The sequence below is a fragment of the Pistacia vera genome, unplaced genomic scaffold (assembly GCF_008641045.1).
Source record: "Pistacia vera cultivar Batoury unplaced genomic scaffold, PisVer_v2 Contig1105, whole genome shotgun sequence".
NCBI classification, from domain to species: Eukaryota; Viridiplantae; Streptophyta; class Magnoliopsida; order Sapindales; family Anacardiaceae; genus Pistacia; species Pistacia vera.
In genome coordinates, this window is record NW_022195144.1 from 12273 (window position 1) to 156451 (window position 144179).

The 144179-nt window shown below is 36.5% G+C and overlaps 10 protein-coding genes and 3 pseudogenes across 13 annotated transcripts in view; 4 read left to right on the plus strand and 9 right to left on the minus strand.

Annotated features, from left to right (window-relative positions):
* The window catches only part of LOC116139775 (NADPH-dependent aldehyde reductase 1, chloroplastic-like), a 1409-nt gene extending 663 nt beyond the window's left edge, over positions 1 to 746 (plus strand). The window contains exons 3-5 of the mRNA XM_031425435.1: positions 1 to 66; positions 279 to 637; positions 724 to 746. The exon at positions 1 to 66 is cut by the window's left edge and continues 311 nt beyond it. Of these exons, the coding sequence (XP_031281295.1) occupies positions 1 to 66; positions 279 to 637; positions 724 to 746 (448 nt within the window). The remainder of the gene's footprint in view (positions 67 to 278; positions 638 to 723) is intronic.
* Positions 747 to 2495: 1749 nt separating this feature from the next.
* Positions 2496 to 3616, plus strand: LOC116139786 (NADPH-dependent aldehyde reductase 1, chloroplastic-like). Its single transcript, XM_031425445.1, has 4 exons — positions 2496 to 2618; positions 2692 to 3068; positions 3149 to 3507; positions 3594 to 3616. The coding sequence occupies exons 1-4, from the start codon at positions 2496 to 2498 to the stop codon at positions 3614 to 3616; spliced, it is 882 nt and encodes a 293-aa protein (XP_031281305.1).
* Positions 3617 to 22546: 18930 nt separating this feature from the next.
* LOC116139943 (mevalonate kinase) lies at positions 22547 to 26336 on the minus strand. Its single transcript, XM_031425590.1, has 5 exons — positions 26003 to 26336; positions 25089 to 25332; positions 24753 to 25006; positions 23637 to 24050; positions 22547 to 22947 (listed from the first exon to the last, which is right to left on the minus strand). Exons 1-5 carry the CDS (start codon positions 26133 to 26135, stop codon positions 22829 to 22831), a joined length of 1164 nt encoding a protein of 387 aa, XP_031281450.1. The 5' UTR covers positions 26136 to 26336; the 3' UTR covers positions 22547 to 22828.
* A 3567-nt stretch (positions 26337 to 29903) lies between these two features.
* Positions 29904 to 38483, minus strand: LOC116139836 (amidase 1-like). The gene is made up of 14 exons (XM_031425487.1): positions 38411 to 38483; positions 37705 to 37723; positions 37296 to 37385; positions 37072 to 37185; positions 36823 to 36886; positions 35467 to 35570; positions 32920 to 33072; positions 32648 to 32772; positions 32442 to 32567; positions 31886 to 32125; positions 31467 to 31614; positions 31203 to 31371; positions 30396 to 30530; positions 29904 to 30295 (listed from the first exon to the last, which is right to left on the minus strand). The coding sequence occupies exons 1-14, from the start codon at positions 38481 to 38483 to the stop codon at positions 30158 to 30160; spliced, it is 1698 nt and encodes a 565-aa protein (XP_031281347.1). The 3' UTR covers positions 29904 to 30157.
* A 9083-nt stretch (positions 38484 to 47566) lies between these two features.
* On the minus strand, positions 47567 to 49657 carry LOC116139845 (amidase 1-like). Its single transcript, XM_031425491.1, has 6 exons — positions 49565 to 49657; positions 49133 to 49296; positions 48609 to 48761; positions 48287 to 48411; positions 48078 to 48203; positions 47567 to 47778 (listed from the first exon to the last, which is right to left on the minus strand). Exons 1-6 carry the CDS (start codon positions 49655 to 49657, stop codon positions 47669 to 47671), a joined length of 771 nt encoding a protein of 256 aa, XP_031281351.1. The 3' UTR covers positions 47567 to 47668.
* Positions 49658 to 49821: 164 nt separating this feature from the next.
* Positions 49822 to 66082, minus strand: LOC116139895. 4 transcript variants are annotated; one of them, XM_031425549.1, is made up of 7 exons: positions 65857 to 66082; positions 65281 to 65375; positions 65074 to 65159; positions 64944 to 64999; positions 64707 to 64819; positions 50381 to 50442; positions 49822 to 50236 (listed from the first exon to the last, which is right to left on the minus strand). In XM_031425549.1, exons 1-7 carry the CDS (start codon positions 65963 to 65965, stop codon positions 49936 to 49938), a joined length of 822 nt encoding a protein of 273 aa, XP_031281409.1. In that variant the 5' UTR covers positions 65966 to 66082; the 3' UTR covers positions 49822 to 49935. The 4 variants fall into 4 exon arrangements, with proteins under 4 accessions (XP_031281409.1, XP_031281391.1, XP_031281399.1 ...); XM_031425531.1 differs by having other exon boundaries at positions 65281 to 65403; XM_031425539.1 differs by having other exon boundaries at positions 65074 to 65153; positions 65281 to 65403; positions 65857 to 66081.
* Positions 51221 to 62207, minus strand: LOC116139797 (annotated as a pseudogene).
* Positions 66083 to 66633: 551 nt separating the features above from the next.
* LOC116139922 lies at positions 66634 to 68375 on the minus strand. The gene is made up of 3 exons (XM_031425568.1): positions 68209 to 68375; positions 67197 to 67258; positions 66634 to 67049 (listed from the first exon to the last, which is right to left on the minus strand). Exons 1-3 carry the CDS (start codon positions 68350 to 68352, stop codon positions 66749 to 66751), a joined length of 507 nt encoding a protein of 168 aa, XP_031281428.1. The 5' UTR covers positions 68353 to 68375; the 3' UTR covers positions 66634 to 66748.
* Positions 68376 to 70343: 1968 nt separating this feature from the next.
* On the minus strand, positions 70344 to 76788 carry LOC116139855 (annotated as a pseudogene).
* Positions 76789 to 79207: 2419 nt separating this feature from the next.
* On the minus strand, positions 79208 to 82879 carry LOC116139860 (annotated as a pseudogene).
* Positions 82880 to 84770: 1891 nt separating this feature from the next.
* On the minus strand, positions 84771 to 87617 carry LOC116139933. The gene is made up of 7 exons (XM_031425579.1): positions 87494 to 87617; positions 86839 to 86933; positions 86631 to 86710; positions 86498 to 86553; positions 86261 to 86373; positions 85258 to 85319; positions 84771 to 85111 (listed from the first exon to the last, which is right to left on the minus strand). Exons 1-7 carry the CDS (start codon positions 87600 to 87602, stop codon positions 84811 to 84813), a joined length of 816 nt encoding a protein of 271 aa, XP_031281439.1. The 5' UTR covers positions 87603 to 87617; the 3' UTR covers positions 84771 to 84810.
* Positions 87618 to 89736: 2119 nt separating this feature from the next.
* Positions 89737 to 98366, plus strand: LOC116139868 (UPF0481 protein At3g47200-like). The gene is given in 3 exon segments (XM_031425505.1): positions 89737 to 89812; positions 89921 to 90203; positions 97112 to 98366. Coding segments are annotated over 3 exon segments (1614 nt in total).
* Positions 98367 to 121917: 23551 nt separating this feature from the next.
* On the plus strand, positions 121918 to 122637 carry LOC116139877 (UPF0481 protein At3g47200-like). The gene has a single exon (XM_031425512.1). The coding sequence runs from the start codon at positions 121918 to 121920 to the stop codon at positions 122635 to 122637; it is 720 nt and encodes a 239-aa protein (XP_031281372.1).
* Positions 122638 to 144179: the final 21542 nt, after the last annotated feature.

The window sequence follows — 144179 nt, forward strand, 5'->3', positions numbered from 1 at the left end:
GATTGATGAGCAAAGGCTCGAGAGGGTCTTTAGGACTAATATTTTCTCCCACTTCTTCATGACTAGGTAACAATTAATGAATCAAAATCTTTTAACCAGAGTAATCCATTGTTTAGATACCGCGGATTTATCTCTTTTCCACGTCAAATAGTAACAAATCCGAACCCCACCATGAAAGTGTGGAAGATAAAATTTTGACAATAGACCGGGTGTTACACAAAATTATTGATAATTTAAAATCTTCGATCATGTTTAATTGTGTTGTGGATGATATATAGGCACGCTTTGAAGCATATGAAGGAAGGAAGTGCCATAATCAACACCACATCGGTGGTTTCATACAAGGGAAATCCCCAGCTGCTGGACTACACAGCAACAAAGGGAGCGATCACGGCATTCACAAGAGGGCTTGCTCTGCAACTTGTCAACAGAGGAATACGTGTGAATGGTGTGGCGCCTGGACCCATCTGGACTCCATTAATTCCTGCATCATTCAGCGAAGATGAGAGTGCAAAGTTCGGATCCGAAGTACCGATGAAGAGAGCTGGTCAGCCTGTTGAAGTTGCGCCTTGCTATGTGTTTCTCGCTTGTAACCATTGCTCCTCTTATGTAACTGGCCAGGTCCTCCACCCTAATGGTAAGTGTATTCAACAATAACTAATTATATATCATCTACAGTACGACAATTTGATATTTTTATAATCTTTAATTTTGATTTTGCAGGTGGGGTGATTGTGAATTCTTGAAGAGCCAGCTTGTTTGTCAAATCTCTGTATCTTTCTGTTGTATGGTGTGTACAAGGGTTTGTGTTTGTAAATGTAATGTAAATAAACAAGCTATAGGCTTGGTGTTATGAAAGTTTATGGTTCGAAACTTGGAAAATCATATAAAAGAACTTATACGCTGGGCATATTTATAATGTTATCATATCATTTCCATTCACGGTCTAGAAATTTATTATTGAGTTTATTATGGTGCCTAAAATGGCATCCCAGTTTTGTCAACCAATTTAGAAGTTTTATGTAACAGACGGCAGAAAATATGAACATTTGAATCCCAAATGTGAACCATGTGAGACGATTGACTATGAAATAATCGAAAATGTTTGTGATAAAACATCAATGAAATAAAAAAGGCTAAGCTTACTGGGATGTTTTCAATTAATCACAGGAAATTAAAAACAGATCATTTTCAGCCATTTAGCATATGTATCAACAACTTGGTCGACTGTACTAAGATAAATAATGCCGGCTTAACCCTCCATGGTAGCTTAGCGGTAACGGCGAATCAATGAGGTTGCAAATTGTATAATCCACAATTTTAGGTTTGATTCCCCCGTTGAATACAAAGGTGGTACTTTCGCCCATATTTTGTCTAAGGGCTCAAGGCTAGGATGTGGAGGTGCACATAAGCTAACCTAACTAGGGGTGTAGATGAGTCGAGTCGAGTTTTGGGTTAATCGGGTTTTGCTACAGTGTTAAGCTTGAGTTCGAGCTCAAGCTTGGCGAGCTTGAAAATTCGAATTCGAGCTCGGGACTGAAAATTCGAGTTTGAGATCACCAAATAAAAGCTCTCTAGTTATTCATTTTTTTTGTTTTCCAATCGAGTTTTTCGAGCCCGAGTTGAGCCAAAATATGGCTGACTCAAACTCGGTTCAACACTGAAACTGAGTCGAGCCGCTTGCAAGCGACTCAGCTCAACTGACATCCCTAAACTGGACAGCTCAGTTATAAAAAAATAATATCGGCTTAATGTGTAAAATGTGTTTAAAAAGTTGATGTTCAACTCATGCGAAACCAAACATAAGGCCGAGAGCTCCTTCTAATCTGATTAATCAGGCATTTGTACTTAATCGATGCCTAACTTATACCATCAAATCCTAATAAAACCCCCAAGATTTCAGGGACTCAAATTGGAAATCAGGGACCACTCAAAAGACCAATATATGATCTGACATTAATTATACAAACAGTCTCATCAAATCATCCACCAATCTTTTCATTAGTTTATTTGTTATTGTAAATTTAGAAATCCTAGGATGAAGAGATTCATGTTTTGGTTAGAATTTCCGAAAATCCTGAGGGGAGTCTTGTCGTCTGGTCAGAAATAGAAAAATTCGGAAGATCGAATTTGCTAGAACTCCCCCTCTTTACGAGCGTTTCCACAGACGTGTCCGCCTCTTCCCGTCCACGATGACACCTGGACTCCTCCTTCCGCCACGTAGTCCTACGTGTCCTCCTGCAAACTCTCTGTAAAATTATCACCAATTTTGATTCATCTTTCAATATAAATATAATTTAACTCATCATAATCCTCCAGCTTTAGCCACTCTATATATGTTCACACTTCGGCTACTTTCTCCATCAAGACTGTCATCAACTATAACTTCTTTGCCTATAAACCAAACCCGTCTAACAAGTCACCGGAAAAGTTCTGTTCCGGCAATATTTAGCCTGGAGAATCAGAGACTCATCAGTAGAGTGAGAGTGAGAACAATGGCTTCTGGTAATCAGCAATTTCCTCCTCAAAAGCAGAAAACGCAGCCCGGAAAAGAGCACGTCATGGACCCAATTCCTCAGTTTGTTAGCAATGACTACACGCCATCAAATAAGCTGAAAGTATGGCTCGTAAGGTAAGAAATTGTGGATTATTTTATTCAGTTAGCTAACGTGATTGGGAAAATTTTTGCAGGGAAAGGTGGCGCTGGTGACCGGAGGCGACTCCGGGATCGGACGAGCTGTGTGTCACTGCTTTGCGCAGGAGGGTGCAACTGTGGCTTTCACGTATTTAAAGGCTCAAGAGGACAAAGATGCACAGGATACTCTTGAGATGCTGAGAAAGGCCAAGACCTCGGACGCCAAGGACCCAATGGCAGTGTCCGCGGATTTAGGATTCGATGAGAATTGCAAAAGGGTTGTTGATGAAGTGGTCAACGCCTATGGAAAGATAGACATTCTCGTCAACAATGCGGCTGAGCAGTACAAAGCAAGCTCGGTTGAAGACATCGAAGAAGAAAGGCTCGAGAGGGTGTTTAGGACTAACATTTTCTCCTACTTCTTCGTGACTAGGTAATCAAAACCCTGTTAGAAACTTTTCACTTCTAATTTTGGTAACCCATGAAGATGATGGCTGTAATGCTTTTTGGTAGGCATGCTCTGAAGCATATGAAGGAGGGAAGCTCGATAATCAACACAACATCAGTGAATGCATACAAAGGAAACGCCAAGCTGCTTGACTACACATCTACCAAAGGAGCAATTGTGGCATTCACCAGAGGACTTGCTCTCCAAATTGTCGAAAGAGGAATACGTGTGAACGGAGTGGCGCCAGGACCGATCTGGACTCCCTTAATTCCTGCATCTTTCGACGAAGAGGAGACCGCGAATTTCGGATCCCAAGTGCCGATGAAGAGAGCTGGTCAGCCCATCGAAGTTGCACCCTGCTTTGTGTTCCTTGCTTGTAACCATTGCTCATCTTATATAACTGGCCAGGTCCTCCACCCCAATGGTAAGTTCTTTATCATGTTATATATCATGTGCATTTATTAGAGATTGATATTGATGTTTTCTATTTGTAATTTTGTGACTTTGCAGGTGGCACTATAGTGAATGGCTAATGGTGTTCTCATCAAGCTTCAGCAGTGTTTTTTTGTGGGCTTCTGGGTTTTGTGGCACTAGTTTCTTTTTGCACATGTTCACTGTGTTTGTGTTATATATAATATATGGAATGGCCCTGTATATGGCAACCTTCTGTTGAACGTTTTAAACAGTTTTTGTTAATGTGCCAAGCAAGCTTAACTTGGAAGAATAATATGGCAAATATTTCATGTAGTTTTGTAACTTTCACTTGTTGCTTATCTGAAAATATGCAGATGCAATTACATTTATGTTTTGTTCATGGAAACTGCCAACATTACCGGCTGTAAAATTAACAGTGGAGCAATGATGGCGTTTGGTTAAGAGCCATCCTTTTTACATCCGGAAATGAGTTTGAATGTGTTTACTGTATGCTTACCCTGAAATTGAACATTCATTACAGTATTGCATAACATTTCAAAAACCAGAAGAAAAATTCATTAAACTAGACTTTTAGGATTTGGATTCCAGGAAGTGTGTTGTGGTTTTAATAGGAATAAATATTGAATGTCTGATATTCTTACCTGATGGAGGCGAAATTCTGTAGTTGATGGATTAGAGAGAGATTAAATTCAATAGTTGTTGTGTGTGATTTTTCCTTCAAGCTCCGAGAATTGCGAGCTTATAGCTCGACCCAGAACCAGCCCGATTCTACCGATTGTCTGAGCAGTATAAGCTCGTCAAGTTATAGCTTGACCTAGCACAAACTAGTCACGACCAATCTTTACAGTTGTTCAACCAATTCGCAGATAACTTTAGATCCCGGATATCTCGGGAAGGATCAGATCGACGGTAATCTTTGCGTAATCACAGTGTCCAGTCGCGAGAATATCGGAGTTGCGTTTCAAACTTAATTGTAATCCCTTCATTTTCGCTCTTTCCTTTACACACAATCTGTATATAAACCCCCTCCATTGATAAGAAAGAGGTTAACAAATTATTTTAGAACTATTATTGTAAGTTCTCACAGCAAATACAAAAACAGTGATCGTAGGCTCAAGAGTTCAACTCTCCGAACCACTTAAAAAAACCTCTTTATCATGTACTTTACGACATTTATTATTTATTCACTGTTGGTTACCCATAATCACGCACACATCAGTTCCGGTCCCGACAAGGTTGATCAGATCACTCTAGTTGGTGTATTTTTGTATCAACATTTTGGAGCTTGAGGGTCTCCACCAAAATCTCAGAAATTCCGACAAACAGCCACAATGATCTAATCAATCAAGGCCCAAAATAGTACGTACAAGATCGAAAACTACCATCAGAAACCACAACAATCTGGAGACCACCCACTAGGAGGTGCAACAACACGCCGCTAGGTGTCAACCACTAGTGCCACCAAATCAATAGGCCGCAAATAACTAGAGAACAGGGACGTCAAACCCCGAAGAATGGCCAACTGGTAAAAATGATCAAGACAATGGTTGCACAAGCAGTGCAATAGAACGTGGTTGAGCTGAAAAATCAGCAACCAACCACACAGAACCTTGACCAGCCACGCTTCATCAATATCACCCCAATAAGTCAGAATTCAGTCAACGACCAGTCTGGTTCATCAGCACCAAGGGGCGACTGGCACCCCCAACATCACAAAGTACACTCTACTCACGAGTGTGAGTCTCGCAAGCAAATTAACCCTAGGAGACGACCAAGGAAACAACCAAATGGGGGAAAACAAAGTAATGGTCACCCACGAGACGCTCGACCTGCTCGACAATATCCCCAACGTTAGCTTGTAGGTTTTAACCCACGCTTAAGACAAGCTTGATCCTCGCAAGCTCGCAAGATGAGTCATGTGTGCCAATTTGGCAATGACCAATGTTCCGATTATAACCAACGTCGCGAGCAACACACTGATGAGCATGATAACACCTACCAACCTAGCCATCATGACTCAACCTCGCGCATCAATGCGCATAATGGAGAGGGTTCACAAGCAACAGATTTGCGAACTCACTTGCTCGAGGTAAGGCTGAACAAAGCCAACCAGGGCAATCACAACAAAGACTTGGATCGAGTGCAAAAAACGTTCAACGATCTAAGAGCCCGCCAAAACAATACGACAGAAGAAATAGTGAGCTCTCCCTTTAGAGAGGAAGTTCACGAAGCCCCGCTTCCCCAGGGATCCAGGGCACCCGAAAGTAAGTTCGATAGGAAATGAGATCCCAAAGACCACCTTGACACTTTCAATGACCAGATGGAGCTGCACTAGGTCTGTGACTTAGTAAAGTGCTACTGCTTCATGGTCACATTGGTAGGATGCCAAGAGGTGGTACAAGAGGCTCAAGGTGAACTCCATCAGTTCTTGGCAACAATTTTTCTCACTGTACTTGCAGCAATTCCAAGTGAGGAGACAGTTCACAATGCCGTTCAGCTACTTGAGCAACATTCGTCAGGCGAGAGATGAAACACTGACCTCATATTTAACAAGGTTCCAGAACGAGTAAGCAAAGGTTGCGGATGCACCTAAAGAGTTAATCCGGACTTTACTAATTACAAGCATCAAGCCACAAAAGGAGCTGTAGAAAGAGCTCCAAAGTGAAGATCATGTGAGCTTGGCAAAGTGTTACTAGATGGCTGCAAAGCACCAACAAGTAGAAAGCTCGCCGCGAAGAGCCCTGGACAGGCGACAAGATCGTCCATCAAATAAGCGGAGGGGTCAAGACTACACTGACAAGGACCGAAACAGGTCCCAAAAGAGACAGAGAACATATTACTATGTGGACAAGCAGCCCTTCCCGCAATATGCAGAGAACACCCCCCTCATGCAAGATATAACTCATATATATGAAGTCTCCTATGAGGCTAAGAGACTGCCTGCTCCAAAAAAGAATGAGGGGGGCTTCAGGCAGAAGAGACGACAAAAATATTATCGATACCACCAAGACATCAGGCACAATATCAATAAGTGTTGGGCTTTAAAGGACGTCATCGAAGACTTGATACGAAGGGTCCACTTAAAGAAATTTGTTAAAAAGGCACCAGCTCGCGAAAACACTGGCGAGCAAAATAACCAAGTCCAGCAAGCCCCGACCAACTCCAACAATAAGGTCCTGGTAGGCATGATTTGCCGGAGATCTGACATTGCAAGGAGCTTAAGGCACTCCCACGAACAATATGCTCGAGAGGCCAGAATAGACTCGGTCTCCCGAGTAATGAGCTACAAACAGAAGTCGCCAAAGCAGCCCAAGCAAGAGAGCGAGGTGGTAGGATTCATAATGGAAGAATGTGAAGAAACTCCTCGCCATAATCATGATGTGATTGTAATCACAGCCAGGATTGACAATGCTATAGTACTAAAGGTGATGGTCGATAATGGAAGTGTAACGAACATCATTTTCTTGGGAGCTTTCTGAGAGATAAGGTTCACAAAAAAATACTTGAGGGTGTACCCATCGCCGCTCTATGGATTTATCGAGGACAGACTGGTCCTTAAAGGAACGATCGACCTACCAGTAACTCTGGGGGCAAAACCCAAAATCAGGACGGTGATGGCAGAATTCTTAGTGGTGGACTACCTAACCACATACAATGTCATCCTCGGAAGGTCGATCTTGGATGATCTAAGTGTGGTCACTTCAATGCTTTGCCAAACAATAAGGTTCTCAACTCCATGTGGGGTCGCAACGATCAAAAGCTATAGAAAGAAATCTCGGGAATGTTACAATCGGGCCATCAATGCTATACTAAAATGGCCTCTCCTGAGAACCATAGTCATTGCAGAGTCGGAGCCGCACTCCAAACCTCTCGAGGATACAATAAATCCTCACGTCCATAGGGAAGAGCCCGCAACAAGACCAATAGAAGAGCTGCTAGAAATACTTGTCAACGAGGAAGATCCAACTTGTTTATTAAAGGTCGGCAGCAGTCTGAGTAAAGAAATGGCCGACAGTCTGGTGGGGTTGCTGAAGAAAAACCTCGACGTCTTCGCATGGGTGCATGTTGATATGGTGGGAATCAGCCCTAAGGTAATGTGTCACAGGCTGAACATCGGCCCAATAGCTCGATCAATCAGACAAAAGAGAAGATTTATGGATGCAGAGCGTTCTAAAGTGCTCAAAGATGAAGTTGACAAACTCTTGAACATCAACTTCATCAGGGAAGTGAAATACCCAGACTAGATCACCAACCCAGTCCTAGTAAAGAAGTCAAATGGCAAGTGGCAGACTTGCGTCAGCTTCACAGACTTGAATAAAGCCTGTCTGAAAGACAATTTTCTGCGACCCCGAATTGACCAATTAGTAGATGCAATAGACGGGAACGCACTACTCAACTTCATGGATGCATACTCGGGATATAATCAAATCCTGATGTATCAGCCTAATGAAGAACACATATCCTTTATCACTAACCGAAATATTTACTGTTATAGGGTTATGCCGTTTGGCTTGAAGAATGCTAGAGTGACCTACTAGCATTTGGTAAACAAAATGTTCGCCGAACAAATCGATAAGACAATGGAGGTATAATCGACAATATGCTCATCAAATCAAGGTCACCGAAAGCCACATTGAGCACTTGGGGGAAATGTTTGACATCCTTAGAAAGTATAAAATGAACATCAATCCTTTGAAGTGTGCTTTCAGAGTAAGCTCAAGAAAATTTCTGTTTTTCCTGGTCAATCAACGAGGTGTCGAAGCTAACCCAGAGAAGATTCAAGCTCTCCTAGACATGAGAAGCTCGACCAGCATAAGGTAGGTATAGAGCTTAACAAGGCGTGTGGCTGCACTTAATAGGTTTGTTTCCTAAGCCGCGGACAAGTGCTTACCATTCTTTGAGACCCTGAATGGGAAGAAAGGTTTCAAGTGGACAAAGGAGTGTGAGAAAACCTTCCAAGAATTAAAGAAACATTTGGGACAGTCTCATTTATTATCAAAACCCGTCCAGGGCGAGCCACTGCTATTATATTTTTTGATATCTAAGTTCGTGATCAGCGCGACTTTGGTATGCAAAGAAGGGGTGGTGTAGTGGCTGATATATTATGTAAGCAAGAGATTGCTTGATACAGAGACAAGATACCCTGAGATGGAAAAGCTTGCCTATGCACTGGTTATCACCACTCGGAAACTGCAACCTTATTTCCAAACGCACTCCATACATGTGTTGACAAACAATCCATTAAGGAATATAATACAAAAGCTCGAGACATCAGGCAGATTGATCCAGTGGACAATGGAAATGAACCAACACGATATTAAGTACATCCCGAGAATGACAATCAAAGGCCAAGCTTTGGCAAACTTTATTTCGAAATTCTACTATCAGCTAAAAGGAGAAGTAAGCCCACCAGGGGCAAGCACCTCAGAGAAGAGCGAGCAGTAGAAGCCAAAGTATGACGATCTATGGAAGTAGACTTTGTATGTAGATGGGTCCTCAAATGAGAAGGGGGCAAAAGTTGGGCTCTTGCTCGAACGTCCAAAAGGGAACCTCATCAGGGCCATAGTCAGATTCGGGTTTGTCTCCTCCAACAACGAGGCTGAGTACGAGGCATTGCTTGCGGGGATTTGCCTTGCCAAGGAAATGAAGGCAAAGGAAGGGAGAAGAATTAAGGCAAAGGAAGATAGAATGACATCCTATCTTTGACAAGTGAAATTCGAGCTTGAGTAGTTCAAATCCTTCATCGTTCTTCATATCCCAAGGGAGAAGAATTCAGTAGCCTACGCTCTAGCTCACCTAGCCTCTGCAATGAGCCAAGAGAAGACTGATTCAATACCTATTAAGTTCCTTTCAAGTCCAAGCATCTCCACTCCACAGAAACCAATCTTAGTGACAAGTCAGAGATACAGCTAGATAGATACAATAATTGCCTACCTAAGAGATGGAATAATACTTGAAAGGAGAAATGAAGCCAGAACACTTCGCACAAAATCAGCTTGATACATACTCATCAATGACAAATTATATAAGCATGGGTTCAATTTACCATTATTGCGGTGTGTTGACCATGAAGATGCGGACAATGTTCTGAGAGAGATCCATGAAGACATCTGTAAAAACCATGCAGCGGGCAGATCTCTAGCATACAAAGTGCTTTGTCAGGGCTGTTATTGACCAACGGTCTTTAACAATGCAGCAAACTATGTGTGCAAATGCTACAAATGTCAGAGGTTCGCAGATGTTCCACGAGCTCCACCCCAAGAGTTAACTACTTTGACAAGCCTCTAGCCGTTTGCAATTTGGGGCATCGACATGATAGGCTCTTTACCTTAAGGAAAATGGGGCGTTAAGTTCACAATAGTCGCAGTGGACTATTTCACTAAGTGGGCAGAAGCCGAGCCTCTAGCTACCATCACGTCGAACAAGTTAAAAGACTTCGTCTACAAAAACATCATTTGTAGATTCAGAATCTCCCACACTATAATAACCGACAATGGAAAACAGTCCAATAGTGAGGACTTCAGATCTTTCTGTGAACGACTTGGTATTAAGAAGAGTTTTACTGCTGTTTATCGACCTTAAGCCAATGGTCAAGTAGAGGTTATAAACAAAGTTATCAAGCACACTATTAAGAAGAAGCTTGACACCCTAAAAGGAGGATATGTTGAAGAATTGCCTGAGACCTTATGGTCTTATAGAACGACAACCAAAAGCTCCCCCGTTCTTTCTATCATACGTGTGTGAAGCGATGGCCCCAGTTGAAGCGATGATTAGTTCGTTCCGGAGGGAAGTTTTCAACGAAGAAACAAATAAAGATCTTCCCCGCTTAAGGCTAGACCTAATCGAGGAACATCGGGCCAAGTCTCAACTAAGGCTCGCCTCGTACTAGCAGTGAGCCAGACGATACTTTAACACCAAAGTCAAGAACAGAGACTTTGAAATGGGTGACCTGGTCCTAAAAAAGGTTGTCTATGATACACAAAACCCAAACTTGGGGGCACTTAGGCCCAAATGGGAAGGTCCATTCAAGATCTCCGAATAGCTCGCACTAGGAACCTTCCACCTGGAATGCGTTAATGGCGTAGCCATACTACGAGCTTGGAATGCCGAGTATCTACGAAGGTATTACCAATGAGCAGCTCGGGTTCCACTCATGTTTTATTTTCTTTCAAACATTTATTGTAAAGTCATTTATAGCCAAAAGATTCTATCAATAAAAAGAGGTATTACTAATAAACTTTTCTTTGTTCGCCATTTTTTATTTACTTATTGTTAATAATTTATTGCTTCAAAAATTGTGACCTACGCGATCGCATCCAAAAGACTCAGAGTCATAAGTTCGAAAAAAGCAGCTTGGTTTGATAAGCCATGCCAAAATCCAACTCATTAAGGGTGAAATTCTCAAGATTGATGAAATTAAACTTGGAAAAATCCAAGTAAAACACGTAGAAGGAAATTGGTTATAAGCTAACGATCAAAGCTTGAGACGGACAATAAATCCGAAGTCAGAGTTGTCGCATAAGATTTCCCCACGTTATTCGAAAATTTCCTCAAGAAGCGAGCTACGCATAACTTGGAATAAATTCAATTTTTTTTATGACAAGTCCAATTAAGACGATTGTAACAACTCTGTAGAAATAAAAAATTACTCAACAGATATATGCAAAAAATCTTTTTCATTGATTAAAAGAAAAATTCTTTCCTATCTTTCTTATATAAAAACCTACGGAAAAACAAATTGATTGACTATTGAGTGCAACCCCGTAACTAAATAGACTATGGGTAGTTCAGGTGCGTTGAAAGTCTTATATAATGCATGACGATGTTGCCACCGACAAACGTTTGACTGTAACTGTGAAAAGCTCCAAATAGGCACACGGTAGTTTAGAGTAGAAGGAGCTCGAAGTTGGAATTCAAAATCTAAGCAGAAGTTTCCTCGATAGTAGGAGCCTGGGCAGCCTCTTCGAGGGTAGGAGCTGGGACATCTTGCGGAGGCTCGGTTGAGGGAAGGTCGGCAGCAATAGGGGGAGCGTAGCCAGGGGAGCCAAATTCTCGACCTCTTAATTAAGGCCAGTTTCCTCCTCGCCTTCCTTGACTTCCTCCTAGCCCTTACTATCAGGCTCGGAATCATCAAAGTAAACATAGGCCATCCCTTGAGCCTCAGTCCTCATTCTGTCGACCTCCTTTTGATACAATCGCGGCAGAAAAGAGAAGTCAATTAAGGAATGAGCTTCCTATAACTTCTACACAAGACCGACGTCTCCCAAGCTCAGTTCCTGACAACCTCGTTTAACTCCCCAATTTCAAGCCTAAACTGTCAGTTTCAGCCTCGACATTTTGTCGACCTTCCGTTTCTTGAACAAGGTTAAGCGAGATCTGTTTGAACTTTGCCTCCCAATCTGAGGCAGTTTTTTTAGCAGAGTAGAGCTCGGAGTTCAACTTATTATTTACACCTCGTTGTTGTGCCAAACTCTTCTCAGCCTCAATCGCCTTAGCTTCAGCCTTGGCCTGGGCGGCCTCACTTGCCTTAATTTTGTTAAGAAAGTCATTTTCCTTAACCCCAAAGGTCGCCATTTTCTTCTTAAAATGCTCGAGCTCGGCCTGCTTCACCTCCTTCTCCTTTTCTGCTACCTTGGCCTTAATTAAGGTATCCTCTTTAAGCGTTTTTGCTCCTACCATCCTTGATGAGTGCCCTCCAATATGGGGTAACACTTATCATAGAGGAGTCTGCTCGCCATGCAAGCCTAAAAAAAGAAAAAGTGATAGTCAATGAGTAATAAAAAGAATATATATATAAAAAAAAAAGGAGAAGGGGGCGAACTATTGGTACCTTCGCCGTATAGCTACACACCCAAGCCAGTAGTTGTGGGAGAGATGAATCCCTAACACTCGCGAAAGTTCACAGGGTGATGGCATCTCTAGCCGTCGTGGCCCCAATACTGATGTAGTTGGGGAGTTGGTCGATTAATGCATTGATCGCAGCTCGAGCTGCCTCATCCATCTTTACACCTACCTACTGAGGCGAGCTTGGTTTACTACCCACTTCACCTGTGGGAATGGATTTTTTATTGGCCAAGTCCTTGACTACAGATTTCTTTGGGCCACTTGCTTGCCCTGTGACCTCCTTGCCTGAGCCACCCTGCTGCTCGGCCACCTTCTATTTCTCCGAGCCCCCTTGCGACTTAGTCATTTTCTTCTTGTTGAAGCCCTCATACTGCTCCGACATCTTTTTATTACCTGAGCCATCATGTTGCTCAGACATTTTCTGTTTTCCCGAGCCTCTAGTTGGCTCAGATGCTTTCTTCACCAATCCCTTTTGGGACTCGGTGGCACTTTTCCCGCCAACTGCCTTAGAGGTAGTCATAGGCTTCTTCGCACTTAGGCCCTCCCCAAGCTTGCCCCCACTTCGCTCCATGCTAGTAGCATCAATGGGCTACTTCTTCGTCGAATCAACCAGCGACTTCTTGGCAGCCTTGAAAGCCTTTTCTTTAGGCCCTTCAATTTCTCGGCCCACATTTCTGCGAAAGAAGCAAACAATTAGTGACCTATCTACACATAAAAAAAAAAAAAAAAAAAAAAGGTTCAAGCAAGTGAACACTTTACCTTTCTTAAGGATGGTAATAAAATTGGTGTTCCTCGCAAAAGCTGTATGCCCTCAAACAAGGAAGCAAGATAATCTCGTTGATGTTGTGCTCCCTATCGGAAAGATCGTTGAGGTGTTGAAGCCTTTATAAGCTTGTAACGAGGAGAAAATTATGCTCGACATTAATTGCAAAGCAAAGAAGTTTGGTTAGTTCGACCATCGAGCTTGAAAACACTCTTCACACACACTGGGGATCGAAATCTTACTAACTTCTGAAGCAAAAATGTTGGTCTCCCCAATCTTATAAAAGAAAAACTGAGAGTCCTAGTACGAGACCTTCTTTGGAACGTCAACCAGCTCATTGAAATGTACCTTCCTCGCCTTGAAGAGGTAGTACGTCTGGTCTTGACGCTTCTTTAATCTATACAAATGGACGAGCTCCTCAACAGATGGCTCACCCAACTCCGCTATTTGGTATGCCATGTACAGACCTATGATTATGACGTATGAGTTTGCAGACAATTGGAGAGGAACAATGTCGAACCGTTCAAAACGTTGTCGATGAAATGGTAAGGGAGAATAGGCATCCTACACCTTAAAAGGGTCTCAGAGATCGCCACTCAGCCTGTAGGGGGATTATTCTTGGAGAAGCCTCTTAGAACCCTTAAGTTGAGTTAAGGCGCATAAGTCTTGTTTATGCGCCTAAGATCCTCGGCATCAATCGAGGATTTCGATTCCTTTCGCGGCCTATGAACTAGAGATCTCCTTGACTGAGCGACCTCCACAGAAGCATGATCGAACGAGTTCGCTACGTCAGGGTTCGAGCTCTATGTGACGACCTCCTCGAAAACCTAGGGGATGTGTCCCCAAGGATTGTCAAGCCCATTTGGGAATAGAACATGTGATCAATTATGTGGCTGTCTGACGAAGACATGACTATAGCTTGCTCCTGGGTACCTGAAACAGAAGTGAACATGTCTCAAAGCTCGAAAAACTCGGCGACCTATCCACAATTTGCTTTCAGTTCAAGCACCCGAGATAGCTCGCGTTGGACAACAGACACATGCGACCTATTAGGGATTTCGGAGGCCGCCATGATAAACCCTCCTTAAACCTAGGACCGTCGGAGACACACTTAAAAACCCTAAAAGACTCAATGTGGCCACGTGTAACGCCCCACATGAGGTACGTTGTCATTGTTTCCTCTTCCGCTCTTATTTGAAATTGGTTTTGGTCATATTGTTTGATTGAATGTGGTGTTGAATGTTTGCCCTGAAATTGATTGAGAATAGAGGAAGTTTAGTGTACCAAGCTTTGCCGGGGCGAAGAAGAATCTTCGCCGCGGCGAAGATGTGTTGAGACCACCGGAAACTCTCTGGACGGTTTCGTCGCGGCGACAGAAGTTTCTTTGCCGCGGCGACGGGCCGATTAGAATGTTTGTTGAGTTTTAGATATTTTCTTCCCTAAGGGCAATTTGACTATTCTACCCCTAATTAGCAGGAAAAGTGGGGAGTTAAAGGTAAGGATTTTTCATGGAGAATATGTTGATATGGGGGTGAGTTTGTAATGAATCAAAGGATATGGATGGAATTTCCAAAGAAGAGTAAGGGCAAAATGGGAATGCTTTGGTATAAATTTCATTAAAAGGAATTAAGAGTTAGCAAACCCTCATTCTTCTTCTCCAAAAACGCAACTCTCTATCTTTACTCCTCTCAACTTCTATTTTCTTTTGATCAAGGATTTCCAAGGGGTTTTTGAAGTGATTTGGGGTAGAAAAAGCAACTTAAGGCTTCCTAAGGTAAGGATTTCTACTTAAGTTGTGTGATTTGTGAGTTTTAGGTTTTATTGAAGTTTGAGAGTTTTATTCTTTTGGTTAAGAGTAGAGAAAAAGGTCAAGCAAACCAAGTGAAAGGAAGAGTTGGTGAAGTCTCTCCATAACAAGGTAAGTAAAACCCAACCCAAGTTGAGATTTATGAATTCTCTTGATTAGGGTTTTGATAGAAATGATGTATGTATGTGATGTACATGTAATATGCTATGTGTGAAGGCTTAAATAGATATTTCTATGCTTTGTGAATGTTACACCTTGCAAATATGAGAAATGAGTTGTTGGGTTGGCAAGGTAGTTTGAGATGGAATTGAAGGGGTGTTATGGAACCCTTTTTGGAAGTGTTTTGTTTGACAGGTTTTTATGGCTTTGTGAAGGGGTTTTTCCCCATTTTGGATGGTTAGGAAAAGTTTTAGAATCATGGCTATAATAGAGTTTTATAGTGCACATGAGTTGTTTGATGAAATGCCTAATAGAGGTTTGAGTGTGAGTAGTGAACCTTAATTCTTGCAACATTGCATGTTGGCATTTCATAAGTGCATTAGTGGAGATGAACCATCCATAGGCACTAATGGTGCATTGAAAAGTGACCTAAGAAAGTGTAGGAAACTTGTGTATGCAATTACCCTATGAGTAGAGAGCTTGGTGGATGCAACTACTCTAAGGGTAGAGAGAATGAAAAATGCTAGAATAGAGTGAATTAGAAGAGTAGAATAGATGGGTTGATGCTTTGTGATCATCACCCGACAGTTATGGGAATCGGGTTGATGCTTTGTGATCACCACCCGAATAGCCCTTAGAGATGGGTCGATGCTTTGTGATCGTCACCCGATGAGTAGTAGAAATGGGTAGATGCTTTGTGACCACTACCCGGTTAGTTGTTAGATAAGTGGGTTGATGCTTTGTGACCATCATCCAACATTTAGTAGAAGCGGGTTGATGCTTTGTGATCATCACCCGACAGTGACTAGAGACGGGTTAATGCTTGGTGATCGTTACCCAAAAGTCATGAGAAACGGGTAGGTGCTAGGTGGTCTCCACCCGATAGTTAGGAAAACCGAGTAGGTGCTTTGTGATCCCCACTCGGTAGTCACTAAGAACGGGTTGGTACTATGTGAATTCCACCCGATAGTTATGGAGAGTGAGATGGTGCTGTGTGAACGCCATCCGGCCGTACCTCCGGTAAGATGAGGCCATGGTATTTAGTAGAAACAGAATTAGAAAAAGGAAAGAATTAAGAGTTTCACACGGGGACAGACAGATAGAGGGTTTTACTTACTGAGCATTATTTGTGCTCACCCCGTTATTTTCCTTTGTGGATGCAGGTTCTAGGTGTTGATGCGGTCGGAGGGGCGTCGGCAAGTGAGGAGCAATAGCTACACTGTTCCCCCTGTTTTGTCTTTTAAAATGCATTTTTGTAAACAGTACTCTTTGTGTATAAAAGACATATGAATTGAAATGAAAAGAAAACTTTGGGCCCAATTTTCTATTGTTACTATGCATGCATTGTACTAGTTTTCAGTGAGATGTTACACCACGACAATGGTCACCCACAATTGCGAAAATCAAGAAAACAACTAAAAGAAGGAAAAAGAAACCTTACCAAAATAAGACAATAGGAAAAACTCACCAGAAATGCACCGTGAAGATGAAGAAGCAGTGATGGAATAAGCAATAATGTTTGAGAATTTTTGCAAGGTATGTAAGCTTTATGACGAGTTCGCCCACTTTTATAGTGGTTTGCATGGAAGACGAAAGGGTGGGGTTCGATAGTAGCCATCGATCTATAGTGAATCTCGGCCCTCCATTCGTCGAACAATCTCAACACTTGGACATGACCACACGCCAATCATCCACGAGAGGCGATCAACTATTAGACTTCCACAATCATAACCGTCGTCGCACATCGCCTCAAATTCTCACGTGGATACCTACAGTCACCCACGCACGATGAAAAGCAACGGCCAAAGGCTACTGCATTTAATGCGACATGACTGCGTGGAATTTACACTAATACCCTTTCTTTTCAAATTCCGAGTTCGTCAAGAATGTCACAAAAGAGAAAAGGTCAAGTGTTGAGTACGTCGATTTGGGATGAGTCTAACTCACAAAACTCGATCGAATCTACATTCAGTGCCCTACCGATGAATACCAAGCTTGACATCAAATCGAGCAGTAGTTTTTGAAGCTCGAAACGAGCACTGAACACTAGGGGCAGATGTTGTGTGTGACTTTTCCTTCAAGCTCGGAGAATTGCAAGGTTATAGCTTGACCTAGAACCAGCCCGACTCTATCGATTGTGTAACCCAGCATAAGCTCATTGAGTCATAGCTCGACCTAGCATAAGCTAGTCACAACCAATCCTTACAGTTGTTCAACCAATTCACATATAACTTTAGATCTTGGTTATCTCGGGAAGGATTAGATCGACAACAATTTTTGCGCAATCATAGAGGCCAATCTCAAGAATATCGAAGTTGTGTTTCAAACTTAATTATAATTTCTTTATTTTCGCTCTTTTCTTTGTACACAATCGGTATATAAACCCCATCCAACAATGAGAAAGGGGCTAGCAAATTATTCTAGGATTATCATTGTAAGCTCTCACAACGAATACAAAAACAGTGGATGTAGGCTCAAGAGTTCAACTCGCCAAACCACTTTAAAAACCTCTTTGTCATTTACTTTATTGCATTTATTATTTATTCACTGCTGGTTACCCATAATCGCGCACACATCAGTTCTGGTCCCAACAACGTCGATCAAATCACTCTAGTTAGTGTATTTTTGCATCAACAATAGTAAGTGAACTGTGTAAGTCAAAACAAACTGATACATGGTCAATTAGCGATGTCAAGAAGAATGTGAAGCAAAAGGTTTACATTCTAGCTTTTTTTTTTTTTTTAACTAAGGTGTTAGGGCAAACTCCCAGACTAGTTTGCGTGCACCTCAACTAATCTTTCGTAGCCTTGAAGTGAACGGCCAAGTAAATCCCCTTAGGGGTGACCACTGAGGAAATTTATTCTACTGTTCACTTCAGGGTCCTAAGAGATTAGTTGAGGTGCGCGTAAGCTGACCTGAACACTAAAAAAAAAAAGGCCAAAATATAGGAAAATGATATCTAGATTTATAAAGAGAACATTTATTAGTAAGAATCTATCAAGTCAATTCCCATGTCCCCCAATAATATCTCTCAAGTCTCAACTATCAACCTGGTGCAAAATGTAAGAGCTATCAACAGTACTACTATATTCTCTCTGGATTTTTATTAGGAAACAATGTCTGTAAAGCATGCACCAATCTGAATATTGATAGTTGAAACAACAGTGTTTGTGAAATATGTTGCTTGATTATTTCCCCAAGCAAGATGGAAATTTATATAATGTACAAGTTACATGAATTAGGAAAGAATTGATCCTAAATAATCAAGGATATATACGTAATATTAGTCTACCATATTTACACAAATTAATCTAGGAAATTCTATATATATTTTCCTAATATATCTTAACAGTCAATCTAGGAAATAATATTTCTATTTTCCTAATATATCTTAACACTTCCCCTCAAGCTGGAGCATATATGTCATATGTTCCAAGCTTGTTACAAATGTATCCGATTTGGGAACCTCTGAGAGACTTAGTAAGAACATTTGCTAGCTGGTCATTTGAGTTGACAAAACTGGTGACAGTGCATCCGGATTCAATCTTCTATCGGATAAAATGACAATCAACCTCTATATGCTTTGTTCTTTCGTGAAAGACTAGATTTGAGGCAATATGCAGAGCAGCTTGATTGTCGCATATTAGTTTCATCTGCTGCACTTTACTACACCCCAATTCTTGAAGAAGTTGTTTCAACCAGATGAGCTCACAAGTCGCAAGAGCCATAGCCCGATATTCTGCCTCTGCACTTGATCTAGCTGCTACATCTTGCTTCTTACTCTTCCAAGATATTAGATTACCTACAATCATGATACAATATCCAGAAGTAGATCGTATATCCGATGGAGACCCTGCCCAATCAGCATCAGAATACCCAATAATTTGAGAATGACCCATATTTTCATATAGCAAGCCTTATCCTGGAGCTCCTTTAATATACTTGAGAATGTGAACTACTACGTCCCAATGACCACTACATGGGGCCTGGAGAAATTGGCTAACTACACTAACTGCAAAGGAGATATCTGGTCTGGTGATCGTGAGATAATTCAGCTTACCAACTAATCTTCGATACCTTCCAGGGTCTTTTAATGGCTCCCCCTGTCCAGGAACAAGTTTGACATTAGGATCCATAGGAGAATCTACAGGCTTACAGTCTAACATACCTGTCTCCTCAAGAATGTCTAAGGCATACTTCTTTTGTGATATAGCAATACCAGCCTTAGACTATGTTACCTCAATCCCCAGAAAATACTTTGGCTTCCCCAAGTCCTTGGTTTGAAAGTGGCTAAACAGATGCTGCTTTAGTTGAGAAATCCTATCCTGGTCATTACCTGTTATGACAATGTCATCAACATAGACAACAAAGTATATAAATTTACCATGATCATTACGGTAGAAAAATAATGAATGATCAGCTGTACTTCGCAACATCCCAAACTGTTGAATCACATAATTAAACCATCCAAACCATGCTTTAGGTGACGGCTTGAGACCATATAAAGACTGGCGTAGACGCCACACCAATCTTGACTCCCCCTGAGCGACAAACCCTGGCGGTTGCTCCATATACACTTCCTCGACAAGTTTACCATGCAAGAAGGCATTTTTAATATCCAATTGATGAAGAGGCCATTGATACATGGCCGCTAAAGAGAGAAGGAGGCATACCGAAGTAATCTTAGCAACATGAGAGAAGGTATCACTGTAGTCGAGCCCATAGATCTGAGTGTACCCTTTTGCAGCAAGACGAGCCTTCAGCCGATCAACTTTGCCATCAGGACCAATCTTAACAGTGTAAACCCAACAACACCCAACAACAGTCTTGCCTGGCGGTAAGGAAACCAACTCCCAAGTACCATTATGATCAAGAGCAATCATCTACTCAATTATGATAGCTCTTCACCTTGGATGTGCCATTGCCTCGCTAACAGTGTTAGGTATAGGGATAGAAGACGAGTTTGAAATAAAGGCAGAATAAAATGGAGATAAACGATCATAACTAAAAAAATTATAAATAGGATGTGGGTTTCGAGAAGATCGAATACCTTTGCGAAGGGCAAGTGAAGGAATTGCCTCATCTACAAGAGACATGACCGGAGCAGGCGACAGAGGAACAAGAGATGGGTCATCATGATTGACCGAGGTACATGTATCAAGAAGGAAAGTACCATTGGGATTAGTAGGAGGACGAGGATGACGAGAATAAACATGGAGATGAGGATGACGAGGAAAGAGGGATGGGGATAGATAAGGTGGCAGGAATAAGATTACTATTGACGGTGTTTTCAGAAAAGTATGGAGATGTCTCAAAGAAAGTTACATCTGCAGAAACAAAATATTTGTTGGTGGTTGGGTCATAGCAACGGTAACCTTTCTGGAGATGAGAATATCCTAAGAAGATACACTTAACGGATTTAGGCTGTAATTTGTCTTTGCCTGGAATGTGATCATGAACAAAGCAAATGCAACCAAACACCCGTAAATGTATTGGGTATGGGTATTTACCAGGAAACATAATAGAGTGAGGACTCTTATGTTACAAGACAGAAGAAGGCATACGGTTAATCAAGTAACAGGCAGTGAGAACTGCATCCCCCCAAAATCGAAGAGGAACATGATGACGTATAAGTAAGGTACGGGCAGTTTCAATAAGATGACGATTTTTGCGTTCGGCGACCCTATTCTGCTGAGGAGTATAGGCACATGAGGTCTGGTGAATAATACCCTAAGAAGACATATACTTAGTAAAGGGAGAAGATAGATATTCCGTAGCATTATCACTACGCAAAATCTTAATAGAAACACCAAATTGATTACGAATCTCAGCACAAAAATTCTGAAAGATAGAAAATAACTCAAAATGAGTTTTCATTAAAAATGCCCAAGTATTACGAGAATAGTCATCTATAAAAGTAACAAAAGAATAGAAACCCAAAGTTGAACTGACACCACTAGGACCTTCTATGTCTGTGTGAACAATATCAAACATTGAGATGGCCCTATTATTGACTCGCTTGGGAAAGGAAGCTCTAGTTTGTTTTCCAAGTTGACATGACTCACATTTAAAAGAAGATAATGTAGACAGACTAGGTACTAATTTATGAAATTTGGCAAGACTTGGATGACCATGGCAACTATGAAGAATGTTGGTAGATGCAATGAAGGTAAAGGCAACTGGCAGATTTGGATCGGAGAGGTGGTACAGTCCATGTGATTCATGTCCTGTTCCAATCGTCTGACCAGTGTTCCGATCCTACGCCACAATAGAGTCAGCAAAAGAGGTGACAGAACAGTTAAGATAATTTGTTAACTTACTAATAGAAATCAGATTATATGGACATTCAGGGGCGAATAAGATTGAGTTTAAAGAAATGGAAGGGAGTGGTCGAGCTTCTCCTATCCCTTTGACCATAATCTGCGAACCATTAGCAAGAGTAATTTTTGATAAAGTGGGAGAAGAGGTAATTTGAGATAAAAGATTTTTATTAGCAGAAATGTGGTCAAGTGCTCCGGAATCCAAAATCCATGGGCCAATGGAAGAGGTCCTGCTCAGATAGGCAAAGGAATTACCAGTTTGGGAGGCGCCAGATGAGGATGACTGCTGCTTGACAACTTGATATTGAAGATACTTATTGTAATTAGCCCCAGACAATGTAATGGAGTTGGGTTGTTGGTCTTTAGCATCGGGTAAGGGAAGGAGTCCATCTCAGGTTGCTTGAGCCATATGAGCGGTGGATCGATTAGAAGATTGACGTAGTGGCCTCCTATGTAAAGCCCAACAAGTGTCTCGGTTGTGGCCATTCTTGTCACAATAGGTGCAATGTGGTCTAGATCCCTTTCCTTTTCCCTTTCGAGAACCACTCTATCCTTGCTGATTTTGATGCTTCTGCCATTGTAATCAAGAGAAGTGAGAGATAAATCCAAAACGGTAGAACAACTCTCTGTTAGAGTTGAATCACCAACAAGAAGGAAGAACTAGAGGAAACCAATCACTTGAGAAGAACCAAAAGATGCCGACGAACCAGGAGAATCGAGAAATAAACTCACCAAAAGCAAAGAGGAGTGCCTCCTTTAAAGATATGTTTTAGGGTTTCTAAAATAGATGGATTTAGAAGAAGAAGAAAGGCTAAGAACCAACCTGGCTCTAATACCATGAAACAACAGTGTTTGTGAAATATGTTGCTTGATTATTTCCCTAAGCAAGATGGGAATTTATACAATGCACAAGTTACATGAATTAGGAAAGAATTGATCCTAAATAATCAATGATATACACACAATATTAGTCTACCATATTTACACAAATCAATCTACGAAATACTATCTCTATTTTCCTAATATATATTAACAGTCAATCTTGGAAATGATATCTCTATTTTCCTAATATATCTTAACAATAGTGTTATCACTTGCATATCTCAGCCAAGGAAGAAAATTTTTTATACAAGAATTCAAATGCATCTTCTGATATATTATTCATGCAAAATTTTACAGCTGTTTTTGAATTATTCATGTAGAGAGACGATAAATATTCCTTGGAAAGTGATACAAGGGAAGCAGAATCGATCTCAAAAATTAAAAGGAAAAAAAGATCAGAAAATAAAACAGCCAGCCTAATCTACAAATCAAGCCTGGAAGAACAAAAAAGGTTACAAACTTAGATCTTACGTTATCATGTGATTATTTGATGACAACAATTAGATATTTCTGTGATCCATGCTGCTTCCAGAAATCAGGAAGACTCACCAAAGCAAATCTCAACACCTTTTCCACCGATTCCTGCAACCAAACACTGGAATCCGCATGACTCCAACTCTGTTGTTACTTTATCAACAATTGTGCCTGATAACACTGATTAATGTGGTCAAGGTAACGTAAGTATAATATTACAATGAAGAACATATATATTGTTACATATGACAAAATCTTGGTTCAAACTTGCAACATGAAATAGAATGAGGTTCGACGTTATCCACACATTGCCAACATAAAGCAAATTCACATCCCTAAACTCATCTTCATCACATATATATCGACAATCATATCTCATCCCAGATTTATCTCTATGTGCTCACAGAAAATCAAAGAAATTCAAAGTCATTTTCTTTTTGCCCCAATAAAAATCCATTTGAAATCTCAAATGAAGTTAAAAGTTTCCAGTTGGCACAGAACTGGCCAATGGAAGCTGCATTAGTGGATATTGAAAGCAACAAAAAATAGTTGAGGCCAAGGATAATAAAATACATGAAAACAAGAAGATCATATGAAGAAACTATGTCAAACAAGTATTTCTAGGCATTAAAAATTGATCTAAATGCATACACAGAATGTATGTGACTCAGGGACAGAAAAAGGAAAAGAAAGGTTTGCACATGTAGTAAGAAATTAATGTTGTCAAACATGCTATCATGCCTATCATCATAAAAGAAAGAGACGAGAAACTGTTGGCCAAAAAGAAAAGGAAAAAAAAAAAAAAGAATCAGGAGAATATCACACAAGTATGATGTAAATAAGTTCAAACCAAATATAAAAGAGGATACATGCTGGCAGCAGTGTAAGCACACAGCCCCCACCCCCAGCTCCAGTCAACTTGGAAGGTAATTTGTACTTCAATGTTGTATGAAGAACAGTTTCTATAGAAGCATGGCTGACCCCCATACATTGGAGCAAACCTTGATTCATTTCCATCAACTCTTGTAACCTCTCTTCCTTCTCAGTCATGGAGAGGTCATCAGGAGTAGGTGACTCGATAAGGGAAGACAACTCCTTGCTAATAGAGTCAACAGCAGTAAACACAGAACTCATGGCATCAGGGTGCCTCAAGGTCCTCTCTGAAACACTGGCAACAAATGCCTTTGTGTTTCTCCCAACATTAGTGTTAGTAACGAGCATTTTAAGTGGCATATTGGATTTGATGTGTGTCAGATTACCTGACCTGAACTTGATAATGTTGCCTGTTGATAAACAAAGTAATTGCAAACATGTCTAATCCAGCACAATCTTGCATAAAGAAGGAGAAGTGAACACTTCAATAAATTTAGAGTACATAGCAGTCCGATTTGATTGAACATTAAAGATGATGTTCTCTGGTCTTATTTCTTCCAAATTAAGCAACAGGTAGTGGGTATTTGTGGGGGAAAGAAGAAAAATCTTTGAATTTTTAAAGTCATATCAATGTTATTTTGAGTTACATAAATATAACCAACAAGTTCCACATACTTTGAGTTGTAGACTTGATTAATCACCAGAAATAGGCAAACCACACATGCATCCTCTTCAATGGATTTTTTTTTTTTTTTTTTTTCCCTTTTACACTAGCATTTTACTCTTTCCAAGTGCTCGCCCCATTTCACAAAGCATCATTGCTTGAACTGATATCAATGATCAATAACAGAATAACTAATCAACAGTAAAACGATATTGTAAGTCATCTGGGACTTATATACTGGAGTCTTTACATGCTCCCTTAGATGGTAAATTTCTGACATTATCACTATCTTTAAAATTGTTTTGTATTGTTCTGATAACCTACGAAATACTAGTTAATTTGAAGCTATAAACTCCAAAACCTACTCATTTCAAATTAACAAGTGTGCAACCATTGAAGATGGACAAAAGTACAAATTTATCTAGAGTAGATCACAAAGATTACATACCATATGTGCTGACTGTGTTGTCAAGTCCAGATGGCTTTCCATGAATTATCTTCTCACCTTCGAAAGCCCATTTATTTAAAAGATCAAGATCACTGTCCCCATATGCAAGCCATCCTTGCTGGTTCTTATCCAAACTCACAGAATCTGAGTAAGCCAATAGAGTAGCTGTCAGTGAGACACAAAATGCAGCTGATGAGCCAAGGCCTGCACCAACTGGAAGGTCGGATGTAACAACCACTGTGGCAGGCTTAAACCTGACACACAAAAGAAACGCTATTAGAGACCAAAATAGCAAAAGAAATCAGTCAACACCACAGAGTGATTCTGGATGCGTACCCTTGAATAGAGGTGTACAACCAGAGAAAAGCAGACACGCCAGTAGCAAGTCCAATTTTAGCCTCCGGAAAGTTTTGTTCTTCAACTAGAGCTGCAATACATCTAACAGCTTCTGTTGAGCATGAAGTGGGTGTTGACAGGAAAGGACCACCCAAGTGAGAAAGTGCTTCTCTAATTCTTCCAACTGACCATGAAAATTCTAATCCCACGCTTTTCAGAGACAGGTTGAGTGTATCATCATTCTCTATATAAGAAAGAACAAATGTATATTTTACCATTACATCGACATTAGAGAAGACAATAATATTAATATAAATTACAAAAAGCACAATATTGATTCATAAATCTCCTATTGAGACCCAACTAAGCATATAATTTTATTTCAGGCAACCATGAATCTAACCAGGTTATTAATCCTCACGTTATACCTCTTAACAAACTGTAATTTCTTACTCGCTTCTCAGAACTGATCTGTAATCTTCAATCATCAACAGAAAATCCATTTTTTTTTTCATTTAATTTGTAAAAATCAGATTATCCATTCAAACAAAAGCAAGAGCAAAATCACAACATGAACCAGAAAAGTGAAACGGTAAAAAGAAAAAAGCGTTACTTCAGATCACCATTTAAAGCAAACCCAAATCAATTTCCAAAAATATCTCTTTTTTCCCTACCTCCATTATAAGCCAATTCAACAAACACACCCATCCAAAGCAAAAATCTCTCATAACAAACCCATCTCCCCATAATATAAAAAGGGTATCTCCCAATCACCATTTCAAGCAATCCCAAATCAACCCAATTCATATAAGCCTCACCTCTACACATTCAACTCACAAAATCAGCAAAAAAAGATTATACCAAAAAATAAAAATATAAAACACCCAGAATCTCAAACACAAAAAAACATGTACCAGAATCAGAATGAAAACGGAGAGAGCAAAGAGTAAAGAGATCAAAGCTGGCAGCTACGGCAGTTGATCCATGAACCACGGCGTGTTCTCCGGCGAGTATAATTTTCCCAGGAGCTCTAGCTTTGATCTCCATTATTGATTGATTGATATTTATTTAAGAACTTATTTATTAATCAAATGAATAAGATTTCCTGCAGAGGATGTTAGTTAATGAAGAATGAATGAGAGATTTGGTCTGAGTGTGAAAGTGGAAGTACTTAAAGGTAAATGAATCAGCAACTTAAAGTGTTGCTGGAAGTTGGCGGAGAAACCCAACATAGATTCTTGTTTTCGTTTCTCTTTTTCTTTATTCACTGTTGGTTGGGCGTGTGATTGGTACAACCAAGTTTCACTTTAATGGTTAATATCAGAGACCTCCCCAAGGGTTTGAGTTATTACCAAGACCCCATAAGCATGGGAAAGACTAACTCACCTCGCTAGAGCTCTAGCAAAATATATAAAAAAAAAATGGTTGATCGAAAAGTTGAAATGACAAATTTGCCCTTGACGTATAATTGTTAAAGTGATGCTACGTATGCCCCAGTCTTGCATTGTATACGAAGTGATCACATATTACTCTTCTATTGTTATGCTCGAATTCTTTATTAAGTTGACTTTTTATATTAATTCGTTTATTCATTTTAGTTAGGAAATTGCATTTGAGGGATTCAAAAATAATGTTCAACCAATGAGAGGAATAAAAGAGAAAAGAACTCGAGCCTCTATATAGGTCCACCATTGATTCATTTTCTACCACGTAATTTTATTTGCAAAATTTTGTATACAAACATTGTATATATAGTATCATTGTTAACCCATGTTACAAATTTAGTCTCGTAATATATATAGTATTTACTTTGAATCAAATTTTCCATACTTGGAGGGTTTTGGTGATATAAACTTAAATCTTAGGGGAAGGTTTCTTTAAAAATTGGTCAAATATTATAGAAACCTTAATTTTAATGAAAAGAATATCCATAAAAATGTCAAAAGTGTATTCTAACTCAATAAATAACCTGAAAGGAAGTGGCAATGAAGAACACAAATTTTATTATAAAAACATTATAAACATTTCTTAAATTCTTGATCAGAAAAAATATACCATATAGTACTAGATTATTGACTAAAATTCTTATTGAAATGATGATTTTCTAGATATTAATAGTTATATATTTCATCATATTTAGTTTAATATATAAATTACATTACATTTTATTAAAACGATGGAAATTATAAGTTTTTTCCTTCTAAGATTCAAGAAGGCGATCATGACGTGAGATATAATGTTAGTCACCAACAACGATTAGTTGAATTATACGTATATTGATCCAAACATTTGTTTTAAAAAAAAAAATTATAATTTGTTTGTTACAAATTTTAAATCCCAACTAAAATTTTAATTTTTGCAACCATCAAGGAGAGTTATAGTATAAAATAGAAGTGGATATTGTATATAGAAAGCAATTTTAATGCCAATTATTGCAATTCAAGAAAAAATATTAATGTTGCATTTTATTGGGTGGTGAACTACAAGCGCGCAAAAGGCGGTTGAGATTCGAAATTTTGTCTCATTATATGGTCTTATCTCAATGGAAAATAATTAAGTTTTCCGGCAGTTAATTTTCAACATTGGGAATTTATAAATAAAAGAGTTTATTATTATTAGTAAAATCTGAATTCTAACTTCTAACCGAATAGCAAGATCTTAGATTAGCTAAAAATTTTGAATTTTGTATGCGAGTTTTACCAAGTGGTTACTTATCATATTTGTGACTTAACTAGTTCATTGAATTTATAGGATATTTAATAAATCTTAAAAATTAGTCGAGATACACACAAACTAGTCTAAACACTTCAGTCATACAAAAAAGAAATAATAATAATAATAAAATTTATAATATGTTGAAATGTGAGAAGGGTTTACCTAATTTCTATATAAAAAAAAAACCCTTTTATATTTTATAGTATTTTATAGTAAAATAAATCCCCCTGATTTTTCAGAAATAATAAAAATTTCTCTGCCGTTAGTATGTTGTTTAGAATTTATAACATGATGAGTTAATAAATATTTACAGAATTCTTCTTTTACTGTTTACTTTAACACTATGACATGGGGATTTATGTTATTATTATAATTATATGGGATTTTTGTTATTTGATTATAAGTGAGGGGGAGTTATTTTTTTATTTTTTTTTGGTGATTGAGGGTGTTCAGGTCAACTTGCGTGTACGTCGACTAATCTTTTGAGGCCCTGAAGTTAACGATCGAGTATATCCTCCCCTGATACTTTGAAGTTAATGATCGGGTATATCCTTCCTCGGGACTCTGAAGTTAACGATCAAATATATCCTCTAATGACTGTCCATATTAGCAATTTAGGTGACTTAAACTTAGAATCTTTTGAATAATACACATAAGAGTCATCGATACAACCATTTTGATTTTTTTTTTTTTTTTGATAAACCCAAAGAAGGGTGAAAACCGGATGAGAGGGCCCAAATAAGGAACTGTTTGCAGATTCCTTCCACTGGAGATTTCAACAAGCATGCATAGTGCTGACACACTGATGAAATTCTATGATGAATAATAAGAGGAGGAATCTCACAAATAGCTGTTTTGGAATCAAAAGCTGAAGGCTGGAAAAATGCTCTTGGTTTTTATTTTCACTTGTTGCTGGAAAGTTATATTTTGATAAAGACCTCAAAATCTCCATCCATCAAGCTATCTACCAATTGGGCAATTGCCAAAGGTATCAACACATTTAAGCAAAATCCTTTTCCCCTTTTCCCCTTTTCATCTTAACAATACTGTTCCAGGGCTCAAGATTTTTCAGTTGCATTTGCATGTGTTTGGAAAATCACGCAGCATTTTGATTCGATTCCCTCAAGGTTAATCAAATCTCTTTAGTTAGTGCGATTTTCTGTATCAACAGTTTAAAAACTTGATGTTTTTGGAGCACAGCGAGTCATAATATGAATAACAATGCTATATATATACGAAGTTGAAGCTTATTTTTATTTCAAAAGGCCGTCTATTAAAAGTTGTAACGCTTAAATATTTATTTTCTCAAATAATAATAATAATAATAAAATAAAATCTGAATTCTAACTTCTAAATACTTGGCTTGCGGCCTAATAGCAAGATCTTAGATTAGTTAGAGATTTTGAATTTTGTATTCTGAGTTTTACCAAGTGATTACCTATCATATTTGTGACTTAACTGATTTATTAGGTTTATAGGATATTTAACGAACCTCAAAGATTAATCGAGATACATGCAAATTAATTTAGACACTCCAGTCACACAAAAAGAAATAATGATAATAATAAAAAAAAAATTTATAATATGTTGAAATGTGAGAAGGGTTTACCTAATTTCTATCCACCTACTAAATTTTTCATGGGTTAAATGCATAGAACTTGATCCATTTTCTCATCAATGTTCATATGCTTTTATTATTAACTATTTAGGATGATAATAAATATGAATATCATTATAAATATTAAATTAATAATAATTATGAATATTGTAATAAATATTAATAAATAAATAAATAATATAATATTTATCTTTTTTGCTTTATTAATTTTTCTTGTTCAAAGAATCTCTCAAATTGGAAACTCCATACTATATATATAAAAGGAGTCTTTCCAAAAAGATACTTATATTTACCTCCATCTGATATGGAGAATATGATAAGAGTGAAGATCAAAATTATGGGTCAGAAAAATGATAAGAGGGTGCCATCTAAAACCTTGTAATTCACTCAATTCTAATTCAATTGTTGGTGACGATGATGGTTGATCTAAAAATTATACATAAGCAATATAGCAAATATTTTCCTCCATATTTTACAAACTAATTACATTATGTATCTCCCAAGTATTTTTCTCATGGAAGAAGCATATATATCTCCCTGAATTGATTTAGGAATTGGAGAGAATGCTGGCCCCTGAACAAGTCCAATTAGTAATAATTCCAACATTCTGCATTTTCATTTTTATATACAAGCTGCCATGGTAAGAAAGAGATGTTTGGGAAGAAGGTGTTACCAAGCGAAAAAGTGAAACTTACAGAAAATTGGAAACAGCCTGTTTAGGTTAGTTATGCGTTCTCTAGACAGCTTGAATCTCTTCTTTGAGGGCGTCGTGAAGAGTCTTGACAAGGTTGAGCAAGAATCCATCTGAACCATGTTTCGCCAACAAGGAAACTGCCACGGGAAGATTATCATACATTCCTAGTGGTATGCTCACCTGTAAATAGAACCAATTCAAATAAAAAAAAAATGGATTAGAAAAGTAGAAATTAAATGGTCTTATAGAAACCAAAATAAAATATGTGAAGAGAGAGAACCTGACAGAATCCAGATACTCCAGCAATGGACAGCAAGCTAAAAGCCCTGGCCCGAAAAGATTCCAATGCAGTTGCATCCATTTGTAGTTTTGGTGGAGGGCCTGGAACCGTAGGAATAACAAGGATACCACCATCCTGACAGAATAAAAATTAGATAAAGTGAGTTCATAAGAGAGAATTCGTGGCTCCAAGTTTACAATTTCATATTCCTCCACATGACAGACACCCCAATTCTGTTATTGCAGCAAGATGCAAACATGCATACTTTGTTTACAACAAATCACGAAGTTATTCAAAATGAAATGGCTTTTACTAAGACAAAGAAAGGTTAAATGATTATTATACCAGTAAAATCAGTTTCATCTGCATCTGAATTTAAGAGAATTCAAGCAGAAAGCATCTATCAGAACTGATAAAAGTATTTCATAGTAGAACTTATAGTCTTCAGGGGAAAAAACCTTTCTTCAGTTTTTAATGATATATTATATGAGTGTCTTGCCGCTTTTAATAGATGGATGGTCATCCTTATGTAAATATGGAAAGTCCCGATTAGAGGCTTATATAAAGTACCCAAGCATGCATATACCTGTAACCTTACAAATGAATACATTATATCATTTCGAGGGAAATATTTTTTTGTCTTAGTTAAATAGGTTCATAACATGTGTTCTTGTAAGTATAGTTTATCTACCAGACTATCCATTAAATATTATGAGATTCAATGACAGGTTAATATAAGTATGGGGTATATAAAGCTTCGAAGAGTAGAACTTTGATTTGTGCAGCATTGAGAGAGAGAAAGAGTACCCCAAGAAGAGCAGTAAGAGCAGCACGTAGTTCTGTCTTTACAAATTGACAGACATCAACTTTATCTGCTGATATTCTTACGGCTTCCCATATCCGTTCTGATAGTCCTGGACCTAAATCAGGTTTGACAGTTGTCACCCAGTCACCATGGTTATTCTTGAATTCATACCTGTGCTTCAAATAGTAATGAAATCAGTCAATGCTTAATTAAACAGTCCTACAGGTCAAGTAAATCAATTAGAAATTTGGGTTGATGCTCTGCACCTTTGAAGCAACCTCATGGCACTTGAAAGGGCTGCCAAGGATGGTATAGTATACTCTCGATCTTTGCTTCCTTCATCTATGAAATGCTTCAAACTTGGAACTTTGTCCTTGACATAGTCCCCAAGAATTACATTCTTTACAATATGACCTGCATAACCAAATACATAAAGTGATATCTAACCAAGAGGAAAACAAAACAATTATTATTAAAACAAAATTGTGCTAAAAAGTAGCTAATTACTACCATTTTGTATCAGATATAGCATTTCTAAAGTGCCTAAACAAACCATCTCAAGAAAGAAAAATGACATGAAAAGACACCAAGTTAGTGGAAAATTTATCATTTCCACACAGTCAATAAAATTCAAAAGGTCCTGTAGGACATGACTAGTAACAGAACTATATGGTAAATTACCTACCCTCAAATAGTTTCTCCACTGCTTTAACAAGCACATGAGTTGTCCGATCAGTTGGAAGGCTTGAAAGCCGTAAGCAATCTTCAGCAACGATCACCTGACTAGGTCTGACAAGACACATATCAGATGATTCCAGTAGAACGTTACCAACTTGCTTTAAAATTGTAGGAAGACACATATCAGATGATTCCAGTAGAACGTTACCAACTTGCTTTAAAATTGTAGGATCCCTAGCAAACCATCCTAGAGAATTTGGTGTCAAAAGAATGAGTCAAAAACTTGAGGATACATATAAACATGTGAAGTTCTCCAAAAGAACTAAAATCATCCATGCCATGCATATAACAAAAAATGTGGATGGAAAAAACATCACAGAATTGTAGAAGATGATTAATGGCTCTATCTGATAAAGCATCATTGCTATTGTTATTATTTAAGTTAAAAATACAGCTTCAAGACTACAGAAGCAATTTCAAAATGAATTACAGTATGATTGAAAAAACACAAGATGTTATATGCCATATATCCGAAATAGGTTAATCAGGTAGCAGTTCCTCACCCACAGTATCAAAACTCTGTGCCATAGGTATTACTCCAGAAGTCGAAACAGAACCATGTGAAGGCCGAAATCCAAAAATTCCACAATATGATGCAGGGACTCTTACACTTCCTCCAGTGTCAGTTCCTGTAACAAAGAGAATTTTTACTTCTGAAACCAAGGACAAGCCAAAAAACAAATCAACCATTCATGTAGGAAATACTGACCCAAGGAAAAATCTGCAAGCTTTGCGCTGACTGCAACAGCTGATCCACTAGAAGATCCTCCAGGTACCCGGTCAGGTGCACATGGATTTCTGGGTGTTCCATAATGTATATTTTCTCCATTTATACTGCCACATGATTATCCATAGTTTAATGAGTGATCAGCAAATAACATAGAAAGATGAAATAAAAAATGGTGACTTATTTCCAATTATTTCAACAGAGTAACAAAAAAATAACTCTAAGATCAATACATTGGTTAAAAGAACTCTAACCTGTATGCCATTTCATCCATGATGGTTTTACCAATACATGTGGCTCCTCCTCTCAAGACCGCCAAAACAGCCGGAGCCGTTGACGTGGCAGCCAAATGAGTCCTTGCCCAATCAGGATTTCCAAATCCAGTTACATATCCATCCACATCAAATCTGCATACAAATTTCAATTTAAAATAATAATAATAATCCAACACGTGAACCAAACACAATTTTTTTTTTTTTTTTTTAAAAAAGAGAGCCCAGATTAATATATCAGTTTGAAATTAGTCTACAAATTACAAAGCACAAACTTTTACAAGAGCAAAAATGAAATTTAAGAGCTGAAGTTCTTAATCAATCCAACACGATCACTGTCTCGTATCAACTTAAGCAAAATGGAATGTAACGCATAAGCCGAAATGATCAAATCAACTTAAAGCCACATGTGAAACACGAAATATACTTCAAATAATCATGTTCTTATCATTAAAAAAAAAAAAAAAAAGTGATATGATGAGAAATCCAACTAATTATGAATTTACAATAATAGAGAGACTACATGTCTACCGCAAAAGTGAGGCCACTTAAAGGTAGTTGATGAGGAGACGGGGTTGGCTGGAGAATAATTTGTCCATGAAGGTCCATAATCTGTCTCTCTCGCCATTCTTCCCACTGTATTGTTCTAACTTCTAACTGTGTATGGCTGGCTCTGCTTTATCGTAATGTACCAAAAACGCTGAAGCAAAAAAATTCTTTTGTAAAATGAAACTGATATCAGAAAGGTTCCGGTCCACCCCTGTTCCAGTCGATAAGGATAAATTATTATTAGAAAGCTCACAGTCGAACAGATAATATCAGAAAGACGAGAATGGTCGAACGGATAATACCGAAAGGTCAGAGTCAGAACAAAAGGTCCTAGTCATGAGGATACTTTCAGAAAGACACCATGTTTAAGGATAATATCAGAGAAGTCCCGATTTCTTACGGATCGTTGAAAGGTCCCATTCATGAGGATAATGTCGGAAGCCTCCAGTTCATAAGAATACTCTATCACAAGGCCCCAAGTCAATGAATTATATGAAAGGCACCAGTTTTACAGTAAATATGCAAAGGTCGCACTGTTATTGTTAACATTACAAAAATCCCATTCCATACCATACGGCTAAATGAAGGGATCAGAGAGAGCAGAGTCTTTTGTAGAACGATATAACTAAGAAATATCATTATAGATCTTCAAATCAATATATAGCGGATAGCTTCCTCCATATTTGACATATCTTTTTACATTAAGAACAGCTGAACAGGGACAAATGGTCTTAAGATCTTGAATTTCCAACTATTTTTCTCATAAGAAACATATATCTATGTATTCCCTGAATTGTTGTAGGAAATGAAGAGAAACGGCCCCTTGAACAAGTACTTTCAACATTCTGCATTTTTATTTTTGTATACAAGCCTCCATGGCACCTGCAGAAAGAGGTTTAAAAAAGGTGTTATGAAGAGAAAAAGTGAAATAGAATAGACTCTATGCCGATTTTTCATCTTTAAGAATGATAAGAAACTTACAGAAAATTATTGGAAACAGCCTATTTAGTTTAGTAACTTGTGCAACTTGGATCTCTTTGAGGGTGTCATGAAGAGTATGACAAGGTTGAGCAAGAATCCATCTGAACCATGTTTCGCCACCAAGGAAACTGACACAGGAAGATTATCTACATCCCTATGGGTCTCACCTGTAAATAAAACCATTCCCAGAAAAGACATTAGAAAAGTAGAAAATTAAATGGTCTTGTAGAAACCAAATTAGAATGTGAGGAGAAAGAACCTGACAGAAGCCAGATACTCCAGCTATAGCAAGCAAGCGAAAAGCCTGGCTATATCAACTTCAAAGGCAGCTGCATCCATTTTTAGTTTCGGTGGAGGACCTTGAACTGTAGGGTAAACAAAGATACCGCATCCTGATAGAATATAATTCAGATGAGTAATTTTTAAATTGGATAAGGTAAAATTATGTGAGAGAAATGGTGGCTGCAAAATTTATGACATGAGACACACCCATTCTGTTCTTGCAGCAAGATGTACATACTTTTTTACAACAAATCCTTAAGTTCAAAATGAAATGGTTTCACAAGACAACGTAAAGGTAAATGAATATATGCCAGTGTAATCGTTGATCTATCATGAATTTAAGAGAATGCATACAGAAAGATCTTACACAACTGAGGAAAATACTTCACAGCAGAACTTAGATCTTCAATGAAAACTGTATTCTTCGTTTATAATGGTATATTATATGAGTGTCTTGCTGCATAGTAAGCGGATTAGACGTATATGAATACCCAATAATATCTCTGAACCTAACATGCGAATACATTATATCATATTGAAAGAAATATTCTTTTAGTTAAAAGGTTCATAATCTTGTTTTAAGTACCGTTTATCTACCAGAATACCTATAAAAACTATTATGAGATTTAATGCCAGGCTAATATAAGTATGGGATTAATCAAGCTTTGAACAACAGAGAATATTTGACTTGTGCTGCATTGAGAGAGAGAAAAGTACCCCAAGAGAGCAGTAAGAGCAGCACGTAATTCCGTCCTCATAGATTGACAGGCATCAATGTTATCTGATGATGTTCTATTGCTTCCCATACCTTTCATGTATTCCTGGACAAATTCAGGTTTGACTGTAGTCACCATTCACCATGGTTCTTCTTGATTCATACCTATGCTTCAAATAGTAATAAAATTCAGCCAAAGATTAATCAAAAGGTACTACAGGTCTGTGAATACTTAAGAATTCTAAAAATTATTGACGCTCTGCACCTTGTAGCAACTCATGGCTCCTGAAAGGGCTGCCAAGGATGGTATAGTTTCTGATCATTATTTCCTCACTTATGAATTCTTCAAACTGGAACTTTTCCTGACATAGTCACCAAGAATTACATTCTTAAATATGACCTGCATCACCAAACACATTAAGTGGATCTCACCTAAAGGAAAACAATTTTATAAAATCTATACATGTGCTTGAAGTAATTAGTTACTACTATAATACGATATAACAGCCTAATCAAACAAGTTAATGGAAATCTTATCATTACCACACTTCAATAATTAAAAGGTCCAGTAGAAATCATACTAAAAGAGCATATGGTAAATTTACCTACCCCAAACAGTTTCTCCATGCTTTAAGAAGAACTTGAGTTGTCGACCACTTGGAATGCTTGAAAGTCGTACGCAATCTCAGCGACATACACCTGATAGGTCGACATGAGGCGTACAGATGACTCCAGCCGAACAGACCAACTTGCCTCAAGATTGTAGGATCCCTAGAAACCATCCTAGATGAAAATTTGGTGTCAAAGAATGAGTCACCAAATAAAAAGCTGTAGAAATTTATTAAGTTTTCTAGAACAACTATAAATTATCCATGCCAGGACAAAACAAAATTTGGTGGAAGAAGAGAAATCACAATATTTTAGATAATGTTCTAAACCTGAGTCAATCTTATCTAATCAAGATTCAACACACAAAACACAGATCAAATATAGAAAAGGAACACAGACAATCTTTTTCTATGGTTCACTTGTCAGATTGAAAAGGCTACGTCTACGTGAACTCCAGAATATGGAGGCTCGCTGCACTATTATTATTGTCACCAAAGATTACAAACACACCACCAATCTTCCCTTCAAGCCCTTACTAACAAGAATCACACCACTTCACTTCTATACCCTAAATCTATAACCTTAATGAAAATTCTAACCTGATTCTCCCCACCAAAGAAACACAACTTTGATGGGTGGATCAACCACTAATTTACACAAGAGCAAAGTACATACAAAACCCTAAGCTATGAGGATATCGATCGAAAGAGACTGTTGGAATGAGGAAAGACTTCACTTTTAATGGTGACCAGCAGTAAGTCTTCACCGTTAGATTGCTTGGAGATCAATGGACGAATGCAAGATGTATTAAAGCTAAAACAACAGCATAAAGGCTTCACTCATTAACAGTAATAACCCGTTGTCCATTTGGTAAAGCACACTGGTATTATTTAAATTAAACAAAAGCTTCTTACTACAGAGCAATTCAAAATGCATTTTTAAAGATGTTATACACCATCTCTCAAAGTAGGTTGTCAGACATCAAATTCCTTACCTACAGTATCAAAAACGTGACATAGGAAACTCCAGCAGTAGAAACAGCACCAATTGAAGGCCGAAACATAATTCCACAATATGATGCAGGTACTCTTACACTTCCTCCAGTGTCAGTCCTGTAGCGGAGACAGTTTTTCACTTAAAACTGATATGGACAAGCCGAGAAACATAAGGACACAAGACAGAAATACTGACCCAAGGAAAAATCTACAAGCTTTGCACCTACGCAACAGCTTCCACTAGAAGATCCTCCAGGTATCGGTCAGGTGCCACAGGATTTGTGGGTGTTCCATAATGTATATTTTCTCCATTTATACTGCCATACGATGATTATTGTTTATTTAGTATTAGCAAATTAACATTCACGATGAATTACCTATAGGAGGAGTCCAAATCATCATGATTATGATTGACAAATAGTGAACTTGTTTCCTACTATTTCAAAAGAGTAACACAAAGAATAACTAACTAAAACCAATACATTGGTTAAAAGAACTCCAACCTGTATGCCATTTCATCCATGACAGTTTACCAATACAGTGGCACCTCCCCTCAAGACAGCCAAAACAGCCGGAGCCGTTGACGTGGCTGCCGAATGAGTCCTTGCCCATTCAGGATGTTCCAAATCCAGTTACATATCCTTCCACATCAAATCTGCATACAAATTTCAAAAGAAAATTAAATAAAAAAAAAAACAGCCAAGATCAATACACCGTATGGAATTAGTCCTATCTATTGTAAAGCACGAACTGTGAAGGAACACAAATGAAACTAAGAGCTGAAGTCTTAAACAATTCAACACTCTCATTGTCTCACATCAACTTAGCAAGACGGAGCGAAACACATAAGCTGAAACGATCCTATGAACTAAACAAAGATACTTCAAATACTCATGTTCCTGCCTATCTTACTGACATGATCAGAAGATCAGACCCCAATGGATTCATTGAATTGAGAACAGAGAGGTATTTACTTACATGTCTTTAATTTCAAAAGTGGCCACTTAAGGGAGTGGATGAGGTGAAGGGACTGGCGGAGAATAAATTTTTCGACGAGAAGCTCCATAATCTGTGTCTTCGCCATTACTTCCACTGCCATTGTTCTCACAGTATATGGTTAGCTCGCTTTATCCTTGATGTTACTAAACAGCGAAGTCGCTTGTAGAGGTAGACATCCCGCCATATAAAACTTCTTTCAGCCAACAAGCATGCATGGACCGCAAGACATGTGGTGACTTTGTGGCTACTCGCCATTGGACGGCGGCAGAAAGTTTTGTCATTTGAATAATATCCTGCCAGTGCATTGACTAATATCAGAAAGTCCCCTGTTCATTTCACTTACACACAGAACCCTGATCAGTTCGACTACTATCAGAAAGATCCGTGTTCATTTGACTAATATCATAAGAACCCATTTATTTGACTAAAATGATGTTCCTGTTCCTTTGAAATTTTCTGAAGCCCGTGCAATTTGCAGAATTAAATATTTTTATGTAAAATTGTGATATTTATATAGAATTAATTATAAGAAACTTGAATGGAACAAATATTATTTTTAAGGGTTAGAATAACGTACTTAAGTTTTTTACACTCCTTATGAACGCATTTATTATCATTCAATATAATATCTATAATTTAAATATAAATATATTGTGATATAAAGTTAATAAAAATTAAAATTTTACTAATATATTTTTTAAATATATTAATTAAAAAAATATTATTAGCTAAAATATAATATTTAAATTTAATTTTAAATCATATATAAACTTAAACGAGTATATTACTAAAAGCACAAAAAATGTTGTCCCATAAGAAATCTTGTGGCTTCCCATGGGATTCTTATCCCACGATTTGGGATAAATAAAGGAGACTGGGGTACATCCAATCTCAATCTCCTAAAATATACCCAAACAGGGGAAAATAGTCCAACTCCAAATTTCCACACCATAATCCCACCTCTCAAACCAACCTAAAATAGAAGACTTGTCACCTACCACAATATGACATGAAAAAGAAGATAGCGGCATTTTCAAACTTCAAAATTTAATCCAGTTGAGTGAAAGGAAACTGAAATTAGGAACCTCAAAAAGATCATAGTCTTCTTCAACAACTCAAGCTATTGAATGGAAAACTCGTTAACCATGGGACCTTGGCTCAATTGATTCAAGGCAAGGATCCTCTTCTGACTTCAAATATCAAGAATGGCAACAAGTATCAACTCTAATAATGGAAGTCAATACAAACTTCAGAAATAGCAAGAAAACATTCAATCAGTTCCATCCGAATCCTCATCAAAGTATACAAGTATGGGACTATTACAGGGGCTGCCCACTGGATTCCCTTTCCGTGGACTCGATAGTTACTTGGGGGGGTTCCAACCCAAACGTTGCATGTAGACTGCATCATAGGCTTCAATGTTCAACCCAGAAGCAAGAAAAAGTCCATCTCGTTCACAAATCGATCTGTTCTTGCCGTTAGAAAAGGTCTTGCCGCATCAGAGACTAGAGCCTTAAATCTTCTTGTTTTGCTTCAGGTTTTTTAATTGTCGCTATGCTCGTTTTCTGGAAATCATAGCAAATTTGGGTAAGTTGAATACAAGTTTATCATACATAACCAAAAAAAATGAAAACAAAAACGGGGTTTCAATGACAGAAATTTCAAATCAATACCATAAATTTAAGATGCAAGCAACACTGAATATTACCGCCTCAAAAATGAATCAACCACACCAACTATGTGATGCACAACAATTTCAACACTTTTCCTAAAAAAGCAAGCAAACCAGTCTTCAATAGTCAACAAAATGTAGAGCAATTTTACTAGTGATATACATATAACTAGTTTGCAAGAGGTAAATGCATGGCCAGATCCTGTAAACAGCACAATTATAGACAATATCCATAATATAGGCGGTCCTAAACTTGCCAATACACAAAAGTTTTGTTTCATAGTTCCAAAGAGAACAGAAGACTAAAAATCTGTCTGTTCTGGTGAAAAACAAATTAAAGACAGAATAGCCAATGCTATTGATGCCGCTCCAAAATGCTAAAAATTTACGGTCAACAACAGGAACGTTTTCAATATGTTCTCCAAAAATCTAGTCAATTATCCTTATCTCACGACAAAACAGATCAAAATTGTCCAGTAATCTTGCTATCCCTATGAAGTAGGTTCATAATCTGAATTCAACAAGAAAAGCAAGCAGCTTATGTTCCAGCAAAGCAATTCAGACAATAAATATTGTCAAACCGTTTCTCCATTCGGAAAAAGAACGTAGGGAGGTTCTTCTAAAGGTAAATGAGATAAAACATTACAAGCATCACCAAATTATGGGTTATATCCTCTTGAAAATAAGAAAAGGTATAATAATCGCCAAGCTAGATGAGCTTCAAGAAAAGAAAATTTATGAAGCCAAAATAATCTCAGCGTCTTCCATTAGGGGGACAAACTCCCTCAATGGAAATAATATTGAAGATATAGTGCACATGATCACAAAACAATGCTTAGTAATAAGGAAGGATGGTTCAAGTAAAAGCTATATAACCAATATTTGGCACTGCTATTAGGGAATCTCCTTTTAGTTTCAGTGGATTTGCTCTAGGGCTAATAGAGAAAATTCACTTAAATGGATGTCCAACCATGCTCTAAGTAACTAAGGGCAAGAAATTTGCAAGAACAAATAGACTCATGAACATCTACCTGCATCAGAGTTGGATTTCCCTTTCAACACAACATGGCAGCCACTGATTTGACTGAAGATACACTCAGATATCCAGTACCCGAGAAACATGATATGTCATTTAAGATACCTGATTGAACACATAATTGACTGAAAAACATATACGGGATACAGTGATTTGTCAGAAGATAAAATAGCAAAATGACAGCATGAAATGATTGAAGTCAAAGAATCAATAAAAACACGCTTAAGACGATTGTGTAATAGCATTGCAGTCTAACTTATGGGCTTTGAAAAGAAAAACTGCAAGCAGAAGTAAAAGAGTAAAATAAGCATACAATGAATCAGTAAAGAAAATTTTGAAAGAAAAGGGTTACTATCCCCAGAATTTTGACCAATATAATGCCTTGAAAATGAGTTCCGTTGTATCCATAGATGATTGAAAGTTCTCATCTGCATCTTGGTATAAACATAGCATAATCAGTAAAACTTTTCAAATTTACATTTGTCACGGCTTGCCAGCCCACCCAACTAGAAATTATTAGCAGATGTCGTGAAGTGCTAAACAACATAACCTTGCATAAAGGACACTTACCAGAAGAAAGCAGGCTCGAATGCTTGCTAGCAACACTTTAGTCCATTGTACAATACGTTATAACAAAATTATCTGCCACCACAGCAATGCAAATCCAAAGCCTTCACGGATGATCAAAAACCGATAAATTCACTTCTCTCTCATCCATATATCTAACTTGTAACTAAATGCACATGCAGGCAGAATATTTTTCAAAATAAAAAATCTGAAATCACACTTAACTTCACAGATGTAATCCCCCAAAAATAAAAGAAAATAGAAACAAGTAAATAACGCAACTAAAAACAATGTCAATTGCGAGCACAATTCCAGTACGTTATCGAAACAAGAAATGTCAAACAATATTAAAATTCATCTTTAACGTTAAATTCTTTTGCCGCAATTAATTCTCTCGATTCTATATAAAATCTTCACTTTAACAATAACAAATTTAAGAATACATAAGCGATATCTTCCACTGTTTCGACATAAAGAGCTTCTAATTGTGTTTGGGAGAAACCCAACTCATGAAAATGTCAAAAACAAAGAGTTAGAGTGAACAACCGGTAAGCATTTATCAAGATAGGAGTCTTGAACCATGGGTCCGAGACAGATGGGGCACGGGTTCGGATCTCCTGAGGAAGCTGATGACCCCTTTTAGCATGTGTTTCCATAATCCTTCTCAATCTCGGTATGGTAGGCTTAGCAGCTGCTACTTATATCCATGGACCATACAAGCGAAAGTTTATGGGGCGGGTTTTAAGACTCTCGATGCTGTTACACGGTTCTATGCTGCTATTTTTATCCATTTGAACGTTATTTACTAATTATTTGGCATTGTGTATATGAATCTATATGTATTAGATTATGAATGATAGGCTTAATTTTTCAATAAGATAGTTGAGAAATTTTTCAAATAAAACTTGTTTTAGGCCGTATGGGACGGGTTTTAAGACTCTCTGATTGCGGTTAGCGGTTTCGTAGTTAATATTATCAACTTTTACGTTATTTTTTTAATCTTAATCGAGTAAGGTTACACGAATCTCAATTAATGTAGAAGAGAGCTAATAAGAGCAAACTACGACCACAGTTTTCACTTAAACTCAGAATCGAAGCGAACATCAGACAATCGCCCTCTACCTTATTTTTATATAAAATTTTGGATTATACCCCAATTAAGTTTGTTACACGGAGAGAAGAGTTTGAAATCATTATTTAGCCACAGAAACAACATGCTCAAATTCTCAAAATCAATGTCAAGTACTAAATTTAATCAAAGAATACATTTGATACGGCTTCTTCAAGTATAAAATATTAAAATTATTGGCGGCATGGATTTTTGCTTTTCTAATCATCCTGACATTGCCTGACATGGTACAATATGTGTATTGTGGCCTAAAATCTTTTGTGATAAATCAACTTACCTCTCAAAGGCTAATGGTTGTGTAGTTCAACCTGGTGAATACACAACTGAAAATCAAATTTGATGATAGGTCTGTTACCAGACAGCACAACCAATCTCTTTATCCAACTCAGATTCCTTCTCTTAACAATGTGCTTTGAATGGCTCCAAAGAATAGTAAAATTCATTCCCGGCCTTGTCTTTTTTTCGTTTCACATCAGGCAATGGCTCAAACCAAAAGGATTTTTCTTTGCCAACTGTACTTTGTAAGTTTCTTGAATACCAGTGCCAATTATGTGTATTTCAATAGAATCAGTGTCCAAAAACTTGCGGCTAGCTTATCAAGTTTTTTAAAATGTGATCTTAAATTCCTGTGAAGGTGAAATCTTTAGGCTATCCAACGAATATGATCTGTTGTAAGCTTCACCTGAATGATTGTTAGCTTCTGTCACACTGGAATAACCCTGCCGTTTTCGATCATATCTTCATTTCTCAATGGTTTTGCATTATGTAAAGAGAATAAGTATGATATGTACTATGCAAAACCTGGTTAATATGTGAATCTCTCACCATGTTCCTTTATGGAAATTCCTTTTAATGTTTTGCCATCTATGCAATTAACTGTTCGGTGATACCATAAGTACTGTTAGTTTGCACTACAACAACAATGATATTATATTATATACATGACAACAAAGTTATGGTTAGGCTCATAGCTGTTTACCTAAATGAAAATGAAATTTTGGTAAATTTTTCTTGGATCTACCTGTCAAGAGAATAGGGAAATCTTTAAAGATTGTTAAAACCAGAGGTTTCTGACACTTGTTACTTCAGTGCTCATCCCTCTTTAAATTTATTGTGGTTATTGGTAGGCCAGTGCATGAGATGTGTTAATGTCAGTTCTGATTCCAGAGCTTCAAAAATTATGCTAAGTAGAATACAGATTGAGGATTGTCATCTTTATTGATTCCATTATGATTAACTGGACGGTTATAACTTTAACTGTAACTGCACGATGGACCTAAAACTAAATGTTTTTCGACAATAAAATCGAGGATTATCACTTGGATTTTCTTTCTAATAGCATAATTGTTAACAGGAATTCAACATGATATGATTGACAATAAAGGCTATAGTTCTGAGGTAAACAAAAAATTGTTATCTTCTGACACGACATCTCTTTGCTTGATCTGAAGCTGGCAGCTTTCACCTGGCAATTGATTGAGTTTCATTTTCATAGTCACCTTTTTTTCATCATTCTCCTTCGGGATGTTAAAGAAACATCCTTTCTGAAACCTTACTTACTCAAAATAATGGCCGGAGTCTTTGTTCGCTGGGTAATTGGATCCTGCAGCTGTCATGACCTTGTCATGTTCACTGTTCAAGAAGGATAAGTTGCGTTCCAATTTCAATGGCAACCCGGTCATTTTCATCATGTGTTGAAGCGTTCTTGTGATGTTTATGATATTCTATAGCTGGCATACACTTGACCTTTCTTCTTCTGTCAGGTTAGGATGTGCCGAAATTGGTCGAGAATTACAGATAAAATGAAAGGTAACTATGTAAGTTATTCACCTATTCCTGACATTGTAAAGATCTAGAAGTACAAGAACAGACTACAAATACTTGCATACCTTCAGATATATGTCAAGGCTTGGTAGAGGTTATCGTCGCAATGTCTAGCACTTTTGGCATGCTCTGCAAGTAACTGGAAATTGTCGCTGTAAGATGTTGTCCTAGCAAGTAGATAAGATAGCCATCCATAATCTTCCAACAATAATATTCTTGGAGCGGGATTCTTAAAACAAAAGGAAACATAATTACATCATATGTTTCATTTTCTCTATAATTTGTAACCAAGATATCTGGCAGACAACATTACTCCAACATGGAAGACTATTCTTCTTTTAAGCTTATCCAATAATTCACCATTAATTTTCATCACAATCCTAAATTTAGAAGGTGAAGAAGAAATTGCAGGAAACTGAATTTCATCCTAGGTAGTACTCAATCAAACTTTTAGTCAAACTCTGCGCAGCTGTGAGTCAGGCTCTTGGGGGTCATATCGTGAAGTCCAATAATGATCTGCAAAAGCCATTTCGCTGGTCCATGGGGCTATTAAGAAGTGGGTGGCATGGAATGTTTGAGATTAATGAAGCATTGTTAAGTGCCAGTTATTTCAAATAAATAAGGGTAGTGGATATTCATCAGTTACTGGATGGCGAAATATTCGAGTGCAGTATGCAACATACAAGTACAAGGGGGGTTATATGTGTTCTGGTCTGTGACTCTGTAGACCCTTTTCACTCTGCTGATGTATAGCAAACTCGGGGGATAGCACCGTTTGTGGGTTCCAAAATAATTTCAAAATGGACGTTTTGGCTGTCTGTGGAGGTTCTTTGTTTAATTTAGAACAGATGGAATCGGTGGATTTAATTTGAACTTCGGGTCAGTTTGCTGGTTTGGCATTGCATGAAATAGATGAGAAACTTATTATAGGACTTTACCTCCCATAAAAACATCGCACCTTGCGCACCAAGCTTGTTGGAGTAAGCGTTCTTTAATTACTTTCATAAAAATTATGAACTAAATTAAAAAATGAATTTAACACATCCTTCCGGAATCTATCATCACAGGCGCACGTCGTCCCAATTCTTACGGATTATATTCTAAAGGTCCCCAGTTCATAAGAATACTATCAAAAGGCCCCAAGGTCAGATGAATATATGGAAAGGCACCAGTTTTACTTTTACACTAAATATGCAAAGGTCGCACTGTTTATTGTTAACGTTACAAAAATCCATCCATACCATACGGCTAAATATGAAGGCAATCAGAGAGAGTAGAGTCCTTTTGTAGACGATATTAACTAAGAATATATCATTATAGATCTTCATAATCATATATATAACGGATATCTTCCTCCATATTGACATATCTATTTACATTAAGAACAGCTGAGCAGGGACAAATGGTCTTAAGACCTTGAATTTCCAACTATTTTTCTCATGAGAGGAAAATACTGGACTATCTATTTACATTAAGAACAGCTGAACAGGGACAAATGGTCTTAAGATCTTGTATTCCGAATTGATGTAGGAAATGAAGAGAATACGGGCCCCTGAACCAGTACATTTCAACATTCTTGCATTTTATTTTGGGTATACAAGCCTCCATGGGCACCTGCAGAAAGAGAGTTTAAAAGAAGGTGTTATGAAGAGAAAAAGTGAAATAGAATAGACTCTATGCCGATTTTTCATCTTAAGAAGATAAGAAACTTACAGAAAATTATTGGAAACAGCCTTTAGTTTAGTACTGGTTCTTTCGGCAACTTGGATCTCTTTTTGAGGGTGTCATGAAGAGTACTGACAAGGTGAGCAAGAATCCGTCTGAACCATGTTTCGCCACCCAGGAAATGACAGGGAAGTTATCATACATCCTAGGGGGATGCTCACCGTAAATAAAACAAATTCCCGGAGAAGATCATTAGAAAAGTATAAAATTAAATGGTCTTAGTAGAAACTAAATTAGAATGTGCATGACAGAGAGAACTGACAGAACCCAGACACTCCAGCAATGCAGAAGCACGCTAAAAAGCCCTTGGCCATATCAACTTCAGATGCAGCGCATCCATTTTAGGTTCGGTGGGGGACCTCGAACTGTAGGGTAAACAAAGATACACTATCTGATAGAATATAATTCAGATGAGTAATTTTTAAATTGGATAAGGTAAAATTATTTGAGAGAATGGTGGCTGCCAAAATTTATTGCATGAGACACACCCAATTCTCTTCTTTGCAGCAAGATGTACATACTTTTACAACAAATCCTAAGTTCAAAATGAAAGGGCTTTCACAATGACCAATGAAAGGCTAAATGATATTATGCAGTGTAATCATGTGGATCTATACCTGAATTAGAGAATGCATACAGAAAGCATCTAACACAAGAGGAAAAACTTCACAGCAGAACTTATGATCTTCAATGAAAACGTATCTTCGGGGTATAATGGTAATTATATGAGTGTCTTGTGCCTATAGTAACGCGGATTAGGGCTTATTGGATTACCCCAATTATATCTCTGCAACTAACATGCGAAACATTATATCATATTCCTTAGTAACACGTTATAATCGTTTGTTAAGTACAGTTATCTAACAGAAACTATTTAAAAAACTATTATGAGATTTAATGCCAGGTTAATATAAGTATGGGATTAATCAAGCTTTGAACAAAGAGAATCTTTGACTTGTGCTGCATTGAGAGAAAGAAAAAGTCCCAAGAAGAGCAGTAAGAGCAGCAGTAATCCGTCCTCATAGATACTGACTGCATCAATGTTATTGGTGATGTTCTCATGCCTTCCCATACCTGTTCATGTATTCTGGACCAAATTCAGGTTTACTGTAGTCACCAGTCCCATGGTTCTCTTGACTTCATACCTATGCATCAATGGTAATAAAATTCAGCCAAAGATTAATCAAAAGGTACTACAGGTCATGTGAATCACTTAAGATTTTATGAAATTATTTTGACGCTCTGCACCTTGTAGCAACCTCATGGTCTTGAAAGCGGCTGCATAAAGGATGGCTATAGTCTCTTGATCATATTTCCTTCACAATGAAAGTTCTTCAAACTTGGAACTTGTCTTGACATAGTCCACAAGAATTACATTCTTACTAATATGACCTGCATCACCGAACACATTAAGTGGTATCGTGCTCAAAAGTAATTAGTTACTAATTTTATCATCAGATATAACAGCCTAATCAAACAAGTTAATGGAAATCTTATCATTACCACACCTTCAATAAATTCGAAAGGTCCAGTAGAACATGACTAGTAACAGAGCCATATGGTAAATATACCTACCCCCAAACAGTTTCTCCACTGCTTTAAGAAGAACTTGAGTTGTCCGACCACTTGGAATGCTTGAAAGTCGTACTCAATCTTCAGCGACAATCACCTGACCAGGTCTGACATGAGGCGTATCAGATGACTCCAGCAGAACATGACCAACTTGCTTCAAGATTGTAGGATCCCTAGCAAACCATCCTAGATGAAAACTTGGTGTCAAAAGAATGCGTCACCAAATTAAAAAAGTGATAGAAATTTATTAAGTTTTCTAAAACAACTATAAATTATCCATGCCATGGACAAAACAAAATTTGTGGAAGAAGAGAAATCACAATATTTTAGATAATAACCAGTTGGTCCATTTGGTAAAGCACACTGGTATTATTATTTAAATTAAACATAAAGCTTCCTTACTACAGAAGCAATTTCAAAATGCATTTTTAAAGATGTTATACACCATGTACTCGAAGTAGGTTAGTCACATACAAATTACTTACCTACAGTATCAAAAAACTGTGACATAGGAATTACTCCAGCAGTAGAAACAGCACCACTTGAAGGCCGAAACCCATAAATTCCACAATATGATGCAGGTACTCTTACACTTCCTCCAGTGTCAGTGCCTGTAGCGGAGATCAGTTTTTCACTTAAAAACTGATATGGACAAGCCGAGAAACATAAGGACCTATAAGACAGAAATACTGACCCAAGGAAAAATCTAAGAGCTTTGCACCTACAGCAATAGCTGATCCACTAGAAGATCCTCCAGGTATCCGGTCAGGTGCACACAGATTTGTGGGTGTTCCATAATGTATATTTTCTCCATTTATACTGCCATACGATTATTCATTGTTTAATCAGTAATTAGAAAATTAACATTCAAAGATTAATTACCTATAGGAGGAGTCTCAAACCATCCATTGATTATGAATTGACAATTAGTGAACTTGTTTCCTACTATTTCAAAAGAGTAACACAAAGAATAACTAACAACCTAAAACCAATACATTGGTTAAAAGAACTCCAACCTGCATGCCATTTCATCCATGACAGTTTTACCAATACATGTGGCACCTCCCCTCAAGACAGCCAAAACAGCCGGAGCCGTTGACGTGGCTGCCGAATGAGTCCTCGCCCGTTCAGGATGTCCAAATCCAGTTACATATCCTTCCACATCAAATCTGCATACAAATTTAAAAATAATAATAATAATAATAATAATCCAATACAACCAAAAACAATTTAAAAGAAAAAAAAAACAGCCAAGATCAATACATCAGTATGGAATTAGTCGTATCTATTGTAAAGCACAAACTGTGACAGGAACACAAATGAAACTAAAGAGCTGAAGTTCTTAAACAATTCAACACTCTCATTGTCTCACATCAACTTAAGCAAGACAGAGCGAAACACATAAGCTGAAACGATCCTATGAACTTACAACAAAGATACTTCAAAATTCAAATACTCATGTTTCTACTTATCTTACTGATATGGTCAGAAGATCAGAATCCAACGGAATTCATTGAATTTAGAACAGAAAGGTACTTACTTACTGGCTGGAGAATAAATTTTTTGACGAAAGCTCCATAATCTGTGTCTCTCGCCATCACTTCCACTGCCATTGTTCTCACAGTATATGGTTAGCTCAGCTTTATCCTTGATGTTATCATAAACAGCGAAGTCGTTGTAGAGGTAGACATCCCGCCAATAAAACTTCTTTCAGCCAACAAGCATGCATGGACCGCAAGACATATGGTGACTTTGTGGCTACTGGCTACTCGCCATTGGATGGCGGCAGAAAGTCTTTGTTCATTTGAATAATATTTTAATTTTAATTTTCAAACATTTATAAATTTAATGAGTATAATTTATAATATAATTACTAAAAGCAAAAAAGCTTCCCATGGGATTTCTTATCCCATTGATTTGGGATAAATATAGGAGATTGGGATACATCCAATCTCAATCTCCTAAAATATACCCAAACATGGGAAAAAATAGTCCAATCCCAAATTTCCACCCCATAATCCCACCTCTCAAACATAACTAAAATAGAAGACCTATCACCTACCATAATATGACATGAAAAACAAATTACTAGATGCATTTTCACAACTTAAAAATTTAAATCCAGTTGAGCGAAAGGAAACTGAAATTAGGAACCTCAAAAAGATCATAAGTCTTCTTCACAACTCAAGCTATTGAATGGAAAACTCAGTTAACCATGGGACCTTGGCCCAATTGATTCAAGGCAGGGATCCTCTTCTGACTTCAAATATCAAGAACTGGCAACAAAGTATCAATTCATAATAATGGAAGTCAATACAAACTCTAGAAATAGCAAGAAAACATTCAATCAGTTCCATCTGAATCCTCATCAAAGATATACAAGTATGGGACTGTTACAGGGGCCAGCCCACTGGATTCCCTTTCCGTGGACTCGATAGTTACTCTAGGAGTGTTCCAACCCAACCGTTGCATGTAGACTGCATCATAGGCTTCAATGTTCAACCCAGAAGCAAGAAAAAGTTCCATCTCGTTAACAAATCGATCTGTTCTAGCCATTAGAAAAGGTCTTGCCGCATCAGAGACTAGAGCCTTAAAGTCTTCTTGTTTTGCTTCAGGTTTTTCTACTCGCCGCATACGCTCGTTTCTGGAAATCATAGCAAATTTGGGTAAGTTAAATTACAAGTAATCATACATAACCAAAAAACTGAAAACAAAAACGGTGTTTCAATTGATAGAAATTTCAAATCAATTACCATAAATTTAAGATGCAAGCAACACTGAATATTACCTCCTCAAAAATGAATCAACCACACCAACTATGTGATGCACAACAATTTCAACATCTTCCTCCTATAAAAAAGCAAGCAAACCAGTCTTCAATAGTCAATCCTTGAAATTTTCTGAAGCCCGTGCAATTTGCAGAATTTAAATTATTTATGTTAATAAATTGTGATATTTATATAGTAATTAATTATAAGAAAACTTGAATGGAACAAATATATTATTTAAGGGTTAGAATAACGTGACTTAAGTTTTTTACACTCCTTATGAACGCATTTATTATCATTCAATATAATATCTATAATTTTAAATATAAAATATATTGTGTATAAAAGTTAATTAAAAATTTAAAATATTTTTACTAATATATTTTTAAATATATATTAATTAAAAAAATATTATTAGCTTAAATAATAATATTTAATTTTAATTTAAATCATATATAAACTTAAACGAGTATAATTACTAAAAGCACAAAAAATGTTGTCCCATAAGAAATCTTGTGGCTTCCCATGGGATTTCTTATCCCATCGATTTGGGATAATAAAGGAGACTGGGGTACATCCAATCTCAATCTCCTAAAATATACCCAAACATGGGAAAAAATAGTCCAACTCCAAATTTCCACCATAATCCCACCTCTCAAACACAACCTAAAATAGAAGACTTGTCACCTACCACAATATGACATGAAAAAGAATTACTAGATGCTTTCACAACTTCAAAATTTTAATCCAGTTGAGTGAAAGGAAACTGAAATTAGGAACCTCAAAAAGATCATAGTCTTCTTCACAACTCAAGCTATTGAATGGAAAACTCAGTTAACCATGGGACCTGGCTCAATTGATCAAGGCAAGGATCCTCTTCTGACTTCAAATATCAAGAACTGGCAACAAGTATCAAATAAAATGGAAGTCAATACAAACTTCAGAAATAGCAAGAAACATTCAATCAGTTCCATCCGAATCCTCATCAAAGTATACAAAGTATGGGGACTATTACAGGGGCCTGCCCACGGATTCCCTTTCCGTGGACTCGATAGACTCTGGAGTGTTCCAACCCAAACCGTTGCATGTAGACTGCATCATAGGCTTCAATGTTCAACCCAGAAGCAAGAAAAAGTTCCATCTCGTTCACAAATCGATCTGTTCTTGCCGTTAGAAAAGGTCTTGCCGCATCAGAGACTAGAGCCTTAAAATCTTCTTGTTTTGCTTCAGGTTTTTTAATTGTGCGCATATGCTCGTTTCTGAAATCATAGCAAATTTGGGTAAGTTGAATTACAAGTTCATCATACATAACCAAAAAAATGAAACAAAAAACGGGGTTTCAATTGACAGAAATTCAAATCAATTACCATAAATTTAAGATGCAAGCAACACTGAATATTACCTCCTCAAAAATGAATCAACCACACCAACTATGTGATGCACAACAATTTCAACATCTTTCTCCTATAAAAAAGCAAGCAAACCAGTCTTCAATAGTCAACAAAATGTAGAGCAATTTACTAGTGATATAACATATAACTAGTTTGCAAGAGGTAAATGCATGGCCAGATCCTGTAAACAGCACAATTATAGACATATCCATAATATAGGCGGTCCTAAACTTGCCAATACCAAAAGTTTTGTTTCATAGTCCAAAAGAGACACAGAAGACTAAAAATCTGTCTGTTCTGGTGAAAAACAAATTAAAGACAGAATATGCCAATGCTATTAGATGCAGCTCCAAAATGCTAAAAATTTACGGTCAACAACAGGAACTTTCAATATGTTCTCCAAAAATCTAGTCAATTATCTTATCTCACGACAAAACAGATCAAAATGTTCCAGAATCTTGTATCCCTATGAAGTAGGTTCATAATCTGAATTCAACAAGAAAAGCAAGCAGCTTATGTTCCAGAGCAATTCAGACAATAAATATGTCAAACCGTTTTCCTCAATTCGGAAAAAGAACGTAGGCTTCTTCTAAAGGTAAATGAGATAAACATTAAAGCATCACCAACTTATGGGTTTATTCCTCTTGAAAATAAGAAAAAGGTATAATAATCGCAAGCTAGATGAGCTTCAAGAAAAGAAAATTTATGAAACAAAATAAATCTCAGCGTCTTCCATTTATGTGGGGACAAACTCCCTCAATGGAAATAATATTTGAGATATAGGTGCATGATCACAAAACAATGCTTTAGTAATAAGAAGGATGGTTCAAGTAAAAGTATAAACCAATATTTGGCACTGCTATTAGGGAATCTCCTTTTAGTTTCAGTGGATTTGCTCTAGGGCTAATAGAGAAAATTCACTTTTAATGGATGTCCAACCATGCTCTAAGTAACTAAGGGCAAGAAAATTGCAAACCAAATGAGCTCATGAACATCATACCTGCATCAGAGCTTGGATTTCCTCTCAACCAACCATGCAGCCACTGATTTGACTGAAGATACTTACCAGACTTCCAGTACCGAGAAACATTGATATGTCATTTAAGATACCTGATTGAACACATAATTGACTGAAAAACATATACGGGATACCAGTGATTTGTCAGAAGATAAAATAGCAAAATGACAGCATGAAATTTGAAGTCAAAGAATCAATAAAACACTGCTTAAGACCTGATTCTGTGTAATAGCATTGCAGTCTATACTTATGGGTTTTGAAAAGAAAACCTGCAAGCAGAAGTAAAAGAGTAAAATAAGACATAATGACATGTAAAGAAAATTTTGAAGAAAAGGGTTACCTATCCCCAGAAATTTGACCAATATAATGCCTTTGAAAATGAGTCCGTTGTATCCATAGATGATTGAAAGTTTCTCAGTTGATTGGTATAAACATAGCATAATCAGTAAAACTTTTCAAATTTACATCTTGTCACGGCTTGCCAGCCCACCCAACTAGAAATCATATTAGCAGATGTCGTGAAGATGCTACAAACACTAACCTTGCATAAAGGACACTTTACCGAAGAAAGCAGGCTCGAATGCTGCTAGCAACCACTTTAGTCCATTGTACAAATACGTTATAACAAAATTATCTGCACCACAGCAATGCAAATCCAAAGCCTTCACGGATGATCAAAACCGATAAAATCCACTTCTTCTCACCTATATTTAACTTGTAACTAAATGCACATGCAGGCGAATATTTTTCAAAATAAAAATCTGAAATCACACTTAACTTCACAGATGTAATCCCCCAAAAAAAAAAATAGATAAACAAGTAAATAACGCAAAGTACAACAATGTCAATTGCGAGCACAATTCCAGTACGTTATCGAAACAAGAATGTCAACAAATTAAAATCTCATCTTTAACGTTAAATTCATTTTGCCGCAATTAATTTCTCTTCGATTCATATAAAATCTTCACTTTAACAATAAACAAATTTAATGAATACATAAGCGATATCTTCCACTGTTTCGACATAAAGAGCTTTCTAATTTGTGTTTTGGAGAAACCCAACTCATGAAAATGTCAAAAACAAAGAGTTGAGTGAACATACGGTAGCATTTATCAAGATAGGAGTCTTGAACCATGGGTCCGAGACAGATGGGGCACGGTTCGGATCTCCTGAGGAGCTGATGACCCGTTTTAGCATGTTTTCCATATTCCTTCTCTAATCTCGTGTATGGTAGGCTTAGCAGCTGCTCTTATATCCATGACAATACAAGCGAAAGTTTATGGGGCGGGTTTTAAGACTCTCGACTGCTGTTACCGGTTCTATGCTGCTATTTTATCCATTTGAACGTTTTTTACTAATTATTTGGCATTGTTATTAGAATTATACTATGTATTAGTATATTATGAATGATAGGCTTTAATTTTTCAATAAGATAGTTGAGAAATATTTTTCCAAATAAAACTTGTTTAGGCCGTATGGGGGTTTTAAGACTCTCTGATTGCGGTTAGCGGTTCTAGTTAATATTTACTTTTACGTTATTTTTCTTAATCAATGAGTAAGGTACACGCATCTCAATTAATTGTGAGAAGAGACTAACGTAAGCAAACTACGACCACAGTTTTCACTTAAATCCGAATACGAATCGAAATCAGACAATCGCCTCTTACCTATTTTTATATAAAATTTTGGATTATACCCACAATTAAGTTTGTTACACGGAAGAGAAGAGTTTGAAAATTCATTATTTAGCCACAGAAACACTGCTCAAATTCTCAAAATCAATGTCAAGTACTAAATTTTAATCAAAGAATACATTGATACGGCTTCTTCAAGTAAATATTAAAAATTATGGCGGCATGGTTCTTTGCTTTCTAATCATCCTGACATTGCCTGACATGTGTACAATATGTGTATTGTGGCCTAAAATCTTTTGTGATAAATCAACTTACCTCTCAAAGGCTAATGTTGTGTAGTTCCAACCTTGGTGAATACACAACTGAAAATCAAATTTGATGATAGGTCTGTTACCAGACCAGCACAATCCAATCTCTTTATCACAACTCAGCCTTCTCAACAATGTGCTTGAATGGCTCCAAAGAATAGTAAAATTCATTCCCGGCCTTGTCTTTTTTCTGTTTCACATCAGGCAATGGCTCAAACCAAAAGGATTTTTCTTTCCAACTTTACTTTGTAAGTTTCTTGAATTCAGTGTCTGATGTGTATTTCAATAGGAATCCCAGTCGTCCAAAACCTTGCGGCTAGCTTTCATCAAGTTTTTTTAAATGTGATCTTCAAATTCCTGTGAAGGTGAAATCTTTAGGCTATCCCAACGAATATGATCTGTTGTAAGCTTCACTGAATGACTTGTTAGCTTCTGTCACACTGTGACATAACCCTGTCCTTCGATCATATCTTCATTTCTCAATGGTTTTTGCATTATGTAAGAGAATAAGTTTATGATATGTACTTATGCAAAACCTGGTTTAATATGTGAAACTCCTCACCATTTCCTTTACTGGAAATTCCTTTTTTAATGTTTTGCTTCTATGCAATTAACTGTTCTGGATTTACCATAAGTACATGATAGTTTGCACTAATCAACAAGATATTATTATTATATACATGACACAAAGTTATGGTTAGCTCATAGCTGTTACCTAAATGAAAATGAAATTTTGGTAAATTTTTTCTTGGATCTAACCTGTCAAGAGAATTAGGGAAATCTTTAAAGATTGATAAAACCAGATGTTTCTGACACTTTGTTACTTCAGTGCTCATCCCTCTTTAAATTATTGAGGTTATGGTTAGGCCAGTTGCATAGATTGTGTTAATGTCAGTTTCTGATTCCAGAGCTTCAAAAATTATGCTAAGTAGAATATAGATTGAGGATTGTATCTTTATTGATCTCCATTCTGATAACTGGACGGTTATAAACTTAACTGTAACTGCAGCGATGGACTAAAACTAATGTTTTTTCGACAATAAAATCGAGGATTACACTTGGATTTTCTTTCTAATAGCAAACGCTTTTAACAGGAATTCAACATGATATGATGACATAAAGGCTATAGTTCTGATGGTAAACAAAAAATGTTTTATCTTCTGACCCACGACATCTCTTTGCTTGATTCTGAAGCTGCAGCTTTCACCTGGCAATTGATTGAGTTTCATTTTCATAGTCAACTCTTTTTCATCATTTTCCTTCTGGGATGTTAAAGAAAATCCTTTCTGTAACCTTTACTTACTCAAATAATGGCCGGAGTCTTTGTTCGCTGTAATTTGATCCTGCAGCTGTCATGACCTTGTCATGTTCACTGTTCAAGAAGGATAAGTTGCGTTCCAATTTCAATGGCAACCGGTCATTTTCATCATGTGTTGACACGTTCTTGTGATAGTTTATGATATTCTATAGCTTGCATACACTTGACCTTTCTTCTTCTGTCAGGTTAGGATGTGCCGAAATTGGTCGAGAATTACAGATAACATGAAAGTAACTATGTAAGTTATTCACTATTCCTGACATTGTAAAGATCTAGAAGTACAAGAACAGACTACAAATACTTGCATACCTTCAGATATATGTCAAGGCTTGGTAGAGGTTATCGTCGCAATGTCTAGCACTTTTGGCACTGCTTCTGCAAGTAACTGGAAATTTTTTAGCTGTAAGATTGTTGTCCTAGCAATTAGAGTAAGATAGCCATCCATTAATCTTCCAACAATAATATTCTTGGAGCGGGATTTCTTCAAACAAAAGAAAACATAATTACATATATATATTTCATTTTCTCTATAATTTTAACCAAGATATCGGCAGACAACATTACTCCAACATGGAAGCTATTCTTCTTTTAAGACTTATCCAATAATTCACCATTAATTTTCATCATCAATCCTAAATTTAGAAGGTGAAGAAGAAATTTGCAGGAAACTGAATTTCTCCTCAGGTAGTACTCTAATCAAACTTTTAGTCATAACTCTGCGCAGCCTGTGAGTCAGGCTCTTGGGGGTCATATCGTGAAGTCCAATAATGATCTGCAAAAGCCATTTCGCTGCCATGGGGCTATTAAAGAAGTGGGTGGCATGGAATGTTTGAGATTAATGAAGCATTGTTAAGTGCCAGTTTATTTTCAAATAAATAAGGGTAGTGGATATTCATTTCAGTTACTGGATGGCAGAAATATTCGAGTGCAGTATGCATACAACTACAAGGGGGGTTATATGTGTTCTGGTCGTGACTTGTAGACTCTTTTCACTCTGCTGATGTATAGCCAACTCGGGGATAGCACCGTTTGCTGGGTTCCCAAATAATTTCAAAATGGCGTTTTGGCTGTCTGTGGAGGTTCTTTGTTTAATTTAGAACAGATGGAATCGGTGGATTTAATTTGAACTTCTGGGTCAGTTTGCTGGTTTGGCATTGCTGAAATAGATGAGAAACTTATTATATGGACTTTACTCCCATAAAAACATCGCACCTTGCGCACCAAGCTTGTTGGAGTAAGCGTTCTTTAATTACTTTCATAAAATTATGAACTAAATTAAAAATGAATTTAACCATCCTTCCTGGAATCTATCATCACAGGCGCACTGTCGTCCCAATTCTTACGGATTATATTCTAAAGGTCCCCAGTTCATAAGAATACTATCAAAAGGCCCCAAGTCAGATGAATATATGGAAAGGCACCAGTTTTACTTTTTACACTAAATATGCAAAGGTCGCACTGTTTATTGTTAACGTTACAAAATCCATTCCATACCATACGGCTAATATGAAGGCAATCAGAGAGAGTAGAGTCCTTTTGTAAACGATATTAACTAAGAATATATCATTATAGATCTTCATAATCATATATATAACGGATATCTTCCTCCAATATTGACATATCTATTTACATTAGAACAGCTGAGCAGGGACAAATGGTCTTAAGACCTTGAATTTCCAACTATTTTTCCATAGAGGAAACATACTTGACATTCTATTTACATTAAGAACAGCTGACAGGGACAAATGGTCTTAAGATCTTGTATTCCGAATTGATGTAGGAAATGAAGAGAATACGGGCCCCTGAACCAAGTACATTTCAACATTCTGCATTTTTATTTTGTATACAAGCCTCCATGGCACCTGCAGAAAGAGATGTTTAAAGAAGGTGTTATGAAGAGAAAAAGTGAAATAGAATAGACTCTATGCCGATTTTCACTTAAGATGATAAGAAACTTACAGAAAATTATTGGAAACAGCCTATGTTAGGTTGTAATGTTCTTTCGGCAACTTGGATCTCTTCTTGAGGGTGTCATGAAGAGTACTGACAAGGTGAGCAAGAATCCGTCTGAACCAGTTTCGCCACCAGGAAACTGACAGGAGATTATCATACATCCCTAGTGGGATGCTCACCTGTAAATAAAACAAATTCCGGAAGACATTAGAAAAGTATAAAATTAAATGGTCTTAGTAGAAACTAAATAGAGATGGCATGACAGAGAGAACTGACAGAACCCAGACACTCCACGCAATGGCAAGCAAGCTAAAAGCCTTGGCCATTCAACTTCAGATGCAGCTGCATCCATTTTTAGTTCGGTGGAGGACCTCGAACTGTAGGGTAAACAAAGATACACTATCCTGATAGAATATAATTCAGATGAGTAATTTTTAAATTGGATAAGGTAAAATTTTGAGAAGAATGGTGGCTGCAAATTTATTGCATGAGACAACCCATCTCTTCTTCATTCTTGCAAGATGTACATACTTTTTACAACAATCCTTAAGTTCAAAAGAAAGGGCTTTCACAATGACAATGTAAAGGCTAAATGATATTATGCCAGTGTAATCATGTGATCTATACCTGAATTTAAGAGAATGCATACAGAAAGCATCTAACACAACTGAGGAAACTACTTCACAGCAGAACTTATGATCTTCAATGAAAATGTAGTCTTCGGTGTATAATGGTATATATATGAGTGTCTGCCTATAGTAAGCGGATTAGAGGGCTTATATGAATTACCCATTATATCTCTGCAACTAACATGCGAATACATTATAACATATTCCTTTAGTTAACACGGTTATAATCTTTGTTTTAAGTACAGTATCTTACCAGAATACTATTTAAAAAACTATTATGAGATTTAATGCCAGGTTAATATAAGTATGGGATTAATCAAGCTTTGAAACAACAGAGAATCTTTGACTTGTGCTGCATTGAGAGAAAAAAAGTACCCAAGAAGAGCAGTAAGAGCAGCAGTATCCGTCCTCATAGATTGACTGGCATCAATGTTATCTGGTGATGGTTCTCATTGCTTCCCATACCTGTTCATGTATTCCTGGACCAAATTCAGGTTTACTGTAGTCACCAGCCATGGTTCTTTTGACTTCATACCTATGCATCAAATGGTAATAAAATTCAGCCAAGATTAATCAAAAGGTACTACAGGTCATGTGAATCACTTAAGAATTTTTGAAATTATTTTGACGCTCTGCACCTTGTAGCAACCTCATGGCTCTTGAAAGGGCTGCAAAGGATGGTATAGTCTTGGATCATTATTTCCTTCACTATGAAATCTCAAACTTGGAACTTTGCTTGACATAGTCCCCAAGAATTACATTCTTACTAATATGACCTGCACACGAACACATTAAGTGGTATCGTGCTCAAAAGTAAGTTAGTACTAATTTTATCATCAGATATAACAGCCTAATCAAACAAGTTAATGGAAATCTTATCATACCACACCTTCAATAATTCGAAAGGTCCAGTAGAACATGATAGTAACAGAGCCATATGGTAAAAAACCTAAACCCCCAAACAGTTTCTCCAGCTTTAAGAAGAACTTGAGTTGTCCGGACCACTTGGAATGCTTGAAAGTCGTACTCAATCTTCAGCGACAATCACCTGACCAGGTCGACATGAGGCGTATCAGATGACTCCAGCAGAACATGACCAAACTGTTCAAGATTGTAGGATCCCTAGCAAACCATCTAGATGAAAACTTGGTGTCAAAAGAATGCGTCACCAAATAAAAGTGATAGAAATTTATTAAGTTTTCTAAAACAACTATAAAGTATCCATGCCTGGACAAACAAAATTTGGTGAAGAAGAGAAATCACAATTTTAGATAATAACCAGTTGGGCCATTGGTAAAGCACACTGGGTATTATTATTTAAACATTAAACATAACGACCACTTGGAATGCTTGAAAGTCGTACGCAATCTTCAGCGACAATCACCTGACTAGGTCTGACATGAGGCGTATCAGATGACTCCAGCAGAACATGACCAACTTGCCTCAAGATTGTAGGATCCCTAGCAAACCATCCTAGATGAAAATTTGGTGTCAAAAGAATGAGTCACCAAATTAAAAAGTGGTAGAAATTTATTAAGTTTTCTAGAACAACTATAAATTATCCATGCCATGGACAAAACAAAATTTGTGGAAGAAGAGAAATCACAATATTTTAGATAATGTTCTAAACCTGAGTCAATCTTATTCTAATCAAGATTCAACACAATCAAACACAGATCAAATATAGAAAAGGAACAACAGACAATCTTTTTACTATGGTTCACTTGTTCAAGATTGAAAAGGCTACGTCTACGTTGAACTCCAGAATATGGAGGCTCGCTGCACTATTATTATTGTCACCAAAGATTACAACACACCACTCAATCTTCCCTTCAAGCCCTTACTAACAAGAATCACACCGACTTCACTTCTATACCCGTAAATCTATAACCTTAATGAAAATTCTAACCCTGATTCTCTACACCACAAAGAAACACAACTTTGATGGGTGGATCAACCACTAATTTACACAAGAGCAAAGTACTATACAAAGAACCCTAGAAGAGCAGTTTTGATTGAGCGATATCGATCGAAAGAGACTGTTGTGAATGAGGAAAGACTTCAACTTTTATATGGTTGACCAGCAGTAAGTCTTCAGCCGTTAGATTGCTTGGAGATCAATGGCCAGAAATGCAAGATGTATTAAAGCTAAAACAACAGCATAAAGGCTTCACTCATTAACAGATAATAACCAGTTGATCCATTTGGTAAAGCACACTGGTATTATTATTTAAATTAAACAAAAAGCTTCGTTACTACAGGAGCAATCTCAAAATGCATTTTTAAAGATGTTATACACCATGTACTCAAAGTAGGTTAGTCAGACACAAATTCCTTACCTACAGTATCAAAAAACTGTGACATAGGAATTACTCCAGCAGTAGAAACAGCACCAATTGAAGGCCGAAACCCATAAATTCCACAATATGATGCAGGTACTCTTACACTTCCTCCAGTGTCAGTACCTGTAGCGGAGATCAGTTTTTCACTTAGAAGCTGATATGGACAAGCCGAGAAACATAAGGACCTACAAGACAGAAATACTGACCCAAGGAAAAATCTACAAGCTTTGCACCTACAGCAACAGCTGATCCACTAGAAGATCCTCCAGGTATCCGGTCAGGTGCACACGGATTTGTGGGTGTTCCATAATGTATATTTTCTCCATTTATACTGCCATACGATTATTCATTGTTTATTTAGTAATTAGCAAATTAACATTCAACGATGAATTACCTATAGGAGGAGTCTCAAATCATCCATTGATTATGAATTGACAAATAGTGAACTTGTTTCCTACTATTTCAAAAGAGTAACACAAAGAATAACTAACTAAAACCAATACATTGGTTAAAAGAACTCCAACCTGTATGCCATTTCATCCATGACAGTTTTACCAATACAAGTGGCACCTCCCCTCAAGACAGCCAAAACAGCCGGAGCAGTTGACGTGGCTGCCGAATGAGTCCGTGCCCATTCAGGATGTCCAAATCCAGTTACATATCCTTCCACATCAAATCTGCATACAAATTTCAAAAGAACAATTTAAAATAAAAAAAAACAGCCAAGATCAATACATCAGTATGGAATTAGTCCTATCTATTGTAAAGCACGAACTGTGACAGGAACACAAATGAAACTAAAGAGCTGAAGTTCTTAAACAATTCAACACTCTCATTTTCTCACATCAACTTAAGCAAGACGGAGCGAAACACATAAGCTGAAACGATCCTATGAACTTAAAACAAAGATACTTCAAATACTCATGTTCCTGCCTATCTTACTGACATGATCAGAAGATCAGACCCCAATGGAGTTCATTGAATTGAGAACAGAGAGGTATTTACTTACATGTCTTTAATTGCAAAAGTGAGGCCACTTAAGGGAAGTGGATGAGGTGAAGGGACTGGCTGGAGAATAAATTTTTCGACGAAAGCTCCATAATCTGTGTCTCTCGCCATTACTTCCACTGCCATTGTTCTCACAGTATATGGTTAGCTCAGCTTTATCCTTGATGTTATCATAAACAGCGAAGTCGCTGTAGAGGTAGACATCCCGCCAATAAAACTTCTTTCAGCCAACAAGCATGCATGGACCGCAAGACATGTGGTGACTTTGTGGCTACTCGCCATTGGACGGCGGCAGAAAGTCTTTGTTCATTTGAATAATAATGACCCAGTGGCCAGTGCATTTGACTAATATCAGAAAGTCCCCTGTTCATTTCACTTACACACATGAACCCTGATCAGTTCACTACTATCAGAAAGATCCGTGTTCATTTGACTAATATCATAAAGAACCCAATTTATTTGACTAAAATATGATGTACCCTGTTCCTTTGAAAATTTTCTGAAGCCCGTGCAATTTGCAGAATTTAAATTATTTATGTTAATAATTGTGATATTTATATAGTAATTAATTATAAGAAACTTGAATGGAACAAATATTAATTATTTTAAGGGTTAGAATAACGTGACTTAAGTTTTTTACACTCCTTATGAACGCATTTATTATCATTCAATATAATATCTATAATTTTAAATATAAAATTATATTGTATATAAAAGTTAATTAAAAATTTAAAATATTTTACTAATATTATTTTTTAAATATATATTAATTAAAAAAATATTATTAGCTAAAATAATAATATTTTAATTTTAATTTTAAATCATATATAAACTTAACGAGTATAATTACTAAAAGCACAAAAAAATGTTGTCCCATAAGAAATCTTGTGGCTTCCCATGGGATTTCTTATCCCATCGATTTGGGATAAATAAAGGAGACTGGGGTACATCCAATCTCAATCTCCTAAAATATACCCAAACATGGGAAAAAATAGTCCAACTCCAAATTTCCACCCCATAATCCCACCTCTCAAACACCAACCAAAATAGAAGACTTGTCACCTACCACAATATGACATGAAAAAGAATACTAGATGCATTTTCAAACTTCAAAATTTTAATCCAGTTGAGTGAAAGGAAACTGAAATTAGGAACCTCAAAAAGATCATAGTCTTCTTACAACTCAAGCTATTGAATGGAAAACTCAGTTAACCATGGGACTTGGTCAATTGATTCAAGGCAAGGACCTCTTTGACTTCAAATATCAAGAACTGGCAACAAAGTATCAACTCATAATAATGGAAGTCAATACAAACTAGAAATAGCAGAAAAAATCAATCAGTTCCATCCGAATCCTCATCAAAGATATACAAGTATGGGACTATTACAGGGGCTGCCCAGGATTCCTTTCGTGGACTGATAGTTACTCTGGAGTGTTCCAACCAACCGTTGCATGTAGACTGCATCATAGGCTTCAATGGTCAACCCAGAAGCAAGAAAAAGTCCCTCTCGTTCACAAATCGATCTGTTCTTGACGTTAGAAAAGGTCTTGCGCATCAGAGACTAGAGCCTTAAAATCTTCGTGTTTGCTTCAGGTTTTCTAATTGTCGCATATGCTCGTTTCTGGAAATCATAGCAAATTTGGGTAAGTTGAATTACAAGTTCTTATACAAACCAAAAAAAATGAAAACAAAAACGGGGTTTCAATTGACAGAAATTTCAAATCAATACCATAAATTAAGATGCAAGCAACACTGAATATTACCTCCTCAAAATGAATAACCACACAACTATGTGATGCACAACAATTTAACATCTTTCCTATAAAAAAGCAAGCAAACCAGTCTTCAATAGTCAACAAAATGTAGAGCAATTTTACTAGTGATATAACATAAACTAGTTTGCAAGAGGTAAATGCATGGCCAGATCCTGTAAACAGCACAATTATAGACAATATCCATAATTAGGCGGTCCTAAACTTGCCAATACCAAAAGTTTTGTTCATAGTTCAAAAGAGACACAGAAGACTAAAAATCGTTCTGTTCTGGTGAAAAACAAATTAAAGACAGAATATGCCAATGCTATTAGATGCAGCTCCAAAATGCTAAAAATTTACGGTCAACAACAGGAACTTTCAATATGTTCTCCAAAAATCTAGTCAATTATCCTTTCTCTCACGACAAAACAGATCAAAATTGTCCAGTAATCTTGCTATCCCTATGAAGTAGTTCATAATCTGAATTCAACAAGAAAGCAAGCAGCTTATGTTCCAGAAAGCAATTCAGACAATAAATATGTCAAACCGTTTTCCTCCAATTCGAAAAGAACGTAGGGTCTTCTAAAGGTAAATGAGATAAACATTACAAGCATCACCAATTATGGGTTATATTCTTTGAAAATAGAAAAAGGTTATAATCGCCAAGCTAGATGAGTTCAAGAAAAAGAAAATTTATGAAGCCAAAATAAATCTCAGCGCTTCCATTTATGTGGGACAAACTCCCTCATTGGAAATAATTTGCAGATATAGGTCCATGATCAAAACAATGCTTAGTACATAAGAAGGATGGTTCAAGTAAAAGCATATAACCAATATTTGGCACTGCTATTAGGGAATCTCCTTTTAGTTTCAGTGGATTTGCTCTAGGGCTAATAGAGAAAATTAACTTTGGTTTAAATGGATGCAACCATGCTCTAAGTAACTAAGGGCAAGAAATTGCAAGAACATAGAGCTCATGAACATCATACCTGCATCAGAGCTTGGATTTCCCTTCTCAACCAACCATGCAGCCACTGATTTGACTGAAGATACTTACCAGACTTCCAGTACCGAGAAACATTGAATATGTCATTTAAGATACCTGATTGAACACATAATTGACTGAAAAACATATACGGGATACCAGTGATTTGTCAGAAGATAAAATAGCAAAATGACAGCATGAAATTTGAAGTCAAAGAATCAAATAAAACACTGCTTAAGACCTGATTCTGTGTAATAGCATTGCAGTCTATACTTATGGGCTTTTGAAAAGAAAAACCTGCAAGCAGAAGTAAAAGAGTAAAATAAGACATCTAATGAACATGTAAAGAAAATTTTGAAGAAAAGGGTTACCTATCCCCAGAATTTTGACCAATATAATGCCTTTGAAAATGAGTTCCGTTGTATCCATAGATGATTGAAAAGTTCTCAGTCTGCATCTTGGTATAAACATAGCATAATCAGTAAAACTTTTCAAATTTACATCTTGTCACGGCTTGCCAGCCCACCCAACTAGAAATCATATTAGCAGATGTCGTGAAGATGCTAAACAACACTAACCTTGCATAAAGGACACTTTACCGAAGAAAGCAGGCTCGAATGCTTGCTAGCAACCACTTTAGTCCATTGTACAATACAGTTATAACAAAACTTATCTGCACCACAGCAATGCAAATCCAAAGCCTTCACGGATGATCAAAACCGATAAATTCCACTTTCTTCTCAATCCATATATTCTAACTTGTAACTAAATGCACATGCAGGCAGAATATTTTTCAAAATAAAAATCTGAAATCACACTTAACTTCACAGATGTAATCCCCCAAAAATAAATAAATAGATAACAAGTAAATAACGCAAAGTACAACAATGTCAATTGCGAGCACAATTCCAGTACGTTATCGAAACAAGAAATGTCAACAAATTTAAAATCTCATCTTTAACGTTAAATTCATTTTTGCCGCAATTAATTTCTCTTCGATTCTATATAAAATCTTCACTTTAACAATAAACAAATTTAATGAATACATAAGCGATATCTTCCACTGTTTCGACATAAAGAGCTTTCTTAATTTAGTGTTTTGGAGAAACCCAACTCATGAAAATGTCAAAAACAAAGAGTTAGAGTGAACATACGGTAGCATTTATCAAGATAGGAGTCTTGAACCATGGGTCCGAGACAGATGGGGCACGGGTTCGGATCTCCTGAGGAAGCTGATGACCCGCTTTTAGCATTGTTTTCCATAATTCCTTCTCTAATCTCGTGTATGGTAGGCTTAGCAGCTGCTACTTTATATCCATGACAATACAAGCGAAAGTTTATGGGGCGGGTTTTAAGACTCTCGACTGCTGTTACCGGTTCTATGCTGCTATTTTATATCCATTTGAACGTTTATTTTACTAATTATTTTGGCATTTGTTATTAGAATTATACTATGTATTAGTATATTATGACTGATAGGCTTTAATTTTTCAATAAGATAGTTGAGAAATATTTTTCCAAATAAACACTTGTTTAGGCCGTATGGGACGGGTTTTAAGACTCTCTGATTGCGGTTAGCGGTTCTATGTTAATATTTATCACTTTTACGTTATTTTTTCTTTAATCTTAATCGAGTAAGGTTACACGCATCTCAATTAATTGTTAGAAGAGACTAACGTAGCAAACTACGACCACAGTTTTCACTTAAATCACGAATACGAATCGAACATCAGACAATACGCCTAAAATAGAAGACTTGTCACCTACCACAATATGACATGAAAAAGAATTACTAGATGCATTTTCACAACTTCAAAATTTTAATCCAGTTGAGTGAAAGGAAACTGAAATTAGGAACCTCAAAAAGATCATAGTCTTCTTCACAACTCAAGCTATTGAATGGAAAACTCAGTTAACCATGGGACCTTGGCTCAATTGATTCAAGGCAAGGATCCTCTTCTGACTTCAAATATCAAGAACTGGCAACAAAGTATCAACTCATAATAATGGAAGTCAATACAAACTTCAGAAATAGCAAGAAAACATTCAATCAGTTCCATCCGAATCCTCATCAAAGATATACAAGTATGGGACTATTACAGGGGCCTGCCCACTGGATTCCCTTTCCGTGGACTCGATAGTTACTCTGGGAGTGTTCCAACCCAACCGTTGCATGTAGACTGCATCATAGGCTTCAATGTTCAACCCAGAAGCAAGAAAAAGTTCCATCTCGTTCACAAATCGATCTGTTCTTGCCGTTAGAAAAGGTCTTGCCGCATCAGAGACTAGAGCCTTAAAATCTTCTTGTTTTGCTTCAGGTTTTTCTAATTGTCGCATATGCTCGTTTCTGGAAATCATAGCAAATTTGGGTAAGTTGAATTACAAGTTTCATCATACATAACCAAAAAAAATGAAAACAAAAACGGGGTTTCAATTGACAGAAATTTCAAATCAATTACCATAAATTTAAGATGCAAGCAACACTGAATATTACCTCCTCAAAAATGAATCAACCACACCAACTATGTGATGCACAACAATTTCAACATCTTTCTCCTATAAAAAAGCAAGCAAACCAGTCTTCAATAGTCAACAAAATGTAGAGCAATTTTACTAGTGATATAACATATAACTAGTTTGCAAGAGGTAAATGCATGGCCAGATCCTGTAAACAGCACAATTATAGACAATATCCATAATATAGGCGGTCCTAAACTTGCCAATACCAAAAGTTTTGTTTCATAGTCCAAAAGAGACACAGAAGACTAGAAATCAGTCTGTTCTAGTGAAAAAAAAAATTAAAGACAGAATTATGCCAATGCTATTAGATGCAGCTCCAAAATGCTAAAAATTTACGGTCAACAACAGGAACTTTTCAATATGTTCTCCAAAAATCTAGTCAATTATCCTTTATCCTCACGACAAAACAGATCAAAATTGTCCAGTAATCTTGCTATCCCTATGAAGTAGGTTCATAATCTGAATTCAACAAGAAAAGCAAGCAGCTTATGTTCCAGAAAGCAATTCAGACAATAAATATTGTCAAACCGTTTTCCTCCAATTCGGAAAAGAACGTAGGGCTTCTTCTAAAGGTAAATGAGATAAACATTACAAGCATCACCAACTTATGGGTTATATTCCTCTTGAAAATAAGAAAAAGGTATAATAATCGCCAAGCTAGATGAGCTTCAAGAAAAGAAAATTTATGAAAGCCAAAATAAATCTCAGCGTCTTCCATTTATGTGGGACAACTCCCTCCATTGGAAATAATATTTGCAGATATAGGTGCCATGATCACAAACAATGCTTTAGTACATAAGAAGGATGGTTCAAGTAAAAGCTATATAACCAATATTTGGCACTGCTATTAGGGAATCTCCTTTTAGTTTCAGTGGATTTGCTCTAGGGCTAATAGAGAAAATTCACTTTTAACTGGATGTCCAACCATGCTCTAAGTAACTAAGGGCAAGAAATTGCAAGAACAAATAGACTCATGAACATCATACCTGCATCAGAGCTTGGATTTCCCTTCTCAACCAACCATGCAGCCACTGATTTGACTGAAGATACTTACCAGACTTCCAGTACCGAGAAACATTGAATATGTCATTTAAGATACCTGATTGAACACATAATTGACTGAAAAACATATACGGGATACCAGTGATTTGTCAGAAGATAAACTTATCTAATAATGGCCGGAGTCTTTGTTCGCTGGTAAATGATCCTGCAGCTGTCATTGACCTGTTCATGTTCACTTGTTCAAGAAGGATAAGTTGCATTTCAATTTCAATGGCAACGGTAATTTTTCATCATGTGTTGACACGCTTCTTGTGATAGTTTATGATATTCTATAGCTTTGCTACACTTGACCTTTCTTCTTCTGTTAGGTTAGGATGTTAACGATGCAAGTTATTCACCTATTCCTGACATTTGTTAAAGATCTAGAAGTACAAGAACAGACTACAAATAACTTGCATACCTTCAGATATATGTCAATGGGTGGTAGAGGTTATCGTCGCAATGTCTAGCACTTTTTGGCATGCTTCGCAGTAACTGGAAATTTTTAGCTGTAAGATGTGTCCTAGCAATTAGAGTAAGTAGCCATCCATGAATCTTCCCACAACTAATCTTGGAGCGGGATTTCTAAAACAAAAGAAACATAATTACATCATATATAGTTCATTTTCTCTATAATTTTTAACCAAGAGATCTGGCAGACAACATGCTCCAACATGGAAGCTATTCTTCTTTCAAGCTTATCCAAATTCACCATTAATTTTCATCATCAATCAATTAGAAGGTGAAGAAGAAATTGCAGGAAACTGAATTTTCCTCTCAGGTAGTACTCTAATCAAAACTTTAGTCATAAATCCGCGCAGCCTGTGATGAGTCAGGCTCTTGGGGGTCATATCGTGAAGTCCAATAATGATCGCAAAAGCCATTTCGCTGTCCATGGGGCTATTAAAGAAATGGGTGGCATGGAATGTTTGAGATTAATGAAGCATTGTTAAGTGCCAGTTTATTTCAAATAAATAAGGGTAGTGGATATTCATTTCAGTTACTGGATGGCAGAAATATCGAGTGCAGTATGGATACAAGGGGGGTTATACATCTAGTGTTCTGGTCTGCGACTCTGTGGACTCTTTTCACTGCTTGATGTATAGGACTCGGGGATGGCACCGTTTGCTGGGTTCCAAAATAATTTCAAAATGGCGTTTTGGCTGTTTGTGGAGTTCTTTGTTTAATTTTAGAACAGATGGAACGGGGGATTTAATTTGAACTTGGGTCAGTTATCCTAAATCACATCAGTTTGTGGTGTGGCATTGCATGAAATAGATGAGAAACTTATATATGGACTTACCAAGCTCTGTTGGAGTAAGCGTTCTTTAATTACTTTCATAAAATATGAACTAAATTAAAAATGAATTTAACCATCGTTCCTGGAATCTATCATCACAGGCGCACTGTCGTCCCAATTCTTACGGATTATATTTTAAAGCTCCCATTTCATAAGGATATATCGGAAGCTCCCCGTTCAAGGAACTATCAAAAGGCCCCAAGTCAGATGAATTATATTGAAAGAGCACCATACCAGACGGCTAAATATGCAAAGGTCGCACTGTTTATGTTAACATCACAAAATCCCATTCCATACCATACGGCTAATATGAAGGCAATCAGAGAGAACATAGTGTCCTTTTGTAAACGATATTAACTAAGAATATCATTATAGATCTTCATAATACATATATAGCGGATATTCTCCCCATGTTGACATATCATTTACATTAAGAACAGCTGATGACAGGGACAAATGGTCTTGAATCTTGAATTTCCAATATTTTTCCCATAGAGGAAACATATATCTATGTATCCTGAATGTTGCAGGAAATGAAGAGAATACTGGCCCCTGAACAAGTACATTTCAACATTCTGCATTTTTATTTTTGTATACAAGCCCATGGCACCGCAGAAGAGATGTCAAAAAGTGGGTGTATGAAGAGAAAAGTGAAATAGAATAGACTCTATGCCGATTTTTCATCTTTAAGAATGATAAAAACTACAGAAAATTATTGGAAACAGCCTATTTAGTTTAGTAACTTGTTCTTTCGGCAACTTGGATCTCTTCTTGAGGGTGTCATGAAGAGTACTGACAAGGTTGAGCAGAATCCATCTGAACCATGTTCGCCACCAAGGAAAAATACACAGGAAGATTACATACATCCCTAGTGGGATGCTCACCTGTAAATAAAACAAAATCCGGAAAGACATTAGAAAAGTATAAAATAAATGGTCTTAGTAGAAACCAAATTAGAATGTGCATGCGAGAGAGAACTGACAGAACCCAGATACTCCAGCAATGGCAAGCAAGCTAAAAGCCTTGGCCATATCAACTTCAAATGCAGCTGCATCCATTTTTAGTTTCGGTGGAGGACCTCGAACTGTAGGGTAAACAAAGATACCACTATCCTGATAGAATATAATTCAGATGAGTAATTTTTAAATTGGATAAGGTAAAATTTGAGAGAAATGGTGGCTGCAAAATTATTGACATGAGACAACACCCCATTCTCTTCTTGCAGCAAGATGTACATACTTTTTACAACAAATCCTTAAGTTCAAAATGAAATGGCTTTCACAATGACAATGTAAAGGCTAAAGAATATTATGCCAGTGTAATCATGTTGATCTATACCTGAATTTAAGAGAATGCATACAGAAAGCATCTAACACAACTGAGGAAAATACTTCACAGCAGAACTTATGATCTTCAATGAAAACTGTATTCTTTGGTTATAACGGTATATATATGAGTGTCTTGCTGCCTTAGTAAGCGGATTGTAGGCTTATATGAATTACCCAATTATATCTCTGTAACCTAACATGCGAAACATTATATCATATTCTTTTAGTTAACAGGTTCATAATCTTTGTTTTACACTTTAAGTACAGTTTATCTACCAGAATACCTATTTAAAAACTATTATGAGATTAATGCCAGGTTAATATAAGTATGGGATTAATCAAGCTTTGAACAACAGAGAATCTTTGACTTGTGCTGCATTGAGAGAGAGAAAAGGACCCCAAGAAGAGCAAGTAAGAGCAGCACGTAATTCCGTTCATAGATTGACAGCATCAATGTATTCTGGTGATGTTCTCATTGCTTCCCATACCTTGTCATGATTCCTGGACCAAATTCAGGTTGACTGTAGTCACCCAGTCACCATGGTTCTTCTTGACTTCACTATGCTTCAAATGGTAATAAAATTCAGCCCAAGATTAACAAAAGGTACTACAGGTCATGTGAATCACTTAAGAATTCTATGAAATTATTTGACGCTCTGCACCTTGTAGCAACCTCATGGCTCTTGAAAGGGCTGCCAAGGATGGTATAGTCTCTTGATCTTTATTTCCTTCACTTATGAAATTCTTCAAACTTGGAACTTTGTCCTTGACATAGTCCCCAAGAATTACATTCTTAATAATATGACCTGCATCACCGAACACATTAAGTGGTATCGTGCTCGAAAGTAATTAGTTACTAATTTTATCATCAGATATAACAGCCTAATCAAACAAGTTAATGGAAATCTTATCATTACCACACCTTCAATAAATTCGAAAGGTCCAGTAGAACATGACTAGTAACAGAGCCATATGGTAAAATACCTACCCCAAACAGTTTCTCCACTGCTTTAAGAAGAACTTGAGTTGTCCGACCACTTGGAATGCTTGAAAGTCTACGCAATCTTCAGCAACAATCACCTGACTAGGTCTGACAGAGGCGTATCAGATGACTCCAGCAGAACATGACCAACTTGCTTCAAGACTGTAGGATCCCTAGCAAACCATCCTAGATGAAAACTTGGAGTCAAAAGAATGTGTCACCAAATTAAAAAAGTGATAGAAATTTATTAAGTTTTCTAAAACAAACTATAAATTATCCATGCATGACAAACAAAATTTGTGGAAGAAGAGAAATCACAAATATTTTAGATAATAACCAGTTGGTCCATTTGGTAAAGCACACTGGTATTATTATTAAATTAACATAAAGCTTCCTTACTACAGAAGCAATTTCAAAATGCATTTTTAAAGATGTTAACACCATGTACTCGAAGTAGGTTAGTCAATACAAAATACTTACCTACAGTATCAAAAAACTGTGACATAGGAATTCTCAGCAGTAGAAACAGCACCAATGAAGGCCGAAACCCATAAATTCCACAATGTGATGCAGGTACTCTACACTTCTCCAGTGTCGGTGCCTGAGCGGAGAGAAGTTTTTCACTTAAAAACATGATAGGACAAGCGAGAAAACATAAGGACCTACAAGACAAATACTGACCCAAGGAAAAATCTAAAAGCTTTGCACCTACAGCAACAGCTGATCCCTAGAAGATCCTCCAGGTATCCGGTCAGGTGCCACACGGATTTGTGGGTGTTCATAATGTATATTTTCTCCATTTATACTGCCATATGATTATTCATTGTTTAATCAGTAATTAGCAAATTAACATTCAACGATGATACCTATGGAGGAGTCTCAAATCATCCTGATTATGAATTGACAAATAGTGAACTGTTCCTACTATTCAAAAGAGTAACACAAGATAAACTAACAACCTAAACCATCTGATTATGAATTGACAATTAGTGAACTTGTTTCCCTATTTCAAAAGAGTAACACAAAGAATAACTAACAACCTAAAACCAATACATTGGTTAAAAGAACTCCAACCTGTAGCCATTTCATCCATGACAGTTTTACCAATACATGTGGCACCTCCCCCAAGACAGCCAAAACAGCCGGAGCCGTTGACGTGGCTGCCGAATGAGTCTTACCCATTCAGGATGTCCAAATCCAGTTAATCCTTCCACATCAAATCTGCATACAAATTTCAAAAATAATAATAATATAATATCCAATACAACCAAAAACAATTTAAAAGAAAAAAAAAACAGCCAAGTCAATACATCAGTATGGAATATCGTCTATCTATTGTAAAGCACGAACTGATAGGAAACACAATGAAACTAAAGGCTGAAGTTCTTAAACAATTCAACACTTCATGTCTCACTCAACTTAAGCAAGACGGAGCGAAACACATAAGCTGAAACGACCTATGAACTTACAACAAAGATACTTCAAAATTCACAATACTCATGTTCCTACTTATCTTACTGATATGGTCAGAAGATCAGAATCCAACGGAATTCATTGAATTTAGAACAGAAAGGTATTACTTACATGTCTTTAATTGCAAAAGTGAGGACTTAAGGAAGTTGATGAGGTGAAGGGACTGGCTAGAGAATGAATTTTCGACGAAAGCTCATAATCTGTGTCTCTCCATTACTTCCACTGCCATTGTTCTCACCGTATATGGTTAGCCCAGCTTTATCTTGATGTGTACATAAACGGCAAGTCGTAGTATAGGTAGACTATCGCAATAAAACTTCTTTCAGCCAACAAGCATGCATGGACCGCAAGACATGTGGTGACTTTGTGGTACTCGCCATTGGACGGCGGCAGAAAGTCTTTGTTCATTGAATAATAAGACCCAATGGCCAGTGCAATTGACTAATTCAGAAAGTCCCCTGTTCATTTCACTTACAACACAGGAGCCCTGATCAGTTGACTACAATCAGAAAGATCCGTGTTCATTTGACTATATCATAAAGAACCCTACTATCAGAAAATTTCTGAAGGCCGGCAATTTGCCGAATTTAAATTATTATATTAATAATTGTGATATTTATATAGTAATTAATATAAGAAACTTGAATGGAACATATATTAATTGTGACTTAAGTTTTTTACTTAATTTTTTTTACACTCCTTGTGAACGGTTCACAAGGAATGTCAAAAATTAAATCACAATATCTGATCCAATAACTAGTTATTTTAATACTATAAACAAAATATTTATTATCATTCAAATATATCTATAATTTAATATAAAAAATTTATTGATTAAAATTTAATTAAAAAAATTTTAATAATATATTTTTAAATATATATATTTAAGAAAATATTAGGTGCATTTGGTTCCATATTTCTACCCATATTCACAATCCTATTTTCCAAATATTGTTAGACAATTAGGAAATATTACTATATTTTTTTAGTTCTTTAGACCCCTAAGTTATAATTTCATAAATACCCCCCCCCAAAAAGTTTAAAAATAACAAAAACACCCTCATCGACCCATAATTCGCAGATTGCCGGAATCTATAACAATGGCCTATACCATGATCGGAATGACCGGTAATTTAACCGATCTGGCCGTCAACGATAGCCAAATCTTGGCCATCGTGACCAACAATGACGATCATATCTTGGTCATTGTTGACGGCCAAGATGGACTTTTGCGGCCGTCAGCGACCACATCTGGCATAAATCTGATTGAAAAAGGTCATATCAACACCATACCTGTCAGATCCGACCAGTATGTGGTCATTACGCAATTCCGCCAAATTCTTACAATGGTGCGGAATCTGGCACTGCAAATAGTGGGAATGTTTTGTCATTTTACAAAATGTTTTTATATTGAGGTGTTTAGTTAAATTAGCAAACCTAAGGGTTTTTTTGTAAATTTTTAATTTTACCTAGTAATATTTCCTATTTAACTACCCAATTTATTTTTAAAATATATCAAAATAATAAAACAAACAGACCCATTATTAGCTAAAATATTACTGATAATAATATTTTAATTTAATTTTAAATTATATATAAATTTAATGAGTATAATTTATATAATTACTAAAAGAAAAGAAAAATGGTTGTCCCATATGCAATCCTGTGCTCCCCATGGGATTTCTTATCCCATTGATTTGGGATAAATAAAGGAGATTGGAACATCCAATATCAATCTCCTAAAATACCCAAACATGGGAAAAAATAGTCCAATACCCAAATTCCACCCATAATCCACCTCTCAAACATAACCTAATGATTATGACATTATATTATAAACATTAGTAATTAATTTACTAATTTACACAATACTTAATTAAATGATTAGAATTTTATTAATTATAACATTACATTATAAATTTATGGTATGATTACTTAATTAATTATAACATTCTATTATAAACAATATTACAATACTTAATTAAATGATTAAAAATTTAATTAATTATAATTAAACCCTAAACCCAAATAGTATATTTGTGAGGGGTGTATTTGTAAACTTTTAAGGTATTTTTATCATTTTTTAAACTAATAGGGGGGTAATTGATTTTTTATAGGGTACCCCGGAAAGGAACCAGAACCTACATTTTAGGTTCCGGTTCCTTGAATTGAAGAACCTGCACTGTGCGGTTCCAGTTACTTTTTTTGGGAACCTGCACTATGCGGTTCTGGTTCCGGTTCCCCCGGAAAATGGAGGGTACTCGAAACCGCTCACCCCTAAGTCCGAGACAGATGGGGCACGGGTTCGGATCTCCTGAGGAAGCTGACGACCCGCTTTTAACATTGCTCTCCATATTTCCTTCTCCAATCTCGTGTATAGTAGGCTTAGCAGCTACTATTTTATATCCATGACAATACAAGCGAGAGTTTATGTGACGGGTTTTAAGACTCGACTACGGTTAGCGGTTCTACGTTAATATTTATCACTTTTACATTATTTTTTCTTTAACCTTAATCGGTAAGGTTACACGCATCTCAATTAATCGTTATGAGATATTAGCGTAGCAAGCTACTGCCACAGTTTCCATTTAAATCACGAATACTCATATAAAGAATCGATCCTAAGACCGTGTGTCTTTTACCTTATTTTTATTATGAAAATTTCGGATTATACCCACAATTAAGTTTTGTTACACAGAAGAGAAGAGTTTGAAAATTCATCATTTAGCCACAGAAACACATGCGCAAATTCTCAAAATCAATGTCAAGTACTAAATTTTAATCAAAGAATGCATTTGATACGGCTTCTTCAAGTATAAATTATTGGCGGCATGGATTCTTTGCTTTTCCTAATCATCCTGCACATTGCCTGACATGTTACGATATGTGTATTGTGGCAGGCTAGCCTAAAATCTTTTGTGATAAATCAACTTACCTCTCAAATGCTAATGTTGTGTAGTTCCAACCTTGGTGAATACACAACTGAGAAATCAAATTTGATGATAGGTCTGTTACCAGACTAGCACAATCCAAGCTCTTTATCACAACTCAGATTCCTTCTCTTAACAATGTGCTTGAATGGCTCCAAAGAATAGTAAAATTCATTCCCGACCTTGTCTTTCTTTTTCTGTTTCACATCAGGCAATGGCTCAAACCAAAAGGATTTTTTCTTTGCCAACTTTACTCTGTAAGTTTCTTGAATATCAGCGTCAATGATGTGTATTTCAATAGGAATCCACGCGTCCAAAACCTTGCGGCTAGCTTCATCAAGTTTTTTTAAAATGTGATCTTCAAATTCCTGTGAAGGTGAAATCTTTAGGCTATCCCAACGAATATGATCTGTTGTAAGCTTCAACCTGAATGATTTGTTAGCTTCTATCACACTGTGACATAATCCTGTTCCTTTTTCGATCATATCTTCATTTCTCAATGGTTTTTGCATTATGTAAAGAGAATAAGTTTATGATATGTACTTGTGCAAAACCTGGTTTAATATGTGAAATCTCCTCACCATTTCCTTTACTGGATATTTCCTTTTTTAATGTTTTGCCTTCTATGCAAATTAATTGTTCTGTGATTACCATAAGTACATGTATAGTTTGCACTAATCCAACAATGATATTTATTATTATATACATGACAACAAAGTTATGGTTAGCTCATAGCTGTTACCTAAATCAAAATGAAATTTTGGTAATTGTTTCTTGGATCTAACCTGTCAAAAGAATTAGGGAAATCTTTAAAGATTGATAAAACCAGATGTTTCTGATGCTTTGTTACTTCAGTGCTCATCCCTCTTTCAATTTATTCAGGTGTTATAGGTTAGGCCAGTTGCATAGATTGTGTTAATGTTAGTTTCTGATTCTAGAGCTTCAAAAATTATGCTAAGTAGAATCAGATTGAGGATTGTCATCTTTATTTTTTTTCATATTTGATCTCCATTCTGATAACTGGACTGGTTATAACTTTAACTGTAACTGCAGCTGTGGACTAAAACTAAATGTTTTTTCGCAATAAAATTGAGGACTATCACTTGGATTTTCTTTCTAATAGCAAACTGCTTTAGCAGGAATTCAACATGATATGATTGACATAAATGGCTACAGTTCTGAGGGTAAACAAGAAATTGTTTATCTTCTGACTAACGACATCTCTTTGCTTGATTCTGAAGCTGCATCTTTCACATGTGCAACTGATTGAGTTTCATTTTCATAGTCAACCTCTTTTTTCATTATTTCTCCTTCTGCGATGTTAAAGAACATCCCTTCTCTAACCCTTTACTTACTCTAATAATGGCCGGAGTCTTTGTTCGCTGGTAACTTGATCCTGCAGCTGTCATTGACCTTGTCATGTTCACTTGTTCAAGAAGGATAAGTTGCATTCTCAATTTCAATGGCAACCGGTAATTTTTCATCATGTGTTGACACGCTTCTTGTGATAGTTTATGATATTCTATAGCTTTGCATACACTTGACCTTTCTTCTTCTGTTAGGTTAGGATGTTAACGATGCAAGTTATTCACCTATTCCTGACATTTGTTAAAGATCTAGAAGTACAAGAACAGACTACAAATAACTTGCATACCTTCAGATATATGTCAATGGTTTGGTAGAGGTTATCGTCGCAATGTCTAGCACTTTTTGGCAATGCTTCTGCAGTAACTGGAAATTTTTAGCTGTAAGATTGTTGTCCCTAGCAATTAGAGTAAGATAGCCATCCATGAATCTTCCCACAACTAATATTCTTGGAGCGGGATTTCTTAAAACAAAAGAAACATAATTACATCATATATAGTTTCATTTTCTCTATAATTTTTAACCAAGAGATCTGGCAGACAACATTGCTCCAACATGGAAGCTATTCTTCTTTCAAGCTTATCCAATAATTCACCATTAATTTTCATCATCAATCCTAACTTTAGAAGGTGAAGAAGAAATTTGCAGGAAACTGAATTTTCCTCCTCAGGTAGTACTCTAATCAAACTTTTAGTCATAACTCCGCGCAGCCTGTGATGAGTCAGGCTCTTGGGGGTCATATCGTGAAGTCCAATAATGATCTGCAAAAGCCATTTCGCTGTCCATGGGGCTATTAAAGAAATGGGTGGCATGGAATGTTTGAGATTAATGAAGCATTGTTAAGTGCCAGTTTATTTTCAAATAAATAAGGGTAGTGGATATTCATTTCAGTTACTGGATGGCAGAAATATTCGAGTGCAGTATGGATACAAGGGGGGTTATATCATCTATGTGTTCTGGTCTGCGACTCTGTGGACTCTTTTCACTGCTTGATGTATAGGAACTCGGGGATGGCACCGTTTGCTGGGTTCCAAAATAATTTCAAAATGGCGTTTTGGCTGTTTGTGGAGTTCTTTGTTTAATTTTAGAACAGATGGAACCGGTGGATTTTAATTTGAACTTCTGGGTCAGTTTACTCCATAAATCACATCAGTTTGCTGGTGTGGCATTGCATGAAATAGATGAGAAACTTATTATATGGACTTTACCAAGCTTGTTGGAGTAAGCGTTCTTTAATTACTTTCATAAAATTATGAACTAAATTAAAAAATGAATTTAACCATCGCTTCCTGGAATCTATCATCACAGGCGCACTGTCGTCCCAATTTCTTACGGATTATATTCTAAAGCTCCCATTTCATAAGGATAATATCGGAAGCTCCCCAGTTCATAGGAATACTATCAAAAGGCCCCAAGTCAGATGAATTATATTGAAAGGCACCATACCAGACGGCTAAATATGCAAAGGTCGCACTGTTTATTGTTAACATCACAAAAATCCCATTCCATACCATACGGCTAATATGAAGGCAATCAGAGAGAACATAGTCCTTTTGTAAAACGATATTAACTAAGAATATATCATTATAGATCTTCATAATCAATATATAGCGGATATCTTCCTCCATGTTTGACATATCTATTTACATTAAGAACAGCTGAACAGGGACAAATGGTCTTGAGATCTTGAATTTCCAACTATTTTTCCCATAGAGGAAACATATATCTATGTATTCCCTGAATTGTTGCAGGAAATGAAGAGAATACTGGCCCCTGAACAAGTACATTTCAACATTCTGCATTTTTATTTTTGTATACAAGCCTCCATGGCACCTGCAGAAAGAGATGTTTAAAAAGGTGGTGTTATGAAGAGAAAAAGTGAAATAGAATAGACTCTATGCCGATTTTTCATCTTTAAGAATGATAAGAAACTTACAGAAAATTATTGGAAACAGCCTATTTAGTTTAGTAACTTGTTCTTTCGGCAACTTGGATCTCTTCTTTGAGGGTGTCATGAAGAGTACTGACAAGGTTGAGCAAGAATCCATCTGAACCATGTTTCGCCACCAAGGAAACTGACACAGGAAGATTATCATACATCCCTAGTGGGATGCTCACCTGTAAATAAAACAAATTCCCGGAAAAGACATTAGAAAAGTATAAAATTAAATGGTCTTAGTAGAAACCAAATTAGAATGTGCATGAGAGAGAGAACCTGACAGAACCCAGATACTCCAGCAATGGCAAGCAAGCTAAAAGCCTTGGCCATATCAACTTCAAATGCAGCTGCATCCATTTTTAGTTTCGGTGGAGGACCTCGAACTGTAGGGTAAACAAAGATACCACTATCCTGATAGAATATAATTCAGATGAGTAATTTTTAAATTGGATAAGGTAAAATTATTTGAGAGAAATGGTGGCTGCAAAATTTATTGACATGAGACACACCCCATTCTCTTCTTGCAGCAAGATGTACATACTTTTTTACAACAAATCCTTAAGTTCAAAATGAAATGGCTTTCACAATGACAATGTAAAGGCTAAATGAATATTATGCCAGTGTAATCATGTTGATCTATACCTGAATTTAAGAGAATGCATACAGAAAGCATCTAACACAACTGAGGAAAATACTTCACAGCAGAACTTATGATCTTCAATGAAAACTGTATTCTTTGGTTTATAACGGTATATTATATGAGTGTCTTGCTGCCTTTAGTAAGCGGATTGTAGGCTTATATGAATTACCCAATTATATCTCTGTAACCTAACATGCGAATACATTATATCATATTCTTTTAGTTAACAGGTTCATAATCTTTGTTTTAACACTTTTAAGTACAGTTTATCTACCAGAATACCTATTTAAAAACTATTATGAGATTTAATGCCAGGTTAATATAAGTATGGGATTAATCAAGCTTTGAACAACAGAGAATCTTTGACTTGTGCTGCATTGAGAGAGAGAAAAGTACCCCAAGAAGAGCAGTAAGAGCAGCACGTAATTCCGTCCTCATAGATTGACAGGCATCAATGTTATCTGGTGATGTTCTCATTGCTTCCCATACCTGTTCATGTATTCCTGGACCAAATTCAGGTTTGACTGTAGTCACCAGTCACCATGGTTCTTCTTGACTTCATACCTATGCTTCAAATGGTAATAAAATTCAGCCAAAGATTAATCAAAAGGTACTACAGGTCATGTGAATCACTTAAGAATTCTATGAAATTATTTTGACGCTCTGCACCTTTGTAGCAACCTCATGGCTCTTGAAAGGGCTGCAAAGGATGGTATAGTCTCTTGATCATTATTTCCTTCACCTATGAAATTCTTCAAACTTGGAACTTTGTCCTTGACATAGTCCCCAAGAATTACATTCTTAATAATATGACCTGCATCACCGAACACATTAAGTGGTATCGTGCTCAAAAGTAATTAGTTACTAATTTTATCATCAGATATAACAGCCTAATCAAACAAGTTAATGGAAATCTTATCATTACCACACCTTCAATAAATTCGAAAGGTCCAGTAGAACATGACTAGTAACAGAGCCATATGGTAAATATACCTACCCCCAAACAGTTTCTCCACTGCTTTAAGAAGAACTTGAGTTGTCCGACCACTTGGAATGCTTGAAAGTCCTACGCAATCTTCAGCAACAATCACCTGACTAGGTCTGACATGAGGCGTATCAGATGACTCCAGCAGAACATGACCAACTTGCTTCAAGACTGTAGGATCCCTAGCAAACCATCCTAGATGAAAACTTGGAGTCAAAAGAATGTGTCACCAAATTAAAAAAGTGATAGAAATTTATTAAGTTTTCTAAAACAACTATAAATTATCCATGCCATGGACAAAACAAAATTTGTGGAAGAAGAGAAATCACAATATTTTAGATAATAACCAGTTGGTCCATTTGGTAAAGCACACTGGTATTATTATTTAAATTAAACATAAAGCTTCCTTACTACAGAAGCAATTTCAAAATGCATTTTTAAAGATGTTATACACCATGTACTCGAAGTAGGTTAGTCACATACAAAATACTTACCTACAGTATCAAAAAACTGTGACATAGGAATTACTCCAGCAGTAGAAACAGCACCAATTGAAGGCCGAAACCCATAAATTCCACAATGTGATGCAGGTACTCTTACACTTCCTCCAGTGTCGGTGCCTGAGCGGAGAGAAGTTTTTCACTTAAAAACTGATATGGACAAGCCGAGAAACATAAGGACCTACAAGACAGAAATACTGACCCAAGGAAAAATCTACAAGCTTTGCACCTACAGCAACAGCTGATCCACTAGAAGATCCTCCAGGTATCCGGTCAGGTGCACACGGATTTGTGGGTGTTCCATAATGTATATTTTCTCCATTTATACTGCCATATGATTATTCATTGTTTAATCAGTAATTAGCAAATTAACATTCAACGATGAATTACCTATAGGAGGAGTCTCAAATCATCCATTGATTATGAATTGACAAATAGTGAACTTGTTTCCTACTATTTCAAAAGAGTAACACAAAGAATAACTAACAACCTAAAACCAATACATTGGTTAAAAGAACTCCAACCTGTATGCCATTTCATCCATGACAGTTTTACCAATACATGTGGCACCTGCCCCCAAGACAGCCAAAACAGCCGGAGCCGTTGACGTGGCTGCCGAATGAGTTCTTACCCATTCAGGATGTCCAAATCCAGTTACATATCCTTCCACATCAAATCTGCATACAAATTTCAAAATAATAATAATAATAATAATCCAATACAACCAAAAACAATTTAAAAGAAAAAAAAAACAGCCAAGATCAATACATCAGTATGGAATTAGTCCTATCTATTGTAAAGCACGAACTGTGATAGGAACACAAATGAAACTAAAGAGCTGAAGTTCTTAAACAATTCAACACTCTCATTGTCTCACATCAACTTAAGCAAGACGGAGCGAAACACATAAGCTGAAACGATCCTATGAACTTACAACAAAGATACTTCAAAATTCAAATACTCATGTTCCTACTTATCTTACTGATATGGTCAGAAGATCAGAATCCAACGGAATTCATTGAATTTAGAACAGAAAGGTACTTACTTACATGTCTTTAATTGCAAAAGTGAGGCCACTTAAGGGAAGTTGATGAGGTGAAGGGACTGGCTAGAGAATGAATTTTTCGACGAAAGCTCCATAATCTGTGTCTCTCTCCATTACTTCCACTGCCATTGTTCTCACCGTATATGGTTAGCTCAGCTTTATCCTTGATGTTATCATAAACGGCTAAGTCGTAGTATAGGTAGACATATCGCCAATAAAACTTCTTTCAGCCAACAAGCATGCATGGACCGCAAGACATGTGGTGACTTTGTGGCTACTCGCCATTGGACGGCGGCAGAAAGTCTTTGTTCATTTGAATAATAATGACCCAATGGCCAGTGCAATTGACTAATATCAGAAAGTCCCCTGTTCATTTCACTTACAACACAGGAGCCCTGATCAGTTGACTACAATCAGAAAGATCCGTGTTCATTTGACTAATATCATAAAGAACCCTACTATCAGAAAATTTTCTGAAGGCCGTGCAATTTGCAGAATTTAAATTATTTATATTAATAATTGTGATATTTATATAGTAATTAATTATAAGAAACTTGAATGGAACATAATATTAATAATTGTGACTTAAGTTTTTTACTTAATTTTTTTTACACTCCTTGTGAACGGTTCACAAGGAATGTCAAAAATTAAATCACAATATCCTGATCCAATAACTAGTTATTTTAATACTATAAACAAAAATATTTATTATCATTCAATATAATATCTATAATTTTAAATATAAAATTTTATTGTATATAAAATTTAATTAAAATATTTTAATAATATTATTTTTTAAATATATATTATTTAAGAAAATATTAGGTGCATTTGGTTCCATATTTCTACCCATATTCACAATCCTATTTTCCAAATATTGTATGACACATTAGAGAAATATTACTATATTTTTTTAGTTCTTTAGACCCCTTAAGTTTATTAATTTCATAAATACCCCCCCAAAAAAGTTTAAAAATTAACAAAAACACCCTCATCGACCCATACTTGCCAGATTGCCGGAATCTATAACAATGGCCTATACCATGACTGGAATTGACCGGTAATTTACCGATCTGGCCGTCAACGATAGCCAAATCTTGGCCATCGTTGACCAACAATGACGATCATATCTTTGGTCATTGTTGACGGCCAAAGATGGACTTTTGCGGCCGTCAGCGACCACATCTGGCTATAAATCTGATTGAAAAAGGTCATATCAACACCATACCTGTCAGATCCGACCAGTATGTGTCATTACGCAATTTTCCGGCCAAATTCTTACAATGGTGGCCGGAATCTGGCACTGCAAATAGTGGGAATGTTTTTGTCATTTTACAAAATGTTTATATATTGAGGTGTTTAGTTAAATTAGCAAACCTAAGGGTTTTTTTGTAAATTTTTAAATTTTACCTAGTAATATTCTCCTATTTAACTACCCAATTTTATTTTTAAAATCATATCCAAAATAATAAAACAAACAGACCCATTATTAGCTAAAATATTACTGATAATAATATTTTAATTTTAATTTTAAATTATATATAAATTTAATGAGTATAATTTATAGTATAATTACTAAAAGAAAAGAAAAATGGTTGTCCCATATGCAATCCTGTGGCTCCCCATGGGATTTCTTATCCCATTGATTTGGGATAAATAAAGGAGATTGGGATACATCCAATCTCAATCTCCTAAAATATACCCAAACATGGGAAAAAATAGTCCAATCCCAAATTTCCACCCCATAATCCCACCTCTCAAACATAACCTAAAATAGAAGACCTGTCACCTACCATAATATGACACGAAAAAGAATTACTAGATGCATTTTCACAACAAATCCGGTTGAGTGAAAGGGAACTGAAATTAGGAACCTCAAAAAGATCATAGTCTTCTTCACAACTCAAGCTATTGAATGGAAAACTCAGATAACCATGGGACCTTGGCTCAATTGATTCAAGGCAGGGATCCTCTTCTGACTTCAAATATCAAGAACTGGCAACAAAGTACCAACTCATAAAATGAAGTCAATGCAAACTCCAGCAATAGCAAGAAAACATTCAATCAGTTCCATCCGAATCCTCATCAAAGATATACAAGTATGGGACTATTACAGGGGCCAGCCCACCGGATTCCCTTTCCGTGGACTCGATAGTTACTCTAGGAGTGTTCCAACCCAGCCGTTGCATGTAGACTGCATCATAGGCTTCAATGTTCAACCCAGAAGCAAGAAAAAGTTCCATCTCGTTCACAAATCGATCTGTTCTAGCCATTAGAAAAGGTCTTGCCGCATCAGAGACTAGAGCCTTAAAGTCTTCTTGTTTTGCTTCAGGGTTTTCTACTCGTCGCATATGCTCGTTTCTGGAAATCATAGCAAATTTGGGTAAGTTAAATTACAAGTTTCATCATACATAACCAAAAAACTGAAAACAAAAACGGTGTTTCAATTGATAGAAATTTCAAATCAATTACCATAAATTTAAGATGCAAGCAACACTGAATATTACCTCCTCAAAAATGAATCAACCACACCAACTATGTGATGCACAACAATTTCAACATCTTCCTCCTATAAAAAAGCAAGCAAACCAGTCTTAAATAGTCAACAAAATGTAGAGGAATTTTACTAGTGATATAACATATAACAAGTTTGCAAGAGGTAAATGCATGGCCAGCTCCTGTAAACAGCACAATTATAGACAATATCCATAATACAGGTGGTCCTAAACTTGCCAATACCAAAAGTTTTGTTTCATAGTCCAAAAGAGACACAGAAGACTAGAAATCAGTCTGTTCTAGTGAAAAAAAAAATTAAAGACAGAATCATGCCAATGCTATTAGATGCAGCTCCAAAATGCTAAAAATTTACGGTCAACAACAGGAACTTTTCAATATGTACTCCAAAAATCTAGTCAATTATCCTTTATTCTCACAAAGAAAACAGATCAAAATTGTCCAGTAATCTTGCTATCCCAATGAAATAGATTCATAATCTGAATTCGACAAGAAAAGCATCACCAGCTTATGTTCCAGAAAGCAATTCAGACAATAAAATATAGTGAAACCGTTTTCCTCCAATTTGGAGAAAAACATAGGGCTTCTTCTAAAGGTAAATGAGATAAACATTACAAGCATCACCAACTTATGGGTTATATTCCAGCTGAAAATGAGAAAATGGTATAATAATCGCCACTAGATGAACTTCAAAAAAAGAAAATTTCTGACAGCCAAAATAAATCTCAGTGTCTTACATAACTCACTCCATTGGAAAAAACATTCGCAGATATAGGTGCCATGATTACAAACAATGCTTTACTACATAAAAAGGATGGTTCAAGTAAAAGCTATATAACCAATATTCGGCATGGCAATTAGGGAATCTCCTTTTAGTTTCAGAGGATTTACTGTAGGGCTAATAGAGAAATTTAACTTTTAACTGGATGTCCAACCATGCTCTAAGTAAAGAAGGGCAAGAAATTGCAAGCACCAAGAGACTGATGAACATCATACCTGCATCAGAGCTTGGATTTCCCTTCTCAACCAACCAAGCAGCCACTGATTTGACTGAAGATACTTACCAGACTTCCAGTACCGAGAAACATTGAATATGTCATTTAAGATACCTGATTGAACACATAATTGACTGAAAAACATATATGGGGTACGAGTGATTTGTCAGAAGATAAATTAGCAGAATGACGGCAAGAAATTTAAAGTCAAAGAATCAAATGAAACGCTGCTTAAGACCTGATTCTGTGTAATAGCATTGCAGTCTATACTTATGGGCTTTTGAAAAGATAAACCTGCAATTAGAAAAAGTAAAAGAGTGAAAAAAGACATCTAATGAACATGTAAAGAAAATTTTGAAGAAAAGAGTTACCTATCCCCAGAATTTTGACCAATATAATGCCTTTGAAAATGAGTTCCATCGTATCCATAGATGATTGAAAAGTTCTCAGTCTGCATCTTGGTATAAACATAGCATAATCAGTAAAACTTTTCAAATTTACATCTTGTCATGGCTTGCCAGCCCACCCAACTAGAAAATCATATTAGCAGATGTCGTGAAGATGCTAAACAACACTAACCTTGCATAAAGGACACTTTACCGAAGAAAGCAGGCTCGAATGCTTGCTAGCAACCACTTTAGTCCATTGTATAATACAGTTATAACAAAACTTATCTGCACCACAGCAATGCAAATCCAAAGCCTTCACGAATGATCAAAACCGATAAATTCCACTTTCTTCTCAATCCATATATTCTAACTTGTAGCTAAATGCACATGCAGGCAGAATATTTTTCAAAATAAAAATTTGAAGTCACACTTAACTTCACAGATGTAATCCCCCAAAAATAAATAAATAAATAACAAGTAAATAACGCAAAGTACAACAATGTCGATTGCGAGCACAATTCCAGTACGTTATCGAAACAAGAAATATCAACAAATTAAAAATCTAATCTTTAACGTTAAATTCATTTTTGCCGCAATTAATTTCTCTTCGATTCTATATAAAATCGTCACTTTACCAATAAACAAATTTAATGAATACATAAGCGATATCTTCCACTGTTTCGACATAAAGGGCTTTCTTAAATTAATGTTTTGGAGAAACCCAACTCATGAAAATGTCAAAAACATATCCTAGAAGAAACAAAAGATAAACCCAATTTTATTTATTTTATTTTCTTTTCCAGTAATTTTCTAGGCAACCAAACAAAGGGTTGGAGTGAACATACGGTAGCATTTATCAAGATAGGAGTCTTGAACCATGGGTCCGAGACAGATGGGGCACGGGTTCGGATCTCCTGAGGAAGCTGACGACCCGCTTTTAACGTTGCTCTCCATAATTCCTTCTCTAATCTCGTGTATATTAGGCTGAGCAGCTGCTACTTTATATCCATGACAATACAAGCGAGAGTTTATGGGGCGGGTTGTAAGACTCTCGACTGCGGTTAGCGGTTCTATGTTAATATTTATCACTTGAGTAAACGACATATTTCCACCCAAGGTTGGACGGAAGCTTGAGTTACCATAGGTTCCATTTATTCCAGATTCCCACCTTTAAAGTAATAGTGTTATAAATTTTTAGGTTTTAGAGAGTGCAATTATCATAATACCCTTAACCATAAATTAATAAATTATGTTTTAACCCCTAAATCAGTAGAATTATAAAACTTACCATTTTGTTTTCAAATTATATCAAAAACACCCTCGGTCACTATACACCCTAGTCGAAAACAGCCCGATCTAGGCTGTTTCCTACGACGTCGAACCCCCTGGTCACCTCCATCACCTTCCCCGTAGTCCGTCGTCCAAAACCCCTTTGGATCCCGACTCATTTGCCCCTCCAATCGCTAGCGCTGTTAGGCTTAGGGTTTCAGTGTTCTTCACCGGATTCCGGTCGATTCTGACGGTGAAAATCCAATTGGACAACACCAATGCAACCATCGTCTCCAAATCTATAAAACTCCTATGTCCCCAGCAACAGTTTCGTCATCATTAATCGGCCGAGAGTTCTTGTTCATCGATCATTTTTCGATGAAGTGGTGGACGGCAAACGGTGAGCTGCCATGGCTGGAAAGGTTAGGGGTTTTGTAGGGGAGGATGCAAGGAGTCAAATAGAGGTGACAAGGGTGATTTTGGGTAGAAGAATCGCTAGAAAAAGAGCAAAAAATGTCGGGAACGCTGGCTGCTAATGTGCACCGGAGGACTGTACAGGCGGTGGTCTGCTAACGTGCGCCGCCCATGTAAAATGACCAATTTACCCCTTTACCGTTACATCAAACGTTTTTTCGTCACTTTAAGGGTGGGAATCTGGAATAAATGAAACCGATGGTACTAACTTAGGATTTCATCAAACCTTGGGTGGGAATATGTCGTTTACTCTTATCACTTTTACATTATTTTTTCTTTAACCTTAATTGAGTAAGGTTACCTGTATCTCAATTAATTGTTGGGAGAGACTAGAGTAGCAAGCTACGGTCACAGTTTCCACTTAAATTGTGAATACTTATATGGAGAATCGAACTTAAGACCGTGCACCTTTTACATCATTTTTATTATAAAAATTTCGGATTATACCACAATTAAACTTTGTTACACAGAAGAGAAGAGTTTGAAAATTCATCATTTAGCCACAGAAACACATGCGCAAATTCTCAAAATCAATGTCAAGTACTAAAATTTTAATCAAAGAATACATTTGATATGGCTTCTTCAAGTATAACTTATTGGCGGCATGGATTCTTTGCTTTTCCTAATCATCCTGCACATTGCCTGACATGTTACAATATGTGTATTGTGGCAAGCTAGCCTAAAATCTTTTGTGATAAATCAACTTACCTCTCAAATGCTAATGTTATGTAGTTCCAACCTTGGTGAATGCACAACTGGGAAATCAAATTTGATGATAGGTCTATTACCAAACCAGCACAATCCAAGCTCTTTATCACAACTCAGATTCCTTCTCTTAACAATGTGCTTGAATGGCTCCAAAAAATAGTAAAATTCATTCCCGGCCTTGTCTCTGTGAAAAGAAAATTTATTTTTGTTTTTCTGTTTCACATCAGGCAATGGCTCAAACCAAAAGGATTTTTTCTTTGCCAACTTTACTCTATAAGTTTCTTGAATATTAGTGTCAATGATGTGTATTTCAAAATTAAATAGGCTGAAACTTCACCAATTACCATACCTGTAAAAACTGACTTCTAGGTTGGGAATGACTGAATATAAACCTGTTAACATACCCTTAGCAAGTCACTTTACATTGAATAAATTGCAGTGCCCAAAAACTAATGTTGAAAGGTTAAAAATGGAAATTATCCCCTAATCAAGTGCCATTGGATCTATCATGTACTCCATGATAAGCACAAGACCTGATCTTTCATTTGCAATATCATTATTGAGTAGGTTTATGTCAAATCCAGGAATAGAACTTTGGGTTGTATTAAAATGGCTGCTTAGATACATTAACAACACAATGCATGTTGGATTAGACTTTTGCAAAAGATACTCTACACTTGATCTTGTTGGGTATGTAGACTCTAATTTTGCAGGTGATCAAGACTCAAGGAAATCCACTACAGCCTATTGCTTCACCTTAGGAGGAAACTGCATCAGTTGGATATCATAACTACAACCATTGGTTGCATTATCCACAACAGAAGCTAAATATGTGGCAGTGACTGATGCATTTAAGGAGGCAATATGGTTGCAAGAGATTTTGAAAGAAGCAAGTTTGATGGATGGACTTGTGACTGTGTATTCTGACAGTCAAAATGCCATTCATCTAAGTAAAAACCTTGTATATCATGAGAGGACGAAGCACGTAGATGTGAAGTATCATTTTGTCCGAGACCAAATCACTAAAGGGAATTTGAATCTGCTGAAAATACCAACTGAAAAGAACCCAGCTAATATGGGAACAAAAGTGGTAACTCTTGCAAGGTTCAAGCATTGCTTGAACCTACTGCACATCAACTGATCTTATAAAGCTGAGAAGGAGAATGTGAGAAGCTTGCTACACAAATTTGTTGCTGTCTGGAGAAAAAACAAGGCTTCAAGGTGGAGATTGTTAATGAGTGAAGCATTTACGCTATCGTTTTAGCTTTAATACATCTTGCATTTCTGGCCATTGATCTCTAAGCAATCTAACGGCTGAAGACTTACTGCTGGTCAACCATATAAAAGCTAAAGTCTTTCCTCATTCTCAACAGTCTTTTTCGATCAAAATCGCTTAATCAAAACTGCTCTGCTAGGGTTCTTTGTGTAGTACTTTGCTCTTGTGTAAATCAGTGGTTGATTCACCGATCAAAGTTGTGTTTCTTTGTGGTGTAGAGAATCAGGTTAGAATTCTCATTAGGGTTATAGATTTATGGGTATAGAAGTGAAGTCTGTGTGATTCTTGTTAGTAAGGGCTTGAAGGGAAGATTGAGTGGTATGTTGTAATCTTTGGTGACAATAATAATAGTGCAGCAAGTCTCCATATTCTGGAGCTCAATGTGGACGTAGCTTGTTTAATCTTGAATAAGTGAACCACGGTAAAAAGATTGCATGTTGTTCCTTTTCTATGTTTGATCTTTATTTGATTGTGTTGAATCTTTATTAGGATAAGATTAACTCAAGTTTACAGCATAGGTGTTAGGTACATGGTCTTTGTAAATTATGTAGTATGCCCCAGTTAATTAATTTACACTGACTTCACTTAGTCTTTTCTCTGGTCGTTCAATTAATTAGCATTTTTTATATAGGAAATATGTGCAAAAGCCGAGGAAACAGGTGACAACCTATGTGTATAGGTCTGCTGGTTAACATTACTGTAGTCTTTATTTAATCGTTAAATTGAGAAGATGAACTTGTTTATATATAACAAATAGTAAGGCAAATAATGGAAGCAGAAGAGAAAACGTATTACAGGCAATAACAAATCCCTGTGAGTTGTGACAGTATTCGAGAGGAGGATCTCGGGGATCGGGAAACTACTACTCTCAACCACACTATTATTGTTGCATTTTCTGCCAAAATATTCAGGTCCTGATTAATTCACTTATTCATGTTCTTAATTTGTTTTATGATAATTAATGTTAGGGCCAAAAAATGTCCTCGGCCTCAATAGGCCCAAGGCAAAGACACATTCAACAAAGCTTGGAGTCATGGCCCAATTCCGATTAGGCCCATGACAGGGTTTGCATATTAGGCCTGCTCATTACACCTATCATGTTGCTCACTGCTTGAGCCCAACCAATAAAGGCCCCGATTCGTTTAGACCTCACCATTAGCTTGTCTGGGTCTGGGTCTGGGCCTAGTGATCCAAGACCACCTGTCGGAATTAGGGTCTACTTGGATCCCAAGGTTGCCTACTTACTCCGACACTATTCGGATTCTACTGAAGAGATTAATTACTATCCTGATTCGTCTAACATCCGTATCTTAGACCCGCTGGGACTCCCTCTACTAATAAGGTAAGGGAGTCAAAGGCTTTCTTTTTCACTAAACCTCAACTTCCAAGGACTCACAGTCCTACTAGGACTCGAAGATCCTATAACTGCTATTTAAACCCTAGTTAGTAAATTCGCGTTTTATATGCGAATTATACGTTCAGATATATAATTCACGTATAAAACACGAATTTCCATATGTTATCAGTGTGCCGAATACTTCGCGAATTATTCGGTATATCCATATTTTTGAAAAAAAAATGTTAATAAATGTTGCTTCGTACTTCTTCTAGGTAGTGTAATTGTATGTCATATCAATCACTTCAATGGCCTTTTATGTGTTCAGCTTACAGGAGAGTCATTTTCTCCCGCCTCTTTTATTTCCATAAAATTAATTAATAAAATGCTCCTTCATGCACCAATCTCATTCATACACTTGGAAATAATATCCAATTTAAATTTTAAAAAGCCAATGGTGTTAACGTGTTGGCGGGATGATGGGATGGAATCAACACATTATCCTGCATGATCACTGTCCATTTGACCATTCATCCACGTGTCCCTACTTTATTCCCCATTTCATTTTTAGCCATCAGGAAATTAAATAAATTAACAAAAATACAGAGGCTCAAGCAGCTCAACCATAATTTAATCACAATTTTAAGTCCATATATTTTTTTACCATTTTAATTAGTTTTTCTTTTAAAGAGGCGTTGTCATGATTTAATTCTTTTTAAAAAATTAAACCATGGATTTTTTTGTTAATATGCTAATAAAAGGATCTCTCTTAATTGTCGTATTTTTCAAAACGTATTATTGATAATGTATCGTATTAAACCCGTATATATCCATATCGTATTTTTTCTGTATCCAAATTTTATGACCAAATTTTTACAAACGTATTTTTTACCATTTGCCGTATTATACCCGTAAAATTTCCTTACAGTTTTTTTACCGTACCCGTATTTACTAACTAGGATTTAAACAAGAGGTTAATTCTCTCACAGGCACAGAAGACTACGCCTACTAGCCCCATAGTCTCACTCTCGAAAGCCTTACATTGCCGCCATAGTCCTAATCTCCGGCTAGATTCTTGGTAACCTTCTCTTTCCCTTACCCTCTCTAAATTAGCCTCACCCAGCCTTGCTGACTTGAGTGTCGGAGTACTTAGGCAAACACCATCCCGGTGCTTTCCGTAAGCTTCACGCTTGTTTTCTTGTGTTCGCATGTGCAACAGATTACTGGTGGCCTCAACCTCACAGGATCATACTCTATCTTCGTAACCGTAGATTTTGCCGTCTATAATTAATTAATAAGATTGCTTCGGTATATAATATGTATAGTATGTTTAATTGACTGGATTAATTCATACACTACATGCTTATGATTTCCATGTAATATTTGGTTGCTACAACTCTCATTTTATTCTGTTTTTCTGTTTTCTGTTTTTTGTTTTTTCTTCACCAAGAGGTTTAGAACGGATGGAATATATGGTATTATACTGTAGAACATTATCTTAAAAAAAATAGTTACTCAATCTCAAATCACTCTACAATATTATCTTCAAAGGATTTTTTTGCTCTTCATTATTTGCTACAACGTGAATCATGCATGATAGTTGCTATCACCAAATAATTATTGTTCATGTAAGACAACTAAATCTATCATGAATGACAAGCCAACCACTTCCATATATATTTATTGATCAATAAATACATTTCATCTTTTAGCTCTGTCACTTGAGGCCTGTACACTGGGTAAAAAACTTAGCCCAAGTCTTCCTTGTTCATTCAATTTCTTTTTCTATTTTTTCTTTAAATTTTGAAAAATTTTGATTGCCTGTCTGTTACCCTCTTTACCATTTTAATTATAACTCTCTTCTATTTATTATCTATTGGGTATCACCAGATAATCAGATAAACATCTATAGAAGCATTTATTTCTTGCAAATGGTTGTTACCCATTTGGTATCTATTTAATTATTGACCAACAGGTGGGAGAAAAGTTGACTCAATTAGCTATTAATCTTCTTGGACTGTCAGGTGTTATATATATATAGTGGACATATTACCGACGGTAACAAATCCCTCTGAGTTTTAACAGTATTCGAGAGGAGAATCTCGGGATCGGGCAACTGTTATTCTCAACCACACTATTATTTCTTCATTTTCTGCCAAAATATTCAGGTTTTAATTAATTCATTTATTCATATTCTTAATCTGTTTTATGATAATTAATTAATAGGACTGCTTCAGTATGTTTAATTTATTGGATTAATTCCTACGTACTAATGCTTATGTTTTCCATGTAATATTTGGTCGCTACAACTCTCATTTTATTCTTTTTTTTTTTTTTTTTTTCCTTCACTAAGGGGTTTAGAATGGATGAAATATATGGTATTATACTGTAGAACATTATCTTAAAAAAGTTGTTACTCAGTCTCATATCACTCTACAATATTATCTTCTAGGATTTTTTTGCTCTTCATTATTTGCTACAACGTGAATCATGCATGATAGTTTCTCTCACCAATTAATTATTGTTCATGCAACACAACTAACTCTGACAAGGCAACCACTTCCATATATATTTATTTATTGACAAATACATTTCATCTTTGAGCTCCCTCACTTAAGGGTCTGGACACTGGGTAAAACACTTAGTCCAAGTCTTCCTTGTTCATTCAATTTCTTTTTTTTTGAAAGTTTGAAAAGAAATTGATTGCCTGTCTCTTACCCTCTTTACCAATTTAATTATAACTCTCGTCTGTTTATCATTATCTTTTGGGTATGGCCAACTAATCTAATAAACCTCTATAGAAGCATTTATTTCTGGCAGATCGTTGTTACCCAGTTGGTATATATCTATTTAATTACTGACCAACACATGGGAGAGAAGGGTTGACTCAATTAGCTATTAGTCTTCTTTTATATATATATATATATATATATATAGTGGACGTGTCGAGAAGAGAGGGACTGTGGGAGTGGGATACCATTAGTTTATGGGGCATTTCTCTGCGATTAAAATATATATTTGAGAGGAGGAGCTCTGGTGCTNCCTTTAAATAAATCATAAACAAAGATACTACCTTTGTGCCTAACGGAGAATCGAACTTGAGATTGTAGATTGAAGCCAAGTATAACCCTCTTAGTTCGTTTTTACCGTTGGGCTACCCATGGGTGCGTCATATGATTTTCCTACTCACTAAAGATTTGTATACAATAGCAAAACCTTATAAATATGAACAAAATGACTTGAGTTGTTTATCACATGGCATATATTGTAACATATTCTTTAGGATTAATCTTATTTTATGCAGTAGGCCCAGTTTATTTAAGGTTGATGTTAACTTAGTCTTTCTTTAATCCTTCAATTAGCATTTTTTAAATAGGTGTTAGGTACATGGTCTTTGTAAATTATGTAGAAAGTCCCAGTTAATTAATTTACATTGACTTCACTTTGACTTTTATCTGGTCATTCAATTAATTAGCATTTTTTAAATAGGACATATGCGCAGAAGCCGAGGAAGCAGGTGACAACTTGTGTGCATAGGTTTGTTGGTTCACATTACTTAGTCTTTATTTAATCGTTAAATTGAAAAGTTAAACTTGTTTATATATAACACAAAGTAAGGCAAATAATGAAAGCAGAAGAGAAAACGTATTATGGCAGTAACAAATCCCTGTGAGCTTTGATAGTATTCGAGAGGAGGATCTCGGGATCGGGAAACTACTGCTCTCAACCACACTATTATTTTTACATGTTCTACCAAAATATTCAGGTTCTGATTAATTCACTTATTCATGTTCTTAATTTGTTTTATGATAATTAATTAATAGATTTGCTTCAGTATATAATATGTGTAGTATGTTTAATTGATTGGATTAATTCCTACTATGGATGCTTATGATTTCCATGTAATACTTGGTTGCTAGAACTCTCATTTTATTCTGTTTTTTCTTTTTTCTTTACCAAGAGGTTTAGAATGGATGAAAAATATGGTATTATACTGTAGAATATTATCTTAAAAAATTAGTTACTCAATCTCAAATCACTCTACAATATTATCTTCAAGGATTTTTTTGCTCTTCATTATTTGCTACAACGTGAATCATGCATGATAGTTGCTGTCAACAATTAATTATTGTTCATGTAAGACAACTAACTCTATCATGCATGATAAGCCATCCACTTCCATATATATTTATTGATAAAAAAATACACTTTATCTTTTAGGTCCGTCAATTGAGGCCTAGATACTGGCAAAAGACTTAGCCCCAAGTCTTCCTTGTTCATTCAATTTCTTTTTCTATTTTTTCTTTAAATTGCCTGTCTGTTACCCTCTTTACCATTTTAATTATAACTCTCTTCTGTTTATTATCTGTTGGGTGTAACCAGATAAACCTCTATACAAGCATTTATTTCTTGCAGATGGTTGTTACCCATTTGGTATCTATTTAATTATTGACCAACACGTGGGAGAAGAGTTGACTCAATTACCCATTAGCCTTCTTGGACTGTCAGGTGTTAAATTATATATAGTGGACGTGTCGAGAAGAGAGGGACCGAGGAAGTGGGATACCATAAGTTTACGGGGGCATTTCTCTGCGATTAAGTATATATTTGAGAGGAGGAGCTCTGGTGCTATCGGCTAGTTATTAATTTCTGGCCAAAATATTCAGGTTTAAATGCGCACCTGTTTCATTATTTTTAATTATATATTCGTGTTTTTTCTGTTTATCATTCTGGTGCAAAAGAAATTATTCCTAGTTATTCCAATGTTTGGTTTAAAAAATTAATAAACTGTGCATAAATAACATAGAATGAATATTCATTTCATTTATGAATATCAATGTATATGCTTACAAAGAAAACGAAACAAATTTGTTCTATGTTTCTACAGTTTCTAACTCTGAGAATAGTTTAAGATGTTATATATATCAACTCATTTTAATGTATATTAGATGTCATTTCACCTAAAAACATGCATAAACTAGTAAGTAGTTACTTAACATTATATTTGTCTACAATTTATTTATTTTTGTTTTAGAATTATTTTAGGATTATAAACAAAAAAGAAGCTCTTAATTAGCATCCAAGTGATGGGGATATGAGAGATTGTGTAGTATCTTATATGAATAAATATTTGTAATATATGAGAAACTAATGCATGCATATAAGTTAGGAACTCGAGGCAATTTTAAGTAAATAAGCTCATACTCAAAACTATAGTCTTAACTTCTGAAATCTGCACAGAATATAGAGGAAACACATGATATCAAGGTGATGAGCAAGAATATATAGAAATTTGAAGAGTCAAAGATACCAACCAGAAGTATTATTAACAGATCCCAGTCCAGAATTGGGGAGGAGGAACATTACTTATAAATTTTATTTTTTTTTATTTTTTTTCAGGAATATGGGTTTGGAGATGCGTAATATTGCCGCCAGTAAAGATGAGGACCAGAGCAAAGATTTGCTAATTGATATCTCTGAAGAAAACTTATCAGATCCTGAGCCTGCTCTTGAGTGTTATATTTGCAGGGTTCCTAAAAGCATTCGCAGAATAAATGAAGAAGCCTACACTCCTCAGTTAGTTTCAATAGGTCCTCTTCACCACAGTAAAGAAGAATTAGCTTTCATGGAAAGACAGAAAATAAGGTATATGGAAAGTTTTCTCAAGTGAATAACAGTTGAGAAATGTGACGAACTTTTAAGCTTCATAGAAAACAACGAACAACGAATTCGTAATTGTTATGCAGAGATCATAAAAATGGAGAGTGATGCGTTTATAACCATGATTCAACATGATGCTATCTTCGTCCTCGAGCTTTTTCTAAGGAGTTACCATAACGATAGAAGTGACAATTTTTTGTTAAAGATTCCAACAACAAGGTTTGCCCTAAAGATGGATTTGCAGCTACTAGAAAATCAACTTCCATTCTTTGTCCTCGAGGAATTATACAATCTAGCTTTTGAAACTCCTACCTTCAGGGATCTTTCTCATAAATTCTTATGTTTATCCAATACCTTACCCGCTGAGATGGTGGTTAAACATTTCACCGATTTGAGAAGAAGTACTCTCTTCAGAAATTTCCCACGGAGAAAGGAGTTAAAGCAAGGGTCCATTTCAGATTTACCTTGTGTAGTAAAGTTGCACGAGTCGGGAGTGAAGTTTAAGGGTATTACAGGAACATCGTTACTCGACATAAGATTTGAGAAGCGAAAGCGGCTGATTTCACACTTTGAAGTTCATGAATTGCAAATACCTCATTTGGTAGTGGCTGATTATGGGACAAAACGTTTGCTTCGAAATATAATGGCTTTGGAGCAATGTCATTATCCATCGAATACTCGAGTTTGCAACTATGTGAGAATAATGGATTATCTTATTAATAGTGAGAAAGATGTGGATTTGCTTGTTGGAAAGGGGATAATTAGAAATCGTTTGGGAAATAATATTTCTGTAGTGAATTTGTTCAACAAACTTAGCTTACAAATTCATAGAAGTAGGTCATGTTATTATAAAACCAGCATGGAATTGAAAGCACACTATAACAATCCTTGGAATCATACCAAAGCAACGTTAAAAAGTGTGTACTTCAAGAATCTTTGGCGAGGCACCGCCACTGTTACAGCAGCTGGGATTTCGTTGCTCACTCTCATGTAAACCATATCTTCTATTAAGCAAATTATGTAATACCTGTAGGTGTAATATTGCGTTTTGGAAGTCTGTTATTCTAACAGTTTTTCAATGTAATATCTTCCATCATTTCTAAATTCTTAATACAATAAGAATGCTTATCATCTCCAGGTGTATAATTTTTATGAAGCCTGGCCACAACAAACACCAAGTGCCTGATAATCTTTCTGCAATTCATCATTTGGGTTTGAGGCAGTAAGCTACGGTTTAATTATAGTACTCTTATGAAATCTCACCTTTAATTTTCCTTTAAGGTTCATTTTACTACCTCGTATCTGTCCAATACTTCATTAACTTCTTCTTCACCCGCTTCATAAGGATCAAAATGTACTCACCTTTTGAAGCTTCGTCATTCTAATAATATATGTTCGCTATATACTTCTCTTGACTCACAGTGTTATATTCGATTAATTAAAACCAATATAAATGAATCATTAATTAATTCGACTAGAGAATATATTAGATAAGTCTAGTTTGACTTTTAGATTAATTAAAATTAATTTTGTTATGCCCGAAAAATATAGGGCTGACGTAAGGTCCAGTCAGCGTACAAAAGTCAGAACATGGGTTCACCCGCAGTCTGCTTCTGTCAGAATAATGGGTGGATGCTAAACCTGCCAGGAGCTGTGGTGATCTCACGTGTCCAATCCCTGCGTCAAATCGCACAAATCACTATAGAAGGTGGGCAATGTGACATAAAGAAGGATTTGCACGGATAATCCCACCAACTCACAGATTCAGTGATGATTGTCTTAATCCATCCTACTATAAATTGAGAGCTCCTCTCTCATTCAAGGGATTCGCACATTTTACTCTTGATTAGCTATTCTCTCTGTAATACGAAAGCTTTCTTTTCCTTGTACCATCATTTGTAAGTCAGTCAGCTCATGCGACCTGACCTCTATCATTAATAATATAACAATGGACGTAGGACTTGCTTCCTTAACATTCGAACCACTTTAAAAACACTTGTCTCCTTGCATTTACTCTCATTATCCTTTATATTCACGTGTGTCATCTGGGCCAGCTCAGCATTTCACACGTGCGTTTAGTTGGTGTAAAAATCACGCATCAATAGTTTGGCGCTAGAAGGAGGACCTGATTTAATGTTCATCCTTCATCAGGAGAATCTCTAACCCACTGGTCCTACAACAACAAATGGCCCGCCAACCTGAACCTGAGCAACCCAACCAGGGTGTTGAAGGAACCCCCCAAGTCCAGGGGGGTCCTTCTTCCAAAATACCCTCAATTCCGCAAGGCGCTGCAGGGAATATCCCATCAAGTTCACAACTTGACCCTGCCATCAGAAGTTACCTGGAGAGGTTTGACAGTACTCTCCAAACGGTCAACCGAAGGTTCGATCGTTTGGACTAAAGCGTGCCATCCAAGTCAGCTGGGGCGGTACAACTGCCAAAAGCGCCTGGAGGTCACGCAAAAGCACGGCAAAGGGAAATAGCCTGTGCTGCGAGCACTGCAGCGTGTAGACGAAAGGGTAAGCAAGTGGCAAAAAAGGGGCCTACGGCCTCCAAAGGGCCAGCAAACACCGACCGCGTCCCAAGCAGAATACCAGTCTCGTTAAGACTCGGTGAAAGGACGCAGCCCGAGCTGTCCCATGCCACGTGGCAGGTACACCCTAGTAAAAGCGCTGGGTGGGGTGATTCTTACCACTGCCAACGAAACAATCCAGATCGTCATCGTGCGAGAGGTTCCCACACTTCGTGGGACGGTTCTTATCACCGCGAAGGTCGTGAAAATACCCTGCACCGTTCATCACCATCACACGCCTCTAGCCAGGGTGTGTCGAGAGTGGCTGGGACTGTCGGCCGAGGCGAAGAGGAACCCGACCTCCAGACTGTCCTCAACCGTAATCGCGAGGGTCGAACTCGCATGGGTGAAAGTAATCCCCAAGTGGCTCCATTGCCACAAATTGAGGAGCTGCAGCGAGCTCTAGACCAACTAAGAGCTCAGCAAAATGAGCAAGGGCAGGTCGCATCTGCGTCCCCCTTCTCTCCTGAAGTGCTAGCTGCTCCACTCCCTCCGGGATTCAAGATGCCCGACATGCGAGCGTTCAATGGAAATGCTGATCCGAAGGATCATTTATATGAATTCAACGACCTGATGGAGCTTCACCAAGTCTCGGATCTAGCAAAATACCGTTGTTTGGCAGTGACTTTGACCTCTCATGCCAAAGGTGGCTCAAGTTGCTCCTAGCGAGATCGATCAGTTCGTGGCCTCAAATGAGCGCGACGTTCCTAAGGCATTTCCAAGCAAACCGAAAGTTTTCAATGCCTTTAAGCTACCTCAACAATATACGGCAAGAAAATGATGAATCCCTCCAGTCCTACATTGACCGTTTCAACAGGGAACTCAACAAGGTGGCTTATACTCCTGAAAAGTTTGTTCAGACCCTCATCATAGCGGGAGTCCGTCCACAGATCGACCTGTGGAAAGAACTACGGTTGAGGATGATGTTTCCCTCACCGGATTCTATAACCTTGCGGAGAAGTACCTCCAGATTGAAAATTCATTGGCGGCACTCCGCCATCGCGACCCCGGTACTTTGGGCAGTACATCTGGACGGGGGAAAAGCAGAAGAGTTGATCGTAGAAAGGCCACTGATGATCAGCGAAAAGGAAAGAAACCTCGCTACGAGCCCAATATACGCCTCTGAATGCATCTGTATCAGCTATTCTCGATAAATCCAAAGAAGCCAGCCTGCTCGGAGAGCTTGAGCCCATGAAAACTCCCGCGATAGCCAGAAATAATAAAAAGTACTGTCGCTTCCATTGGGATAATGGACATCACACTGATGAGTGCCGAGCTCTCAAGCAGGCAATCGAAGAGCTCATCAAGAAGAGGCATTTCAAGGAGTATATTGACGATTCTGCTCCTACACAAGAGAAAAGTCAGGGGGAGCAGAGAAAGAAGCGTCTTGATCGCTCATGGTATTACAGTGTCAACTTGATCTTCGGGGGGCCGCACCTCGCGGGGAACACATGGGGTGCCCAGGAAAGATATGCTCACGCAGTTCATCACGGCCCAATTAGTGTGATGAACACGTCGCAGCAACCACAAAAGGTTCGCAAGGAGGAGCCAATTGCCTTCTCCAAAAAGGATGCAGCCCATCTGCATCATTCCCACGATGACACACTTGTGATCACGCTCCTCATAGGGCACCATAACGTCTATAAGATGCTAGTGGACAACGAAAGTGCTGTGAACATCCTGTTCTAGAGTGCTTTTGAAAGAATGAACTTGGATGAGGCCGACCTGAAGCCCGCCTCGATCCCTTTATATGGTTTTATAGGGGATCACCTGATCTCCAAAGGAACGATCCAACTTCCAGTCATGCTGGGTGACTATGACGAAGTGACTAAAGTTGCTAAATTCCTGGTCGTGGATTGCCCATCTGCCTTCAATGGAATCCTTAGGCGACCTCAACTAAGAAGTTTCAAGGTAGTCACTTCTATATACCATCTCAACATGAAGTTCTCCACCCCGACGAGGATAGGGGAAGTAAGCGGATCTCAGAGTGCATCTCGCGACTGCTACATAAAAGCAGTGTAGATGGCGTGTAAAGGGAAGGGTATCTCGCGTGGCATTCCCCAATAAGCTATGGCGATCAGCCAAATCGAGCCACAGCCAGGTCCAGCCGAGGACAATATGGATCCTCGGATTCAAGAAAGCCCTTCCAGTGGGCCGGTTGAGGATCTGTCCGAAGTATCAGTCGACCAGAAGGAGCTGAGCCAAGTATTAAGGATTGGGAACAATCTCAACCCCCAGCTCACCTCCGAGCTGATCAGCTTCCTAAAAGAAAATATCGATGTGTTCACCTGGTCGAATGCAGATATGGTCGGGATCAGCCCGGATATCATCTGCCATGCGTTGAACATCGACAGCGAAGCTAAGCCAATTCGCCAGAAAAGAAGATAAATGGATCCGAAACGGTATGCCGCCTTAAAGCTAGAGGTGGATAACCTCCTTCGAAACGGGTCCATCCGAGAAGCCCTCTACCCGACCTAGGTTGTCAACCCAGTCTTAGTAAAGAAGCCCAATGGAAAGTGGTAAACCTGTGTCGACTTCAACGACCTTAACAAAGCTTGCCCAAAAGACAGCTTCCCACTACCCAGGATAGACCAGCTCGTAGATGCCACCTCGGGGCATGAGCTGCTAAGTTTTATGGACGCGTACTCGGGATATAATCAAATTCTGATGTACGCGTTAGACGAAAAGCATACATCTTTTATTACAGATCGGGGACTGTACTGCTATAAAATTATGCCCTTCGGCCTCAAGAACGCTGATGCAACCTACCAGCAATTGGTTAACCAGATGTTCTCCGACCAGATCAGTAAGTCAATGGAGGTCTATGTAGATGACATGCTGGTCAAATCCCATGTCGCTGCAGATCACATAGCGCATGTCGCTGAGATGTTTTTATCCTCCGACTGTACAGAATGAAACTGAATCCCCTCAAGTGTTCGTTCGGAGTATCCTCAGGCAAGTTCCTAGGATACATGGTTAACCAACGGAGAATAGAGATCAACCTCGAAAAGATCCAAGCTTTCCTCGATATGGAAATTCTGACCAATAAAAAGCAGGTCATGAGCCTTAATGGGTGAATAGCGACACTAAGTCGCTTCATATCAAGGTTAACAGATCGCTGTTTGCCATTCTTCAACGTTCTGAAGGCCAATAAGAAGTTCGAGTGGACTCTCGAGTGCGACACTAAGAGGGCTGGTGCAGGTCTTCTCCTTTTGAGCCCCAAAGGGGCTCCCATTCACGGTATCCTCCGGTTCAGATTTAAGACAACCAACAATGAGGCCGAGTATGAAGCTCTGCTCGCCAGATTGCAGTTGGCCAGAGAAATGGGTGCAACCGCGATCAGCATTCACAACAACTCCATGCTGGTCATCAATCAGATCTTAGGAGAGTATCAAGCCAAGGAAGAAAATATGATCCGCTATTTGAAAGAAACTAAGGCCGCACTCGAGCAGTTCAAGCACTTCACAATCACTCAGATTCCTAGAGATAGCAATTCTGTGGCAGACGCCTTGGCAAAGATAGCCTCATCGTTGGACTCAGAAGCATCGGATATCATTGCTGTTCGATTCATTGAGGCCCCCAATATCAGTCCAATCGAACAGGCTGTGAATGTAACACAATCAGATTCCTAGATGACTCCCATTATCCAATACCTCAAGGATGGGACCTTGCCTGACGACAAGGTCGAGGCAAGGGTTCTGCAAACAAGATCTGCTTGTTATACCCTCATCAGGGACCAGTTGTACAGGCGAGGGTTTAGCACCCCTCTCCTCCGATGTGTAACCAACGACGAAGCAAATTACATCATGAGGGAAATATATGAAGGGATCTGCGGTAATCACACCGCCGCACGATCTCTTGCGAACAAGGTTGTTCGTCAAGGGTACTATTGGCCCCGAATCCAAGAAGACGCCTACAACTTTGTTAAGAGGTGTGACAAGTGCCAACGGTACGCAAACATACCGCGAGCTCCTTCCCACGAGCTGATAACAATGACAAGCCCTTGGCCATTTTCCATGTGGGGAATCGACCTCGTTGGCCCCATGCCAGTCGGTAAAGGGGGAGTCAAATATGTCATGGTCGTAGTAGATTATTTCACCAAATGGGTGGAAGCCGAGCTGCTAGCTGCAATCACGATCAGGAAGCTCAAAGACTTCATTTTCAAGAATATTGTGTGTCGCTACGGAATTCCTCATACCCTCATCTCGGATAATGGAAAACAATTCGACAATGAGGAGTTTAAGCAGTTCTGCGACGAGCTGGGAATCCATAAAAAATTCGCCTTAGTCGCAAGACCGCAAGCCAATGGTCAAGTTGAAGTTGTTAACAAAACCATCAAGTACACCCTGAAAGCCAAACTTGGCGTAGCCAAGGGGAATTTGACCGACGACCTCTCTGAAGTCCTATGGGCATACAGGACAACTCCGAGAACCTCTACCTCAGAAACCCCCTTTTTTGCTAACATATGGTTGCGAAGCGATGATCCCTGTGGAGATAGGAACTGGTTCGCTACAGAGGGACTTGTACAATGAAGCCGACAACGAAGCGCTTATGGGAGCAAGTCTGGACCTTGTTGAAGAACATCGCAGCAAGGCTTCGCTAAGAATAGCAGCCTATCAGCAACGCGCGAAAAGGTTTTTCGATTCTAAGGTCAGACGAAGAGACTTCTAGGTCGGCAACCTTGTATTAAAGGAAGTTCTTCTCGGTACTAGGGAACCAAGTGCGGGAGTGTTGGGATCAAACTGGGAAGGTCCATACCGCATTGACAAAGTGATAAGACCGGGAACTTATCATCTCAAAAGGCTAAATGGTTCCAGAGTACCCCTAGCTGGGAATGCTGAGCATCTTCGACCTTACTATTAGTAATTCCGAACTCAGTTTTCCTTGTAAATTAATTTTTTGATTTTTGTAAGTTATTTCCTTGTAAAGTGTTATTCTGTTCGCTTGTAATAATACATATAATCTTGTTCGTATAAGTGTGTAACCTTGTTCGCATAGACTTGTTCCAATACTGTAAGCAATCAGAATGTACTCATATATAATAAAGTGAACAAAAGTTGTAAAAGCAAAATGTATTTCATTAATGCTAAGAGTACAGCAGGCAATGATAAGACTATTGGCCCTAATCTGACTCCTCGAGGACCGACCTCATCATCCTAGAGCTGGTCGGCTGGAGGTTTCCTCGAGGCATGTCCCGAACCCTCTGTCTAATCAGATTTTTGGGTGACCGCTGCTGCATCATCCTCTTGCGCCATGGACAAGAGAGTGTCTCGCCAGTCCTCTAGGAGATTAGACAAATCAAGGGTCGGATTCTTTGGTCGCAAGGCATAGATAGACTCGATCGCCCATTCGGCAGCCTTTTCCTTGACCTCCGCTGCCTGCCTCTGCATCTCTTCGGTCAGGGAAGCAACCTTCCCTTGACTTGCTTGGAGTTCGGCCTCAAGATTTTGCTTTTGCTTCTCTAAGGTGTCCCTCTCTTGTTCTGCTTGCCATGCCCGCGTAGTGGCCGCTTTGAGCTCCTGGTCCTTCTCTCCGACCTCCTTGGAGAGTCTGGCTATGGTCCTTTGAAGCTCTTTAATTTTCTCCCCATGCTTCTCGAGCTTGGCTTTTTGGAAGTCCATCGTGCGAAAAGCCGCGTCACTTTCGTTCAGGTATCGGTTCGCCAACTCAGAGGATAGGTTCCTTTCTTCTTCGGCGGCTTCCAAACTTCGCTTGAGGTTTGCATTCTCTTCCTTCAATGCGACCTATCCCTTCGCAGCTCCCAGCCAAACCTTCTCCAGGGACAATTGCATGGTAAGCAGGGCCTGCGAACAAGGAAAAATAGCAAGTTTATCAAAAGAAACTAAGGGAAGTCCTCTCCAAGGGTAGTTTGTTTACCTTACTTAAGTGTTGGACAGATGTGGACGTTAGGTCCACGTCGCTGGATCCTGCGGACTGCTCAAATGCTTCCGAGAGTTTGCACTCCAGTAGAGTGTAGACCATCATCTGCAGGTACTTCGGCAGGTTCCCCGCGAGTCCAGCACTGGAGTTCCTTTCTTCACACCTTCAGTCGAGGTCGTGTCGCCCGTCGGTTCTGTACCCGACCTCTTCCCAATGTCTGGCTGCGACCCCTCGGGTTCATCGCCCTCGGATTCAGTCTCTGACTCTTCGACCTGGATTTGCCTTCTCTTCTTTGCTCGCTGAGCCGTTGTCTTTAGCCTCGGGCGAGTAGTTCATGGCTAGGAAGCCTTTGCTGTTTGGAGTGGTGCGTCCTCTGAAGTTCCAGCAGGTTGCACCGGGGCACCTGATGTGACACCTACAACCGGGGGATCAGCAAGAGTCGCATCGGTTGTCTTGGCGGTCTTTGACCTCGAGAAGTTGAATTGTCTTCGTCGTAGTGGCTCTGGCACCTTTGGAGGCATGGTCGCTACGCACAAGCATCGTTAGCCAAAGTATTTCAGTTTACGACCGGAAAAAAGCTAGTTAGCGAGACTTACTCAGTGGGGGTTCTAAAGAAGCGTTCGTGTTGAAAAAACCGTACTTCTGTAAATTCGCAGTCGTTACGAGCTTCTTCGCGTAGCGACTAGCCTCAGGCAAGAAGCCGAAAGATATGATCCTATCCGGATCGAAGAGCAGCTTTATGTTAGTCGTCTTATTAACTGCCAGAAAAGAAACATGCCGTTAGAAAGAAAACGCATTTCAAATTTAATGAATTCACCAAGGGAAAAGAACATACTCGGGTCTTGAAAGCGGCAATGGCCGTCGTAATGAAAGAAGAAAAACTTCGTTTCGTAGGCCCCTGCATTGCTAGGGTATCTGTGTATCCCCTCGGTAATAGAAGGTCGCTTGGACAAGTAATAGGAATCTTGTCCTTACTCTTCTTCAAGTAATACGAGCAGCCTAGCTCCAACGCGGTCAACTTGCTTAGCCCATTCTCACGACATGCGATGTACATGGCAATAGCAATAACATACGCGTTCGGAGTGAGCTGCATCGGCGCTATCCCGAAGTAGTCCAAGACCGACCTGACAAAAGGGTGGAATGGGATCAACCCACTACCCTTGATGATATCTTCGGAGATCGCAGCCAACCCACGGGATAGGTATCGCGACGAGTGGGCCACTTGGAGGAAAACGTCCTTGTCGATACCATACTTTTTTATCACCCTCTCGCAGTAAGTACCGAGTAGATCTCAGGGGTGATACTCGGAGCACCCCGTGAGGACAAACTGGTTCCTTCCTCGGATCTGGTCGTTGAGGGATCCATTCTACTGGTCTGCAAAAGCGACAAGTAAAAGGGTCATTTAGCCATTGTACGCTACTTCGTACGATGATGTGGAAGAAAAAACTCCCTAAAACCTAAAGAAAACCCTAACAGCATGATTTGAGCCGCCATTCATGGCTTGAACCTGACATGGACGTCCCATCTCCAAAGAGTTATCAGAAGACTAATGCCATTTAGCCATGGAAAATAAGAAAACAAAAACAGAGAAAGATTGATACCTCTCGGAGTACAAAAATGGATTCTGCTTTGAATATTGGAAGAACGCTGGTTTGGAAAGCAAAGACCCCAAGCTTGCAAAAATCTATTTCTCTCTGCGAAAAAGACAAGTGTGGTGACATTGCCTGAGATCTGAGTTTTTATAGCGCTTGAAACGACGTTTGGGCGGTAAAATTTCTCACTGTTGATCACGACCACATGTCGCAAATCAGTAAGAAAGAGTGAACGTCATGATTGAAGAAAACCAAATCTTCATCTTTTCCGTTGAAAAGCTCAAGCGACGACACTCTTTCCCTCACAACATTAATTTCGCTCCAATTTGCATTTGATGCTCTGATATGGTTTGTTGTTTCAGCATGTCACACATTTAATGTTCTAAAAAATGGAATTGTGTCAGCACGAAATTCATTTAATGCGCCTGGTTGGCACTTACCGCTCACAAGGACACGTCTGCCAGCGTGGACTGCTTCATTAAATGCATTTGTACTAAAAGTACAACAGATAAAGCCTGACGAAGTCAGGTCACTCTTCCTTAACAAGCAATGACCTTGCGAGGTCATGTTTGCAAAATAGCGCTACTCCGACCTGTTTTTAAACAGGTCGGGATCACCAGAATTTCACAAAAGCATCCAGCCATGGCATGAGTTTTAGTTTCCAAGGTTCGATCCTTAAACCTTAAAAACTAGGGGACTTCTATTATGCCCGAAAAATATAGGGCTGACGTAAGGTCCAGTCAGTGTACAAAAGTCAAAACGTGGGTTCACCCGCAGTCTGCTTATGTCAGAATAGTGGGTGCGCGCCAGACCTGCCAGGAGCTGTGGTGATCCCACGTGTCCAATCCCTGCGCCAAATCGCGCAAATCACTATAGAAGGTGGGCAATGTGACATAAAGAAGGATTTGCACGGATAATCTCACCAACTCACAGATTCAATGATGATTGCCTTAATCCATCCCACTATAAATTGAGAGCTCCTCTCTCATTCAAGGGATTCGCACATTTTACTCTTGATTAGCTATTCTCTCTGTAATATGAAAGCTTTCTCTTCCTTGTACCATCATTTGTAAGTCAGTCAGCTCATGCGACTTGACCTCTATCATTAATAATATAACAGTGGACGTAGGACTTGCTTCCTTAGCATCCGAACCACTTTAAAAATGCTTGTCTCCTTGCATTTACTCTCATTATTCTTTATATTCATGTGTGTCTTCTGGGCCAGCTCAGCATTTCACACGTGCGTTTAATTGGTATAAAAATCACGCATCAACAAATTTCTTACTTCTACTACACTGCAACTTTGAAGTAAAATGTATATCCAAGCACATAAAGATTTGTAGCCAGAAACTAATATACTGTACTTCAATTTAGAAGAAAAATATATTTATCATCTCTTAGTAAGATTCATGGGTGCTTATTTACCCTTTCAATCGTCAAGTTTGATCAACTTCAACCTTAGTAAACTAACCACAGGAAAGGTTGTTTCTAATTAGTTTTCCAAATAAAAGGGATTTGAATAAAGTTTGAGTAAACTATAATAACAATCATTGGAACCATAACAAGGCAATCTTAAAAAAGGTATATTTCAACCAAATATCCTTTATTCAAAGTGTGATATGACTATTTTTTCACAACCATGTATATTACGCTACACAAGAGCGGCATTTTTTCGCCAGAGATCTGGAGATAGCAATGTTTCAAAAGACATTAAAATTATACATTTTTAATAAAAGTGATTTTGGAATTATTTCACTATCGTTAATTGCCGTCTTTTAGCTTTGTTGTAATTGTAGTATAAGCTAACAAATCAACTTCTAGAATGAGGGTAAATAAAACTTTACTGTGTTATAGTTTAAATTGTGCCTCAACGTTTCTTCAATCGTTGAGACTTTCAATTCTTCGTAACTCAAAGAGTCCAAATCAGGGGATAAATACTCTGCTTCAATTTCTAATCCATCTCCTCAATGTACTTAAAATGAATTAAATAGCGTCTTTGATTATGAACTATATTAATGTACATCAATGTTGGTCTGGGCATTAAAAATATGTGACTCTGGTGGCTAATCTCAAATTTAGCTAGATGAGATTCTATTACATAGCAAGAGACTCAGTTTATGTTACAGACTCAGCAGTTTCACATTGAAAAGCATAATGCTTAATTAACGTCAGCTCATGGTAACTTCTCTGCTGATTTTGCTGCTAAGACCTGGTATTAATTTGGATATCAATTTTAAAATTCAGGAAGAGCTTCATTCAAGCTCAATTTCGTGATCATGGCAGAGTTTCTGATACAAGTACTGGCTGGCAGGCGAAAATCAGTAAGTTATTTATGAAGTAAAGTTGGAAAATCAGGTTGCCGACAAGGACTTGGTGAAGATATCTGCAATTTGTTATATTTTAGTTCAAAAAGAAGCTGAATTAAAGCTCACAATAAAAGCAAAATATGAGGTATATAGGTTCTTTAACTTGACTCGTGGGGTTGTAATATGGGCAAGAAAGGAATCACAATCAGTCCCTTGTAACTTTCAGTAAAGTGTTTAACATAAGTCGTTGGGTTAGCATTTTTTAAGTAGGCAATAAAGCAGATGATAAAGCAAAAGATCTGGTATATGTGCTTAGCTTGATAATTGGGATGGTAATTATGTAATTGTGGGATTTTAACATGCAGAGGAAAGGAATCACATTATCAAGGCCGTGTATATAATATACAAATGCTAGGGGAAGTGGAAATGGAAGAGAAAACACATTACCAACAAACAAAGAGAGAAGGGAGAGATTCACCATAAGTAACTCATCCCTGCGGCTGTAAGCTGTGGATCCCACTACTGTCTCTCTCTGTCGAAAAAATCAGGTGCACATGTGCTTCATCACTTATTCATCTTCTTTCTTAAATTCTCTTATTATTAATTATAGTTAGTTACTATTCCATGTTTGTCATAATATTCAGGACAATGAGCTTGAAGATGAGTTCTTCCATTAATATTAGAGATGAAGATCATGAAAATCTGAGCAAAGGGCTGCTAATTAACATCAGAGAAAACTTCGAACCCGAGCCATCTCCTGAGTGTTGTATTTATCGGGTTCCTAAACGCCTTCGCATGGTAAATGAAAAAGCTTACACTCCTCAATTAATCTCAATAGGCCCTCTTCATCACGGTAAAGAGGAATTAGTTGATATGGAAAAGCAAAAAACAATATATTTACAAAGTTTTTTTCAACGAATATCTGTCACAAAACAAGTAGAAATTTTAACCTTCATAAAGAACAATGAACAACGCATTCGCAATTGTTATGTCGAGTCTTCTAAGCTTGAGAGTCTTGATTTTGTAACAATGATTTCATATGATGCTTTATTCATCCTGGAGCTCTTCATTAGAAAACATAAGGGTGAGCGTGATTTTTATTTAGATAGACCAAAGTTGTACTCTGACATATACTTAGACATACAATGACTCGAAAATCAACTTCCATACTTTGTCTTAGATGAAATATATAAATTAGCTCTTGACAACCTTGATCTTGAATCTACTCCCTTTAAGCATCTTTGTTCTATGTTCTTTGACGAAAACACGATCAAGAGCATACCTGACGAGACGATAAAAGTTCTACATTTCACGGATTTGGGTAGAACTGCACTTTTGAAAAGCTGCCCATTAGAGAAAAGGTCCAAGGGAGTTTTTGTAAATATACCAAATGCGGTAAAGCTGTATGAATCGGGAATCAAGTTTAAGTATGTTGATGGAGATTGCTGACTCGACATAAGAGTTGAAGAGCGAAAGCAGCGAATCCCATAGTTTAAAGTAAAGGAGCTGCAAATACCACAACTTTTGGTGCATGATGGGACGGAATCTATGCTTAGGAATATAATGGCTTTGGAACAAGTTCACTATCCGAAAGACCGTTGGATTTGCAATTATGTTAAATTACTGGATCGTCTTATTGAAGTTGAAAAAGATGTGGATTTGCTTGATGGAAACGGGATTATTTTGAACTGGTTGGGCGATAATGCTTCTGTGGCAAATATGTTTAACAAACTTTGCGAAGAAATTTATACAGAAGAATCGTGTTACGACACCGTTTACAAGGTATTGAAAGCACACTATAGCAATCCTTGGAACCATAGCAAGGCAAAGTTGAAAAGCGTGTATTTCAGCAATCTTTGGAGAGGCACAGCGACTATTGTGGCAATTGTACTTTTACTGCTAACTGTAATACGAACTGTTTGCTCTATCTTGCAAGCCGAGTGATATTTGAATTAAATTATTATGTTGAACTCAAAGTACACTAATTTTATACATGGAGTGATCCACCTCTTTTTTTTTTTTTTTTTTTTTGAAGTTTGTGTACAAATTTACTCAAAACTCATCTTTTACTAATTGGCTCTTCATTCTCCAATGGCTAGAATGCCGAGCTCATTAGTGCACCATTCCAATGACTGCCGCAACCAACAATGACTTGGAATAGGTGGGGATGATTTTATTAGAAATTAAACTTTTATCTTATTGAAGTGTTTTAGTAAAATATCAAATGTAGGGGTTAAAATAATTACCAATTTAAAAAAGAAGACAATTTAGTAATCTATATAATATACTTACCAATTTAATCATTCCAATCAAATATATCAATATAACATATCTATCTATTTATTTCAATTTAACCAAACATATTTCCCTAAAAATTCTATATAATTATTAAGATAATCTATTTTTTCATTAACATAATATTCCTAATAAGATAAAACGTAACTTTAAAGATGTACATTTAAGACAACCTGTTTTAACTTTTCTATTTTCCAAACAAACATTGGATGGTGTCGGCGAGTATGATCAATTGTCAATATGATTGCGTAATATTTTAGATTGTTTGTGTCGTCAAAAATATATAAGCCATGCGTTTCAAACGGAGGGGGAGGCCGGAAGGAACCGTGTGCCATGCCCACTGTAACAAAAATTTTAAGATGATCGTTAAAGGTAATAGCATTATTGGTGTTGAAAATTAATTTAAAATCTTTTAAAAATGATTGGTCACATGTTTTTTTCATGTTTTGATCAATTTTTCTTGCTAATTAGCCCCACACTCACCAATATCAATAAAACAAAACAAAAGAAAAGTTGCATGGGTTGAGTAAGTGGTACAAATGATGCGCTGTCGTTTTTTATTACTGAGAAAAGAGAGTGACTACTCTGCAAAGTAAAGACTCTTTGAACACTAGAGCAGAGATCTGACGAATGAACTTGTTTAATTTTGTGTTTCTTTGGGTAGAAATGAACGGCTGGGATAAGTAATCACATGGATTACTACTTGTGGCCACAAAAAGGAATCGCTCTAACAAAATCAGAAGCGTTGAAAACTCTAAAAAATTCTGCCTCGTATTCTTTTGTTTTCCTCTCAATATATTCTAGGTTTTCTTTGTGTTCATCATAGCTTATCAAATCGTGTTAATATATGACGTTTTCTTGCTAATCAGCCCCACACTTTCAATATCATCTAATAAAATATGTATTTTATTTTGAAAATGGAGAGAATTGAAGATGGAGTACCTATAATATAAATTGAACTTTTTCAAGAATAATGTTTTTAATTTAAAATTTTAGAAAGAAATTTCTGAAAGAAGAGAAAATGTGTTGTATGATGGTTTGTAATAATAAAATAATAAACCTCTCCCATTATGGTCCGACAAACCCTTTAGCCATTAGGATTAGTCATGTCTAAGGGGTCTTGAGTTCTAGTCGTAAGAGAGGTATTTAACAATAATTTATAAAATTATCTTAATTCATTAGGTTTGTAAAGTGTTCTGTGTCTTTGAAGATTATGCTGACTCCAATGTGAACTTAAATACTTCAATTCCTTAAAAATAGTAATAATAAAATAAATATGTGTCAATATGATTTTTTATATATAATATCTTCAAAAGTAAAGGCTATATATATATATATATATATACACTTAGGGCTGCAAACGAACCAAACAGTTCGCGAACGTTCGTTGTTCATTCAATTACTGTTCGATAATGTTCGCGAATATTTATTTGCGAACAGTTCGATATTCGTTCGATAATATGTTCGATCGAGTTCGAACAGGAGTTATTTGTTCCATTATGTTCACGAACACTATACATTCGACTGATCCATCCGTTCGCAAACAATCGTTCGATTGTTTGTTCGTTTATGTTCGAAAAACATGTTATGCATTATTATAATTTATTTTTATTTTATTTTTCATTTTTATATTATGTTTGATTTAGTTTGGATGAATTTTTTTTTTTTTAATGGTAATCAATAATAAAATATTATGATACTTTTGTTTTTCTTATATATATAATATGTTTGGATTTTTTTTTTCCAAATGTCATCAATAATTAAATATATAAATATATAACATTTTAATTAAAAAGAAATAAATTATTATGATACATAGCATGACAAATTTAATAACATAATAGATTGTATAATCAAGTGATATATAATATAGTAAATCTAATAACATAATAGCTTCATATTTTTCTAAATGTAATCAATAATTAAATATTATAAGATAACATTTCAATTAATAAATAATAAATATAGTATGGTAAATTGATAAACATAACATATTGTATAATCAAGTAATGTATAGCATAAAAAATTTAATAATATAATAGCTTAATTAAACCTAAATTAATCACACATTTGTATTGATCATATATTACAATAAACCCTCATACCACTATGAATTTATGGGTGTTGATACAAAATATATATATAGATAGTAATGATAATATAACAAATTAATCACATATATGTATTAACCATATATTACAATAGACTTTTATTCCACTATAAATTTATGGGTGTTGATACAAAATATATATGTAAACATTTAAAACATTTATGATAATTTATGTAATGATAATAAATATATGATAACTTATAATTTCCATAATTTCATAACATATTTAATATATTTAACCTATGATTAATATATGTATGATAATAATTTTGTATATACACAATTACAAATTATATATAACAAATTAATCACACATATGTATTGATCATATATTATCATAGACCCTCATTTCACTATGAATTTATGGGTATTGATACAAAATATATATGTAAACATTTAAAAGATTTACGATAATTTATTTAATGATAATAAATATATTATAACCTATGATTTTGATAATTTCATAACATATTTAACCTATGATTAATATATGTATGATAATAATTTTGTATATACACAATTATACATTATATATAACAAATTAATCACACATATATGTTGATCATATATTATAATAGACCCTCATTTCACTATGAATTTATGAGTATTGATACAAAATGTATATGTAGACAGTAATAATAATATATATTTATATATAACAAATTAATCACACATATGTATTGATCATATATTACAATAGATTTTCATTTCACTATAAATTTATGGGCGTTGATACAAAATATATATGTAAACATTTAAAATATTTATGATTGTTGATGCGTGATTTTAATACCAACTAATCGACACGTGCGTAACGTTGATTGATCAAGGGACACACGTGATTATGGAGAGAATGTAGAATAAATGCAATGAGAGCTTTTTAAAGTGGTTCGGATGCTAAGGTAGCAAGTCCTACGTCCACTAATTTGTATTAGTATAGTGGGTCAGGTCGCAACAGCGGACTGACTTACAAATTATTACGAAAAGTAAATACAAACTTTGCAAAAGAGAGAGAGTTCAAGTGTAAAATGACCGAATCCCCTTAACGAAGGGGTCTTCCTCTTTTTATAACGAGATGAATGCATGTAATCATCATTAAATCCATGGGTTGGTGTGAATGTCAGGACATAATCCGGCTTTACGTCACATTGCCCACGTCCCAAGCTGATTTCACGCGATTTGGAGTAGGGAAATGGACACGTGGGAGCTCCACAACGTCTGGCAGGCCTGACGTGCGCTTACCGTTCTGACGGGAGCAGGTCATACTTCATCACGTGACTTTCCACGTTAGCCCTTGATTTCCCAGGCATAACAATGATAATTTATGTAATGATAATAAATATATATGTAAACAAAGTTTTTTTGTTTGTGTCATGTTTGATATGAAACTAAATTTGTTTTGAACGATTTATTGTTCTGTTTAATTTATTTTGAAGTTTTATTATTTATGATGGTTAGTTATTTTAATTTATTGAGTTTTTATTGATTTGTTTAAAATATAAATATAGATAGAGAGTTGGTTTATTTTCAAATGTTGAATTAAATGGGTATGAATTATAAATTGTTGCATATTTGTTTTTTAGAGCATCAATTGGAAAATTGGTGTATATTTTTTATTCGAACAGGTATTCAAACGAGTTATTCGAGCATGTATTTATAAGTTATCGAACGAGTTATTCGAACAGGTATTTACAAATTATCGAGTTAGTCGAACAAGTTAGTCGAACGAACATGGACGATTTACGAACGAACACAAACGAGCTTTTTGTTAATCGAACGAACACGAACACACATCCTGTGTTCGTTCGAACACGAACACGAACACGAACAATCGAACATGTTTATCGAACGATTTTCCAACGGGCCTGTTCGTTCATGTTCGGTTCGATTGCAGGCCTAAATTATATATATATATATATATATNAGAAGAAAGTGATCTTTTTTTTTTTTTTTTTTTTTTTTCAAATCGTTATTCATTTCAAGTAAGACACACATGGAACCCACTCCATCCAGTCCATTAGAATTCATTCTCTCTCATATTTTGTGGGTTGAGTTTATCTTTATTGTTAACTATTATTGTTTGTTTGTCATTCAGAGCGATGAGCTTGGAGATGAGTGATTCCATTGAAAATAAGGATATGGTTGAAAAGGTTCTAATTAACATTGAGAAACACTTGGAGTCTGAGTTTGGTGAGTCTAAGTTTTTTTCAACGTATATTTGTCACAAAACAAGTAGAAATTTTAACCTTTATAAAGAACAATGAACAATGCATTCGTAATTGTTATGTCGAGTCTTCTAAGCTTGAGAGTCTTGATTTTGTAACAATGATTTCATATGATGCTTTATTCATCTTGGAGCTCTTCATTAGAAGACATAAGTGTGAGCGTGATTTTTATTTAGATAGACCAAAGTTGTACTCTGACATATACTTAGACATACAATTACTCGAAAATCAACTTCCATACTTTGTCTTAGATGAAATATATAAATTAGCTCTCGACAACCTTGATCTTGAATATACTCCCTTTAAGCATCTTTGTTCTAAGTTCTTTGATGAAGACACGATCAAGAGCATACCCAACGAGACGATAAAAGTTCTACATTTCACGGATTTCGGTAGAACTGCACTTTTAAAAAATTGCCCATTAGAGAAAAGGTCCAAGGGAGTTTTTTGTAAATATACCAAATGCAGTGAAGATGTATGAATCAGGAGTCAAGTTTAAGTATGTTGATGGAGATTGCTTACTCGACATAAGAGTTGAAGAGCAAAAGCAGCGAATCCCATGCTTTAAAGTAAAGGAGTTGCAAATACCACAACTTTTGGTGCATGACGGGACAGAATCTCTGCTCAGAAATATAATGGCTTTGGAATAAGTTCACTATCCGAAAGACGGTTGGATTTGCAATTATGTCGATTTACTGGATTGTCTTATTGAAACTGAAAAAGATGTGGATTTGCTTCATGGAAAGGGGATTATTTTAAACTGGTTGGGTGATAATGCTTCTGTGTGGCGAGTATGTTTAACAAACTTTGCGTAGAAATTTATACAGAAGAATCGTGTTACTACACCATTTGCAAGGAATTGAAAGCACACTACAACAATCCTTGGAACCATAGCAAGGCAAAGTTGAAAAGTGTGTATTTCAGCAATCTTTGGAGAGGCACAATGACTATTGCGGCAGTTGTACTTTTACTGCTCACTGTAATACAAACTGTTTGCTCTATCTTGCAAGCTAAGTGATATTTGAATTAAATTGTTATGTTGAACTCAAATTACACTATTTTATACATGGAGTGATCCACCTTTTTTAAAAAAAATATATATATATATTGAAGTTTGTGTACAAATTTACTCGAAATTCATCTTTTACTAATTGGCTCTTCATTCTCCAATGGCTAGAATGCCGATGCCGGGCTCATTAGTGCACCATTCCAATGACTACCAACGACAACCGATGATGGTGGTCGGCGGCCAACAATGACTTGGGATAGATGGGGATGATTTTGTTAGAAATTAAACTTTTATATGATTAAAGTGTTTTAGTAAAATATCAAATGTAAGAGGTTAAAATAATTAATTAAAAGTAATAAAAATAATAAAATATTAATATTTAAAATGGAGGACTATTTAATAATCTATATAACATACTCACAAATTTAACTATTTCGACCAAATATATCAATATAATATACCCATCAATTTATTCTAATTTAATCAAACATATTTCCTTAAAAATTCTATGTAATCTTTGAGATAATATATATTTTCATTAACATAATAATCCCAATAATATAAAACGCAACTTTAGAGATATACGTTTAAGACAACCTCTTTTAACTTTTCTCTTTTCCAAACAAACATTAGACGGTGTCGGTGAGCATGATCAATTGTCAATATGATTGCGTAATATTCTAGATAGTTTGTGACGTAAGAAATATACAAGCCATGTGTTTCAAACGGGAGGGGAAGCCGGAAGGAACCATGTGCCGTGCCGTGCCACTGTAATAAAATTTTTAAGATAATCGTTAAAGGTAATAGCATTATTGATGTAGAAAATTAATTAAAAATCTTTTAAAAATTATTGGTCACATGTCGTTTTTCTTGTTTTGATCAATGGCTCCCACTTATTGACTTGAGGAGGTGTCCGTGTTTGAATTTTTCTTGCTAATTAGCCCCACACTCACCAATATCAATAAAACAAAACAAAACAAAAGTTGCCAAGAAGTGGTACAAATGATGCGCTGTCGTTTTCGATTGCTAAGAAAAGAGGGTGACTCTTTGAACACTGGAGCAGAGATCTGACGAATGAAATTGTTTAATTTTGTGTTTCTTTGTGTAGAAATGAACGACTGGAATAAGTAATCACATGGATTACCACTTGTAGCTATAAAAAGGAGTTGCTCTAATAAAATCAGAAAGTGTTGAAAACTCTAAGGCTCCGTTTGGTTCATTATTGGATAATTTTTAGAATAATATTTTGAAAAAAGTTAAATTGGGTGGGTATTACGATATAGAATTTTAAAAATTAACCTAAATATCTCTTATGTTTATTTATTTACTAAACAACCCTAAATAAAATGTTCAAAATTAACAATCCACCCCCAAAAACACGGACAACTGGCCACCATTGTCGGAGGGTGGCCGAAGTTGCCGTATCAGCATATAACTGGCACGATATTGCCGGTCGTAAGCCAATATGACCGGAAAAGGCTATATCGGTGGTTAGATCTGGCCATTGACGGCCAGATCTGGCCGCATTTGGTCTTTAACGACGGCCAAAGATAAGGTCGTCATTGATGGTCAATGACGACCATATCTTGGCCGTCATTGACGACTATCTACGGCCAAAGATCTGGCCGTTGGCCATAGATTTGGTCTTTTCCAACCAGATCCAACGTGGATCTGGTCGGAAAAGGCTACATCGACGCACTACCGGCCAAATTTAGTCGGTAGTACGCCATTACACCAGATTCCAACTAGTTTCTAGCAGTGATGGCCGGAATTTGGTAAATTTGGGTTACTAGGGTGTTTTTGTCAACTTTCAAAAAAAAATTTGGGGGTTGTTTAGTTAAATTAACAAATTTAGGGGGATTAACAAAAGTTGAATTATTTAGAAAACTATTTTCAAAATAGGTGAAATAAAGTTAACTTTTTTGGGAAAACTAGAAAAGTTTTCCCAATATGTGAACCAAAGGAAGCCTAAAAAATTCTGCCTCCTATTCTTTTCCTTTCCTCTTAATATATTCTAGGTTTTCTTTGTGTTCGTCATTGCTTATCAAATCGTGTTAATATATGACGTTTTCTTGCTAATCAGCCCCTCACTTTTAATATCATCTAATAAAATAATAAACTTCTCCCATTATGGTCCGACAAACCCTTTAGCCATTATGATTAGTCATATTTAAGGGGTCTTGAGTTTTAGTTGTAGGAGAGGTACCTATCAATAATTTGTAAAATTATCTTAGTTGGTTTGTAGAGTGTTCTGTGTTTTTGAAGATTATACAGACTCCAGTGTGAACTTAAATATCTTTATTACTTAAAAATAATAATAATAAAATAAATATGTGCCAATATGATTTTTTTTTTTTTTTATATAATATCTTCAAAAGTAAAGATTCACACACACACACACATATATATATACAAATCTCCTGGTGAAACAAACCTTTACGTTAAAAAGTTAAAAATTAAAATTAAAAATTAAAAAAAAACCTAAGAGAGTGTTTGGTTGGAGCTAATGTTGAATTACTGAGGTAATGTCATCTTATATTGCTTGATTATCACATTTGATTATCAAATAATATAAGATTCTAGTAATCTTAAAAAATCGATAGTAGTTATTGTTGGTAATATTGAAGGTAATCTGATTAGCTTTATTTTTTTAGGTATTGTAAGATTACATAGTAATTTTATTTTTGTTACAATTTTACCCATTATTAATAAAATTTTTGGATAATACTGCCATTGTTTTAAAATCAATTAACATTAATCTACCATTACAATTTTACTCTTGTCTAATGTCTAATTAAGTTTTTAGACAAGAATGCCCTATATTTAAAAAAAAATTGCAGTCCACCACCGCCACCTAGCCACCACCATTGGCAGCTGGCCAACGGCCACATCAGCAACTTCTGACGATTTCCAATGACTTTCGACGATTCTTGGTGGCAGAAGGCGGTGACCGACGGTGGTGACTGGCGGCCGGTAGCGGTTTGGTGTGGGTGGGGTGATTTTGTTATAAATTAAAGTTTTATATAAGCTATGGCATTTTAGATAAATCTGAAATGTTGGGAGTTAAAAAAAATTATTTAAAAAATAATAATAAAAATAATAGTATATTAATATTTAAAGATGACGGCAATTTAATAATTTAAATAACATACTTACGAATTTATTTCTCCTAACCAAATATATTAATATAACATATCTATCAATTTATTCCAATTAACCAGACACATTTTCCTAAAGATTCTCAATAATCTTCAAGATAATCTAACTTTTCATTAGTATAATATTTTTAATAATCCAATATTTTCCAAACCAGATGCACCCTAAAAGTTTTTAACCTTAGGATACACATTGAATAAGAGTTTTTTTATTTATTAAAACTAATATGTAAAAGGCTTCCATTTTTTACTGTGGAGGTGTTTCACTGTTTCTTGACTTGAGGTCATTCTTCATGTGTAAATATCATAGCCCTCTTTTCTTTGAGAGTATTTCAGCTTAAGTTTCCTTTCCACACTCCACTTACAACTTTCTTACCAAATTTTCCTTTTCGGTATTGCTTCCCAACCTCAGGTACCCAAAGAGGTAACTCTTTCAACCTCTTTTTTTTTTTTTTTTTTTTTTTTTTTTTTTTTACATCTCTGGTTGGGTTTTATTTTCACATTATTTTCAGATAATTTCTCTTTCTGTCTCTTTTTTAATTAGCATCCGAGTAAAGATATCTGCAATTTGTTCTATTCTAGTTCAAAAAGAAGCTGAATTGAAGTTCATGATAAAAGCAAAAGATGAGGTATATATGCTTAAGTTGACTAGTGGGGTTGTAATATGGGCAAGAAAGGAATCATAATTACTCACCTGTAACTTTCAGTTAAGTGTTTAACAAGCTTTCTTCATAAATCGTTGGATTAGCATTTTATAAATAGGCAACAAAGCACATGATAAAGCAAAAGATCAGGTATATGTGCTTAGCTTGATAAGTGGGATTGTAACATGCAGAGGAAACGAATCACATTATCAAGGCCATGTATATAATATACACATTCTAAGGGAAGTGGAAGAGAAAACACATTATCAATAAACAAAGAGAGATGGGAGAGATTCACCATAAGTAACGCATCCCTACGGTTGTGAGCTGTGGATAAATTAGTAAGTAGTTACTCAACATTATATTTGTCTACTATTTTTTTTTTCTCTCTCTTTTTAGAATTATTTTGGGATTATAAACAAAAAGAAGCCCTTAATTAGCATCCGAGTGATGTGGATATGAGAGATTGTGTAGTATGTTATATGCATAAATATTTGTAATATAAGAGAAATTAATGCATGCATGTAAGTTAGGAACTCGAGGCAATTTTAAGTAAATAAGCTCATACACAAAACTAGACTTAACTTCTCAAATCTGCACAGATAGAGGAAACACATGATATCAAGGTGATGAACAAGAATATATAGAAATTTGAAGAGTCAAAGATACCAACCATAAGTATTATTAACACATCCCAGTCCAGAATTAGAGAGGAGGAACTTTGCTTATAATTTTTTTTTTTTTTTTTTTAAGGAATATGGGTTTGGAGATGAGTAGTACTGCCGCCAATAAAGATGAGGACCAAAGAAAAGATTTGCTAATTGATATCACTGAAGAAATCTTATCAGATCTTGAGCCTGCTCTTGAGTGTTATATTTGCAGGGTTCCTAAAAGCATTCGCCGAATAAATGAAGAAGCCTACACTCCTCAATTAGTTTCAATAGGTCCTCTTCATCATGGTAAAGAAGAATTAGCTTTCATGGAAAGACAGAAAATAAGGTATATGGAAAGTTTTCTCAAGCGAATAACAGTTGAGAAATGTGACGAACTTTTAAGCTTCATAGAAAACAACGAACAACGAATTCGTAATTGTTATGCAGAGATCATTAAAATGGAGAGCGATGCATTTATAACCATGATTCAACATGATGCTATCTTCATCCTCGAGCTTTTTCTAAGGAGTTACCATAACGATAGAAGTGACAATTTTTTGTTAAAGATACCAACAACAAGGTTTGCCCTAAAGATGGATTTGCAGCTACTAGAAAATCAACTTCCATTCTTTGTCTTCGAGGAATTATACAATTTAGCTTTCGAAACTCCTATCTTTAGGGATCTTTCTCATAAATTCTTATGTTTATCCAATACCTTACCCGCTGAGATGGTGGTTAAACATTTCACCGATTTGAGAAGAAGTACTCTCTTCAGAAATTTCCTGCGGAGAAAGGAGTTGGAGCAGATTTGTCTTGTGCAGTAAAGTTGCATGAGTCGGGAGTGAAGTTTAAGGGTATTGCAGGAACATCGTTACTCGACATAAGATTTGAGAAGCGAAAGCGGCTGATTTCATACTTTGAAGTTCATGAATTGCAAATACCTCATTTGGTAGTGGCTGACTATGGGACAGAACATTTGCTTCGAAACATAATGGCTTTGGAGCAGTGTCATTATCCTTCGAATACTCGAGTTTGCAATTACGTGAGAATAATGGATTATCTTATTAATAGTGAGAAAGATGTGGATTTGCTTATTGGAAAAGGGATAATTAGAAATCGTCTAGGAGATAATATTTCTGTAGTGAATTTGTTCAACAAACTTAGCTTACAAATTCATAGAAGTAGGTCATGTTATTATAAAACCAGCATGGAATTGAAAGCACACTATAACAATCCTTGGAATCATACCAAAGCAACGTTAAAAAGTGTGTACTTCAAGAATCTTTGGTGAGGCACCGCCACTGTTACAGCAGCTGGGATTTCATTGCTCACTCTCATGCAAACCATATCTTCTATGAAGCAAATTATGTAATACCTGTAAGTGTAATATTGCGTTTTGGAAGTTTGTTATTCTAATAGTTTTTCAATGTAATATCTTCCATCATTTCTAAATTCTTAATATAGTAAGAATGCTTATCATCTCCAGGTGTATAATTTCTATAAAGCATGGCCACAACAAACACCAAGTGCCTGATAATCTTTCTGCAATTCATCATTTGGGTTTGAGGCAATAAGCTATGGTTGTAATTATAGTACTCTTATGAAATCTCACCTTTAATTTTCCTTTGAGATTCATTTTACTACCTCGTAGCTGTCCAATACTTCATTAACTTCTTCTTCACCTGCTTCATAAGGATCAGAATGTACTTGTTAGAGTAGATGCCCTAGAGCCAATCAATTATTATAGAATTGACTCTTTGCAATAATGTTCATTAATCAATAATAAAAGGCATTTTATTCTATATCGCATAAATCATTATTATTGCAATATGTATTGATATATGTCCTTAGAATGGTAGAACCGTGACGAGGGTATCAAGTGTTTCAAATCTTGATAGTGAGAACCCCTATGAGCACATATGGTGGCCATTCTAAAAACGTCCGTAGCCCCAGTATTATTCTGAAGTAAGGGCACAGATAATACGGTAAGGCTATCATAGTGTTGAATGACCTTGTCGAAAGGCAGTGACTATCTCACTTGTCAAGGTTGTTTGGTGACAACCTGGTGCAACACATGGGTGCTTGTTGTAGGTGGATATACCATAGCAAGTTCACTGGATTGACCCACCAGAGGATTCCATATGGATGGTAACCCCAGTGTCTATAGAACAAATCCTCTAACGAATGGTGGTGCATGTGATCCTTAGACTTGAGATCACTGGAGCGCCTTGTACATTGATTGGTGTAGTTTGACACTAGCCTAACACAGTTCTTTTCAGAGCTGTCAATACGGTGGTGATTGGCTACATCGAGGAGTGTATCAAGACTATGGTGGATAGACAGAGGATTCATCACTCCCGGGTATGGGAGAAGTTATCTCACGGCACAATTCGGTATATGGCGATGACACTAAAACTATGGCCACAGTGGGATTGAGTTGTTGCTCTATCCGGATTATAATAAAGGTCATTGGTCTAGAAACTGAATACATAATATCGAGAGTAATCAAAGGTTGACACTATTTCTATGTCTTCGTCTCATCGAGATAACGTATGATGAAAGGATCGAATTGTACGGTAACCATATCGTTGACAGGTAGCTACTTTGTTGAATCCGAATCTATCGGGTGGCCATGATGCCTTGCTAGGGGCCAATCTTGGTCTGTGTATAAGTGAGACGATTAATTGGTGTTAATCGCGATACCATACACTACCGGTATGATGAGGAGCTTATGGGTCACACACATAGAAGATAATTTAAGACTCACAAAAAAAGAAGGGCGTTTTCGTCTTTTTGGGCGAAAGGGTATTTTGGTAATTTCACAGTGCAATTAAATTTGCTGAGGTCGTAGCATTTATTTAATTTGTTAGAAAAATTAAATAAGTGAAATTACGTTTAAATGTGTGTTCGCATATATTTAAATAAATTATCATTATTGGTAAATATTAATATATATTAAATATATATTAATTGATTTTAATTGAGATAATGATGAATTAAATTAAAATATCTAATTAGGAGTGTTTGGCAAATTTGGGGGTGTTGGAGTTGGAGCTCAAGCCCATTCCATATGGGAATAGGGCAACTAAAATAACAACTATAAAAGAAAAAAGTTTTAGTTGAAAAAGTGTAAGTGTGTTATTTTTATTTTTCATTGATTTGAAAAGAGAGAAACCTCCATCCCCAAAACTCTCCGACGCCTGTTTTTGGTTTTTGCCAAAATCAAGCACTTCTTTTGTTTTCTTCTTGATTTCTTAATGCCAAGGAGAATCTAGCAAATCCCTCTTTAGTTCTTGTTGATTGTCTTCGTGTGGACCTCTATGGTTTGATCCTACACTTGGATCGGTAACAAACACGTTTAGAGACAATATTGGTAGAGCCTCCAAACGTGGGTATGGTTTCTTAAACCTTGAACTGATTTTTCTGCAGATTTGATTATTTTATATAAACTGTGATTTTTGTATCCGGATCTTGGTTCTAAGGAACGATCCATAGAGTTTATGTTTTTGCTTTCCTTTGCGTAACTGGGTCGTTTACTAACAGTACTCACCCTTTGAAGCTTCGTCATCCTAATAAATTATGTTTGCTATGTATTTCTCTTGACTCACAGTGTTATATTCGATTAATTAAAACCAATATAAATGAATCATTAATTCGATTAGAGAATCTATTAGATAAGTCTAGTTTGACTTTTAGATTAATTAAAATTAGTTTCTTACTTCTACTACACCGCAACTTTGAAGTAAAATGTATATCCAAGCACATAAAGATTTGTAGCTAGAAACTAATATACTGTACTTCAATTTAGAAGAAAAATATATTTATCATCTCTTAGTGAGATTCATGGGTGCTTATTTACCATTTCAATCGTCAAGTTTGATCAACTTCAACCTTTGTAAACTAAGCACAGGAAAGGTTATTTCTAATTAATTTTCCAAATAAAAGGAATTTGAATAAAGTTTTGAGTAAACTATTATAACAATCATTGGAACCATACCAAGGCAATCTTAAAAAAGGTTTATGTCAGCCAAATATCCTTTATTCAAAGTGTGATATGACTATTTTTCACAACCATGTATATTACGCTACACAAGACGGCATTTTTTCACCAGAGATCTGGAGATAGCAATATTTCAAAAGACATTAAAATTATACATTTTTAATAAGAGTGTTTTTGGAATTATTTCACTATCGTTAATTGCGTGTTTTAGCTTTGTTGTAATTGTAGTATAAGCTAACAAATCAACTTCCAGAATGAGGGTAAATAAAACTCTACTGTGTTATAGTTTAGATTGTGCCTCAACGTTTCTTCAATCGTTGAGACCTTCAATTCTTCGCAACTCAAAGAGTCCAAATCAGGGGATAAATACTCTGCTTCAATTTCTAATCCGTCTCCTCAATGTACTTAAAATGAAACAAATAGCTGATACTCTTAACTGATGCTGGTACACTTGTCTTTGATGATGAACTATTTTAATGTACATCAATGGTGGTCTGGGCGTTAAAAATATGTGACTGTGGTAGCTAATCTCACATCTAGATGAGATTCTGTTACATAGCAAGAGACTCAGTTTATGTTACAGACTCAACAGTTGCACATTGAAAAGCATAATGCTTAATTAATGTCAGCTCATGGTAACTTCTCTGCCGATTTTGCTACTAAGACCTGGTTTTAGTTTGGGAATCAGTTTTAAAATTCAAGAAGAGCTTCATTTCCAGCTCAATTTCGTGGTCATGGCAGAGTTTCTGATACAGGTACTGGCTGGCAGGGGAAAATCAATAAGTTATTTATGAGGTAAAGTTGGAAAATCAGGTTGCCGACAAAGGACTTAGTGAAGATATCTGCAATTTGTTCTATTCTGGCTCAAAAAGAAGATGAATTAAAGCTCATGGTAAAAGCAAAAGATGAGGTATAAATGTTCTTAACTTGACTAGTGGGGCTATAATACGGGCAAGAAAGGAATCACAATCACTGCCTTGTAACTTCCAGTTAAGTGTTTAACAAGCGTTCATAAGTAACACGATAAAAGCACATGATAAAGCCGAAGATCAGGTATACACCAATGCTTGGGCAGCGGTAAGAGAAAACACATTATCAAACAAAACGAGAGAGGAGTGATACACCATAAGTAACACGTCCCTGTGGCTGTGAGCTCTGCTAATTTTCAAGAGGTGGATTCTGGATACTGGTGCTCTTCATCACTCTACTATCTTTTTCAGTCCAAAAATTCAGGTGCACATTTAATTGCTTAATTCTTAAATCATTAAGTAATATAGTATTGTATTATTATGGATTATAATGTCTGTTTTACTATTTCCATATGTTACTTCTTTCTATCACAGATAATACATGAGAGATTGCATGCATATATATTACTTCAACAAGCTTTCTTATATATTGATGCAGCGAGTTAACGTAATAATAAGACTAGCACTAGATTATAAATTTAGAATTGATAAATAAGTCTCAATCACAGAAATTTAAGTCTTAAAATCTGAAATAAAATATGAATAATCATTCAATAATATCTAAAACAAATAATAAGTTTATATAGGGTGACAACCAACCCTAATAAGATTCATAAAAAAAGGAAATAAAATCCAAATTAATTAAAATAAGAAAATCCTAAATAAAATATGAAAAAAAGCACAAAAAACTAAAACGGCCCCGAAACATGCAAAAAAGGTAGATTTCGACTCAAAAAAGAACTCAAACAGTCTAAATGTCATGTTGTTGGGCTCGAACAAGCTTTCCGTTGATATCTTACGAGCCCCGTAACTCCTCCTAGATCAAAAGTTATGACTGTTTTAAGTTGACATGAACATTTAGAACTTTTAAGCCTTGCGTTTGGGCTTCTGACGCGTAAACCTTTCCAAGAATTCTTCTTCTGCTGGATGTTCCATGTCATATATGAAACGAGTAGTTGGGTTTTCTATTTTGTAAAGTTGACAACATTCTTTAATTCTTTATCAGCACTTTAAAAACCTCCAATTCCGGAATAGTTAAGAGGGTGTTATCTAACATTGGTTTGAGAATTCGAAATGCGTTTTTCTTTTCGTTTGTCTTTATTACGTAATTCGAGCTCATAACAGTGTTTTGTTGGAAAATTTTGAGGCGTTGTTGGAAATATTTGAGTTTTGTAAAATGATGAATGGTTTTTTTTTTTTTTTTTGAGAAAATTTTGTTTTTCTTAGTTAACAAATTTGTANATCAATTTCTAGTCAAAAGCTCTTCAAAGATCCTTGGAAAATTGAATGAAAGTTTGAGAGAATTGAAGGATGAAAGAGGCGGTGGAGAAGAATGAATGAAAGGGTTTCTAAAGCTAAACCCTTAATATCTCATATTTTCTCCACTCTTTCCCAATATACCCCTGCTCCTTCTTTGAAATTCCACCTATGACCTTTAATTCTTTGCAAAAACATACCCATTCAAACTATTCTCCATGCAATTTCCTTGCATTTCACTCACCACTTTTCCTACTAATTAGGGGTAGAATGGTCATTGAGTCCCAAAAGGAAGAATTCTCTAAATCTCAAGGGAAAATTTCAGCCGAGTCTTTGCCACAGCAAAGCTATTTCTTCCCCCCGACGAAAACTCACAGCAACTACACAGGGGTTGTAGCACTTCATCGCCGCGGCGAAGCCGCGGTGAAGCTTCTTCTTCGCCCCGACGAAGACTGTAACATCAAGATTTTGCCAAGTCTTACAAATTTTTAGGGCAACCACTCAACCAAACCAATACACCCTTTCAACCAAGGGTCAACCAAACAATATTAACAACATACAGACTCAAATGACGATAAATCAATAAACATTCAAGCCATTCATCAAATCTTAACTACGTACCTCAAGTGGGGCATTACATAAGTACCCCACGATCCCCTTGTTCCAAGCTTGTTTACCCCAACCGCACTTTCAAAATTAGACTTGGAGCGTATACGAGTGCAGTACAGGATTCTTATCCCGATTAATAGTTCCAGAGAATATCCAGCATATGGGCCCTGTTGGTGTTTTGTAATGCCGAATTATCAAAGAAAAGAAAAGCAAAAGAGAGTTCACTACTTTTCATTAACCAACAAACACATAATATAACATATTCAGGCTTACTGTTGCAACCACTTCTGCAGTAAGCCTTTTACATAATACAAGGTAATCCACACAAATTCAACAACCATGCTACAGTTAGGAGACATAAAGCCTCATATTCAGTCGGATTCACCTAAACAACTTTTAACACAAAAAGTTGACAAACTTCCCCTAAGCTACTACTTTTAGCACAACACCATGCACACCATTTTATTTGCGGCAAAAAACAAACTTCAAGCTTCAGTTCTTGCACAATGCACTTCCAGCACAGCATCATAACTTTAACACTCCTCTTTGATGCTTTTGCTGGAAACACCAAGTTTTAGCCTTAAGTCTTCAAACTTGGATTTGGACAAAGCTTTAGTCATAATGTCCGCAACTTGATCTTCTCCTCTGCAGTGCACTAAACTCACTTCACCATATTGTTCAGCTTCCCTCACTGCATGATACTTTATCTTAATGTGTTTAGTTGTGCTATGCAGGTTTTTTTTCCATGGCTACAGTTGACTGATTATCACACAAGATCAATGTAGGACTTTCTTGACCTTGTTGCAAATCATCCAAAATCTTTCTTAGCCATACAGCTTGATTTACTACAGCTGCTGCAGAAATATATTCTGCTTCAGTAGTGGACTGAGCCACAGTCTCTTGCTTCCTTGATAACCAACAAATTGCACCTTGGGTTCATGTAGAATGCATAACCAGAGGTACTCTTTAAATCATCTAGGGAACCACCCTAATCACTATCAATATACCCCAGCAGCCTCAAACTTTTGGATTTCTTGAACCAAATGCCTAACATGGTGGTTCCTCTCACATACCTCAAAACTCTTTTGGCTGCCTTAAAATGCAACTCACTTGGGTTACTCATGAACCTGGAAAGGTAGCTTGCAGTGAACATGAGGTCAGGTCTGGTGGCTATGAGATACAGCAGACAACCTGCCAAACTTCTATATTTTCCCTCATCCACTCTCTCTACACCATCTTGTTTACTCAGCTTCAGATTGGGAACTAGTGGGGTACCTACTGGTTTACAACTCTCCAATCTGAACTTCACTAGTATCTCAGTTGCATACCTTTGTTGGCATATGAAAATCCCCTATGGAGACTGACTTATTTCCATGCCCAGAAAGTAAGTCACCAGCCTCAAATCTGTCATTTCAAATTCAGTTTGCATGGCTGTCTTGAACTGATTCAACTCTTCAGGATTACTTTCAGTAATCAACAAATCATCAACATATAAAGAGACCGCAACCAATCCACTTTCAGTCTTCCTAATGTAAAGTGTGTGTTCATTTGGACTTTTAGTGTATCCTAGACTACATAAGTGGTCATTTATCTGACTGTACCAGGCTTTAGGGGCCTGTTTCAGACCATACAAAGCTTTCCTCAACAGGTACACTTGATCTTCTTTTCCTTTGACCTTATAGCCTTCAGGTTGCTCCACATATATCTCCTCTGTAATCCAGCCATTCAAGAATGCTGATTTGACATCCAATTAGAAAATTTTCCAGTCAAATTGAGCTACAAGTGCCAGCAACAATCTGATGGTATCATGCCTAGCTACCAGAGCAAAAGTATCAAAAAAATCAATCCCTTGTTGCTGTGCAAAACCTTTGACTATAGTCTTGCTTTATGATTATGGACTAATCCATCAGGGTTGATTTTCAGCTTGTAAATCCATTTCACTTGGATTGCTTTCCTCTTTTCTGGTCTGTCCACTAACCTCCAAGTATTGTTCTTCTCAATCATGGTGAGCTCCTCCTGCATTGCAGCCTTCTAGAAATCAGACTTTGTTGCTTCATAGTCATTCTTGGGTTCCACCATAGCCACATTGCATCTTTCGTATACATCAGCCAGGGATCTAGTCCCTCTCACTGCATGTTTTTCATCTTCATCAGAATCTGCCTCTTGGATCAGCTCCTCTCTTATCTCTTCCTGTCTTGGCTCAACTTGCTCATCTATTCTCTTCTCTTCCCAATTCAAAATTGCACTTTCATCAACTTTTATATCCCTTGTAATCACAATTTTTCTTGACTCAGGGCTATAAACTCTGTAACCTTTAGAATTGCAGTTGTAACCTATGAAAATCCTAACCTCTGCCTTATCATCTAGCTTGGTTCTCTTGCTTGCTGGAACCATAACATAACATATGCTTCAAAATATTTTCAAGCTTCCCATTGCTGGTTTAACTCCACTCCAGGCCTCAATTGGAGTTTGATTCTTAACTGCCTTTGTTGGTAGTCCATTCAGGAGATAAACTCTTGTATTAATAACCTCGACCCAGAACATTTTAGGAATTTTTTTCTCTGCCATCATACATCTTGCCATTTCCATTATGGTCCTGTTTCTCCTCTCACTAACACCATTCTGCTGCAAAGTGTAAGGGGTAGTAAACTGGTGTTAAATTCTAGCTTCAAGGCAGATTGAACAAAATTCACTTTAGGTGTATTCTATCCCATTATCACTCCTTATGGCCTTAATCATTGTTCCAGCTTGGTTCTCCACCAACAGCTTGAATTTTTTGAACACAGCAACAACCTCATTTTTCTGCTTCAGAAAATACACCCAGGCCCTTGAATAATCATCAATGAAGAGTACAAAGTACCTGCTACCATTTAGTGATTCAGTTTTCATAGGACCACACACATCTGTGTGGATCAACTACAGCTTGTCACTGGCTCTCTAGGCCTGATCTATAGGGAAGGATGGTCTGCTGAGTTTGCCAAGTTGGCAGGCTATGCAAAGATTCATTTTCTCCTCTATTTCAGGTAGGTCCAGCACCATGTCTCTAGTCTTAAGTTCTTTGAGTCCTAAGTAGTGAAAGTAGCCAAACCTTTTATGCCAAAGTTCAGACTCTTCAAACCTACTGGTTAGTACAAAGTTCTTTGACTTTTTCCACTCCATTGGGAAGCTTTTTCCCAGTATTCTAACATTCATCAGCTTATTCTCCTCACAATCCAGTATAATGCATGAATGGTTTTGAAAATGTAATGTATAATTCTTTTCTAACATTTGTCCTACACTCAATAGGTTTTGTGTAATTTTAGGTACATATAGGACACTTGAAATAACTTTGGTACCTGTTTGTGTCAAAACAGCAACATCTCCAATTCCTTTGGCTTCCACATATTCACCATTTCTGATTTTGACTCTGGAGCTGTAGGTTTTGTCCAGCTTGATGAAATTCTCTACGTTGGCTACCATGTGGTTGGTACAACCACTGTCTATTAGCCACACATTACTGCTGGTCTGAGTTATGTAGCATAAAGCTACAAACAATTGCTCAGACTCACTGCCCTGTTGTTGATCCGCTGTTGATTAAGCTTGTTGTGATGGCTGTGCACTTTTGTTCTTGCACACTTTCTCAATGTGCCCAAACTGTTTGCGATAATCCGTGAATTATACAGTTTTTTATTTGATATTTTTGTCGGATTTCAGGTACTTTCTAGTGCATTTTTACCTGAATTGGTGCTTAATTCGTTCCTTTTCGTGTTTCAGGTTAAAATGGACTTTTTGAGTGAATAAAGACAAAATTGGATGGTTTTGACTCAGAAATGAGCGGATCTCAGAAGATAGGAGAGTTCCGGAGCAGGACAAAGCACGATGAAGCTTGTTTCCAAGGAAGAGAGCCGAAAATCGAAGAATCGAACGAAGAAGCAAGCAGAGTGGCAGTTCTGTAAATTTCAGAACATTTGAAGGAGCTTCGCCCCGGCGAAGAAATTTTCTTTGCCGCGGTGAAGTAGGCCAGAGACGATGTGGGATTTCTTCATTCTTCGCCGCGGCGACAGTCAACTTATTCAGTTTTGTAAACGCACAGTTTCGTGTTGTGCGTGTTTTTGGCTGGGTTTTTGGACTAAGTATAAAAAAAAAAACTTAACCTTTTGGTCAGGGATCTTCAGCTTTTTAGGTTTAGCCGTTTTTACACTTTTCTTAGAGTAAAGCTTTTAGTTTTTCGGATTGTTGAAGGGAAGATTCAGATTTTGACTAGAAGATTCATCTTTTGGGGAGATTTCTTATCTTTCATCTCAGTTTCATTATGTTTAACTTGTTTATTTCTATTTTTCGTTTTTGTAGTGTTAATTTAGCTATGAACTAATCTTCTATGGGTTAGGGTTTTGATTGTAGTTTGGATTTTAAATGGGTTAAGTATTTGATTGTGTTATTTCCATGTGAATAAGCTTTGGTTGTGTGTTACTCTGAAATTAAATGCTGTATGTGATGAACATGATGAGATTGAGAAATAATTCATGTTAGGCTTCTTGGGTAATCACCATTATAGTATTGGATGCTAGAGATAGATTCAAGAATTAATGAAATCAATTTAGGATTCTTGTGCTTAATGAATTTAGAATTATTAACCTTCAATTTGTTGGGTGCGGAATGTTAATAAGGATGAATAGGAAAACATAGCCCGAGAGGGTATGTTAACATATTAGTGAATCCGATTTACAACCATTGCGCATGAATGTGAAAATAGTGTAACTCTTAGGTTTAACCCATAAAAGTCCAAACGAAGTCAAAACCCTACCCGTTTTAATTGAATTGATATTCTGTGTTTCATTTCGCTGTCTTAGTTAAGATTTAATTCTTTGTTTAATTTCATTTTTTGTTTTCTTTTTCATTACAATTTGCTCCCACCAATCCAAAGAATTCGATTACTTAAACTTGATAACGTTAGGAAACTTAGTGCTTTGCTACAGTCCTCGTGGGAACGATATCCTATCCATCACTTTATTACTTGAGCGACTAGTGCACTTGCTAGTTTTGCATGTTATAATAAACAAGCATCAGTTTGCAACCTCTGCATTGGATCCCAAGCCTAAACCAGCACCTGTTCTCTGAGTGACCCTTCTTTTTGTAATAAGAACATGATCGTTAACTCCTTGCTCCACTTGGTTTTCCCTACTGTCCACTGGTTTTCTCTTTTCCTCTCTTGTCTCTAGCATACTTTCTGTTATTCCTCTGCATATTCTTTCCCCTTTGAGCAGCCATCATAGCACCTTCATTAGTGTCCTCTTGCCTCATTAACCTTCTTTGTTCTTGAGCCTGTAGTGCATGGACTAATTCGGTGAGGCTAATTTGTGATAGATACTTTGAATCTTCTAGGGAAGGATATCTTGGATTCAAACCTTTCGGGTAAGCTAACTAGCACCTTTTCAACAATCATCTTATCACTCATCTCTACCCCTAATAGCCTGATCTTATTCACCACACCCATAAGCCTATCCATATATTCTTTTACTTTCTCAATTTTCTGCATTCTCAACATCTCAAACTCTCTCTGCAAGTTCATCACTTGCATATCACTTCCCATGAACTCCTCCCTCAGTATATCCCAAGCTTCTTTTGCTGTTTCACACGCCATTATCCTTGTAAACACAAATACTCAGCTTCATGTATTGCTTCCTTGGCTTCAAGTTCTTCAATTACGCTTGACAAGACATGTTACATCTTTTTAGCTCGACTCCTCATAATTAGGCCAATCGAAATGTGAGGAGGATCTTATGTTGGCTTTACGACAACAGGCTGCTTAGTCATGCCTATGAATCGCTAGTGGTGTGCATTTGATACAGTAGTGTTTTTTATTAACCGAATGCCATCTTCTGTCTTAAATTTTGATTCTCCATATCAGATTTTGTTTGGTAGATTGCCTTTGTATTCCACACTGAAAGTTTTTGGTTATGCTTGTTTTCCCTCCTTAAAGGATTTCAATTCTCATAAGTTCAGTCTACTTTCTTCCAAATATGTCTTTATTGGGTTTGATGGAAAAGTCTATATCACTCCTAATGTTAGATTCAATGAATTAATGTTCCGTTATGCACGTGGTTTTGGACATTCTATTTCACCATCTACCCACATAGTTTGCCATGAACCTAACACCTCTAGTTTTCCCTTTGTTTCTTCAATATAAGGATCTAAGTCAACTGATGCAATTCCTCCAGCTACAAAGTCTCCAACAGTTTCTTGTCCTATGCAGAGTTCACCACTACTCCTCCTCAATAATCTTCACAAACAAAAGCACCTTCCTTTTCTTTACCTCAATCTTTATCAGACTTATCCTCATCATCATTACACACCTTTGTTGTTCCTTCTAATTGTACTCAAAATCTACCTTCTTGCAACTTAGAGGTTGATTTGACATGCTCTCAATTTATGTCCTCATCCTCCACATCTAATACTTCATTACCATCCTACCATTTCAAGTTAAGTTGACTTCCTCACAACTTTCTTCTAAGACTCAAGATGCTTCAGCTCTCACAAACATGCATCCTATGGTTACTAGAGCCAAAGTAGCTCAAAACAGAACTGCTCTTGTTACTACCCCAGGGGTCTCTGTGAAAGCTGAACCTTCTTTAGTGAAAGAAGCCTTAAGATGTGAAGAATGGAAATAGGCAATGTAGGCTAAATTTGATGCCTTAGTAAAAATAATAACTGGATACTTGTTCCCATGATTGATGATTTACATGTTATTGGTAACAATTGGGTTTCCAAGACTAAGTATAATGCAGATGGTTGTCTTCAAAAGTATAAGGCTAGGCTTGTTGTTAAAGGGTTTTAGCAAACACCTGGGCTGGATTATTTTGAAACCTTTAGTCTTATTATAAAGTCTTCCACCATTAGGATAATCCTGACTCTTGTGAGACAGTTTTTATGTACCAACCTGAGGGTTTTGAAAATCCCCATCTTCCTAGTCATGTGTGCAAACTCAATAAAGCTCTTTATGGGTTGAAACAAGCTCCAAGAGCTTGGTATGAAAAGTTGAAGCAAGCTCTTTTGGATAAAGGTTTTCATAATTATGTGTCAGATACAAATCTGTTTACCTACAAATATGATAGTTACATGATCTCCATCCTTATCTATGTTGATGATATTTTGATAATTGGTGGTCATCTTTCTTCTATTCAAAAGCTAGTTCACGATTTAAATGCTCAGTTTAACCAAAAAGCTTTTGGTTTAGTTCATTATTTCCTAGGTATTGAAGCTACTAGGATAGCTCAAGGTCTTCATCTAAAGTAACCTAAGTATGTGTCTGCTTTCCTTGCCAAAACAAGAATTTCATATGCAAATATGTGTACTACATCTATGGCAGTAGGCACTAAACTGTTTTCCACTGACAGTATTGCTTTCCAAGATCCTAGTTTGTATAGAAGTACGATAGGGGCTCTACAATACCTCACTTTAACAAGACTTGATATTAGCTACACAATCAACAGGTTGAGTCAGTTCCTTCAGGCTCCCACTAAATTGCAGTGGCAAGCCTACAAAAGGGTCTTAAGATACCGAAAGGGAACTCAAGATCATGATCTTCAGTTCAAACCTACTACTTCTTTGAATGTTGAATGCTATGCAGATGCTGATTGGGGAAGTAATCTGGATGATCGCAGATCCACTAGTGGTTGTTATGTGTACCTAGGACCTAACCTTATACAGTGATGTTCTAGAAAACAAAGGGTTGTAGCCTTATACTCTACTGAGGTAGAATATAGGGCTCTTGTGCACATAGCCACTGAAATTGCTTAGCTGAAAAGTATTTTCTTTGAATTAGGAATACCCTTAAACACTTCCCCTATCATATGGTGTGACAATATTAGTGCAGGGGCTTTGGCAGCAAATCTTGTCTTTCATGCTCAAACTAAGTATATTGAAATTGATGTTCATTACATTAGGGACCAGGTAATTGGTAAGAAACTGGTGATTCAATATGTTCCTTCTAAGATGTAGATTGTAGATATTCTCACCATGTGGCAGCCCCGGATTCGGCACACAGCCCCGGTGACCCCACTCACTCAGTACTGTCCCCCCCTTAAGGGATTTCTTTTCGCCTCCCACACCACTCGAAACCGGGACCAAGGGGCTATAGTCCAACCGGGAGCATGGTGTGTACCATCAGAACAGTTGGAAAACAAAAAAAAGAAAACCAACTGAACTGATGGTACACACCATGCTCCCGGTTGGACTATAGCCCCTTGGTCCCGGTTTCGAGTGGTGTGGGAGGCGAAAAGAAATCCCTTAAGGGGGGGACAGTACTAAGTGAGTGGGGTCGTCGGGGCTGTGTGCCGAATCCGGGGCTGCCACAATAAAAAGGCGCTAGCCTGATGGTACTCACCATGCTGCCCAATTGACTATAGCCCCTTGGTCTTGGGTTCGAGTGGTGGGGGAGGCGAGAATAAATCCCTTAAGGGGGGGGACAGTTCCTAGTGAGTGGGGTCGCCGGGGCTGTGTGCCGAATCCGGGGTTGCCACAATCATAAAAAATTTTAAGAAATGAATAACAAAGTTTACAAACCGCCCAATCATTATAGTTGACAACTTCCTCTGGATAGTTCTTCTGGTTGACGAAATCTGTAATTTGTTTCGCGGTTGCCCCCCTTAAGGGATTTATTCTTCGCCTTCCCCACCACTCGAACCCAAGCCAAGGGGCTAAAGTCATTTGGGAACATGGTGAGTACCATCAGGCTAGCTGGCCTGATGGTACCACCATGCTTCCTAAATGACTTTAGCCCCTTGGTCTTGGGTTCGAGTGGTGGGGAGCGAAGAATAAATCCCTTAAGGGGGGGACAGTTCCTAGTGAGTGGGGTCCGCCGGGGCTATGTGCCGAATCCGGCTGCCACACACCAAGGCTTTATCTGCCACTTATGAAAGATAAACCACTGTAGTTCCCTGTGTCTAATCAGTTAGTCTACAGATTTATTGTTGTGAGAACGGGTGAAAAAGAGTGAAGTGTTGTGAAAAGACTGGTTGTTGTTCGGATAATCACTTTTTGCTGGTTTATTTGGTATTTTGTTGTTTTGATAACCAATTTCTGATGGTAGTTTGGTATTCAACTCTGTAACTGTAAAGTTAAGTTTTAAAGGGTGTTTTTTTTTTTTTTTTTTTTTTTTTTTTTTTTTTTTTTTGCTATAATTTTCTGTTGGAATGTATGATTCTAGTTCTGAAAAATGTGAGGTTGAAGTTTGGAATTGAAGTTGCATGATAACTGGAGTTTTGTTTTGTAGTTGCATTTTATGCTGGTATGTTTGCTTCTAGTTCTGAAGTTATGCAGTTGACATTGTGCACTGAAGTTTTTTTTTTTGTTTTGTTTTGTTTGTTGGTATGTTTGTCTCAATTCTGGAGCTATGAAAATTGAACTTGAAGTTTTTTTGGTTTGAAAAAGTGTAGATAAAGAAATGATGAAGTCAATGGCAGGAACCAGGGTGTTAGTTTGTGAAGAATGCAAGATTGTGTAAATCCCTAGCTTGGTTTCAAGGGGAATGTGGACCAAAGTGTCAGTTTGTGAAGAATGCAAGGCTGTGTAAATCCTTGGCTTAGTTTTAGGGGGAATGTGGACCAAAGTGTCAGTTGGTGCAGAATGCAAGGTTGTGTTAATCCCTGGCTTGGTTTCAGGGGGAATGTGGACCAAAGTGTCAGTTTGTGAAGTTAAGGAGTTAGTTTGAAAATGTGTTAAATGATGTTGTTTTATTGAGTTGTTAAAAGGACAGTTAGTCTCAACTAACTACTCCCTTTACGTTCTATTGCTTTTGTATAAAAAAGGGTATGTACAATCATTTTTCCTTAATGAAAAATCAGCTCACAATTTGTTTAATCTTGTTCTGTTTCTTTATCAAATTGCAATCCATATGTTTCCTCTCAATACTCTCTCAAGTTTACCTTGACCAAACCTATGATAAACTAGACATTAAACTTAGTTACGGTCCAAAACGCAAGATACAACTTCAATTAAATGATAAAAACCTAATTAACAATTTTAGGCATGTTAAGTTTGTAAAGCAACCAAAATTACTAACATGAACAACCTTATTTGATGTATTTCACTAACTCAAGGTACGCTACCCAACCTATTTTGCCAATGCAAAAATGTTATTCTCAAAAAGCTTAATACTTAGTCAATTATGAGACTATTAATCAATCATTTGATATTTAATCTAAGAAAATATGCATATAATTATCTAATATGTAATCTTAAGTCCCTAGGTTACTTGCCTTCCTCTCACATTCTTTTCTGTATTGGAAGATTTTATAAAGATGAAGTCTATGCAAGGTAGCTGCTATAGATGTTTGTCATATGCTTTTATGCTTTTAGAAAGACCATGACAATATGATTTGAAGATTGTTCATGGTCATAGTGGGTGAAACAACAAATATACATTCACTAGAAACAATTGTAAAGTTGTCCTTGCTCCAATGAGACATAACAATCAAAGTCAACCGTCATAACCATGTATTAAGAAGATATGTATTACAGTAGAACCTCTCTATAGTCATAATGGTAGAACCAAACTAATTTTATTACTATGAGCAGGCTATAATCTAATAGAGGTATAGTTACAAAAATTATTGTTTTGACTTAGTTATCCTTAGTGCAAGTGGTATAGAGATAAAGTATACACTACATTAATAAATAATTAATGGAGCATGTCAAATCCAATGTATAGATATTGATAAAAGAGATAGATATAGTTTCATGTCAAAAGCTCTAAACATGCTTGAGAACCTAGAAGCATTAACATATTGACTTGGGTGGCTTATTGATTTGTTTGTTGAGCTTGCAATTGGTATGATAATGTTGGTCTTTGAAGGTTATTGATGGTTGGGAATTTAAGAGCAATTACAAAATATTATATATGGATTTCTAGTATATTATGATTTACTCAAGAGACAATATTGGTTATTAATTTGTTAATTTATTTGTTTAAAGTAGGATTCGAAAATTCTTGGATTGGTGAGTGAAAAGTTACAATTTTCTTTAGAACAAGTAAGTTTAATAATTCATAATGTGTGCTTAATTTTAAATTAACAGAAATATATGTTCTTATTATGAAAATGTTTTTAATTAAAGTATGATCAATGTTAATATTCTTGTTTTCGCAAATGTATATAAATAAAAGATTAATGTCTTGTGACATAGTGAAATTATAATAGATTTTATAAACTTTCTATCACTACAAGAAATATATTATATTGTGACAAAATTAATTTTATCAAAAGCTATTTCGTCACAAGTAATATAGGTATTATGACAAAATAAAAAAACATCACATTAAGTATGACAAAGGGAATATACAGTGACTAAAAAAAATATTGTCATAATATTTTATCACAATGAAGAAATCTATAAGAAATATATTGAAGAAAAACAATTTTATCATAATATTTCGTCACAAATTTTTGGCGCTAAATTTGGCACCTAGGTAAATTGTTTATTGTGACAAACATATTTACTCATAAAACATTTTAGTCGCTATATTTAGTTATACATACTATAACTACAAATTATTTTGTCACAAAAGAATTTATTTATTACTACAAAAATAAATTGTCATAATATATGCTGAAATAGAGATATTAATGACAAAATGTTTGAGTCAAAATTTAAGCACCAAGATAAATTGTTTATCGTGACAAACATATTTGTCATAAAAAACTTTAGTCACTATATTTAATAATACATGCTATAATTACAAACTAATTTGTCACAAAAGAATTATTTATCATTACAAAAATATATATATATATATTTATAAATGTTATAATGGAGGTATTAGTGACAAAATATTTGAGTTAAATTAAATGTGATATTTTGTGACAAAATTTGCTTAAAAAAAAAATTAATATGGTCTCCTTTAATTTTTATTTTTAAAAACTCAAAAAGGCCAAAAAATTGTAAAAATACAAAATCATTAATAATTTTATAAATGTAATTATTATGTACCATTTTCGGCTTTAATGATAAAAATATTTACATTTTCGGCTTTAATGTTATAGACTTAATATTTGAATCACATGTTAAAAATTAATGTATGTATTACAAGTTTACATCAAAGATTAAATTACAAAAACAAATCGATTCAATCATGATTATAAAAAGGGAAAAAGGGAATGTTTTTATGAACTCTCCCTTGATTCTCCTAATTTTCTTCGGTGTTACAACGAAAAAGGGAAATTTTGAATTGGGTGAAGTGAGTCGTCTTTGGTCTCTTCTTTTATTTGTAAAATTAAATTGGTAAAACCAAATCCTGAAAGAAGAAAAATAAAACGCAAGAAGGAGAAGAAGCAGGGAGAGGGGACAAACACTCTCTAAAACGCAATTGTTTCCCTCACATTTCAGCTGTGAGTTTGTATTTATAGTTAGACATGTAGAACGAAATGTATATATATAATTAGTAAGGAAGAGAAATAGATGAGTAGGTTTGCTTGAGTGGTTAAAGGAAAGAATTGAGAGAAGAGTGCACTGGTTCAAATCCCGTAGTACCGTTCTTTCAAAAAAAAAATGGTTTTTTTCTATGGTCTTTTTTTTAATTATTATTATTTTTTTAAAATGGTTTTTTCTTTGCTCTTTTTTTTTCTTTTAATTTATTTCATTAATGTTTAGCAGCTCCACAATGATCTTGGCACACAATTTACTCTTAATTTTGAAAAAGAAAAGAAAAAGAGAACCCATTTTAGCATATTAGAATCTATCCTAATCCAATAAAAATACAATGAATAATCTATGGGTTATGCTTCTTATATAGACTTACAAGTTATCCTAATTCCTAATCTTAAAAGGATTTTAATGATATAATATCCTAATTTTGTAATGAGTTATGTTCTTCATCATATCTAGCAATACTTAATCCTAATACTACTCCAACTTCTAATAATAACTCTAGACTAATAAAACTTGACTAAATTAATTAATATCAGAAAACGACCCTACAACCAATATTTGATTGATGAATAACATAATTTTTACACCATACAGGCGGTTGTCTTATCCATTTTGTAACACTTTCATTCTTTTGGGTTGTCACGTACTAAAGTATATACAATATATGATCATATGAAATTAGAAAATTAAGGTAAATTATGCAATTCAAGCTAACCTTAAGGTAGGTGTTTGATATATGGTTTAGTTAATATCCTATTTAATTTAATGCCATTTCTAATTTATTGCAACAAGAACTCAATTGAGTGATTGATTTAAACTTCTAATTTTATAAGACGAATGAGAATATATATGCATGTAAATGATGAATATGTATTAGCTTGAAATTATAACAAAAAATCAATTACAATATTTATAGTTATGACAAATATTAATATATATTTTATATATTAAAGATAGACATTTTTTTCTTTATAAGTATAAGTAATTGATTAATTAAACAGATATCAAAACTTGAAAAAAGCTTAATTGAAAAGTTTGGGTAAATAAATTTATAAAAATTACGAAAGGTTAAATAATATAATTTATGTTGGATATGATGAATAATAATATATATTTTATGTATTAAAGATAAATATTTTTATTTTTATTAAAAATTAGTCTATTAAATAAAAGAAAAAAAATTAAGTTTTTAAACAAAAGAAGAAAACCAATTTTTAATAATTAAAGAAAAAATCAAATTTCCAATAAATAGAAAAAGATGGCCCAACCCATTTTTATCTTTTCTCCCCACCCCACCGCCTCAAAAACTGCACCCCTAATTTGCTCCCCCAAGCGAGGATTCACTTCTTTAGGTCATCACGACGATGCCTGCAAGCATCCCTAAAATGTTTCGTTAATCTAGGTTTTGATTCATATTTTAATTTAGGCATCATATCACATGCATTTGGTATATTTACGATTTTGGTCTGTATTCTGTGTTACAATTTTGTTTTTTGTTTTGTAATTTTGAGGATTAGATTATGTCATGAATCGTGAAGGGGGCGTGGGAGTTCCTGGATTTGGTATGAAAGGCCTATAAAATTTGGAATCTCTTTGAAGATGAGAGTAACAAGGAAACGGTCTTTGTGGCACATTTTGTTGTGTTTTTGGGTTTATTGAAATGAGAATCTAAATATTTGTTGTCTATATATTTTGTGTATTTAGAAACATCTTTTTGAAGATTTCAATTGGTGTGATTGATTTACTTGAAAAATTTTGCTAAGATGAGACGGCGAAGTGGGAGAAGATAACATATTTAGGCATTGCTACATGCACTGTGCTTGCCATTTACAACCTCTCAGAGGATCATCCCCACTATGAAGAGCCTCCAGTGAGTTGTATTTTTATTTTTCTCTTTTCCTTAAGATTTTTTCTTGAATTTACAGTGGTTATTTTTGGTTTTTGTAGAGATTTCTACTATTTGCATTATGACAAACATCTGAATGCTGTCTACTTGTATGCATCCCTGCCCATATTTACACATTCGCAACATGGAGTTCCCATGAGGTATGATTTCACAGTTAAATAAATTTATTTGTGTCTAGAGCCCTAGAAGAAGAGATGTCTATTTTGTTTTTACATTGATTCTGTGTTTGATGGCACTTTTTGTCTTGACATTCAAACTTTGGGTTGCCTTATTGATTGCTTGTTGAGTTCAGCATTATGTCTTTGCTTTAAATTCATTAGTTATCCTAAATAACTAGCAGTATTGATTTATCTTTTCTCTGCTTCTTGTGCCTTGTTGAGTTCTTTTGCATTATGTATTGAATAGATTTCTATTGCTCTGTTGTTTCTTTCTCACTATTTGTAATATACAAATCTCAGGTTGTAGAGAAGCCTAGCATTGCTCTCTCAATTGCTATCCTACTCTCTCGTGGCAAAGTACGTACTTGCCCTTTGCTCTCTTTTGTTGCTTTCTAGATAATTAATTCAACTTCTTTTAATACTACAATGTTTATAGCTCAAGAAAACAAGTGAATTTGGTGTATCAAGCTTATTACGTTTTAGTTGAATGAGAGTTATTGATAAAACATATCTTTGATAATTAGTTTTGTGCAAAACTTAGAGTAAGCAATTTTGGATTGACAGATTGATTATTTTTCATATGCCATATTTTAGACCCATTGGTTAGCTTCTATTACTTTAATCTAATTGTCTGCAACTTTAGTTAAGATTTGTATGAAATCAGCGATTGGGTCCTATCAAAGCCAGTTTATGTTACTTCACTTCTAATTGATTTTTTTTTAGGCTCTACTAATTTACAAGGTTTGAATTCCATGCTAATGCTGTATTCTTGGATCTCAAGCGCATTATAAAGTCACATTGGTCATTGGGCATGTTTTGAGGTTGTTCTTTTGTTCTATTTTGACTAAAAAGTGTATATTAATAGATGTTCTAGATTTATCATGCCATTATATTTCTTGTGCCAGGTCCGCAGTTGCTTACACTTGTGATTTTCTAGTAGTGCTTGCTCCTACAAAGTGGTGACTATATTGTTTGGTCTGTAGATATTTCTATGTCAAAACCTTGGAGGCTTGGAAGAAGACTTTTCTCACTGCTGACCAGAAGCTTTTCCAAAGCTGTTTTCGTT

Excerpts from the sequence above, each read along its gene's own strand:
- LOC116139933 (XM_031425579.1), bottom strand. The coding sequence starts at position 87,602 with ATGGAGAGCAACGTTAAAAGCGGGTCGTCAGCTTCCTCAGGAGATCCG. Across the intron at positions 86,554-86,630 it reads GGTCAAAATTCTGGGGATAG|GTTTATCTTTTCAAAAGCCC; the intron begins GTAACTCTTTTC and ends TTCTAATTGCAG. Across the intron at positions 85,112-85,257 it reads GTTGATTCATTTTTGAGGAG|AAACGAGCATATGCGACGAG; the intron begins GTAATATTCAGT and ends TATGATTTCCAG.
- LOC116139786 (XM_031425445.1), top strand. The coding sequence starts at position 2,496 with ATGGCTTCTGGTAATCAGCAATTTCCTCCTCAAAAGCAGAAAACGCAG. Across the intron at positions 3,069-3,148 it reads TCCTACTTCTTCGTGACTAG|GCATGCTCTGAAGCATATGA; the intron begins GTAATCAAAACC and ends GCTTTTTGGTAG. Across the intron at positions 3,508-3,593 it reads CCAGGTCCTCCACCCCAATG|GTGGCACTATAGTGAATGGC; the intron begins GTAAGTTCTTTA and ends GTGACTTTGCAG.
- LOC116139845 (XM_031425491.1), bottom strand. The coding sequence starts at position 49,657 with ATGGTAGGTGATAGGTCTTCTATTTTAGTTATGTTTGAGAGGTGGGAT. Across the intron at positions 49,297-49,564 it reads CTATTTTTTCCCATGTTTGG|TTTTATTGGCGGGATGTCTA; the intron begins GTATATTTTAGG and ends GGCTGAAAGAAG. Across the intron at positions 48,204-48,286 it reads GCTCTTAGATTTTTCCTTGG|GCACTGACACTGGAGGAAGT; the intron begins GTCAGTATTTCT and ends TCTCCGCTACAG.
- LOC116139836 (XM_031425487.1), bottom strand. The coding sequence starts at position 38,483 with ATGGGTTCTTATGATATTAGTCAAATGAACACGGATCTTTCTGATAGT. Across the intron at positions 32,773-32,919 it reads ATGGATGAAATGGCATACAG|TATAAATGGAGAAAATATAC; the intron begins GTTAGAGTTCTT and ends ATCATGTGGCAG. Across the intron at positions 31,615-31,885 it reads AGTGGAGAAACTATTTGAGG|GTCATATTGTAAAGAATGTA; the intron begins GTAGGTAATTTA and ends TTGGTTATGCAG.
- LOC116139922 (XM_031425568.1), bottom strand. The coding sequence starts at position 68,352 with ATGTTTTTCAGTCAATTATGTGTTCAATCAGGTATCTTAAATGACATA. Across the intron at positions 67,259-68,208 it reads AAATCCAAGCTCTGATGCAG|GAGAAAGATGTTGAAATTGT; the intron begins GTATGATGTTCA and ends GCTTTTTTATAG. Across the intron at positions 67,050-67,196 it reads GTTGATTCATTTTTGAGGAG|AAACGAGCATATGCGACAAT; the intron begins GTAATATTCAGT and ends TATGATTTCCAG.
- LOC116139877 (XM_031425512.1), top strand. The coding sequence starts at position 121,918 with ATGGGTTTGGAGATGAGTAGTACTGCCGCCAATAAAGATGAGGACCAA.
- LOC116139943 (XM_031425590.1), bottom strand. The coding sequence starts at position 26,135 with ATGGAGATCAAAGCTAGAGCTCCTGGGAAAATTATACTCGCCGGAGAA. Across the intron at positions 24,051-24,752 it reads CAACACAGTCAGCACATATG|GCAACATTATCAAGTTCAGG; the intron begins GTATGTAATCTT and ends GTTTATCAACAG. Across the intron at positions 22,948-23,636 it reads GCTTACACTGCTGCCAGCAT|TGTTATCAGGCACAATTGTT; the intron begins GTATCCTCTTTT and ends CACATTAATCAG.
- LOC116139895 (XM_031425531.1), bottom strand. The coding sequence starts at position 65,955 with ATGCTAAAAGCGGGTCATCAGCTTCCTCAGGAGATCCGAACCCGTGCC. Across the intron at positions 65,404-65,856 it reads CTATCTTGATAAATGCTACC|GCTTTGGATTTGCATTGCTG; the intron begins GTATGTTCACTC and ends TCATCCGTGAAG. Across the intron at positions 50,237-50,380 it reads GTTGATTCATTTTTGAGGAG|AAACGAGCGTATGCGGCGAG; the intron begins GTAATATTCAGT and ends TATGATTTCCAG.